A 144,179-nucleotide genomic window follows, 5' to 3' on the forward strand; every position below is an offset into this window, starting at 1 on the left:
CCTGAAGCTCACCGGAGAATAGACTTCTCAGTTAAAAAAATCCAGGATGAAAATGAAACTTATTATCTGGATAAAACACTTTCTGTCAGTCAGCATGAACAACAGGATTTGGAAGAGTGTTTTGCTGCTGGAAATGGCTAAATACTTGCATTAGCAAAAAAGGAAAGGAGGGGGAATGGAAAGAGGTAATAAGAAGGTGTTAAAAGAGCACTCTCTACCTCTTGGTTCAGCCACACTGGGAGAAGTGTTACCAAAAGAAAAAAAAGAGCTAAAATTACTGTCCAAAGCTACAGGGGAACACAAGGACCACAAGGAATCCGTCTCCTAAGAAGGGACACGCTACAGACCAAATCACAGCAGCTAAGAATAAACAGTAAAAAAATCTTAAATGGTGATCTCCTGGATACAGACATCCTCGTAATCTTCAGCATATCCTGTCTAAATCTACTCAAAGCCTGGAATACAGCATGCAATGCTGCCTTACTTAGCTGTGCTTCTCTGTTTGTACTTCATAATCTGTGTTAATTTCTGTTTTACTTCCAGATGACACCTATACAATCTGCCTAATTATGTCTGCTTTAGGCACAGAAAATAGGGACAAATGACTTCTCAGTTTACGATCCAGGTTGGTTCTTTTTAACCACACTTGCCTGTTCCATTTTTTGTCTTGCCATCCATCTGTTCTAGGTGGACACAGCGTGTGGGGAAAGCACTTGAGATTTTTGTTTGAAAAAAACCCTGAAACACAAAACAATTTTAAAGAGCAGAACAAAAGTAGAGAGTGGTTTATTGTCAAAGATGGAGAAATATCCATTCTGTTCACTGTAAGAAAACTGGAAGCTCAGTCACAGATGGACTGTTAATTGTCAATGGCATTTTTAATATTGTATCCAACAAGTATTCTTAAAAAAGTTCCAAATGATGTTTATATTTTTAGTTTTCTTAGGGTAGACAGATGCTAAAAAGCTGCCACAAGCCTATTCATCTGTCCTGATGTCTAGCATTATGTGGGCTGTCCAAACTAGAGGCCCTTATGTTTACCTATGGGAACACTGCACGTGCTCCTTATACTCTGTGCAGAAACCCCAAATTTATTCACCCTGAGCACACACTGCAAAATTAAATATTAGTGCAAATTTTGCTGACAGAAAAGACAGTCGTTCTTTGTGCAGGAAGAGTAGGAAGCCATTTAATTGACTTGGCTCTGAGAGCATTAAGGAATTTACTTTTTTTTAATGTTTTGACATCAGAGAGTATAAGTATCTTATAAATCAAATATAACTTACTTTTTAGACAGTCTTGCAAGACAGAACTTTTCTAAGAGTGCTATAAAACATTTTTGTTCCCAGGTATTAATATAAACATGGTGATATGCTAACAAGGAGGAAAAGCTGTGGGAAATGTTCCTTGTGTTTTGTCTTTCCTGAATGAATGGTACAGATCAAAACATACCTCCTGAACAGGTTTTCTCAAGTTCTAATGGAAAAAAGAACTGTAGATATCCACAGGAAAGTATTACAGACACAGCGTTACAGTTTGAAGATCTTTCATTACAGAAAGGGATCAACTAAGGGATCAACTACACTTTCTACACCATTAACTGATTTTAAAAGAAAGGCGGGAAAGAAGCATTTTAAGAAAAGCAGGTATCCTTCCAGCTAACAGCCCTTTTCTTCCTTTAGTGCTTGTGAGGGAGGAACCTCCTGCAGCAGGGCACTGCTGTGAGCCTCCTCCCACAGCTCCCAGCACCAGTGGAAGGCAAAGTCCCTTGGCAAAAAACATCCTCCCGCACACTTTTCTCTAAGCAGTCCCTCATCCTCCCGGCCGCCACAGCTTGGTGCACAGCTGCTACCCTCCGAATGTGATGTGTTCCCACTCAGTGTCAAGGACACGCAAGCTATACCCAGCCATGCCAGGGAATATTTGCCGTGCTTATCACATATCCTGCTCCACAGCGGCTCCATAAACCATGCTGGCACTCCTATTCATGGACACAGGAGATTTTCTGCTTAGCACTAAGACAGGGGAAGGTCATGCACCCCAGTGCTGTCACATTAGTGGTTCCAGAATGGCAACGCTTTTTTAATACATGTCAAACTATAGCCTTCTTGTTTCCAAATTGTGAAGGTGCAGAACTGATGTTTTTGACATAAATGCATGGGATCTAAAGCCTGCAGTTTTTACACAGTTTCTACAGCTTTCTACTGTCCTACTTTGCTAGATGACCTACTGAACTGAAGGGAGCTTTTTCCTAATCCACCAATAGCAGCTGGCTCCTTTTCTCCCCCTCCAATTGTTCAGTCATTTTACTGACTTGAAGTTATGGGAGGAAAATAAAATGTCAATAAATGAAGGTCTTGGCATTCATTCTGTGTGTTATTTGCTAGCAGCGCTCAAAGGGGAAAAATGGAACTAGGCTAGGCAGTCTAGAGAGAAGCTGTGGAAATGACTTGTAACTAAGAGGATGTGACCCTCTGCATAATTCATAATCATTAGTCTAAGTGACACTTCTGCAGTATATGCAGTAGTGCTCTCCAGTACGACAGGTCTGAGCCCAAATGGCCCACTCAGCAGCAGTCTGTCTGTGATCAGATTTCCCTGAAAGACAACTCTCAAAGCTACATTTGCTCTGTGTATGTGTATATACATGCCTTTTTTTTTAAGTAAATTTGCTGGCTCAGCTTCATCATGTGTGCAATTTAAGGGTTGCTCAAGTGATTTTTTAAAACTGCATAAAGGCAATTCTGCTGTGCCTTGGAGACAGCATTGCTGTAACATTCTGTGCATACATCTGCATGATTTCTCAAAGCTAATTCAAATTTAATGCATTGGTAATTCCTTTTCTGCAGAAGTCACCCAGCAGTAATCTGAAGGTTACAGAATGATCTTCCAGATCAAATAACACTTCTAAAATAGCATAAACTGGGAGGCAAGATTATAATGGGTAGAATTAGACTTTCAATGAGTCACTCCACCCTCTTTACAATCCTAAACATAGCATCCTGGTGTCAAAAGTATTTTTAGAAAGTGCAGCCAGAAGAAAGGTATGGTGTTTAAATTAGCTACAAGACAGTTTACTGCACTGTTTTGTCAGAGGGACATTATAACAGAGGCTTGAATTAGTTGGAGCTTTAAGAACCAAGGGCATTTCTGTGTTTAGATGTGCACAGAATTTAGGCATTTGGTTATTTATGTAATTTAAAGAACATATGAAAACTATCAAAACTGTTTATGGAAAATGTAAATTATTCACAGTTAAATTTTGGTGTAAATTGAGCCTAACAAAATGTACAAAAAAATTACACTGCTCTTGGGATTTAGACATCACAGTACTAATGGGCCATTAGTTTCCATTTCATTCAGGCAGGCACTAACTGTGAAATGTTACTAAGTTGGACTGCACTGAAGCAGCAAGTTCAGTGAGTTTACTTGACAATGACCAGTTCTAAAGAGAAAAATTCCTGTTTTGGACAACCATATTGCAATTTAGTCCTATTTAACCTCATATTTGACCTCAACAACAAGAAAGTACAAGGATATAATTAGATTCCCTGAACCCTGTGACTCTTTCCTACACTGTAGCTGGATCAGTACAAACATATTGCACACAGCTTCTGTGACATAGTTATGAGATACATCTGGCAAACTGGAAATAAAACAAAGAGTAGTCATGAGAAGTACACACCTGAAGACACAAAAAATAGTTGTTTTTAACTTGGACAGTGCTCTTTTCTCTGATTTAATTTAAACAATATTTATTTGAAATTGTCCAGAAGATATTCCACAATGCCATCCCCAACCCTTCCTATGTACCCTGAAGACTGGCGTAGCTCAGTTTCTTCACTGTCCCCCATGTGTTTCCACCAGGAGAGAAGTTGTGTCTGTCCACTGCCTCTGCTGTGTGCCACTTACAAAGACTGGTCTGTGGTGTATGCAGACAAGAGACTTCAGTCATCTTGGACTACTGTGAGGAATATTTAAGAGGTCAGTACTTCTCACTAAAAATAATATTCTGCAGTCTATACCAGAGGGACCTGACATTTCAAGGGAGGTTAATTCCAGCTGGCTTCTTCCAGATTAAATACTCTTTGTGGAAAAAGAAAAGACTTTTTCAGCTGAAAGAATTAAATAAAAGATGGGTCAACCCAAGATCCAACACTGCCTTGGGGTGTCCTATAAGTTTCTGAAACACACATTTCACTTTAGGCTTTACCTCCACAGCTCAAAATTAACACAGCCACAGATGTATTAAAATGCACTCACACTAAGTGAGAATAACATGACTAAAAATCACTCCTATTCAGTCACTGAAAGAACTAGTGTTTCCAGGAAGTGGCCTTTTTTTTTTTTGTGATATTGATATTGGTTGCCAGAAAAAACACCACATCTCTTTCCACATTAAAATAATAATAATAATAATAAAAAGTTTCCAGTAATTTATGCTTAATCCTATTTAGAAAAGAAACAAGCCTTCTCCTTGATTTTTAGATAACCTATAAAAAATAAAGAGGAATAAAAAGGTAAGAAACTAACATTCCTTCCTCCCCTCTGCAAGTCACTTTTAAAAATTGACATAATTTGCATGACAAATGTTTGATATTAATTATTTGCCAAACCACATTGTGTGGTGCTTTTTTTTTTTTTTTTTTACTATATTTTATTGTATGAATTGTGAATGTCAACAATGACTTATTGCCTTGAACAAGTTTAAACGGAAGGCTAATATGACTTCTTATATTACAAGCCCTATGACAGCTGCTCCATAGAGTCAATTACACTGCTGTGTGCTCTCAAGCGGTCTTATTTTTCATAGTCAAGAGTGGATGAGGAACAAGATGAACAAACATCTCCGTAGCGATTGAGGACTGACTTACTTTGGTTTGCAGCACTTGGAATACAGGAATTTTGCCTAATGAACAGAAGCCATTTATCACTGAGCAATGCAGAGCTAGCATTACAGACCCATCACCCCCAGAGGAGTTGGCACAGAAAGCATGACTTGCACTGTCCACCAGGAGTTTTCAGACTCAACCAAAATAACAAAACAATGACAAAAAAGTCATTTTCTCAGAGAAAAAAATCCACTTTAAAGTACAACAGTTCCACTTTATAGTGGATCCAGATCTGTACATTTTTGACTCATCCCTGTGCAAAAGGATGCTTCAAAATTAAAAGCAGTGTAGTCTGCCTTCTAAGCAGAGCTCAGTAATTTCTGATCTCAGTATATGCAAAACAAGAAGTGCAAGGTCTTTTGATAAAGAAAAAAAAAAACACCTAGCAGCCCACATCCACTCCTTGGAGATCTAAAAAAATAACCATCTCTTGCCAAAGGATAAGTGCTACAGAACAGCAAGTGAAGTTTTAACACTGTGAACTACAGTTTACATATTGGTGGCTGTTTATAAAATGGAATAATTATCGTATTGTAGATCAGCTAAAATTCAGTGTTTCCAAAAATATTTTCAGATAATCTGTGGAGGCAGCAAGGCTGTACAAAAAGGACCAATGGTTATTGAAGAAGAAGTACCTTTCATGATGTCTGGTTTTGGTCTTTGTAATTTTTTACATTAGATGTGATAGCCTACATTAGTAATACTAATTGTTCAGGTCTACAGGATTTCCATCACCAGGGTTTTCTAGCCTGACCTGTGCTGTGACTAGTCAGATGTAATGTTACATGATTACTGTCCTGGTGGTTCACTTAATTCATTAGAAATACTATTATTTTTAAGATCAAATCCAGGCTTCCAAGAGCTATCTGTGTTCTTAGAATTCTACAATCAGTTAATCATATTATATTTTGACTCATCTGTTCTTTAGATGATCAATGTCTCTTCAGATTTGCTCTTAAAAAAATAACAGAATTTAGTCATTTCACCTAGGCAAAAACAGAAGAAAGAAAGCAAAGAAGATTTTCTTGATGCACATGGAAAACTATTCCAAAATAAGAAGTTAGGTTCATGCAGATTAAAAGATATACTCAGCTTAGAGAGGATGGATATGATAGAGTGGCATAGGATTTTATAGACTTGGGAGAGTTACACCGTAAGACAAACCAGGCATATCTTGTGTAGATCATCATAGATAAAATATCTAGTTTATCTTGTATCACTCCATGCCATTGCATCAACTCAAAGCAGTTACAGAAGCAGAGTTTGGAAAACATATCACAATATCAATAAAATTATCTCTGGTATAATTTTTCAGTTCTCTGCTTTAGAGTCAGAGTACTGCAACATCAGGCTGTCTCCCTGCAAAACAATTACAGAATGGAAACAACTGTAAGCAATGCTTTTCTAAATTCACCAATATCAAGTTGAAAGCATTTTTAACATTTTTAAACAGTGTATTTTTAAATTTGTCCCTAACTATGCAATAACTAAAAAGATGTCAACCTGGCTTGTTAATGGCAAGGAACACCTGCTTTTATCTTTGAATGATCATATGATCTTAGACTAATTCTTCTCTGGTCCTGAACTGACTTGTATACCATCTGTGTGTACCAGATTTCTGTAGTTTCTTTGTGAAATTCTATATTTGTGAAGGAGGGACGTGCTTTTCTTTGAAAGGTAGTTAATCGTATTTGTCAGGTGGTGCAGCCAGGGGTCCAGGGCTGTTCTGGTGCACATCTGTGAGGGAGCTCCTTCCCAGATGACACACAGAAAGTGCTGATGAATCCTCCACAACTGAGGGAAATTAAGTCTCACATTCTTTCCCTGGGTTGGCTTGACTCAGCATTTACTGCTGCTGTTACAGTGGTTTTCTGAAATGTGGCCTCTCTGGGGCACCTAACCTGCTTTTCTTGTATCTAGCACTACATCCCCAATTTAAATCAGGTTGATTTATTTTTTTATTTTATTTTTTTTATTTTTATTTTTATTTTTTTTTCCTCTCATGTGAGTACCATGTAAGTATTAGAAAGTAAGGAGTTTGGAATTGGCTTTGGGTACATATTACTAATTTTAATCACACTCTTGCTAATGATATTAGTCTCAGAATGCATGTGAAAAAAAAACCCAGGCTGGAATCTCTTCTTGAATCCACTACCTCTATTTCTGCATTACTCAGGCTAAGTTACTGCCACAAGACATCATCATTCTGAAAGTCCCCACTGTTCCCCAGATGTATCACAGTCTATTTGCAGTACATGAGCCTCATCTCACATATCTGTAAAATTAATTTAGTTAAGTAGAATTACTTGTACTGCTAAATAGTTGGGCACTGAAAGCTTACTGAGCTCATCAGATGAAAAGTGATGAATAAATACATGTATTTACAAACAGTTGTCTCACTAATAGAAAGAAAAGGTGCCCACTGTAATTAAAAACACTTAAAGTGTGGATTAGGTTAACATTCTAAGAACCCTGCAGAAATACATATCAAGAAAAACCTAATAAAATCCTTTGGTAATATCTTCCAGTGCTGTTATGCTTGGCTACAAAATATGACATTGCAGAGATCATGCATAGGACTGTAAATAAAAAGGTCCCTTTAGGTGTCTAATCATTAAGTAAACTCTACAAAACTTTACACTAAACTAAGGTGATAAATACAATAAAAGTTCCCCTGATTAAGCAGTGTAGCAATATTTATATCTTTGTTATCAAGAGAGATAAATTTCCCTTCATGTGCCCCAGTTTACAAGCAGTTTAGTGGCCTCTGTGTGACAAAACAAATAAATGACTGCTCTGGATTTTGTAAACATCTAAAAGCAACAAAGAAAATTAATACCAGCAGTAGTGTGTGCATGTGCATATGCACACACATGCAGCTTGATGGCTTTGCACTCACCAGCAATGGCTCAGGAATTGAGTGCACCAAATGGATAATATTACTGAAAGAAAGGAGCAGAGCTGAGGGAGAAGTAATCTGACATATTGCATGAGAAAATTACATTATTATCCAAGAGTAGATTGGTTTACTTGCCCTGTACTCACAAAGCCTGTCCCTTGATAATCATCTTCACACTCAGCTGCACTTCATAGCTTGTTTACCACGTTGCACTGATGTTTACTCCCTAAGTTTATTTGATGTTGGCCATTTGAAAACATTATCATTTAAATTAGTTCCTGTAACTAATGAGCATATGTTTCATGTGTGTTCCACAGGAACTAGGAAATCAAAATGTTTTGGTTTAACATCCTCTTTTTTGATCAAGTTTAAGCACCTTGGAAAGTAGAGAACTGACTACAAAGATTTATTCTGACATAAGATAATACAACAACAATTCAAAGGAATAAGCATATTACATTATAGGGATTTTAAACCTATTCAGACATCATAAGCTTATGACTTTTCCAGCAGAGCTAAACCTGAGAGATATGAATGCTCTAAGAAAAATTAATTGCTTAATAGGTACTGAAGCAGAAGAAATTCTGAGTGGCAGCTCACTTCCCAAATCATGGTCCAGGCCATCATGTTTGGACTATAAAATATTGAAGCATTGGAACACCAAAGAAAAAAAGCTGTGCAAAAAGACACAAGGAAAAAGGATAATAAAAATACAATAACACTACATTTGAGGGGTGGTTGGTAGTGACTCCGCAAAGCTTTTCTTGTTCTATCACTCATGGTCAAGGCTGGGGATTTATTTTTTCAAAAGGTATGCCAGTCCAGTTCAGTCTGCATTTTTAATTTTCCTGGGTAATTTGTAACTTAAATGAGAAGAATATTGCATGCGAAAAGTGCTGAAGTGAAAAAAAAAAAAAAAAAATGAAAAAATTAAAACACTGTGTGAAAGATGCTGTTATACTGGGAAGACATGAACAGAAAGTGGAGAAAAAAAAAGGTAGAGACTTAAACATGCTATTTGACCCTCTCTGCCTTCCTAGCTAGTTCCTTATGTTTATAACATTAGAGTAATTTGGAAAGACCTGCATTATCTCAGAAGTTTTGGCTTGGGTACATTTGTTTGCTGAAACAGCTGACATTTAAAAAAACAATCAACATTTTACAATTTGTGATGCACTGTTATTTTAGATACCAGAGTTTGTCTCAAGAAATCTGTTTTTGTTAGATCGTATGAGCATATACACGGCAGGCTGGGGAATATTCTACGTAGATCTCATTTCGAACAGACCAGGAGGAAGACCTCAGGCTCTGCAGTTGCCTTTTGGCCTCATCTGTCTAAAGATGAAGAGTAGGCTACAATTTGATAGAATACTACTATTCATAAAGTTTTGATAATTCTAACTAGAAATACTGGCATTTGCCAGTTTCCTAAATGTTGTAAAAGCTAATGGAGACATTTTCCATTTGGTGACTGCCATCAAAACTCTGGCATCAGAAGTTTCTGTGCACATCCTACTTGAGTTATCGAGTTCTACATGCAGAAGACTTGCAAATGCGCCATTTAGGGTCTTTTTTTAAGAAGATCTGTGTGATCTTGTTACTCATCAGTCCCTTATTTTTTACTATTTCTTAGTGGCAAAATCTCATGGCCATTCTCCCTAGTTTTATATATAGATAATAAGCTTGAAAACACTCATTTAATCAAGCAAATATTCAAAGTGTGTAAAGTAAAATTCTCCTATTTGTCTGCTTGACTGAGAAACTCACTGTGGCTCTTAGTCACACAAAAGCCCCTGATTATCAATTCAGATTCTGCTATCTGCTTTTTTTCTTTAATTCTAGTTAGTTGTTTTGTGGATTTTTTTTTTTTTTTTTTTTTAGTTTCAAGATGTTTTAATCTTGGCCACTTATACTCCTCCACACTTTTGAAATATATTTGTTATACATGATCATTCTACAGTGTTTCATGAAACTGTTTCTGTCTTACTGAATAAAATCCTCAAATGGTTCCTAATATGTGGTTTCTGGTGTCAAAAGTAAAACCTTGGCCATGATAAGTCAAGTGGGGAGCTGTAAACAAAATGGTAAATTTTATTTTTAATAATTAAACCTAATAATTTGGCTCCCATGATTGGTTCCATAATGTGGGACCAGTACCAAACTAATAGCTAATGTGGAACAATTTTCTTCTCTATGTAAAGTTTGGCTGTGGCCATACATCTGCAGATAACTAACACAGGCAAGTACCCATCATCTGGATGCCTGGAAAATTGTTTTGGCTTGGGACAGAGAAATTTAATGGGAGAAGAAACAGAGGTAATTTTTTCTGCAAGAGCAATTATTAACCCCATTGTGAGTTATTGCAGAAAAAAATAACATTGCACTTCATAGTTATGATGGGAGGGTTATATCTATTTTGAGTTTTGTTCCACTGGTTCAAAAAGAAATTTTGCCTTCAATACTTCCCCAAGCATCCAAAAATATTCTGCCTTCCTCTTTCTGTGGGGTAATTTTTGTTAATGCCAATAATAATTTCAGAGCCAAAAAGATTCCATCAAATAATTTCTTTTGTGGGTTAGCTTTAATTTCATGGGTGTTACTGGGTTTTCATGAGAGAGAAAATCATAGCTGTTGTTTCAGTTTGAAATCATTAATTACCTCTTCTGGGACGAAACCTGCGTCCTCCTATAAAACTTTGAAAGTATAAAACTAGGGAAAGTGTCTGAAAAAGGACAATTTTGCACAAGAAGAAGAGAAATTCAGTAGGATATGAAGCAAGCAGAACTGTCTCAAATGGTCCCAAGGAAGAGGTATTCCTCATGTCTGATTGTTATTCTGCTTTTTTTATGAAACGTCACAGTTTCTGATCATACCAGTTCCACACAGGGGCTTAATGGTAATGAAAAACTCCCTTGCCCACAGTAAACTTCAGGCTCCAGACAGTGTTGGGCAACCAAAGCAGGGCAGAGCATCCTCACACAGGTCCTGCCAGCAGCTCCCTGTGGGCACACCGATGGCCCATGGCACGGTCACCAACCCTGTGCTGGGGACAGCCCGGAATCCCTGCCCAGTTGCTACCACCGATGCACTGCCACGCTGCTGCATGCTGAGCTGCTGCCAGGTGGAAAGATTAGTTCAGGACAATGAATTCCTGTGAGCAAATGAGATCAGGAAGCTGCTGTCCTCTGACGTGCACTAGTGCAAACGATAAAAGGCAGGTGCAAAAACCAGCAGTACTACTCTCCACAAATAAAATTTCTTATACAAAACTTTTAATTTTTCTAATACCACAAAAAACATTCTCATAGTCAATTATGGGTACAAACAGTTCTTTAACCAAATTAATAAACACAATCTTATTAAAGCAACTCTTGAGTCAACCATAGACCATGTCCTCAATTAACCTGAGTTGTGAAGTACTCAGCTAAATGAACAGACATCAAAGAGGCTCCTGAATTCAAAGATAAGCCCCACTGTTTGGATGGGGAGAGAAAGAAGAGAAAACACATTTTCTAGCAGAGGCAGTTTAGCTGGTTTAGTTTTGCTTTGAGTACAAATAAGCAACAATATATTAGCTACAGCTACCTACAGAGATAAAATGCATCTTGGAAAAAAAAGCAACACTGGAACACATGAATTTGAATTACTGAAGAGCTGCCCGTGCCTCTATATTCTCTTCCCCCTGCCCCCTTTGTAACAAGTAGTTTAGTTTGTTGTACTCACAGAAGTCTCAAGGCACAAATGCTGCCAAGGCTCCCACTGATCCTTTTGCAGGGAACTTTAGATTTTTGAACCATAGACATACTGGTCCTGTTTATTCTCCATTAAAGCGATGCCCAAGGGGACAGATTTACAGACGGAAGGACAGAGCAACTAAAAACTTCTTAACAAGATATTTCCACCCCTACTTCTTCCAAATCATAATCTGAACCTTAAATCTGTGTATTTTTAGAACAGCTGTTATTAGTATTTATCAACCCACTGTCCCTATGTATTATACATGTATTTATTTGTAAACAAACAAATGCTCAGACTGTAGTCACAAAACCAGCTTAGAGGTCAGTTCATATACATATTAGTTTGCAGTTGTCTGCAAAACAAATCTGGGACAGGAGTGCTAACAGGGATCACATGCAGGCAGTTGCAGCTTCCTGGTCAACACATGCCTTACTAGACCCTTATGAATGTGTATATATTTTGTCATATAACAGCAACTACTATGTAGTGCTGTTCATTTGTACATCTCAAGAAGCTAGCGTTACATCCATTTCTCCATGGAGAAACAGAGCTGAAAAATGATTTCCCTATGTTTTGTCTTTGGGCCAGTGGTAAAACTTCGAAGATAAAACAGGCCTCCAAAATACTAATCCATCATCTACTTAAGAGGAAAACAGTGATTTAGGAACTGAGAGGTGAGTTCACAACTGGGACTTGAGCATAATTAATATCAAGTATGACTTTCACACAATTTCTATGTACTCAAGTTTTCATATTCCTCATTCATTTTTAAACTGTTTTTCACAACAATTTATTTCCACTTTAACCTAAGGACGTTTTGAAAAAAGAAAGGCCTGGAAAGCTTCTTCTCAAGATCAGCAATAGTATTTTCTGCCCTCCCCACCCCCCACCCCCCCATAATTTTGCTCTAATTAGATCCACAAAGAGAGTTAGATTTGGAGAAAAACAGGAAATCAAGCATAACTCTAAGATTTCTTTATTTTTGCAAGCCAGCTTGCTAAGTGCTTAAAAAAAAAAAAAAAAAAAAAGAGAGAGAGAAAGAAATGAAAAAAAGAAGAGGGAAAGAATATTATAATTCCAGTATCATGAAGGGAAACAATAAACATATTAAACTATGAAGGCATGATCATTACCAAGGCTTAAAGAGGAGATCAGGGTCTAAGAGAGGCATTTCTAACAAGAACATCAGCAAGGTTCATTAACTATCCTTACAGCTTTTTGAATATTGTAATTTACATAAAAATGGATTTAGTGATGCCAATTGCTCGTTACTATTGGTTTATATTTAGGTTCATAAAGTATCATTGTAAATAAATAGACTAGCGATATATTTTCAAAGGAATATTCTAAGCAATGAGAAGGATAAAGATTCACACCGTTGTTAAGTATTATGCAGTTATATCTGTGCATATATTAATACACTGCTAAAACATTGCCCCAAGACAGTTACTCTGCATTCATTTATCTTCATATGGGTTGTGCTTTATCTTAGACAACCTCATTTTATTTTGTGGCAGAATTTTTAGCCTCTTTTTATTTCCTATACACTTATTAAATTTTGTGATTTACCTTCTCCTTATTACTTCTTTCTAGGAGTTGCTGTCTATTGGCTTAACTTGATTATGTTTTAACTCGATTTAACATTTTAACTTAATAACATTTTAACTTAATAACTTTAATAGCATTTTAGACCAATGTCACGTAAACCACGAAAACTATGTAGGGATTCTAATTCAACTTCTGAAGTAGGCACAGGCAGAATTTAAGCACATTCAAACTGTTTAAACAAGTCACTAATAGAAAGGTAATGCAAAGGTAATGCAAAGTGGCTTAGATTGGCAAAGCAAGTCCCTCATCCTACTTTGCTTCTTCAGAAGATGCAATTAATCCAAAGGAACCACTGCACTAACAGATCTCTTGGGTTTCTGATCCCAAACTGGATCAAGTAAATGCATGCAGGCTAAAAATTTAGCAGGCAAAATAATATTTTAATAAACTAACTGATGGGGAGAGGGACAGATCTTTGGACAAGTAAGGTCTTTAGATCTGAAATGGAAGTAATCTATCCTTCAGTGTAAGAAGAAACAGGAAACAGTGATTAATAATGTTTACTTTAGTGCAGAACAATTAGTATGATTGGAAGAGTACCTGTGCTGCTGAGGGGGATGCTAACCAAGGGGAGATTATTAGTCCCTGAGGGACTAAGAGTGACACATTTTGTCATTGCCCCTAGAAAGTTGAAAAGTTAGACTCAGATTGCTGTACGGCAAACTAATGTGCAATCAAGCAAATATTTCAATTGATACCATGATTAATATCTTTAAAATAGATCTTAGAAGTAAAATTAATGAATTTATTAGTTATTTCCAAAGTTGTCTTTGCAGGGTTCATATAAAGAAAACCAAAGAAGAAAGTATTTTTCTATGGAAAACATGTTCCATTTTGCAGGAGAAAATGTAAGCTCTTTCAGTGCATAACAGTTGTCTGGTTTCACACATGTAGTTTCTATAAGGACATTTAGTTTTGCTGAATAAATAACCAATAAAGTCTAGACATACATATGGGAGTTAAGATTATTTTTTTCTGCATCTTCCATAGGTGTTATATATATATCGGTTGCTTGATTATGTATTTTTTGGTTTGGCATTGTAATACTGGCATACCTGCAGTGAACAACACATTAACACAAAATATGTTTCCACATAAGCTAACTTCTCTTGGTTTTGTTTTTTTTTTTCCTCCTTCTGAAGAGAAAATATTTAAGCCTTACACTTCATCCTCTCATCCCCTCTGCTGCTGTCTCTATACTGTTTTCTCTTTGGAAATGTATTGTCTTCCTCAAATTGCCTATTTTTTCCTCATTCCTTTTTGTAAGCTTTACCATCTTTTACTCAAATATTAATTTCTTTTCCTTTCGGCTCCCAGTTTCTGACTCTTATTTTGTTCTGTTTTGTCTTTCAACTCTGGTCCTAATTTAGCCTGTGAATAATAAAGCCAACACATGTTTTGCTGAGAGTAATTTTACCACTCCAGAGAAGTGTTATGTACCCTGAGCAAGATTTGGATCCACAAAACTATAAGGCTCAAGGTGAAACTTGGTTAGGTAGAAGTAATTTTTGGAAGAGTAGTATCCTTCTCTCAAAAATCGGAATGGATCTGGGGTGATAAGGGTTATTCCAGACGTATGTCACTATAGGGCATGAAGCTGGAGATCTCCCAGAAACAGTTAAAAATAAAATAGTTCCAGAGGCAGACAACTCCCTTTGTTGTACGTTTGAATTATTTTAATCAGAATATACCACTACTATTTCTTCCATAGCCTCTACATGAACTCATGATCTACAAGTTCTTACTGAAAGGAAAAGCTGTAAGAAAGGCAAATTGAGACACTAATTTTGCCATGTATACAAAAGCTACTTAGTTTTAACTGTAGATAGAGTTGCCACAGGGCTGAAATATTGCCTTTTTTGAAAAACATACTCACTCTATTAGCAACTTAATACCATTTCATATTTGGAAAACATCCAAAATCAGCATATTACAGAAAATAGAAAGTTCTCTCACTGCCTGAAAAATCTTAAAAAAACCCCCAGAAGTTGAGTTAAAAAGGTTATGTATACTATTTTTTGAATTGCCTGTTTGCACAATCTGTTTTAACTATACAAGGTTCAAAGTGGCATTTATTACAACAGGGTTGCCTGTAGCCATTTCCAGTGACACCCAATTGGGCTAGTGATCTGCAAACAGACAAAAAAAACTATTCCTGTTATGAAGAGCCTGTGTTTAACCTTGTTTAAACAGTGGAACGTTGCCGTAAAAGCAGAGATACTGCAACATTTGATCTTACAAACATAAAGCGAGAAGCCAAACCAAGTAACAATCAGTAGAAACCAGTGTCATTGCACTAGAAAAAGCTTTTCTTCCCTATGGAGTTCCAGCAATTCAAGTTTTATGGTTAGAAACAAAAAACAAACCCCAAAACAACCACCATCCTCAAAGTCTGAAAAAAAGGCCATGGACCCTACTCCAAATGAGTTACTTAACACACAATTTTTTTTCTCATGATTCCAAAAAACACACCTAGAGGGTAAGGTGGCAAAGACTTTCCAAACCTCACCATGTATTAGGTGAAAAGCTGAATACTGTATGAATTACAGAAGGTTAGGAAGAAAAGGATGTCACTTTATGACATCTTCATGCATTTAGCATCTCCAAATATACACCGCAAACATAGCTCCAATACCAAAAGTCTTACCTGACTATTTGTTTTCATTTTTCACTTTTATTGTTAAAATAGTTTGCCAAGATCTAGTGGAATGCAATAACAGGCTTGCCATCTTCAGACCCAGCTTCATATTTCCTTGCAAAATCTTGAGAGACATAGCACATGACAGCCTGTCCCCTATTTTACTGTAGACTGAGGTCAATTCTCATAGTAAAGCCAGGAGGTGAGGCTAAACAATATTTTTTAGGGCTTGAATATGGCTAATAAAGTTGGAATTCCCACAACCCTATATTATGAACCTATTCTTAGAAGCTGGAATGGGATCAGAATTTGACCAATACTCCTGGGAGATCCCACTCTTTTGAGATATTTCCTATATAACTTATTTTAAATTTATTAGAGGTTAATTAATATGATCAATATGCATTAAATATGTTTAATATATTAATTATTCTAGTCATGCAAGTATGACATACTCATACTTTGACATAGAATGAAAGCTACCATCCTACAGGTCATGGGAAAAATATTACAGAAAGGCAAAGTACTTTCTGCTGGGACATGTAAGTCTTATTGGAATCCAGTTTTAGAAGACATAGCTGTCAATACATTCTCCACTACCAGGCTGTAAACTTCCAATAAGCTAGAATGAAAATGTGCATCTCGTATTGCAGGCAACCATCACCTTCAGCAACTTCTGCCTGAATCTAGCTACTCAAAACTTGGGATATGAAACCACACATTAGTTTAGTCATTTGTAACCAACAGGAAAATTGCACAAAGATACTACCGTTTTAAGTACACAGTATTGTTAAAAATAAATAAATAAATGAATAAAGATTACACATGTCATTTAGCAGGCAGAAGACAAATAATTGCAAAAATTTTTTTCCTCATTCCACATGGTTAAGCAGTACTAATAAAAAGTATTTCATCTGCAAATATTACTGTAAACACACATGGTCAATTTCATATTATTTCCAAACTGTTTATTTTAAATACATTAATGGCAGTCCAACATAATTTTTTTAGTAGGTGCTTTATAGTTAAATGATGAGATAGTATTTATTATATTGTTTGGCTTTCATGCCAAATCTTTCGCAATCAGTTGGGACCTACTAAATATTACTAATTTCTGAAAAGCAGTTCACCAACATTGTATCCAAATAGGAGGTTCACTAAAATGACATTTAAATCCAGAATAAACTCCCACTATACCCAGCACACCAATGCCTAATTCTTTTTGCTACATTTTTCAAAAAGCTACTGATCTATTTTTGGCCAAAAGTGTTAAAACAGGGGCATTTATGAAAGTTTTCAATTCTCTGTTCAGATTTAGGCTACTGCTCTTAGTTTACGTCATCCAATGAATCCTTTGTACATGAGAAACATCAGAAACCTTTTGTAGATGAGAAGCTAAATTTACCATAAGGACTCTCTTAACAAGAAGTCTTCTGACTACATTCCTAGGATAGCATACCAAAAATGGAGTACAAATCTATATATTATTTTTTCTTCTGAAGACAACTGGAATTCAGTCATTGCCTTCACCAGGTCAAACACAGCCCCCCAAACATAAAAGTCACCCAGTCAGGAGATCCTCTGCCTTTCAAACAAGACATAAGTGGAAGTACAAGTTAAACAACTCAGGTCATGCATGAATTAAGTGGGAAAATTCACTGTGTAAAATGGGTCTCCAAATTAGGTCTCTTAGTGTTTAATCTCTTGAAGATGAATTCTAATGAAGAATAAGAATTTAGCAGCTCAGATGAGAGTTTTCATGTGAAGTCTGAGGTGCTATCGGTAGATACTTATTACAATGACAGGCTTGGTTATTATTTAATACTTATTAGTGGTGCACCTGAAATTTGATTAGAGAAAATATCTAGATATATTAGATTTGCTCTCTAGCTACACATTAAAAGGATCTTTTTGACACTTTTTAGCACCATAAACTTTCAAAGTCTTTCCCAAGATACTTTTTTCTGGCCTTATATTTTATACAAAGCTTGAATATGGTTATTTTTGACAGGCACAGGTATTGGACTACTGCTGCTCCTCTGATAAGAATTACCTCAAGAAAACAGTTTAGGGAAGCAATACATCTCTACCCACTGCTCTGAGCAACTCAGGAAGAAAGGTGAAATACCTGCAACAATTCTGTACATGATCCTTCTTAATTCAATGGCACTGGGTCTAAGCACTTTCATTGCACATATCAGATTGTGTTACCCTTCAAAGAAGCTTCAAGGATAATGCTAGTCTTGAGAGCTAGAAACTGGACCCTAGATGCTCAGCTATTTTAAGGGTGGCACTTATTTTTCTTTCCTTCAAGTACAACAAGAAATGATCCTAAACTTAAGAGAAAACCCTATATCTCACAGCTCTGACTTCCACTTAACAGCTTAATCGTATTTACTTTGTGCAAGCTCGCTGGCAGAGAAATAACAGCATACCTGTACTGCAGATTAAAAAAATAGGGATGACCTTCATTGGTGGCTGCAGCTAAAGAGTTAATTGTATGTGGATGTCAATCATCATCAGTCAGTCAATCATGCAACTAATTCCTTCAGGGGTCACAGCTGCAATGAGGACAGGAGTTAACAGGGTAGTTGACAGACTGAGTATCCCACCACCCGGCTAACAGTTTATGCCAACCAAGTCACTCTTTACACAGACATGGCATAGTCCATTCAGCATAGAGTAAGCCCTTGGGCATTTTTGATATTTTAATCAAAACAATACTTTGAAGAACAAGAAGAATAAAGGTACATTTTTGTACTGCCATTGTATACAACCTACCACTGCAAACTGTCTTCCTTCCTCTCTTCCCTTCCTCAACCACGAGTGTCTTTTGCCAATGATAAAATGGGAAGAAAACGAATGCAATTTTTTTTTTCTAATTTTTGTCCTTTCAATTGACATACTGATTTATGCAAGCATACATACAAGTGGTGTGTATCCTGTCACTTCTTTAGAAGAGATAATTATCTTTGCCTGACTATGATGTATTTGTTGTTGCTTTGAAGACAACTCTTATACAGACAGACTCTCACTTGCTTTCATAAGAGTGAAAATTTCTACTTAAGAGTCTGAGTTAACATGGAATGAGCCTAAGAGACGCTAACTCCAAAGATTTTCCTTCGCTTTCTAAGCAAAATAACCCTCAGAGATCTGCTGCTAGGTCAGTAAGATCTGGAAAGGTGTACTAATTACAGAAAATTTGAAAAATAAATAGCAACAAACCCTTTTAATACTGCAAGTCAAAGAAAGAAGTGCATATAACAGAGGGAAATAAATGGTCTTGTATATATTTAGGATCTCATCAACACAAGGTTGATAGCTGTTACCTGGATCACTGAATTCAAATCTTTCGTTCCCTGCTAACTCGAAGCTGACCGTCATGCAACTTAGGTGGAACCAACATTTAGTGTACACATACCACAAAACCCTTTCTGACAGTCCAGTAACTTTCTGCAACAACTGATATAAAGCCCAAACCAACCAACTAAAGCCATACAAAAAATGAGAAGGAGAACTCAAAGGATATCACCACTTTCATAAGCCCTGTAGTAGCCAGGCTGCTCTTGTAGGAAAGGAGCACATGCCTCTCAAACCATTCAGAGGTAGTTCACAGATTCCCAGTACTCCCTAGAAACTTCAGGCATGGGAAAATCCTTTTCTGATTTCAGTCTGTTCATTTTTTCAGTTCTGAGTAGAGAGGAAGATAGATAAGGTTTTTTTGGTTGTATAGAAGCTGCTGCCCAATTACCAGTGACTTATCTCAGATACTTCAGAGAAAAGTGTAAAAATCTGGAGAAGCCAATATATGTCTTTAGGGAAGGAGAATTCCTACTCTCCTTCTGCAGTTGCCATTAGAAGCTCCAAAACAAGGGAATAACATAGAGATGGTGCCAAAAGTGCAATCCACAAGCAAAGGTTAAGTTCCTTTTTGCTGTTTTTTACTCCATTAGCTTGATTTCAAGATTATTTCAAACTGCTTTTGTTGGCTGCAGAATCTGTGATTTCAGAAATAGCTCAAATCATTCATTAGCTTTAATCTGTGCCACTATTGAAGAAAAATGCTTTAAATTGACTTGAATTGCTCCTCATAGTTTTAGGACAGCCATCATATTAATTATAGCTATGATTTTTTTTTCCTATTTTTTTTTTTTTTTCTGAGCTAGTTACCAGCTAGAGATAAAAGGTCATGTTGCATTTATGGACTTGCTGCCTTTCAGAAAGCTATAGATAAATATTATACCAGTTCTAGCTAACAGGACTGCAATGTAATGTGAACTAAAAGCAACTGTGTGATCCAGTTATTGGCTTAGTTCTCTGATACTGTAATCCTGTCACCTTAAAATGAAGTTTTTATAGGGGTCTTAAAATCAAACTGTGACCTTCAAATTGTTGCGCTTTCTATTAAGGTTATGTATATGAGCCAGACGAAGAGTTAACAAGTAGATACAAACACAAAACAAGTATAAGATGCAGTTAAAAGTGATCTGTTGCATCAGTGAGCTAATAGTCTCCATGAGATGACCAATGATTTATACATGGAATGGTAATATTGAAGATTAATCTTCAGAAAGATTTAAAGGCTTTACTTCTGATCATTTGAACTTGAGGCAGTCAAACAGTGAAAACAAACTCTAAAGAAAACAGAAGCAAACTGGAATTCCAAAGTGAAACAACACATCACAGGTTAAGTGCAAATTATGAGCCATAGATTCTACCAAAAATGAAAAAGTCAACACATTGAACTCTAGTATCAATTTTCATCAGACAGTTTTTACATACAGTAAATAATACGCAGAGCATGGGAATTTTCTCCTGGAAATTCAGCAAAGAGGATCCCACACAAAAGATGATTTTTAAATGATGGGATTATTTTTTCCTGTTGTATATTTTTGGCCTGATTTGAGTCCAAAACAGATATTTTTTAAAATTTCCCATGAACCGGAAACTCTCTGAACTCTGCAGCTGTTAAGTCAAATTGGTGACCTCATCAGTTTTACTGCTTGTACCCACAACAAATTGACAAAAAGGTCAAATTTACTGAACAGCTGCAGGAGGTTCCCATGGACAGTTTCGCCAGCAGATTTTCTCAGAACAGGAACACAATATTTCTGAGTTTTGTTGCTACAGAATGGACCCTCCAGGTCACTGTCCAAAGCTAGTGGTATGGCAATTAACAGAAAAATGAACAGCAAAGCCCCTTCAGCTGCTGAAAAAAAAAGAAAAAAGAAAAAAAAAAAAAAGAAAAAAGAAAAAAGTCCTCCAAGCTTTCAGCACTCAAAGTAGAGAAATAGAATTGAGAAAATTGCCGTCTATTTCAAGATAAAGATCAAGTCTCTTTATCATTAGTTTCAGTCCTACATCCTTGGAGGATAATTTGCCAATCTAATCTCCAAAATAGCACAAACTACTGATAGATGTGTATGAAATATTGTTCTGCCTTCCAAAAAATATTTCAAAGAGAATCTCCTCCCTAAAGAAATGTTCTGCAAAATTATTTAAGTGTGTCCCCAGTTCAAGACACATCTTGGATGATTCTTCCTGGAGTAGTCTGCTTTTCTTATTCTGCTCACATCTGCATTGATATTGCATCCAGGTTACATCCACCTTTAAGAAAGAGGAAAAATGTTTTTCCAGAGGCATGTTTCACTGAGGTACTGTATCTTACATAAACCGTAAAACATATATTTTTTTCCTATGCAGACTTTTACTTTATCTCATATATACATCTCATGTATGCATCTCTTTTTTCATCTCTTTCCATTACCTTTTCCATTTCTAATGAATCTTTCTCCTGCTGGAATACCTGGGCTATACCCTCCTGGAGGGAGGTGTGAAGGAGTGTGTGTGTGGGGGATATATGTGTGTGTATTATTTTTGCCTACTCCACACTTACCTTTACCAAGGCACATTAGTGTGAGGATAGATGTGGTTTTAGCTGCTCCTTGATATGCTCACTGTATATATTGTGTCCCAGGATCATAAACCAGGAATGCTCAAATATCCATTCGACAAGAAGTGTAGCAATTGTGACATAGGTAAAGTAAGTGCCTTGTCAGAAAACAAAAACTAGTAGTAAAGCAAAAGAGATGTACAATCACAGACTTAAAAAAAAAAAAAATAAAAAAATCAGTTCCTTAGTCTCTGAATCAAGCTTATGAATTGACCCTTAGTGGGCCTTGGCAGAACTCTGGTGCAGTACTCAAGAGATATACCAGTTTCCACTGAGGATGAAAACATTTAATAGCCATCTGCTTTTTAGCCAGTTATTAATCCACTATCTACATTTCCAAACAAACAAAAGTCACAGTGCAAAGGGAAAAAAAGAATAACAGTGCAACAATCTTACAAATATCTGGCAACATTTACCAAATGCAGCGTATGCTTAAGAGGTAAGAGTCATCAGTATCGGTGTTCTCTGAGAAAAGATTTGGGAAAAGACTTCTTCCCCTACCTAGCTTGCAGTGAATCTTGCATAATCTTTGGAAGCCTACTTATCCAAGACAGCAGGCTAAACTAAAATATATTCTCACATGTCACCACTAAGGAATTGCTTTTTTTCAAAATTGCAGGTATAAAAAAGTGACAACATTGTAAATTAATCTAACAAAAAAAAGAAAGTTTGCTTTAAATAATTAAATGAATTACATTTCTTCACAAATATTATAGTAGCTTGTTTTCAAACCTTTTACATTTACAAAATTACTTCACATTTGCAAATTTTAGGGCAGAGGACAGAGAAAGGAGTGAAAAAGCTATACAGGGATGATGTGTATAGTAAATTCGCACACAACACTAAACGTAAGAAGGGAAGGCAGTTAAACTACAAAAAAGAAATGCAGTTGAAAGCTAAAGAAGCTTTCATAACTACAAGAATTATATTTGCTTGCCAAAACAGGATGAGAAATCAAGCAAAAGGAAGAAGGAAAAAAAAAAAAAAAGAAGATAATAAAACCTCCAACTTTTTCTGGATTCATTTTGATATACCAACCTTGCCAATAAAAATGTTTAAACCTCAGTTACAGCTCCCTGGGGAATGGCAGCTATTATCCCCTATTGAGCTGGTGCTTACCATACAGAGCCTGAACAATTCATACAGAAAAATAAACCATAACATTCCTGTTTATTATTACTTTAGCTGAGAGGTGCTGACATTAAACAGTTCTGCACTGCTGCTATAAATCAGCATACTGTGGATGTTCTCAGCATGGGACTAGGGCTCCCTGGTAACAGCTCTCATCAAGGCAACCAGCTGTCAGAATTCTTCAAATTAAACTGTTATTACTGTAGTATTTGTTAGTCAGTTACTGACTATTAAGACATTTTTATATCTGAGCCATTAACATTGGATATTGCTTTTTAATATGCAAGTTATGTATAAACATGATTAAATGGTCCATTTGGGGTTGATGGCTTCTATTATGGCTTGATCTCCCCTTTGTAGAGACCACAGTGTTGGAGATAGCATCCTAGTCTGTACTAAAATTAATTTTCCATTTAAAAGCCTTGTATTCCTGCTATGATTGATGGACTGTTTCCTTAAGCACCAGCATTCCTGTTGCAGGGGTCTAACAGAATATAAAAGTGATGTGTAATAGATTATTTTGACCATGATATAGAGTGATAAAAGTTGATAATTTTAATCACATTTCTGTTCATGACAGACTTCTGGTCATTTTGTTCAGGTAAGAATCACGTAACCATGGCTGCAAGAAAGAAGAGATGCAAAAGCTTTTAATACATGCTTTAGTGGTTTAATTATTTGGTATAGCAATATAACTCATTTAAATAGGATAATTTTTATAATTTCAGTAACTTTTTCCACCCCCCATCCCCCCTGCCAAAGTTTCCAACACACAAAGTATTTTCATCTAGGATATTTCTCGTGTTTCAAATGAAGATGTGCAATTTTAAGTTTCTCCCGCCTTTCTCTACATTCATATGTTTGGGGAACATTTTCTATGGTGGTAATCCTGCTTCGTCTCAGACTTCTTTGTTTTCTACATCCTTTGGGCAAGTCTCCTTTAGCTAAAACATTGTTTTGAACCTGTTTCAAACTGTGTTCCCCATTTCATGCTATGTGGACATTTGTGAAGCATTGCAGAATTTACACCATCACTGTTGTAGGGTTTTGTTTCCTTAACAGATGTTTGACCTAGGGAAAGTCAGTTTTCCTAGAGTGAGCCTACATTGGCAAGCACAGTAAAGCTTTTTACAGGATTACTCTTAAAAAAGTGTAAGTATCTAAACAGAAAGCTTTCCCTGTTAATTCACCTCCAGAAACTGTATCAATGAGTTGCAAATGCAGCAGCAGCTAAGGTAGCATGGCATATGTATTTCCCTGTATCTTGTGAAACACCTCCAAGACATTGCTAATGAGAAGTATATCATAAACTCACATAACAACACTCTGATAAAAACTCTCACAGTTTCCTATAAATACAGCTAAAGTTGACAGAGAAAGTGTCCTACTATAGGTTTCTCAACAGTAAAAACAACAGCAGAATCTCAGCTAGCATCTTATCTGTTTGGTGTATGCCACCTTCCTCTTCCTCTTCTCCATTAGGTACAAATATACACCAAAACTTCAGAAGAAGCAAAAAATCTAGGAGATATTGTGGTCTCTTTTTCTCTAGAGGAAATCTAGAGTAGCTTTACCGAAATTGATAGATCTGCTGAGACCAGAAAACAAACAATAACCCTGAGAATTCTTGCAGTGAAAGCAACAGAATGCCATAAAAGGGAAGGTTGCACACCATTCTTGGGTTACTTGAAAGAACTCCATACACTTCCGTGTGGTGAAAACCCTCAGTACATAAGACAATAAACATTTTTTCTCCCTAATCATGCTTTTAACCATAGATCAAATCAATGAGAAGAGATTCTCATCTCCTCCTTCCTCTGCCATTTTGATAGTTAAACACTAGAAGTAGTTAGAAAAGACAAGACTGGGAAAATCATCCCAGAGAAAGAAAAGGTCAGGATACACATCAACACCTCCCCATGAGTAAAGCTGTGATGCTTAGGAGTTCTATAAAGCAGTTCTCTATTCCATAAGGAGTTCAGCTTTCTGAAGATTTCTGAAAATGGGTTTAGAGAAGTGACAATCACTACTGAGGAAAAGTCATGAAGGTTTTCTCCTGCAGTTATGCTGGTGTATGTCAGTCCAGACTGGCATGCTGCCATCCCTTCTTAAGTTACTCAGGCACTTTTATAACGATCTACTCATTTATATAATTCAGTTTTCCATTTGAAGTAGCTTCACACAAAACTAAAGCTGTGTCATTATGTCTAACTCAATTGTGTACAGGTATTGGTAATCTTAAAAAAAAAAAAAAAAAATTCTCCTGTAAATCTCACAGACTTTACAAACTTGTCAATTTTCAGTTGTTTCTGAACACTGTCAAAATGACCTTGAATTTCTTTCTAAGGCTATAGGTAGTGAAACTTTTATTACTACCCTTAAGTTTCAGCAACATATCAAGTAGGGTATAAAAATGCTTTTTAGATCATTTACAAGAGATGGAGATCTGAAGCCTCAGAATGGAAGAAAAGATCTAACGTGCACTGTAAAAAGGTGTATCTGGCAAGTTTGGACTCAGAATAGAAATTTACCCCACTGGGAGCAAGTGTACTGCCAGAAAGCCACACATGCATGATGAATGAGACAGTAAAAATGTGCTTATGGAAGTGTGATGACAGTTCTGTGTTCATAAGACATCCATCCCCACAGTACACTTGTGCATCTGTTATATATTTTTGTATTGTTTCTTCTTCAGCTTCAAGTTATTGAAGAAGGTGAGAATGTATGCCCAAAAAGCCATAAAGAGAGAGAAAAGTTAGCAGAGGCCATAAGATGACAATGTGAGTGGCTAAAAAGATTTATCATCAGGTAGAGCAGAGAATATTGTAAATACCCTAGAAGACTCCGCAGAGGATGAAGGCAGCTCTCCTGTTACCTCTCCCACTACATCAAGGGTGAATTATGTTTTACTCCTTATTGTGCACCCCTTCCAACTCAGTCTCTCCTTCTCACAGAACAGAGCCCTGTGATTTTCTGAAGTGCAGCAGACTTCTCTCCAACACTTTATTTTCATTTTCTACTTCCAAGACTGGCAAAAAAGTAAACTGATACTAAGTATTCTGCAAGAATGCTACTAAGTCTATATTTTCACAGCTAGAACACCCAGGCGGAAATGGCAGTAGAAGGGCAAGAGGAAATGGAGAATAAAACCAAACCATCCAAACGAACAACCCCTCAAAAAAACACAACCAACTAACCAAAACTAAAACCAAACCAAACCAAACCAAACAAAAAAATGCCACCAAAACGAACAAAAAAAAACCCCTGAACAAACAAAAACAATAACCAAACAACAAAAGAAAGTGTTTCAATACTCTTGGCCTTATTATGCAGCACTTCATGCTGGTCGTACAAACTCCTAAATTTTACAGGCAAAGCTTGAGCCTAAAGGGTTACAGCAGGCAGTGCTTTGCTACTCTTAAGTCACCATGGCCTTCCTTGCATACACATTAATGAGTCTCTAGTCCAGTGCCTGGGGTAGCTATTTTTTGTTTTCTGCTTTGAAGATAGTCAATACACACAGCACAACATCCAGGACCATGCTGTAAAGATTATCTGAAGCAACTGGAAAGAAGCCCTGGTCTCCAGAGCTTAAGTGAAAAGTGCAACAAGAAATGAAATTTTAGATCAAAAGATACAGATAAAAGGAGTTCAAAAAGACAGGACACATGACGACATCACAAACAACCCAGAAAAACTATGCTCTGGATGCATGGAATGTTTTGCAACATAAAGAATGAAAAGTTCTATACACTGTTAACCAAGAGACATGCTTTGAAGCTGTGTAGTACACTATAAACAATGCTAAAGAGTCATATCCTGTCATGAAGCCAGTTTGCATGTGGGGCAGTTCAGATGCACATATTTACAGGGACTCAAAAGGCCAGACATATTACTACCTCAAAGCAAATGCTAATTCAAGGTAAAATAGTACATTATATGTAACCCAAGGACAAAGAATTTCTGTACCCAGAGGTGACCCAGATATGAAAGCTTTCATCCACCTCAATTGTTTTTCCTTGCCTTAGCAGTTAGTATAACAAAATTTCTGTAGCTCTAACAGATCATATTTACACTGAGAAAGTTGCACCAGCTTGATCAGGACTAAGATAAATATTGTCAGTGATACACAAGATAATTGTACTGTGCTGAAGAGTTACACCCATTAAGTCAGTGCATGAATGAGTCAGCTGTTCAGAATTCTTCATGCAACAGTGGCAAAATAACGTCCCTTTCTACAGCCTAGAAGAAGAAACTATTTCAGCCCAATAGTCAAGCATTTAATTTTATGAGAGAGGAAAACAGAAAAAAAAAAAAAGCATTTTGGCAGCTTTTGTGCTAGATGTGAGCTCCAAGGTGTTTGCAAAAAGCCAATACTGCTTTAGGACAGCTTATGTACCGTAGCTGCCAAAAGGAAACCCCAAAACTTTTCCACACATTTATTTGTAGATATGGGAAATTAAAATCAAATACAGGTTAAGAACATCTGCCATTCTCACTGCAGCTGCTTTAATATCCTAATAAATACCACATTGCCAGTTAACAGGAAGGGAGATTGGCAGCTCTTTTATGCAGTATTCACTCTCCCCTTCTTATGTTTGGCAGGGCTTCTCTCCTGGAAAGCAAGCCATAGTACCCTATTGTTTTGCAGAAGCTGAAAATATAAACATAAGCCTTTTCCTTCATCAGCTAAGAGAAGGCAGCAGAAAACACTCAATACTGCTAAGTGGAGATGTAAAGTGAAGAATGATTCAGCCAGCAAAATTATTGGACTGATGTGATTTTTATAGGAGCAACTAGAGGAAGAACTCTCTCATCCATGTTAAAAAAGTTCCTTTTTGCTCTTGCTTTCTAATGATTTGTTTACTGACCTAAAATAGGGACAGATTGTGGCCCATTGCAGAAAAAAGGAGTGTGTGTATATATATATATATATATATACATTATTATATATGCATATGTTTACAGCATCCTCAACATTATTCCTGATATGTGTCAGATATTCACCACTGTGAAAGGAAGAAGTGCTTTTAGGGCAATAGGTTTTTATGTGTAAGTGTTACATATTAATTTCACAGCAAGTGAAAATTTACAAAAGTTAACTGTGTCAAAAATACTAGCAGATACTACAGTGACTACTCTAGCTATACCAGCAGATACTACAGTGACTATTCTGCTAGCATTTTTGTCACAGATAGCTTTTGTAAATTTTCATTTGTGGTGCATTTAATTCTGGAAAAATATGACCTAACTATTAGACTAAGACCAACAAGAAGGCCATCTTTCCATTTCTACAAGCTATGAAATGCACAGATGGTAATAACCTTCAGGAAACCAATAATAGTTTTTCAGTAATGAAGTGTTAGAGCACATTGTCTTGAGAAAAAAACATGCTTTAGATAAGTCAGCACAAGTTCCCCTGGTCACTGCTGGAACCTGGCAGCCAGATGTCTGAAGTTACTGAGCCTCAGAGGACTACCTGGTCAGGGAAGAAAGAATGGGATTACTACAACGAGAAGTGCGCAACTGGTCTTCACAAAACAAAAAATGTTTTTGTCTTTACAAGAAAAAATAACAAAGCACCTCACATCACAGGCTTTGTCTGATAGTTAAAGAACAGCAAAAGGAAAATTCTTGAGTTCTTTTAAGGGTATGAGAGGTATAATGGAGATACAAGATCAATGTAGATTGACAATGGTTAATTGCCTGGGTGGAACAGTATAGTGTGAATCTTGGTCCATTCTTCCTTCCAAGCACAGTCTTCCAAACAAGTTCTTCAGTAAGAACCAAACTAGCTGTAACCACATTGCTAAGCCAGCTACAGAATGTGAACTTAATGTCTGAACACAGCATTCTGCTTGTATTCTTGCTGCTAAAGTCAGAAAAATAACACGAAATGAGATTTTTCCCAAAGAAGTGTGAAAATGGTATCAGTCTTGGATATTGGCAAGATCAAGGCAAATGTACTTACGATGTACCTCAGGTTTCAGTGTTTAAAGAGCTTCAGCATAGCATACATCTACTTAATCTCATATATACATCCAAGAAAACTTCAAAATATTTTACCTAAGCTAAACAAGACAGGGTTTTGCAGTTTTTCTATGTCAGCAAATACTCTCTCTCAAGAACATTAAAAGTTTTTCTCCTCACTAGGAGGTAAAGTTTTCACCTACTTTCCTAATAGTTCTGCCTAGATCCACGCAGCAAGCTAGCACAACAGCCCTGCTAGCAACAAAAAATTACACATACGGAACACATCCTTATTGACAGATGCCCATTCTACAGTCATTCTAAGAAAAGTGATCAAGGAAACTCTGTTTTGCTATATTTTCAACTTATGTGTAAGGAGAGATTTGGTGGATCCCAGTTACACATGCACCCTAATGTTGAATCAAAAGTGGCTCTGGGTGACAGAACAATTTACTAGGAAAAGATGGCTTGTGCCGTATAAGTTATAGACTGAGAATTCCCAAAACATGTTACACAATGAAGTTGCTGCTGTATCTGAAACTTACTCATGGTACCACATTTTTTCATGTTAAGCTTGGTTAAAGAACACAGATTTTCTAAATTTAAGCTTTTTCATATTGGTCAGTACTCTGGTTGAGTCTGATTTCTGAAGGCCAAGCATTAAAGTTTCACACACAAAAAAAGTGAAGTATATGACAAGAGAGTGCAAAACAAAGTTAGTACTATGTTTCAAGGATTTGGGTTGTTCATCCCCTCACTGCTAAGATTTACTTAATTTTAGGTACTCATCTTTCTAACACTGTTAAGTAAGACACAAAAAAAAAGGCTGCAGCGTATTTTTTAATAGGAAATTATTTATTTTTTAGAAAAGTTCTACTTTAATTTTAAAAAGTCACTTCAAAAGAAATTGGTGACAGTGGTTTGTTTAGTTAATAACAATGTGGAAAAAAATATCATATTCAAACAGCATTACTTTCTTTTTTTAGAGCTAATTTAAACAGCAGTGGCAACATGCTGATCTCACTGAAATCAAACCATGTTCCCTAGAGAATGTCCCAAAGTTAGGATTTTGTCTACGCTTCTAACACTTCGTGGGGTTAAGGACCTGTTCTTTACTTTTGGTCACTTGGGATGTGAGACTAATCATTTTCAAATAAACAGTTTGTGTGCTTAAGAACATCTATATATACTTGTTGTCTGTCTGTTTGTTTAAAAGTGGGCATTCTTGGATGACTGTTTAGGACTCTCTACTGAGCTTACAGCAAGTGAAATGTAGTTGAAGCCAAATGCTTCCCAATTGATTCAGTTTAACCCAAAAGCCATTTGTTCAGTTCTGGCTGACACAGGGTAAGTCTTTCTTCCTCATGTAATGTTTGAGCAAAGGGAGTGGGGGTGAGAGGAAGAGAAGAAGAAAGTCATAACCTTGCGAGCATGTGTGAATGTACACTATGATTTCCATCAAACAGCTTATATTTAAAATATAAGGCAGTAACCACAGGGAAAGAAAAAGCCTTGTATAATCTCTGTGCTGTTTCCATGAAGATTGACTGTGACTTAAAATCGCTGGAGGTTATTAACACTGTAAGTCTATCTGAAAGAGATTTCCGTTACATTCAGAAAAAGCAGCGTATCGTGGATCTGACATAAATTACAGACTTACAGGCTATGTAAAATAACTAAATAACTAATTATACCCAAAGTTATAAGACTGGCCTTACAACCCACCCCTCCCTGCACTCCCCTGCGCCCAAGAACATCTCTAAGCTGTTGACCCAGTCCATCTAGTACTCCAGCCTGGCAACCGGATTTTTCTCTAGGAATACTTTTAAGTTAGTGGAACATTTTTAATTAGTGTGTAAGAATGAATAATTTTTGTGTGGATAATTTTATGGGTGAATTAAAATTCATCTACCTTTTTTGGTAATAATTGGAAAAACATTGTGACTTCTCAATATAAAAGCATTTCTTATTTTTGTTAATGCCCTTAACCTGGCCATACTTAAGTATTAAATTAACTTTGCACCTGTGAGTGTATTGTCTACATTGTTACTCACATATGGAAATAAGCTCTTCACAGGAGTCATGGTTATAGGTGTAATTTAGACCAAAATGTCTTTAATGAATACCACACTTTGACATGTTGACTATACCGATAAAGCACAACTGAAGGAAGGCTAGAAGCTCTGCACATAAATTATTTTCTTTGTGTTAAATTCACAATAAGCACTGTTACCTTAACGCAAAAATAACTAGATGGTGTGACGGAGCCTATGAGACTAGAAGGGTGTAAAAATTTCTCAGACATGAGATCCTAAGACTCTTCCAATAACATTTTACCCTTCATCTGTATGATGCTTGGGACATTGATCCATGGCATTTTTGCACTTCCCACCCCTGGCAAAAGGTGTGGGCTAAAGAAAAAAAGAACAAAAAACAGAGACATTCAAAGACATTATGATGTATGGATATGGATAGAAAAATAAAGGCCTAATGCACTACAGGTTTTTTCACCCCCACAAATGCTTCAGATTAAACTGGCCTAACTGAAACACACAGTATGTAACAGTAATATAATACAAAATAAAATAAAACAAAACAACAACCCAACTCATTTCTAAACACTTGATTGTATCATAAAAGTTATGTAATTCATATGGAAAGGAATTTGAGTTTTATAACTCAAAGTCATACAAAATATGTAAAATATCATTGCAGCAGTAGCGAAACATCAGTTGGATTAATAAAATCAATATACTTACACACTCCATTTAATATACTAGTAAATAATATATGGAACACCTATCCAAGGGTGCCCTTATAGCCATTTCTAAAGAAGAAGCTTTCATTTTGAAGCTGACTTAATAGAAACTTGAAATGGAATTTCATTATTGACTGAAATGGTGTGCAAATTGCAACAAGTTTTTAACAGTAATAAGTTTAAAACACGCTTTAAAAATATTGGTTAAAATCATACTGAAGTTTGATTCTTCACTGCATTCTTCAGAATTTACAGAAATACTTAATTTTTGATACACCCAGTATCCTTATTTCCTGTTTTAAAGTTTTTGCCAAGGAGAAGGCAAACTTGGAATGAAATCAGTGTAGGGAAATGCACATAAGAAGGGCTCATGATAGGTGAACTTGTACACAGAAAAATGTTGACATGAAGAAAGGCTGGTAAAAGTCAAAGTAGAAAGAGCAAATAGTAAAACACCACCTCTTAATCCCATGTAAGTCTTCTCCACACCACTGGGGAGGTAAAGAGAACACAAGGTTACAGATAAGAGTGAATTTTACACACTTCCACACACTGTAATTGTAGTATTTTGAAAGGTGTGACCTGACTTTACAAGCTGAGTACTGAAGAGTCATCAGCTGTGTAAACACTAACTTTAACCTTTTGCTTGGACTCCCACAACCATTGTTTCCTGTCTTTTAATTGCCTGCTTTTTTCTGTTCACTGATTTTCTAAATACAAAGTAGATGTAAGGTCTAAACTACTGGTCTTGTATTAAATAATTAATACTTACATTTTGGGCCTCTGCAAAACTTCTTAGTTCTCTTAACTGCTTGTGAATTTATTTTATTTTTCCATCATGCTACAGTTAGCTGTGAAATCTATCATACAGCAGATATCTGGAAAATATAGATGAAAACCAATGAGGGACTTGATGTGTTACAGAAGTGATCACTGTGAATTATTGGAGTCGATAACGCTTCAAAAATCAATAGGAGAAAAATATTACTCTTTTAAAGTGTCATATTACAACAATGTTTTGATGAAAACTGTTGTCTGCATCCAATTTAGGAAGGCATCTGCTCATGTTTGCTTAAAACAAAAGGGTGGTTGACTTAATGAATTATTTACAGGCATGCAATATGGCAACAGTATCATTATGAACTCTGTTCTAAGATCTCCTCTGGCTACTCCTGGCAGGGTGTCAATTTGCTTGTTTTTATGGTAGGTGCATGAAATTATGGAGCTATTCTTTGAAATTAGATTCTGTTTTTCTACTCACTAAATGCTAGCAAAGTCAATGAACCAATTGAATCATCACTACATCTCTGGGAAATGGCTTATTTCTTAGTAAGACAACAGTGTTCACAAACACAGTTTTAAACTAAAATTTTTTGAAGTAAATATGCACAGATTTACCACAAATAGGTAGTTTCCTAAAACTACCAAGTTTTAGAAAGCATTCTTGATAGTAACAAGATCTTGTCAGTAGCTTTTAAGAAAAACCTTTTAAATACAAGGATATTTTTTCTTGACTTTGCCTTATTCTGCAGCAGCACATTAAGGACCTAACTGGCAATCACAGCAGCATAACTGAATTACAGAAGCCAAAGGAACAAAACTATTTGCCAGCAAGGATCCAGAAGTACAAGGACTTCTTCTGAGCAGTAAGATACAGCTTTCAAGCCACATGGGCTACTAATGCATCAAGACATCAGGTCTACAAAGTTTAGAGAGGCCACCCCACAGCTCCATTCTAACAAATAAGGCAGGGAAAAAAAGACTTAATGAAAATATTGCATGCTTGCATGAGCACATGGAGCAGTTACTAATAGATTACTAGAAGAATGGAAGAGAAAAATCATATGGGGATTCCCCAAAGCTCTGCTCCCAATCTCATACTATTTTAGTCACTAATGACCTAGATAATGGAGTAGGGCATAATTAGTATGTGCGATGATGACAGCAGGCTAAAAGCAGTTGCAAGTACTGGAGGACAACTTCAGAATGCGAAATGGTCTTGATAAACTGGATAAATGCACACGGGTGCACGAAAAAAAAAAAGAAAGACGAAAGAGAAGGATTACAGAACATTAATCTTTCTTTTTGTAGGAACAATCAGTCACTCAAATGTGGGACTGGAAATATCTGCTAAGTGACAGTGGTGTGCGAAAGCATATGCAAGTTATGCTTTATCATATGTAGAACATGAATCCACAGCGTTCTGTCACTGTAAGGATGACATTTAAATTATCATGATGCACTAACTATATCATGACTATAGAAAGTGAATTAACACCTCTGCTCGGTGCTACTAGCGTCTTAGCTCTGTTTACCTCACTTCAGCAAAGACATTTTTTTGAGCTTTCTCCAACTGATCTGCAAGAGAAGCCTAAAAAACATGGCTCATGAAGATTGAACTAACTGTACTACTTTCTCCTGAGGAACAACAGACAAAGAAGGAGAGCCCAAACCTTTGCACACTGAAGTAGTTTTCATGCACATGAATAATCTGATTAAAAATCAATATTCCATCTATTTGGTTAATTTCGACAATCTCTGTGATAATTCTTGATTTATTAGCTATTAGGTTAGAAATAAGTATGTATTATAAAAGAGGTATAACTGAGATTCTCAGGTGTGTTCATCTGAGGAGACAACAGGCTAGAAACTACAAAAACCTAGTGTTTATATTGTACTTAGTACATGGTGCATAGAATTTAAATAATATCCAAAAGTTACTTTGCTCGTTTGATGGCAAAGCAGTTTGCTCAGAACTTCTAACACAATGATATGACCCAGGAGACACTGCATCATCTCTTGTTAATAGCTGCTTTGCAGCAAGATACCTCATAGGAAAAATAAAAAAAAAACAAAAGAGGAGGGAGAGAAAAAAAAAGTGAAGAAGCCTCCTCCCTTTTGTAAGGCTAGAGAGTGTAGAAGCCATACTCTTTTCAAGTGCACCTGTTTGTAATTGGTTTAATAAACACAGTGTTTTTACAAATTATCTTTGTGTGTCAAATTACCTTTGTGTGTTCAGCTGGGGTGATAAACTGATGTTCCATATTAATACAGACCTCATTAATCTCATTTGTGCTCAATGTCACTTGTTTTCTGACCCAAGAAGTATGCTTGTCTCTCTTTAGTTTAAGTCTTCTGGGAGCTATAGTATTTCCAAAACAGGTCTAAAGTCATGTGGAAAAGATTTCAGGGATGCTATTAACTCATTGCATAATTGGCTAATCTGGGCAGGTTCTGGGTGACATTGTGTTCTCTGTGCTGAGGTCTTCTGTCTGCAGGGAGACAAGAACAGGAAAGCCATTATTTGTGTGTGTCTGGCATCCAGAATGAACCACTTTCTCTGCATTTATTACACCCCAGTTATGTACTGTGAGAGAAACTGCAACTACGCTTTTCCTTTGGGGGACAAAAACCTGTCAACTTGACAAGTCTATGGTCAGTTTATACAACATATGAGTAAGTGGATGTTTTTTCAGAGCTACAAGAGGCCTTTAACTCTTTTAAGGGAGGCAGAGCTGAGAAACTGCAGTGGAATATTGAAAAACACAGGAAGAGGCATGTGGTTAGCTCTTATTACAGACTCCAAGGAATGAGCTTTAGTATTTATGTGTAGTGCTAGTGCTAAGAAGCTCCTTATTCTGTTATTTTGTAAAAATATTTTTCTCTAAAATCCTCTTAGAGGAATATTCCCTTATCTGATTCAAAAGGGATTCTACCCCTAATATTTGCAACTTAAAAATTAAGCCAATACAAGTTTTAACTGTGCTATATAGTATATTTACCAACGCAGAATTCACATTATTTTCAAAAAAAGGATTTGAACAGAAGCACACCGAAGCCTTTTTAAGTTATTAGAGTAGGGCTGAGGGAAATTCTGCTGCTTAGGTGTATTTTAGCACAAAGCAGGAAGAAGTTCAGAACACTTATAAACATAGAGTGTAATTTGAGTTAATTTCCTTGGCTTATGAAGATGTGTTTCCATTTAGAATGGCTGACAGCATCAGTTTGTGACAAGGGTAGGTAGACTGTAGGTTGGACTCAATGTCTTAAGTGGGGGTCTAGCTCATGAAGCCTTCAGCCGTTCCAGAAATTCTGCTTAGCTGCAGACAGTGTAATCAGTCTTCCCTTTAAAATATCACTAAACCTGGTGTTTGAAAAATGCAGTGTATTTATGAAGAGAGCAGAAGAAGGAATAAAGACCACTGTTTAAGAATAACAAATGAAGTTATTTTTATAGTTAGAGTATAGCCTTGCATTTGCTATGCTGTTGTAGTCTTAAAGATATTCCTTGATCTATCTTCAGCAGGGAATTGTGCTCTTCTAACAGTGTGCTTGTCTACACTGCTGGAGTCCCAGAATGACCATCAGACATAGGCAATGTGAATATCTGGGGGTATCTGATAGGGGTGAGCACAGAGGTATGTGACAGGACATTAACTACTTAGTAGGTTGATATGATTGCCTTCCCAGGGTTCAGCAAGTCTTTGCAGTCCCAGAGATGCCACTGCTTGCCTATAATGACCACTGTAGTCCCTTTACACTCTTGGCAGATGTACTTCAGTAGTGTTTCTAGCCAACATCTGCTCACATGTATGGCAGTATATCAAAGAACAAGCCTTGAATTCTTTCAGCTTGTTTGATCAAGATTATGCTGTTTGCTGATGAATATACTTTCATAACTTGGTCTTCTTAAATAGATAAAATGAATAGGTTCAGCTTTTGTATTGGGCTGGATATAATGCATCCAGTCACTCTTAACCATCTCCTGTATATTTTCACTTTAGAGCATGATGTTTGACTTTAAGCTATTTTTTCTGCCTGCCTCCCAGCTCCCGTTTAGATATTTCTAATGGAAAAAAAAAAAGAGACATTTGATGTGTGGGAGAAGCTGAATGGCTTGAAGGTTGTGGCAGAAGGAAACATTAAAATATAAAATCCAGGGTTTTCCTAAGTAAGCTTAAACATTGTATGCTGCTGTCTCAGGAATTTACTCCTGTGACAGGTGAGCTGAGAGACCAGTGCATTGGCTCCAGAGGGCATGGGAGTTTTGGGAGATGAGGTGGAGGCAGTGCCTCTGCACAAGCCTGGTTCAGCAAGTGTCATGTGTGCTGCAGTCTGGTTGCTGGTGGGAGCTGCCTGTACCTGCACACCCCTCCATCACCTCCACTGCTGCACTCAGCCCTGGTGCAAACAGCCGTCCTGAGTCGGGAAATTTAACTTAATCTACTCTTAAACAAACTTCTGGCCACTGATTCAGGTGTTGAGGGAGAAACATATGTAAACATTTACACACAGACACTGAGGCGAACACCTGTCCCCACTCTCAGATACCCTTATTTTCACAGATTGCAGGTCCTGCATGGCTACCCTCAGGGGTAGGATTGCAGGTCCTGCATGGGACACCCGCAGGGGTGTCCCTAGCCAGGTACAGGTATCCCATGGCTGCAGTTCCTCAGGGGCACCTGTACCCCTTTGGCACATTATGCACTCCCCAGAGTACGTCTACAGCCTCAGCAGCTGAGACCTTTCTTAGACACATTATCAGAGTCTTCCTGTGCTTCTCCAGCTGGTACAATCATGGCTTAGGGTGGTTTTTCTTTCTAGTGCCTTTTCTGTCAGTGTCAGTGGTATTTGCAGCTGGCTGCCATGAAGTCCATGTGGGTCCATGGCCTCCTCCCACAACACACACTGCTGCAGCCCCCACCACTTAAACCTTGTCACATCTATCAGTACAAGCCTTGAGGAAGTCTGTCCTGACTCATACCAGGTGGAAAAAAGAAAACAACATGGCTGATTGAACCCCTCAGCATCCCTGTTCTCTGTTTTCTGCCTGTCTCATGTTTTCTAGGTGACCTTGCAATGGCAGCTGAGGGCCTCCCTAGCCAAGGTCACTGTAAGCAATACAACTTCCCTGGCAAATAAATAAATAAAACTGTGCTTCCGTATCTCACACAGGTGTTTTGAGGATGAGTGTACTCATGGAGATATCTGACCTAAACACAGGTCAGTATAGGGAGGGCAGGCAAGGTCTTCTGCCCATCCACATGGAAGTAGGCAGGGAACCAACATCTGAGAGCCCCTCGCATGAACCCTGAAACTGTTGTAAACAGGGGGTGGACTCCTTGTTGGCAAGCTGAAACCAGCCCCAACAAATGCTCTCAAATTTCTGTCTGCCATTAATCATGTCATTAGCTGTCAGAAGTCTTCAGGAAAGTGCATTGGAGAGGCTGTAACTCCAAGGTGTCTTTCGTCAGGGTATCCGTCTTTATATCTTTATTTTGACATGATGTGGATGAAATGGCTAACAGCAGCTAATGGTCCGATCATTGTTTTTATATTTATTAAATTTGTAAGCTCAGAAGTTGCAGATACAACCAGGTCCCAAAGATGTAGAAGTAGATACGTATACATTATCATCACAAAAAAAAAAAAAAAAAAAGAAAAAAAAAAAAAGAAGGGAAATAATTATATCATGGATGTGAAGAAAGTAAGTTATTAAATAAAGCAAAATAAAATAGCAAAGAAAAGTTGTATATGCTTTGCACATACTTTTGTACTGAAGTATATGATAATTTAAAAAATAACTAAATTATTCACCTCTAGATGTTAATACCCCTCAGTTAACTGATAATTGCTTGTAGATGTCATTAAAGGAACAGGCGATGTGAAGCCAATTGACAAGAAAGAGAAGTTCAGAGTATCTGTGTGACACTGAGGTAAAATTGAAGAAAACATGAAGCTGGCTATGACACGACTGAGAAAGAGGATTATAATAGAGGACTGCAATAAAAGGTGGTATGAAAAAAGGGAGATTAAGTATCAGAGAGGAAATTGTATAAATTAAAGAGTTCAGGTAGAAGAAGTTATAACAATTAGTGAGGAAGAACATCTGGCACCACTTAGGAAATTTCTGTGAAGAAAGCATTACATGTGAAATATACTGTCAGCTGAATGTCACAAAAACTTTAAAAAGCCATCTACCTCCTGAATTAATTACAACTCACTTATTATGAGTGTTTGTTCTAGTTTCTAAGTGTATGAGAATTATTTCATTAAGATTGATCTCTGATATGATACTATTTTTATCCTTTGGTTGGATATTTGTGAGGAATACGTGCATAAAGAAATAATTTTCACAAAGCTTTCCAGACTGAAATTAGCTTGCTACAATTATTTTACTAGAAATATCTACTACAGAAGTATATGCACAGCCTACTTGCAAAGGAGGTTGGGTCTGTGTCATACCTTTCTGCAATATAGGTACAAGAATAGTCGAATAATAGATCAGTTCTTATAATTTTGAAAATTTGAAATAGTCACAGAAATAATAAATCATTTGAGTATAAAAGATCCATAGATGTTACCAGGATACCTTCTCTGCCACTGTTTTAGTGTGAACCATTATTTCCTGTATCTTCTATGAATCCAGACCATGATAAAGCAAAAAGGAAATGAAAGATAAGGATGATAGATGATGCCATGAATCCTCAAAGGCTGTTTTTTTAAGAAAAAAAGAAGCTCAGTTTATGGACAAAATCATATGATGCCAGAACTATTTTTGCACCACAATGATTTTATAATCACTGCTTCACTTCTAAAATTTCTTGTAATCTGTTTTGTTATTTTAGGTCATTATATGATAAAATATATAATCTGTGAAATAAACTGTGAAATAAATATTCATTCAATACAAACTGTCCTATTTGGGGGTTTGAAGAAAAATAAAGAAGAGGGAGAAAGGACTCAAGAAAGGGATTGACAAAATCTTCCATATTATTATTCTCAGTGATGGCTGAATGTAAATGCATCTGCAAAGTAAAGTGCAGTGCTGGAGCTTTTAAATAATAAATACTGTCCAGACATCAGTGCGTCAGGTATAAGATAGGTTGTTATGATTTTACTATTTTCCTAATTAACATTATAGCAATAACAATTTTGTCAGATTCCTAAGTCCTGTTTCACATATTTATTCTCCAAACACTCCTTTTAATAAGGCTACACACAGAATCAAATAGTATTCACATAGTACATCAGATTCAGCTTCCTGTACTAAAGTAAATATGCCACATGAATACTAATTATCAGTACATAGCAATTACAAAGGTCTATTGCAGAACAGTGTACAACGTGCATCCTGCTCCCACGGTGATGAAGGCTATACCAAGCAAAAGAAATAACAGTACAGATGTTCCCAGAATTTAAATTAAAAAAAAAAAATCCTCAAAATTGTTAAATTAAATTTAAACTGTAACAATATTCGAAACACAGAAACTTCTCCCCCTGAGCAAATATACTGTACACCCTAAACTGGTGTCAAGGAATGGAGCTATACTGCCTGGAGTCCTGTTAAGAATGTGTTACATTAATCAGCCCTGTAGCCAAAATACTATGCAGTGCTATTGTGAGTTAGTCTTGGGATAAATAGAAATGTGGTCTGTGTAAATGGCACCACTTAAAGAAGTGCTTTTGCCATGTTGAATAAATTGCTTTTCAGGGAAACAGAGTGGCCAGATGCGACATCAGGGTTATTAGCCCCTCTCAGGAACAGCTAAGTTAACATTGAGAAAAATTCTTTGTAACGATACAATACAAACATTATTCCCCATGGTTTGCAGCCAGGCAACTTAGGTAAAATGTATTTTGAATATAGTAAAGGTTATAAAGCTTATTTCTAAGAATTCAAAAGTGTTAGTAGTAATGCAATATTTCATTTCAATGTCAAAAATAATTAATATCATGTTGAAATTGTCTGTTGAGGCAAGGAAACATGAGCAATAGCAATTGACTTAGATACCAGTTTTCTGTCCTGTTACCAAATGCTGATACTCTCAAAGGAATCATTGTAGCAAATGGTGTAGGAAAAATCAATATGTCCAAATCAGAGACAAGACTGGTACTCAGAGACTGAAGAAATATCTTTATATCAATCACTTCTCACAATAGCTTCCAATAAATACAGAATTATTCTGATAAGTTCATCAGGTAATATCAAGGCTTTATCTAGGCTTCAATGGTCAAGAATAGGATAGACAACAGTACATCATCGTAAAAACTACAGTCCGTGCTCTGTTCAGGAAAGGTTTGCTCCAGAGCACACATATTAGTAGAACTAAATAGAAGAGCATAACCTTGAAGCTGGGTCTGTGGAGGGAGAGAGTGATGAAAAGAATATCTCTGTTACCAGAAAGCAATAATAAGGTATTTCTCTCAAGATGTAAAGACAGGCATTTTTGACATCCTGTTCCATCCTTCCTGACACTATGGAACAGCAAAACACCTTTCCATTTCCATCAGGAAGAAAATAAAATGTTCTTTTTAAATTTTAGGTCAGCAGTTCATAAAAATGCACAGGGGATCAGACATTGTGACACAGAAACTAGTCATGCCAGGCTTTGGTTAGGTTTCCTTAAAACATGCTGCATTGTACCTATCCATTTTAGAAGGACTGAAACAGTCAGCTTTTGAGAATTCTACTCAGTGGAAGGATTCCACTGCACTCTATTTCGTATGGTTCTGCTGATACAACTTATAGCTGAGGTCAGTTACTTCATCAACAATTTTTTAATGTTTTGAAGATGAGAATAGTTGATTGGGATAACACAGTCTGAGTCTGCTAGTAAAAGCTACTAGGAACTTCTTGCTTGTTCCACATGCTAGTGAAGGGGTTTTGATTCTGACGAATTTGTGGCAAAATAGCAGTAACATATAGATGTACTAAATAAAATAATTTTAAAAAAACTCCTTAAAAAGGTTTCACTATGTTAGAACTGTCAGGCAGCTTTGCTCCTTCAAGATTTCCAGGCTAGTTTTGCAGACTCAAGAGATTCAAGTGTTTCAAGAAAAATACAATAACATTCATTTTAACTTCAGCCATTCTCATCTGCCACCAAGTGAGTTGTGTTTCTGTCTCAAAAGAATCAAAGTACATGTTATCATATTTTTGTTTATTTTCTGAACTGCAAAAGTATGAATCTTGCTTTTAACAGAGCAGTTTTATTTTCATGTTTTCCAATATTTCCTACCTCACTCCTCCCACCACCCCAAATTTAGGAAGAGCAAAACAACAACTTGTTTTGGTGTTTGCCCTTCCTACACTGTTGGGCATGGTCCTGGGCAACCTGCTCTAATTGACTCTACTTGGGGAGGGGGGTTGGACCTAATGAACTCAAGCGTTCTCCTCCAACTTCACTTATTGTGTGATTCTGTTAACTTCAGAGCTTGGGTCACTCAATGGAATACCAATGTGATAAAGGCCATGCAGCTACTGCATACAAAAGAGCCCATGCGGAGAAGACATGCCAGCAAAATGATGTCACTTCCATTAGGACAGATGAATCCAGTAAGTTATGACCAGCTGTGTGATAATACAAAAAATCAACCATGGGGGGCAACAGGACTACTCTATACAAGTTGTGTAATATCTATCAGCCAGAGGGGTTAATTGTTGTCTTAAAAGTTTTGTGTAATTTGTCTCTTCTGTGCTACGAAGGCTGCTATATTATTACAAAATGATGTTAAGGATGATAGGAGAAATGCATAATCCCTAAGAGAGGTGTGGGGCTGAGGGCAAGATTTTTCAGTAATGATGAGTTCCATAATGTTGCAGCTTTTTTCTGGCCTCTTTAACATCCTAGATTCTCCTAAAAAGGTTACATACATTACCTTTCTCTTTATGATTTTGTTTTCACATTTATGTTGAATTTAACAAAGCACTGTGATGCTTGTGAACTATTAAATAAATCAATAAAAATTAGCCTCAAGAGATTAGTTTTGTTTTGTTTCGTTTTCTTTGTTTGTGTTTTTTTTTTTTTTTTGTGTGTGTGTGTGTGGTTTTTTTTTGTTGTTGTTGTTGTTTTAAGAATTAAGCTGTTACCAGTTCACAATGTCATAATGGATCTCATACCTTGATATAGCAGTGTGTAATCACTAAGAAAAATAGCAATCATTTTATATTCCTGATTTTGCTGCAGTTTCTCATGTCACTGGTGTGTCCCACTTACAACAGGAATTTGAGATGGAAGATACATATTCATCCCCTCTTCCTCTAGCAAACAAAACCAGAAAATGCTACAGTATTAATAAATGTATTTGTGCTTCAAATTCTTCTCTTTATGGAACTGAGAATTTTGAACATCAAAAAAAAAATAATTGCATTGTTCCCTCAGATTAGATCTGTGTCTTTGAAATACACTGTGTTAGAATGTTAATTGAGTTTGACATAAGCATGGATATAAAATGCATCATGCCACTCAACTTACCAGCAGTGATACTGATTACCAATTATAATCATTCTCTGCATGGTGACAGCATACCAAGATGGAGATGTTGAATGTTTCAGTTTGCAATATTATCTGGGTTGTTTAAAGTACTGACTACGTGTCCTGAAACCAATAGAAGTAATTGGTATGCATGTAAGAGCTGGCAGGCTGAGCACATCATTTATTTATAGAGTCTTTTGATGTAACTCCGTGGAAAAAAAATGTTAATAAAACATGGTTCAAAGGAAAATTTACACTCACTATTATAATATGACATAAAGTACAAATTATTGTACCTAAATAACTGTTTTCTAGTGAACAGTATTCCTTTTTCTCTTTATTGAACTAGTCCACTGAAATCTAACAGGAGGTGAACACAAAGAACAAGAAGGCTATTAACTCTTTTCATTTTGTAATCCAACTATCTGGAAATTAAGATACCTACATGAGACAGAGTTGAAAATCACTGGCTATGTCATTGCTTTCATAACCTTCTTATGTGCTCCACAAATTGGCTTATAGTCCTCTTAGAGCACATTTATCAACAAACTCCATGTCAACAATTGATGTGAAGCTTGAAATAGACCAGAAAACAGGATACAGGAAGTTACACAGTGACCTTAGTTGAAAGGCAGCAAACTAGTTAAATTAGCCTTCAAGTAAGGACTTCTGCAACAAGGACACCAGCAATCCTAACTTCTCTTTAAACACAAAGATGAACCTAAAATCTTAAGATGATGTTTACAGAAGGCTTTGGTTTGTGTCAGAATTGATAAACAGTACATGGTGCTCGGCTAACCAAATTCATGTTTTATTCATAAAACACATAATATAATACTTGAATGTAGAGCATTACTACCCTGACAGCAAAGTCCTCAATAGATTTCAAGACATGGGAGGAAGGAAGAACACAAGACTGCACATACGCCTCCCCCCAAAAAAAAGCTTTTTGGAACTGTATTGCAGGATCAAGTGAAGCCCAAGCACACTGCCAATAAATAAATTCACATAACATGGAGAGTTAGGGCCTTTTAACAGTGGTAGTGTATGGCATCCTTCAGACAAGTGAGTAAACAGCCTGTTTGCACCCAAACTACATCAGTATAGCCTGCTTTGTCAAGGAAAGCCATAGTCAGATGACTTATAGACCAACTTTTTGCAAAGGCTTTTACAAAAGGTGCCTCTACAGGAGATGAGTACCGATCAGTTAACAGGACATAGATGTGCACACCAGCAGCTACTGCAGGAGTTAGTTGTAGAGAGACTTTTCCAGTGGTGGAGCACTGAAGTCAGGTTGTTGTTTACTTCTGTGTCTGTAATTGGGGCACTCAGAACTTACAAGTTATAGCATTCTTTTTTAATAACTGAAGTGAAACAGTCTTTCAATTCAGAGGCAAAACTCCTATTGACCTCTATAAGAAAAGAAATAGGATGCGCTGCTAGTATTTGTAATGATACTCATTTGGTACGGGTACTGTAACTCATTAGTAGTCATGGGTAGCATGTACAGCTAGTACTTCTAAAAAAAAAAAAGGCCTAACAAGCTTTAATGCACTGTGATGTAAAAATTGCTGTTGCAGTTTTTTTTCTAATGCTCTTCAATCAACACAAAGACTTACCTTTCATGGCATCAGTGGAGGTGAGATCATGTCCCAGCTGCTCTCACCAACTTCACTCAGCCAACTTTTTTCCCCCAGTCTGGTTGACTGTTTGTCACTGAGACCCTAACACAAGTCCATTGTAGTTGTTTCACTTTGCCTGCTCAAAGCAAACTCTTATGTCAGTGGAGGTTGCTGTGACAACCTGGTACTCCAAGCCTACTAGGAGCATGTGAGCTCTTATGTCGAAGCAGAGTCCTTTTATGAGGAGGCAACAGGCTCTCAACAGCCTGTTATTAGGTCTGGCACAGCACCTGCAGGCCCTGTGTCACCCAGAGCTGCAGCCCACCACAGCTGGTTCTGGGTGCAGACACAGGGCAGTCAACTTCTGCCTGAGATCTAGAACCAGTCAAGTCCAGTGCAGCCTTTTCATGGGTGTGATATTTCAAGGTTGGAACTATTCCTTGAGTATCATCAAGGATGCAGCTGTCAGGAGGGGAAAATTAGGTTGATTTACCCTCAGAGAATGCTACACTAATTCAGGAAATTCTCACAAAGGACATGAGAAACAAACACTGATTAGAACAAGAAATATGAAAATAACTTTCAGCATCTGTCCTGCCCTTTATTATTATTCCAAGTGCATTCAACCAATCATCTTCTCAGTCTGCTTCATTATTAGAAAATTGTAAAATAAATACTGAGGATTTTAATCTTCCCATTAGCAATGCTGAATCTCATTTCCTTGGCAGGAAGATTTCCATGACTGACACAAAAGGAAGCATCCTGTAATGGTCACCTCATTCATAAAAATGTCTTTGAAAAACCATAAAGAACAATTTGGTCTTTTTCAATTTGTAGGGGAAAAAAAAAAAGATGTCAATGAAATGACAGTAGCATCTATAGGGCATCAAGTTTTGAGCTGAATATTGAAAAAATCATAACAGACCATTTAGTGAAGATCCACAGGAATAAAGAAAACAGGAAGAAAACACAAGCAGAAAGAGCTTCTTTTGTTTAAGATTTGAAGTGTGATGACTACAGTTATTAACATGTTAATATTGAATAACTTAATGGTTACAGACACTGCATATTATATGAGAAAGAAACAGGTTTCTCAGTGTCTATTTCGCTCCCATGTCTAGGTAATATGGTATACACATAAAGTATCAAGAAATAGAGATTATGTCTACAAAGCTCCTGAAGAGAGGAGTGGCTGTGAGCACGTTCTTGGTCTTCCTGTGGGCTCTGCATGTATTCGCTGTGCAACCTGCACGAGACGGTCCCGTACCAAAGCGATGTTGGCAGAGTGGCACTTGCAGGCTTGCTGCTTTTGTGGGCAGAAAATGTATTTTCTTGCCTTTTATGTGAACTTCTAATGCCCTGGAAAACACAATGGAGACAAAATGGAAAAGCCGAAGAAATTTCTTTCTGTATAAATGTACCTAATTAGTGGACACTATCCACTCTCCACTCCATAGCCAGCTGGGTCCTTCAGTGATTTCAAATGATTTTCTTCTTAGCCCACTGAGAAAGATAAAGAAGGAAGATGTGTAAGTAAAAGAAGGAAGCAAACACAAAGGGAATTAATTCACAATTTTAGAACTTTTTCCACCTTTTGATTGATCATGCTCAGACTAGCAACTAGTTCCTGTTGGATGACAGCTGCCTGTATGGGGTCCTTACCTTTGATGTACTAACTGACAAAAAAGCTTAATAAGAAAAACCCTCTGGTAGTCATCCCCTTCTGACTGATCATCTCATTTTTCTGCTATACTATGGATTATATTTACCTTCAGAACCAGTGTAAGTAGATTACTGTGTATGCTTTTCATTTTAGTTGTCAATGTTGCGATGTCTTCTGTGCTGGCTATACAGATCTGTGTTTGCTTGCACAAGGGTTGTTTTGCCACAGAGATGTTAGAACAAAACAGGCAAAACAAAACAGGCAACCAGCGCCCTTGAGGTAGAAATTTAACCACAGATAAGAATGTGATGAATTCTAGTCTGTCTTATTCCATAAACTGAAAATAAAAATAATAATGAAGTGATATGTTATAAAAAAGAAACAAATTACAAATACTCCACTATTGATTTTGAAGTACTGTAATTTTAAAGTGAGACTTTCAATTCTGTCAGCATTATAGATCCTGAAAATTAATGGAATCTGTTTCAGGAACACTGCCTTCCAAAAAAACACCTCTCATGAATTGCAATGTTTTGAATAAAATCTAAGGTAGCACAAATGTTTAAACAGATGGCTCAATGATATGCCTTTTTTCTTTACTAATCATAGTTATTAAAGCAACCACTTTATTTTTTATTGTGTTTTAAATGGGCATAGAAAATTTGAGTCTGAAAATGACCTTTATACATCATGCTGTAAATTGATTTTGATGACCTTTCACTCTCAGATAATTAGGCTTCATGGACATTCATCTTGTTCTCACTGAGCTGAGACTTCCTACTTCACTGGGCCCTGCAAATTCCCTCCTTTCCAGCATGTTATCTCTTACATCCCATCACTGATTTGTTGTTGTTTGAGAGTCTAGTGCTTTTTGTGTAAAAATTGCAACTGCAATTTATCTCCCCTTAAATGTTAACACTTGCGCAATGCCAGATTTGGGATCAAAATAGTGTCAATAGCTTTTTTTCTCTTTTCATAATGGAAGGTTCAAAAAAATCAATTGTCAAATAGTTGCCTACTCAGTGCTGTGCCTACATCAAGTTTATTTTCCCCTCAAAACTGAATCTAATTTGGACGGTTTGATGATTCAGATTAAATTCTCATTCACTCCTCCATAAACTCCATGTATACAAGATCATAATTAGTGTAGAAAATATATCACCGTGTAGGCAATTACTTAATCCTAAACACATTATTCTAATCAGGATTCTTTTGACAACAGTAGTTGGTCATATGTTTCATGTCCAACAAGATAATACAGGTAACAAATGTAACAGGATAAGAGTTGTTTCTAAATTTATAAAAATCAGCAAGTCAATCCTGCATCTGTAAGGGCCTGTACGTACAAATCACACAAAGAATCGATATTGCTTCTTTGTATGTTTGCATAACAGACCTGAGTAGAGCACAAGGGTCTGCAGTGCCAGAGCTCTGCAAGCAAAGATAAAGGAAAAACCTTTTAATCCAGGCTGTCACAAGCAAGCTAATGTGCATGTGCAATTAAAAAAAAAAAAAAAAAAAAAGACAGAAAAGTAAGCAAACAATTAAGGAACACTGTTGTTTTGTAGAAGGGTAGCAAGTTACAGGTCCCTGTAAAGAAAAACAGAATTGTTCCTGTTGATGTGCTCGGATGTCAGCCCAAGCAAGTTCTATTAACTACTGTCCAATGAGATAAGAAGATCTGTGTATTTCTGTGAGGCAAAGCAAACTAGAGCAGGATATGAAGGTCACAGAGGTTAAGAAGAACCTTAAAACCAGCCAGGATTAACAGAACACTCATGCTGACTATTTTTATTATTAAGAAAAAAGTCTGGAACATAGCAAGAATGTGTTTACTATCTTATGAGCAGGATGGAAAATATCTTTCTATGTTTCTTGCTGTGTAAGATCCACAAGGGCAAAGGAGTTGGTGTTCTCCTTTATTCTGTACAGCTCTCAGCACAATGTCAGTTCTTAATAAATAATAAATAAAATAATGACTTGGAGAACATATAAAAAGATGAGTGGGGAGGACATGCTAAATTATTCATAAATGTTCCCAACAATGTCACTTTCCAATTAAAGTGTCATCCTATCGTCTGTGTGGGTGAGACAACAACCTTCATCTCACACAAATGTGACAGCTCTAAGAGCAAAAGGATTTTGTCATATATTAGTACCTAGGATGTGATAAAACATTTAGGACAAGTTTTCAGCAGTGGAGTTTTTCTATAATTGTCTTGCCTACACCACTGAAATTCCAGTCATTATTTTTTTAGTATGAAATACATGGACTGCAATTTGACAAAGATTTTATTTAAAAGTTTGAATAAAGTGCTCAATAGTTGCCTTTCTGAGCAAGTCACGATAATCAGAAATTATGTCAAAATTAATCATAGCCACCTCCTAACCAGTTGCCCTCTACTGCAAATCTACTGACCTATGTTAGTAGACAGTAGACAGACTGCTTCTGTCCTGCCTTGGCCAACCAGCAGTAGTGTGCATCCTCATGTCAGGTTGTGCAGCCTAGTTTATGCCCATGCTGTTCAAGGCTGGCTATATTAATGCATGAGTTATCATCTCACCAACCTTTCTACTATACAGCACAGACCTCCCTGAAGACACTGTCATGACTCTCTTGCCTCAGACATGGCCACTAGCACCAGCATAACCCATACACAGCAAAGGGCTGTGGTCTGCATCTCTCCCTCTGTTCATTGCTTTCCTTGGTTCCTACAAAGACTGTGTGCAATAGGCTGAGAAGGAAGTAAAAGCAGGTGAAAAACTTATCTGGTCTTTCAACCCTGAGGAAAATGTTCAGCACTGTACTTTAATGCTCTTCTCCAGTGGTTCTATTCTTAGTCATGCAGCATTTAGCATAGTTCTCATCATTATAGCACTGGGAGCCATGAAGTAGTATTACAACAAACAGTGAGGTTCATTGCAATAAATAGTAAGTTTCTAGCTACCAGAGCCACAAAATTTGAAACACTATACTCCATAAGATTCAAACAGAGAAAACAAAACAGAACAACTTGAAATGCATGTTGTTAAGTCTCATGATTCCTAAACACATCTCACCTCCACAAAGACAAGATGTAGCTTGAACTGCCAGTATTTAGGGAAGATTTCCAAGAGTGTGGATTTGGACTATAGTAGGAAATTTCGTAACAGTAGTTCTATGCTCATTTGAATGTAATACCCCCATTACAAAGATATCTCATCCATAAAGAATTGATAAATTCATTATATAGACAAGTAATTTTAGGTCTACATAGCCAGACGATGAAATATCACCACTACGAGTTTGATTGAATTAATAATAGTTTTAAAACAAACTGTAAACAAATATCATTGACCTGATTTTTTATTTATTTTACAGCTGAAAATAACAATGGGATTTGAGCATGTGGCAGATGAATGTAAAATGTTATGGAGAGCACCAGTATGCAGAATATTTCCTGGATCACCTTTTTATTTACACCCGGCAGATGCACAAAGCCTTTGAGCATACTGCACAGTCACTTTATTCACTTTCATGTCAACAGGCCTTTGCTTGATAAATTAAAACAGAAAAATGCTGGGTAAAGTACTGCAGACCTGCATGATCCATTTCGCAACCATTTTCTCAAGGCTGCCCCAAGAACGACCTGCTATCTTCCTTATCTTGGTATCATTTTCCCATCTGGAAAGTCTGAGCCACATGGTACACTGGGGAGTAAGTGGTCTGAGACTGCTGCATTCAAAGGCCATTAAAAATCATAACTCTTAAAATCACCGCCTTCCTGTGGACAAGGTTAATACTAGTCTGTAGAATAGGTAGGGAGGTCAGTAGTTAACTTTCACTAGAATCAATACCAACTGAATACTTCGCTTTTCTTTGTTACCTTAGACATAAAACAAGAATTGCACTTTTTAGAGGCTGCTACCAAAGATTACTGTTGAAAACATGGAAGTTTGAACCTTTTAGGCTTTAATGGCCAGTGAAAGACATCCTTTATGTATGCATCTTTTGGATGACTTTATTAATTTTCTTCCCCTAAAACTGCAATACACCTCTATTTTCACAGAGCCTGGCAAGTTTGATGAATTTAGCAATTATTTGGACAGTCTAGCCCAAGGTTTTGAAATACAAAAATTTGGAGAATCAATTTTCAAGAGAGAGGGACAAATCTGAGAAAGACACTAATTGCTAATGGCATGAACTCTATGTTGGTCCACAGTGCCACAGTGCCACAAATGAAAAAAAAAATCAATGTAGGAATTAAAAATAATATCAGATTTCAAAGTCTAAATTTCCTAATTAATCTTAGCTCTCTAAATGAAATTCAGAAAAGTACTGTGAAGGAAATGCTGAGGTTAGATAAAGTGACGTATAGTGCAAAACAGTGTTGTCACTCTAGCCAAATGCCTACAATGGCAGAACACCTAGAAAAATAAGAAATAAACAGAAGAATTAACTTCTGTAAAAGAGAGACATTAAGCAACATCTAAGAGGGAATTTATATTAATTATGGTGAATCAATAAAAGAAGGAAAAATATAGTTAATCTTAATAGTATAAACATACACTACATATTATTGAGTGATAGAGATTGCTGTTATTTGCAAGGTTAGTAAAATCACTGATTATATTTCCAGTGTTACACTTAGATACATCGGTATGTGGGCATGTGTTTGTGCATGCATACATACACACATATATGTTCTACTTCAGATGAAAGTCAAATGTTAGTGCTAAGATGGAAGACATCCACCATCCATATATTATGGTGAACTAAATAAGAAGGCAGATTTGGAAAGTTCCTTTTTTATTCACATGAAAGGTTTAGGATTTCAGTGTTTCTGGTCCTTCAAATTGGTGACACCTCTTTGCTTTGAAAATTCTTTGCCTCATGAAATTAAGGAGAATTTTGAAAAATGTGTTTTGCTTCAATCCATACCTATTTGTAATGTTCATATCTATCATTGCATTCTACTCTTCTGTACCTCTAGGTCTTACTTATGGAACCACGAGTAGTGAATTCTAGTAGTGTATGAGAGGACAAAGCTTGGCATACTCCCAGTAAATCCTTTGCAAACTTTAGACCTTTTTTAGAGACTCCTTTTCCCCATCCCCCTCTCCCTGAAGTCCTGAATGGCTCAGAGAATTGCTAAGGGTTTATGCAGCCTTTAACTCTGGGTCACTGGTTTGATTCAAGTCTAAGTCAGCAATGAACCAAGAGTCATTACCATCTGAGGATGGGTTTGTACTCCTTTAAAATGAGTTGGTGGCTTGAGCCAGTTTCTTTTGAAGCAAGGGTGATAAGAAGCTTCACAACTGACAATCTTTTGGTGCAGCCTTAGTTGAGAAGACTGAATTTCTGACCCATAGACCAATCACTTCTAGTCAGAGAGGAGGGATGCTCAAGCCCCATTAAAAATGTATGCCAAGTATTTTTCTTGTGTAGAAAAGCTGAAGAATTTATTTTCCAGAGCTATTCATCTCAGCTGTATCCACAAGGAGTGTACGTGAAAAAAAAATTAAAAATAAAGAATTTATGTGTCTGTGTAGTCAGTTAACATTAAGAAAACTTCCTGAGAAAGGAAGAATGTTATCTTGCCTTCTTGCTCTGATTGTACTCTGGGAATGAATGTATCTTGATTAAGAAAGAAACAGAAAAAATCACTAATTCAAAAGAAATTGATGAGACTGTGAAGGAGACATTATTTTTGTCATCACCTGTAGGGCTGCCTCTGCTTTGATGATGTAATCTTTATTTTTTTATTGGAACGATCTTTTCCAATAGGTGTTCTCACATACAACTGTAGGTTTACACTTGCCGTATTCCTTACAGTTGGCTTTAATAGGTTAGTGCTCATGTTGACAGTGTCTTCTGTTAAATGGTGGGCAATTTCTGATTCATTATTTTTTTTTCAGCTGATAATCAAACTCTACCCATAAATAAAAAGACATTTATTAAGTGATGGGTTTGCCTTTCTGTTTGTGGTTGTTCTTAAATGAGGTTTTGCTCTGTATTTATATAATCCCCATCTACATGGTGTCAGAAGGTCTGGGTGATTTCTAGTCTTGATCCCTTTTTCTCCTATCAGTGCTATTTGCCCTTTACTCATAATAGCAACATAACTAAAAATGCTGTCTACTTCAGTCTAGTCCCATTTCAGCCGGCTTTAGCTGGCAAAGCACTCTAATTTACTAAATAAGGAAGTCTCAGAATTACTAAATAAGAAAACCACATTCCTGTGAATTAGTACTCTTTGTCTGAACTTGATGGACCTTTTTCCTATTATTTCCTAAAACAATGTCAGTGATGGCTTCCTAATTTCTTTCTCCAGTTTTCTACTCTACTGAATTTTTTGCTTAGTACTCGTACAAAATATATTATCCATTTTTTATATATATATATATATATATATATAAAATATAAATTTATTTATTTATTTATTTTTGGCATATAGGATTCTGTATATTACAAAATTAACTTCTGCTGTTCATCAACTGCTGGTCTTGCCATGAGTGTACCCATAGCTTAAGCTGACTGACTGGTACTCCAGCTCATTGAACAGAATAGCAAAATTACTAACTGCTGTAGCTCAGAATCAATCTGAAGCCTCTTATTCTGCAAAATGAAGCCTCTTATTCTGTGAAAGTAGTTTTACACATGTGGGTATTTCTATTGTGCTCAGAATTACCTCCCATTAGCAGGTCTGAGTTTAATATTTAAGTGGTTGTTTAACACTGAATTTTTTTAGCTCTGGTCGCTTAAATGTGAAATAAATAAAACAGTGGATGTGATGGGAAAAGAATGCAGTCCATGCTATTGTCCATATTTGCATAAAAAATTCTGCTTCTAGAATTGGAACATATAAAGAACAGTCCATTTAAAATACCTACACTTCAGACTAGTGTGCGTGTTTGCTTTAAAAAAAAAAAAAACAACGTGCTTTTTTTTGTTGTTGTTGTTATAAGATTTATGTATGGTATGTTCTAATTGGATTACTTACAGGACCTGCTGCAATAATATACTATTTTATCAAAGGTACTTTTAAATTATTCTTGCTCTTCAGAGCATGCAGCTAAAAAGCAGGGGGAATGGGAGGGAGAGGGGGCTCATGTGTAGAATTAATTTTGCCCTCTGGAGAAATTCCCAGGACTGCACGCTGTTCAAAACCCATTATAGTTGTTCCACAACCAAACATTTGATGCACTGGCCAGTGTCAAGAGTATAGCAACAGAAAAGCCAAAAAATTAGACTGAAAAGCCTTGACTCTGTGGTGTCAGTATTTTTAAAAAAAAAAAAAAAAAAAGAAAATAGCAAGAGAAGAACAAGTAAGCAAGCAAAAATGAATGTAGGAAAATAGTACAGGTCTGAAAATATTGTTCCTTCCATATAACAGTTTTCTTCTTTCAGCTGCTGAAGTCTTATTTATTCTCTATTAATAAATCAAACTATAGTATCAGAACAGTCTTGCAGACACCAGCTATCAGCTCCTGAAAGGAAATTTAAAACCTTTTTAAGTCCTTGAAGAAATAAAAATATTGTCTTGTAATTATTAAAATATTTTTGCTATTGTTTGTGGTTTTGTAAGAAAAACATTAAAAAAGACATGGCAAAAGTCTCTTCCTGCAGGCTAGTTGGAGTGGTGGAGTTGTTCATTCATAGGAGACCACAGAAACAGAAAGAATAACACATTGAAGACTTTCTATTAAAGAACATTATCAGCATATATTGCTCATGAATGAGATAAACTGATTGTTCCTAACACGAACATTTGGGAAGCAGATACAGAAGCCTGGAAAATATTATGTAATGACTCGGATTAGTGTAAAAAAAAGAAATTTCCCACTAAAATACGCTGTAGCTAATAATTTAAGATATTACTTATTATGTAAGTGTTGCTGTCCCTTGAACCCATTTATTTTAAAACCAGAGACATTTACTGCTGGAGAGTTCTCCTTTTGGAAGCTCTCATTAAATACTTTGTGTTAAACACTAGTGTCAAAGGTTAAGAAAACATCCCATGAACTGAGACAACTATGTATTCAAATAGTCCTCTTTAATAATTAATTTATGTTCATATCGATAATAGCTAGATCTTTCTAGATTTGTGTTTCACACTTTGGTAAAAATACCATGGACTAACAAAGTTAGGCAGAATCAAATGAAGTTGTTTAATGGAGAATAAAAAAAATCGAATACCCATAAATTGAGAGAGGTAAATAATGCAAAGGTTATTAGATTTGAAAGACAGAGCAACGTCCCAGCTGCATCACAATAACCTGAGATTTACAATTTTGACTGCTATTTATTTATTTTCACATACTTTTTGCATAGTATGGTGTCTGCTTCTTACAAAGAGAAAACGAATACAATTATACATTCATTGGGACTGGGAAAAGAAGGTGTGGTATAAAATTAAAAATAACTGGAGTCTTTGTTGCAATATACAACTGAAGTGCAAGATTTCTGTATTATTTGAATTAATTAAATTCACCTTCTTTCTGTTTTGTTTGCTCTTTCTATGTCTCTGTATTGTGGGATTTGGCTGGAATGGAAGTACCAAGGGATTGAGCTCTCTCAACTTCTTTCAATACGACCTTTTTGTCATGGAAATGTAAGTAAGCTGTAAACTTATTGAAAATTTTGAGGTTTATTTGAAACCAAATCTCCTTACAACTTAACTGCTTCTAGTAATGACAGAAAAGTAATTTAGCAGCTGATCTGGCATCTCTTAGTCAAAGTTACACAAGCTGGACACCAACGTGCAAAAGAAAATTGTCAGACTTAGAGTAAAATTTACACTACATGGGGATATGAATCCCTGGAGCCTCCCTTTAACCACTGTCAAACTCAGAAGTGATGTTTCTGGAGCTCTGTACACACTTACAAATTTGACCTTTCTTCACCTGGCAGAGAAGCTGCATCAGCTGCACGATGCCTTTGCAGGATCCCTTTCATAAGAGATGGGAGGAATTCAGGGGCTTGGCTGGAATATAATGATCTCTAGCTAGCCTTACTTGGCAAACTATTTCTCTAGCAACTGTTTCAGTGTCAGTATTCGAATCTAAAACAGCTCTCATAGTAGATGCAGGACCTGATCACAAATTAATTGTTCTGAAATTTGACAGGGTACTTGACATCATCCCTAGCATTTAAGTAGGCATTTTTTCCAGAACAAGAGATTCAGGGCAACTGGGTCCAGCCTTGTGGTCCACATTCAGTGGATCGCTTTTAACACTTGTAGATTCTCATCTTGAACTGACATTATGTATCACTTACTACTATCTGTCAGAAGTTGTATCAGTAGCTGTAGCAGCTGTTGCATCTTCTGGATGAAAAGTCTTAATGTTTACCTTTAAAATGTCAATCCTTTTCTACTCTTAGCATTTAAAGACCTGTTCATCAGTGTGTTCTCCACTGCCCTGGAGATGTGTTCAGAATAAATGAACCAAGCAGGACAATTTAAATACAAAGAAGAGGCCGTAGTCAAAGTCATCTGCAGTTTTCACTTCACAGGCCAGTTCTCAAAGAGATCCTTCCTGCAGTGATAGCACTTGACTGTGATTTACCATTTACATCATGTGTGGAAGGGACTGGCATAATTTTGATAACAGACCTTCTCTGCTGAGATTTAAAGATGGCAAAATTTCTCCATTTGGTGACTGCAAAAAAGCGGGAGACAAAAACAGTTGTATGTTGCAGTTGATACTCTACCCAGCAATAACAGCTTCATTCAGGCAGCACTATGCACAATCGATAGTCCAAATTAGGAAATCATTCTAACAGTCAGCAAAGGCCATCAAGATACCTGACTGCCATCTCTAGACAGCAAAGGTGTGAGGAAGCAATAGCTGGGTTGCAGTGCTCCACGCCCTGCAGAAAATACCTGGGCAAGCCTGAAATAATCAACTTCCCTACTACCTTAACACCATTGAAAGTGTTTCCTTCAAATAAACCCAGCATGCTCTCTGGTTTTTTGCCCTCAGACTGTATTACACACTTCTGAATTTGAAAACCTAGCATTCTGGATGGTTACTGAATCCATTACAGGCCGACTTGTGCCACTTCTGGCCATTGCCAAAATGCTTGTGACCTGATCACAAAAGAGTGCAACAGATAACCATCACAGTCCTTAGCCTTAGTAAGCTAACTCCTCACTAATGATCTGGAAGTCATCATCATTCTCTATCAACAGTTCTTATATCTGATCCATATTATTTCTAGAAAAGACAGAAAACTTCTACTTACTTTGGTGGCATAGCCGAGCAAATATTGTACATTATTGTCCAAAATAAGTTGCTATGCCTCCTTATTCATTGAAGCTCTAAACACAACACGAGAACATCTAAGTCCTGTTAACAGGGACTTTCACAGCATATCACTACAAAGATCTGTTGCATCTGAGTTTCTAAAACCATGCAGGTGTTTGAAGGAAACTCATGGATGCAGAACCTGCCACCTCTGCTCTATACCCTCTCTGCTATGGCAGCATGCTTCAGGGCTGCCAGAGGAACTGAAATATATAGGTGACTGATAATAAGAAATGAAAAGTTTTAGCTATAAATCACTTCTGATATTAACTGTACGTTGTCCATGCCTGGTGTAGTGTCTTCTAGGGGCTATGTGCAGGTAGTAACATAAACACCCTCAATCTCTCTCTTCCTCTCTATGTCTATCTATCTGTCTGCTACATGTATAGAAGAAAGGAAAAGACCTTAGAAGCAGCAATCTACTGTAGCAGTTAGTACGCTACTCCACAGCTGAACAAGGCCCATAAATACTGAGTGTTGGAGGCTGCCTGCCATGGCAACTGTAAACATAGTCCTTCCCATCTGGGGCAGAAAACTTTGGCACAGGAAGCTTCTGTTTCCACTGTGTCCTTTGTGCCTCTATCCTCTTGCTGAGTGGGAACACAGCCTCTGAGACTACCAATCCAGCACATACTGAAAGCACAGCACACACTAAAAAATGGTAAAGAAAATCATTTTCCTTTGATCTACAATCCACGCTCTGCCCTTCCTCTGCACTGTTGATACATATGCATCACATAAAATACCACATCTAGAACAAATTCCTTTCTGTTTTTCATATGTGTGAGCATGGGCTTTCAAAAGAATGAGCAGGTGGGACACAGCCAGGATCTCATTCATTAAAATCACACAATTTTTATTCACTGGCTCCACTGACCCTTTGCTTGGAACATTTTTGCAAAGTCCTTGTACCTTTGTGGTTACACCGCTGAGAGATTATAAGGCTGCTTAGAAGCAGGATACACACAGGTAAAAAGTAGACTGTGTTCTGTCTGCCTCTTTATTGCAGACAGACTGGGAAATGGTGATGAACCTCCACGCTTGCATGTGCTCTTCCATTGGAGCTGGAATCACAGGGGAACAGTTGCACATTGTGTTTTCCATCAGTAGGCACCTATGACTATAATCATTCATCCTAAACCATGGCTTTATGATAAGGTATTATAATGCAAACTGTGACTGAAATTTGATTTTGCTGTTGCAGAAAGAGGGAAAAATGGATTTTCTAAGGCAGTCTGATAATTAAACTCAGGAGCACTGGCAGAACAGCAGAATGTAATGGATAAGTAGTTGCTATCCTGCAATTATATATTAGAGTATTAGTGATCTCAGAAATGGTTTGCTCTTCCATCAATGAACCCATCTGGATCATTGAATTAAGAAAAAATCTAATTTCATTATGAGTCTTGGGGGCTATTGTATGGTGTCTGCTTTTGGCTCTGTGTTAACTGCCTACCTAATTTTCCTCACTCTCTAAAATGAGATGTGGTTTCAAAGGAACAGCTTTTCTACATTTACATAAGCACACATAACATGCTTCAAAGCATGTGACATAACTTCACTCCACAGAGGAGCTCAGTAGTGCCCAATACACAATATGTCACTATAAAAGTACGTTTGAAAAATAATGTACTTGAAAAAAAAAGAACAGCTGTGCTGTTTCAGAGTCATTGTTAAGCCATGTTTATGGGCATTTCAGTGGCACAAAGGTATTTTTGTTCCACTAACAGAGGAAGTTAACTTAATTAACAGTGGAAAACTCCTCAGAGAGCAGAAAGTCCTGTAAAATAATTTGAAATAAAATGTTCACATTTCACAATACAAAGCACATATCTAAAGATAGGAATCACTCAAATTATAAATGTATCTAGGTGATGAATATGTAAATCTATTTGGCATGTGTGATATCAACGTCCTTTTCATGCACTAACATGCAGCCAAAAAATTATGATTCGGAAACTGAAGAAAATATCCATTTGCCAGCATGAGAAAACAAAACCAAACAAATAAAAAAAACCCCACCCAGTCCTAATTTTATAAACCCTGGCATTTTAGCAAGCTAGGACTTCGACTTTTTAGTGGATTCTTAATTTGTTCGTTTTACACAGTCTGAAAAAGAAGTGTCAAATGCCCAAAGCGGTATTTGTCAGCAGTTCTTTTTTTGTTTCAAAGCATCTGAATAGAGGAAGGCTAGTACCGTATTTCCAAACAGACATAGGAAGGCTCTTGTTGGCAGCCCCTTGCTGCAGAATGAATACACGCCATGAGTACAGACCATTTGTCTCCTGATTACAGCAGACCCCGGGGGAGCTGATGTTAGCTCTCATTTTCACCTCTCTTTCTCTCACAGTGTCTCCTTGCTGTGGCAGTCCTGCCTCCCCTCCTCCTCCTTGCCTGCATTCGTCACAGCTTTGAGTCGATCTGACTTGGCAGTGGTATATTTAAGACTGTTTTCCAAATTAAAATCAGACTAGGATCTTTGAAATGTGTTGACTTGCCTTGAAGGTTAACACAGTGAAGAAAAAAAAGAGGAGGTATTCTCATTTGGAATTCAGTGCTGATCATAATGAATGTACTTGGTATTCATGTGAATCTCACATGTATTTCCATAAGAGTGCTACTGTAATTTAACACTGGTATTAAAAACACTGGGGAGAGAGGGGCACTTAAAATAAAATGTCACAGAATAAAAGAAGGATATACATTTTGTCTCTGCAGCAAGTCTACAGTGTGCCTGTTGTTTTAACACTTGATTTATAAGCTTTCTCTCCCATCCCTACTCATTTCCATAGAATTTTCTCAGAGAAAAGATGAGAAATATTCTTTTGCTGTGCTAAATATGTAGCTTTATGATTCAGTACTCCCAGGGGCAGTGGTGATGTATGTGCTATCAAATTACATGGATTTTACACACCTATTTTCTCTGATATCCAATAAGAAACGTGTACTTACTGCAGTAACCTTACATTACTCATGCTACACTTCGGAGAGACAGACCATGCTACACCAAGCACATTCAGTAGCCTGCTGTCTCATTTTTTTTTCCCCTTACAGTATTTTAAAGGGGAAAATATGTGTTACGCTCCAGCAAATCATTTTCTGAGATTCCAAATTCGTTTTTAAAATAGGCTAAATATCCATATCTCAGTGACACTGGACTTCAGAGCAACACACGACTACCCAGTTGAGAATCTTTTCTTCTGATGTAAATTAGACCATTCCTATACTTTTCTCTCTTTGTGCACACCCTGATTGCACTTGATAGTTTTCTCCTTTTTCATTAGAGTGTTGTTGCTGGAGCAACACCATGAATAGCAACCTTTAAGGTTTAATTGTGGAAAAATCTATGTATATTCCCATGTTGCTCTTATAATCATTCTAGAGTCAAAAGGTGCTTCCCTCTCCTCCTCAGTGATTTACATACTTACAATTTTGCTCATCTAAATATTTATCAGAGAACACTGTTTTTGTGCCCTAGAATCAGGAGTTGGTTCCTACTTCTCAGAGAAACAAATGAGTCACAGAGAGTGAGCAAAGGTGGGGTGGGTGCATTGATATGAGGGAGTAAGGAAAGGTGGGATGTAAACAAGTTTCTCTGTTGTTAAGCAGAATCTCAGCTTTCAGCTTTTTCAAGCTCTTCTGTTTCCAAGGGAAGAGCTTAAACATGGCATCCTGTCTGCCTACTTCAGTTGCCCTCGAAAAACCTTCAGAGAGCCTGATCCCATGTAAGACATATGGGATCCATTCACCTGCACAGAGAAGCAGTTCCCTCAAAGAAAGTCCCTATTTCACTACTTTCTCAGAGAAAATATGCTGGACAACTTGGAAGCTTCCCAATGGAGAAGCTGTCTTCTTCAATTAAGGAATTTGGGAGCAAAAGCTGGTGACAACAGGTCTCTTTCTGACACCCTTCAGAAACATGACTCTCCACTCATTTTTACAGAATTCAGCATAGTGCTTGGATGCCTGAGGTAGGAGGAGGAGGACTGGATTCTACACTGATGATTGAAACAGAAAATACTTCAAATTGTTGACTATTTAATTGTTGATTGGTATAGGCATGGTACCTCACTGTGTACCGGCATGCATTTTACATCCACAAGTAATATTTTAGATAATTTTTTTTTCTTTTTAATCTTTTTTTCCTCTTCACATTGAAATCTCTTGTAAAATGCAACATAATAAGAAACAGTCTGATTGTGGTGACTGGGGGAATAGGTCTTGATTTAGAACAAATAATTTTTTCAGCATTATTTCACAAGCCCCAACTATATTTTAGCAGCTACTGAAGTTAAAAGCAGGTTGATATATTTTTCCTAGTAGACACCTAACAAAAGTAAGTGAGAAAAGGTGAAATAGTTGAAAACAAATTAGACCCCTACAACATGAAAGAAGGATACAGAAATATATTATTCTCTCAGTAGTTTCCTTTGACTGACAGCAAACTGAAATGATAGGTCTAAGGTGGTGAAAGCATTGCATAAAGCCTGACTTCTGATACAGGAGCTTAAGTCAGCAGAGATAATTATATATGCAAAAACACAGGACTCAAGACAAAGGCCTGCTTACCCTATACTGAAGGCTTGCAAATATCTACAATCTGAATATATATTTTACCATAGCTGCCATTACTTTGTCTGTGCAGATTTTGGAATTAAATTATTTTTCTGCTGTGACTATTGCACTATGAAATGGAATATTCCTTTTCAGACCATATTATAAAAGCTATTATTTAATATAGACGTAGAGATAAGTCATGAAGAGCATGTCAGCTGAAGCTTTAATAATAGAACAGACATAATGAAAATTAATTGCTCACTTACAGGGTAATCTTTTTCATTTTTACTCATAGTGAGGTTGTAATCTTATTGACATTTCCCCTAAGCGGTCGCTACTGAAAGTAGCACTCCACTTTTCTTGTCCTCCAAGTCCTTTTGTTAGGACATTTTTAACACCATTCTTTGTCAGCTGTGTTGTTTTTTTTTTTTTTTGGAGGGATATCCAATGAACAGGTAGGTAGGAAAAATTGACTAGAAGAGTCCTGAAGCTGACACTGCCAAGGAGAGATATGCTTCTGGAAAGACAACTGAAGAAAACACAATTGCACTAAGTCATTTTATGTTCTTCTTTCAAACAACAGTAAATGGCAGTGGATGGCCTCCTCACATTCAAAGTGATATCAACACACTTGGTCATCCTTTGCTTTAGTTGTGGAAAACATTCCTGTACTTGTTCACTTACTATATTTCATGTAATCAATGATAGTTTTCATCTGAGGACTGGCAACTTGTTAAAGCATCCTAGCTTGATCACCTGGTACAAAGTTATACAATGAAAAGGACTACTTTACCCCACATTATTTCTGCATGTTAGTCTGAAAATATATTTTCTGATGCAGGAACATGCAGAAGGGAGTATCCATCTAGTTACTTAGAATTAAATAGCTTCTAAAAGACAAGAGGAAAAGACTAAGCTACAGTGGAAGACATCAAAAATGTGGTGCTGAACTGGAAATTTTCAACCTTGATAGGATCTATTTTTGATTTAATGTAATTGGGAGAAGAAAAGAGAAAGAAATTATAAAAGTAAATCAGTAAGAGAATAATTTGCTAATTAAAGTGATTGAAAAGGAGTTACTTGACCCTACAGACATGTATTAATATGCTTAACTTTTCATTTATTAGGAAGGATCTGAGTAGCTATATGCTTAGATATGGACTGGGAGATTAATTATTTAGGAGCATAACACAATTACAAGAAAAGCATAACACATTTCATGGTACTACTGAAAGACTTCAGATCTTTTATCCATTTCGCCTATATTTCCATATAAGTCTATTCTTCAGTAGTATAACTGGGCCTTTAAGTCTCACTCTGGCAAAACATCCAAGTACCTAGGCTTTTCAGCTGTCCTTTGGACATTATCAGTTCTTTCTTATCTCAAAGCATGCATGTGTATAACACATTCGTGGATCAGAGACTCAGTAAAAAGCAGAAGTTTTTCTACCAGTTTAGCCTTGTTAAATTTTAAAGATTAAATTAGTAGTTTTAACATCCAGCTGTCCATTCTGTTCTCCAGAACACAGTTGTTGCAATGTGACAAGACACCTTGAGCTCTGGTATCTTGGCATTCACCACCTTACAGAGCAATGGCACCCCACGGTAAGCACCATTGTGTTAAAATATATTTTTTTGGGAGACAACATAAGACTGCCAGATCAGCATCAGTATCCTTAGTTCAGGAAGTCTCAAAACACCTCATTGATAGGGAAAATATAGCATGCATTGCTTTACTGGTTTATAGAAAATAACTCTAAATTTCAGATCCTCCCTTCATCAAACTTTTCCTGAATATCTGTCCTCCTGGACAGGTAAACCCAGCTGAAAACTGCCCATAAGACATATCTTGGTGCAGTATGTGTTATTCCCTAGTTTGGGTCAAAGGAAAAACTCCCTTACCCCAATAAGGATATAGTTTTCAATATATATATTAATGTAAGAAAGAAATAAATAAAAAATGCAACTTTAAGATAGCATGAATTCTCGTTTCGGCCTGCCAGATGCTAAAAATTGGAAGAATGTTTTCCAGAAACTAAGTTTGCATTTTTAAATCTCTAAAGTCCTTACAGCACACAATCCCCAGCTTAATTTGGGTGAGTCAAAAAAGATGGCAGCTGCATTAAAGAAGATGGAGTCATAACTAGAGGGGATCTGCCAGGAAAGCCAGCATTTTCCAAATAAAATTAAAAACAAAACCAAACACAAAACCAAAAAAAACCACAGATGTATTTAATAGCAATTTCCAACTTCCCTAACATTCAGAATTACTAACAATTTTAGGTGTTTTTGGAATCAGCTGTTTTAACCAATCCTTACTTTTGTCCTGAAGCTATCATCAGAATGCACATGAATAGTGGTATAAATGTAAATCATACCTTTATGTGAATTCATTACTACTTTTACCATAGCATTTTAAATTATTTCAACCTCTACGCAAGAGTGAACATTGTTAATCTGCACAACAATAACAGTTCTTGAGAAATAAAAATGTTCTTGGTGAATTCATTTTCTAGTTCAGAATATCTGGACCTACAGAGGAGTCTCAACCTTGAGCAAAGGCTTTGATATGGATCTTGAATTTGCAGGAAAGAGGTCTGCAAGAGCAGGTCTTGAAACCCTGTAGTATTTACTATCTAGTTTAATGATCTGAAAGTCTGTGCTGAATCAGAGATAGAAATTTTAAAGTAATTACCCTGGAAAGTCAATTTAATGAATGCCCAATATGTGAAAGTATTATTTCTGTAATTTTTTCTATTGCTCTATTTATCATTTTTTATTGTTCATTTACATATGTTATATAGTTCTGGTATGAATTATATTCTCTAATATTAGTTTTTCTTCAATATAACTTGTTAGATAGCTAGTGAAAAGGTCTTCTCTAAAGAGAGAACTTCATACTTGAGAAAACTTTGAAATATATCTAAACATAAATCCATTTCTGTCCTTTTTTTTTTTTTTTTTTTTTTTAATTCCTGTGCTCCTTACTATAATTATCAGAAATATTTGTTTGAACAAGGACTTTAATCTCCACTATTTATTTTCCAGTTTCCATTTGGCTTGAGAGCGTGACAATACAACTGAATTTGTACCTTCCGGTATCCAGCATCAGGCCTTGATTCTGAAAAAAAATTGTCAGCATCCATAAATTTATTCACATCAGTAATTCCTCAACTATTTAGCTGAAACACGAAAACTGTGATAATGAACACAAACAGGATTGCTGACAACATCAAGTCCTGATACAATGAGTTCATATGATAAAAATACAATATTCTTTCCTAAATTCAGAGGTAAAACAAATTAGCTAGTGGAGAAAATAAGCTTCATTAGAACTACAGGAGACAGAAAAAAACCCAAAACGTCTCTCAGTATGCTTTGACTCAGAAAGTGCATTTGGAAAAAGATTGTTAGAAGACCCTACAGGAACCTTGAATGTTTTGGAATGACTGTCTAGCTTCGGAGCTTACATTTTTCTGTGACATTGTTATCTTTAGTATTTACCAAAAAGATCGCCCCCTTGGAAACCTTAACTGGAATAATGAATTTTATGGCAGACACCATAATAAAGAATAATATACTTGTGCACCTTTACATTTTAAGAGTTTAGCCAGCTACTCAGTCTGAAATAGATTGATGAGTAGATGTCAACAGGTAAGTCAACAAGGTGCAAGTTTTAAGAAGGCAATGTTGGGGGAGAAAAAAAAAAAAAAAGGTAAAATGAAATATTAGTGGAACAACCACCGGGAGAAGACAGGAAGAAAAAAGATGAATATGATTAATATTTCGACAGTCACAAGGCTCCTTTACTCTCATTGATTGGCTGAAGCATGGCCAGATACCGGTTTTACCACCAGTATAAAGGCCTTACGGTAACTGGCATGACCTTTAACTCCCAGAAGGAAATAAGGGTGTTCTTTTCTGTGTCCCACTGGTGCAACTTCTCCCTAGGACCCTCCACATCCACAAGAAAACAAGGGAGATAAATTGATACCAAGTCAGAGAACTAAGGACTCTCTGGCACATTCTTAAGAGAGAGAGAGATTAAGTCTTATTCCTATAAGCTAATAGTGGCAATTTTAAGACCAGGTTGAGGGCAGTAATAGTGACTGCAGGTTCTGAGGCTGTGCCAGGAGGAAAGACTTAATACAACAAAAAGCATACAAGGCACTTCATGAGATGGAGAGGAACAATTTTGTATGGATCTGCAAAAATGCTGATGCTGGCATTTCTTGGCCAGATGAATTCTCTTGAACCCAAGCCCAGCCCAGTACTAGCTTTACAAAAGGACTTCCTTGTGAGCGAAATACTGTTGGTGTAAAAAAACACCAAGACCAATTTCTGCCTGTTATAGCTATGGCATGCTCCACGCCTTGATTATGAGCTCCATATGCATGACACCCTTATGCAACTCACATACAAAAATAGCCAAATATAAATCTTCAATACCTTGATCTTGCCAGTAAATATTCTACTGGGAAAAAAAAAAGTCACTATCCAGAAATGTGAAGGGTTCATTCACACACACATAGGACAAATAAGGGCTTAGTAGGAATTGGTTTACAATCCTTACGGACTCCTGTAGAGCTAATAAGTCAAGAAATACCACTTGAATAGAATCATACGATAATCTCATTATTATATTTTTTGATACATTGCATAGTGCTTAAGTATAAAAATAAAAATGCATTTAGAGCTTTGGCTGTCCTTTATTGTATCAAATTAAATCGGATTTAATGCCTAGCTGTGTGTCATGCAGATCAGATCCATTTGTACAAGACCGTACAGTGTGGAGATGGTTCAAACGAATGAATAGCTTTCTCATTACTTCACCCTATTCTGCTCTCTCTTTTCCTGTCCTTTGTAATGTAATGGAGGACAGCTGTGGCAGTGAAGTGAATATTAACTAACCTCAGCGCCTCAGCAGATTGTGACTTTAATCCCTGCAAATACCACTAAAATCAAAATTTAATTACAGTCTGCGTAACTCTGTTAATGCCTGAAAAATATTTAACAATTAGTGGTTGGCTTAATTAAGTAAACTGCCTTTCACAAAGCAACCTGAAAAGTTTTTCCCAGTATTTTATCCCTCACACTAATTAGTCTGATGTAAGCTTACAGCCACTCATTTGCTGTTACTGAGTCTGCTGTATTACTGATCCAGTTTCTGGGGCTTAGCTGTGTTTAATGGAGGAAAAGTTGTTAAAAGGAAAATAAAGAATTCCTTGAGCACTACTACTGCTTAAAAATTAAAAAAAAAAATGCTTTATAGTAAACCAGGAAGTTTCATTAGTTACCCATAAGCAGTTACATAGTTAAAGATGACCTAACTATGATCATAGTATGGGTTCAGTGTGTGTTGAATAACATGTAAATTTAATTAGGGTACAGCCATATCTATCAAAGGACAATGCCTTGCACATCCAGACCATGAAAAGATGATTATTTCTAAGCTTAGTGAAAAGTCTTGACCATGCGTGGCCTGATTCAGGTATTTGTTTTGGAAATCTCTGATAAAAAGTGAGAACTACTGATAAAAACTCAGAACACTGATAAAAAGTGGATCACAACTGATTTTGACAAGTAGGTCTTGTTATTTAAATTAACATGACATTGCTTTGATCTTCCTTGTTTGTGCTGTTACGGTACAAGATCCATTGCTCTTGTTTCTGTGGATTTTATTAAAGTTGCATTCTTGAATGCCTATCATTACAGATGGTCCCTGTTTGTTTTCTGAAAATACAAGCATTGCAAGAAATTCCTGTAAACTGGGGTTTGAATTATAACATTTCCATCCATTATCCTAGAAAAAATATTGTTCAACAGCTGAAAGAGCAAGATACATTAATTTGGTATTTGAAATATTGATTTGATGGCAAATTTCTCATGCTGTACTGGATAACATAGATTCATTTAGCAGTGGTGGCAGATATTTGCCTGAGGATAGTTAATTATGTACATTTTCAACTTTTCAAGATGAGGTCTTGCAGTTCTTTACCTCTACAGGTGAGGACTACAAAATTAAGCCATACATTCATGAATTGTATAAATATGTTTTGGAAGAGTGAATATAACCAGCCTGACAAGAAACAGTGAATTCCCTCAATAAGGACCACTGTCTACACAGAAAACAATTTTTAAAATATTCTTCATCCTTAAAAAGTCACAATTCATATAACCCCGGGCAACACCTAGAAATCCATAATGTTCAGTTTGAATCTACTGCCAAATCTTCTGAAAAAAAGTTAATAATGTACATATCACATTGAAATTATTTAGAAAAATAGAGAATGGAGGTTTACAGCAGAACTAGCTAGAGGGTAAGTAAAATGTGTTAGAGAAATGAGATTGCATTAATCCAAGTATATCAAACTGAAATGCAAAACTGATTGAGACTACTTTAAATCCCTATCACTTTGACCCTTTGTCCCTATCACTTGCCTCTCTCTCACTGGGATTTACAGGAACATAGTATAGCTGTCTGCTTTCTACAAAGAATAGCTATTACACAGTATAACTGAGTTACTTGTTTCAATCAAACACCTGTATTTCGCTCTATACTTATAGACTGGGGTTTGTTTTTTTTCCCCAATTTTATAGCAGCTAATTTAGTAAAAGCTCTCTTTATGCCAGAGACAAAAGAAATAAGAATTAAATCAATGAGAAACAGAATGTCTGAAAGAAATTGGTGTGTAGGTAGTTCGGTACAATTCAACGTAATTGGCCACCTTCTTCTCTGCTCATGGTTGACTGAGGATGGAGATTAAATTACCATTCATAATACTGGAGAGGTGGTCCATTCAAGTCATGGCTTAAATACTGAATGTTGACTGAAAAATTTAGAGAGGCAGCAGCAACTGTATAAATCCTTTTCTGCAAGTAATTTGTATTGCAAGTATTATGTAGGAGGAAAAAAAAAAAAGCTACGTTGCAAAGCTGAAACAGGTGTAAAAATTCTTCCAACTATCATTAAAAAATGTATTTTCAAATGCTTTGTGTGACTTTTAGATGGACTTCAAATGCTTCTGCCTACATCATCACATAAAGTAACTATGTCAATGTACACCTGCATTTCTGTTAAGCAAATATTCTTTCACCATCAAATTCTACTGCTCATTGAAGAATGCATAACAATTCTCCTTGATGATACAAATAATCCACTTAGAATGGTCTATTATGTATATTTTTCCCAAAGCAATAACAGTTTTATTTGTTTCTGTAAAATGCTGAAAAATTTCATAATGGTATAATATACTTAATGGTCTTTGAATTTTAGTGTAGAAGAGTTAAAAATCATGTTAAAAATCAAGCAAAACTTGATCAAATTTTATTCACCTCAGATCAACTGCCACAACTTTTACAAGAAGAGCTACCTTCCACTGTTTGCATTAAAATATAGTGCTACAAGCCCTATGTTTTACCTTCTACTAGAAAGAACACTTGCAGACCTGAGGATTAGAGTTTAGGAGGAAGTTCATGAATGAGGGTTTTCTTGCTGCTTTTCCCTCACTTCAGCAGTAATTATTACAAAGCTGTGGAAAATGCGAAGCTCAGGACAAAAACAAACAACTTGTTTGTATCTGTGCATACGTGTATTTACATGTTTAAGAGGTTAAAGGTGAAAGCCTATTTTCTGTAGCACTCATGATACTCTTGCTGAATTTAAAGTGAAGTGTATGTGTATGTCTATGGAAAAAATGGTTGTCTCTTCCTTATGCTTGCTGGCATATTTATATGAAGCCTATGGCCAGGAGCACAACTTGTGTAGATTAGTGTAGCTCTCTTAACTCATTATGTTAAAATATAAAGCACGGAATCTAAGCCATATTAATGTGCAGGAGTAATGTCATACAGATGACCATAAACGTCTCCCTTCTGACCTGCATGGAAAAGGGAACACCCAGCAAAAGTTGGAAAGTAGGAGCACTTCATGGGGATTATATAGGGATGCACTGGGATCCATTTAGACGGAGCTCTATAAGACCCATGAAGATGCAGTCGCTTTGATATCCAGGGTGTGTATTTGATCCCTGGTCAAATTTTCAGACTTGCAATGCTCCAGCTTCTGCTGGGATTGACATGTATGCATTCACAGGTTGTATCATTGCTACTCTTTATTTTAACCCTCAATCTTGCTTTCAATACTGTTTCTAAATGACAAAAGGAGAGCTATAGAACCCTTCATATTTGAGTTTAAACAAAACCAAGCCAACCAACCTCCCTCTGTTACATGTACCTTCTCTCACCTTGCACTTCTTTCCCAGCTGAATGAATTCCCTCGCTGCTGATAAAATTGTAGGTTTCAGTCTAGTAAAAACTATGCCAGACTATAACAGGAGTTTTCCACTTCTTTATCTTTTCAGTTAAGTCAGGTCTAAATCCACATTGCTTTTCTAACAGGTATGACTTTCCACACAACATTACAGTAATACACCGTATCTTAAATGGGCCTGGAATAATATAGCACATGTTGACAAAAATTAGTTACTCCATGTCTGAATTTGAGGTAAATTTTGTTAGAGCAAACACATATATCACTTGATTTAGGTCTCCTTTTACAAATTTGTTTTATTCTTTTTTGTCTGTCATTTGCCAGTTAGCTGATACACATATATACTAACAAAAATGCTTTAAAAAAATATCTTGTATCTTTGCAACCTGATAAATAGATCTGAGTAATACTAATGGATAATATTCTGACATCTCAACAAAATCAGCTGCAAAGATCAATGATAGATGTCATTTTACGTGCATACCTAACACAGAGACCAAAATAAACAAAAAAATGTCACAAAACTAAAAGCTGCCAGCCTTCAACTGCTTTACAGAAAGGTAGGCTGAAATAATATGTATTTACACATTCACTTTGTATCTTAGAATTAAATCTGTATAATGATGCACTCTACAGATGTAATAGGAGGCTTTGATGACTTTTGCAAAATGTTAAGTAGTAAACAACCAAAACCAAAACCTTCCAAACCTAATCAGCAAATTAACAGGTCTAGGAAACTCATATTGGATTTGCCTTATATTTGCTTGGTGTGATCACTTCCTGTGAATATACCAGGCTGCTGCAAATGGTACAAATCAGCTTTACATGTAACATAATTAGTTTAATGCTACAGCAGTAGTGTTATAAAGCAGAAGCATTAGAGCGGGCCATACTGAAAGCTGCAGCTTTTTCCATCACTCTTCATATTTGCAAGCAAAGTAAAAATCACATTTTTTTCCCAACTCTGACATGTTTGAAAAAGTCATTTTTCATGAATGCTTTCTTTGTTTCCTAGTGACATTGTTACTAGTCAAAACTAAACTATTTCTGTTGTGCTGCATAACTGAATCATTATGCATTATTTTTTTGCACACTTTTTTGCTGTCATTCAGGAGAACTCTGTATAATAAATGGGATATCAATAGAATGCTTATATTAGCTGACATCATACTTCTGACCTCTATGACAAAATATCCCTTTATCTATTATTAAGTTTGTTATTACGCAAAATAAGGAGTAGATATTTTACTATACATAAATTGCACTTGTGGCACAGTGTGACCGTAAAAAATGTGGACTATATATTAAGTTATGGAAGCAATAATATCATGATTCTTGTAGAAAAGTCTTTTGAGGTTAATTCCCTGACAACATCTGAAAACAAAGTGAAACTGTAAGTGGTAAAACATTATTACACTGGTGTTTAGGATGTGTCACGTCTTATTATTATCAAAACTTTCAGGGGTCATAATGTGGTGTTTAGGACATGATCTTGGGATCAGAACATAAATTTTTAATGCAACACTTAAGTCTCAAAATTAACTTGAATGTGTTTAGGAAGGTGCAGCCTCCGAGGAGGTGTTTCTCCGAGAGGGAAGTTAAGGAGGGGAAATTAAAGAAAGTTATAGCAGAATTAAATCTTATAATGACTAATTCTTCATCTCTTGATATCACAAAGGGCTCAAAATCATGTATCACATACATGATGGTATGAAAAAGGATAGAATGAATAAACCTGACTAAAAAGGCCTACTCAATTTCCACTCAAGGAAGAACTACACATTGCTTTAAAATAATAATTTGTTATATTCCATTAATTTCTGAGCCTTTTAAGTTCTTCTCCAACAAGAGGTACAGAAAGGTGAATAAGGTTATTCTAGTATCATTTCTGGTACTGTGGACAAACTGGGATCTTATGAAGTCTATTTCCACAAATCAACAAATCTCCCAATGTAGTTTCCAATGAAATTTCCAGGCAATTTTTATGTACATAAAGTATCTGAACTTATAAATTTCCTATTCTTGGTGTTTTGAGAATTTTAGGATTATTGAAAAACACTAATTCTAGAGTCAAAGATATAACACCCATAATCATTGTATTTTTCCCTCTTGTCAGCTGATTGTATGTAAAAACACTTGTATCTATTGGATTTAGTAATTCTATTTTTCACAGTTACAAATCATCCCATGTTAGTACATTCAACACTAGAGTAAGAGCATAAACTCTGCAAGCAAAACCAAACCGTATCAGTTTTAGACTCAGTTTGGATGTGATCATATTGATATTTTCTACTTCTTATTAGTATGGAAGTCAATCCAAAATATGAGTCATCAGAACATAAATGCAGAGCTCACGTAACCTCTGTGCACTCATGATGAAATGTGTAACTACATTTTGCATTACAGATGCTGTAATTTTTAGTTTTGATTCAAAAACTGCATTCACATAATCCAAAAGAAGCGTTATATTAGCACGACCTATGTTGCTGTGCTTTAGACTACTGCATTTTGGATGTGATCCGTCTATTTACATAACTCCCACTAAATGTGCTTGTCTCATGGTTCAGTTATGTGGGAAATGCTGCCCTGAATGTGGGACACAACCCCTTCTGTTCCCAAGCCATAAAGACTAAGGAACAAACAGGAGGACAGGGAAGAACAAGATGCAAAGACACATCTTTTTCATTTTCACTTCACAGATCTGGATGTGGAAAACTAGGCATTAATTATGTAAAGAGGCAGAAGACACTTTAACAAATCAAGGTCTCAGAAGTTTCAGTCTCTGGGCAATACAGTCTGGCATGTTTTTCTCTACAAGTTTTCCATGCCTAAACCTTTTGAGACTCAGGCTTTGGATGCATTATGTGAACTACAACCTGTTGATGGATTTTTCTAGCATACTGACATCAGGCAGGATCCACTGAATGAAACATTATACAAAACCGAGAGACTGACACTGAAAAGGGGGAGCAGTATCTGTGTGATCCTAAGACACAGGTACAGACATTTGCCAACAAGGTCAAAGAAGAGAAAGGAATACCTTCATGTCAATGATGAGAGCATCGTCCAGGAAGATGGACATCTGGACTCTGCAAATATCTAGTTGTACACATCACTAGGATGCATACATGACTAGAGAGTGATTTGAACATTGTGCAGTTGTTTTCCCACATTAAATCCTAAGCAGTAGAGGTAGGAAAAATACCAAAGTTACCATGAATACTACTGAATAATAAAAGTCATCAGGAACTTGGATCATAAAAAACCACAAATCCTAATTAAACGAAGTCCGTATATCATGTGGAAAGAATGGTATTTTCTTTCTGTATTATTCTAACTGCCTTCAGATGAGTTGTTTTGTCAGGTTTTGCATTGACTTCACAGTGTTAAGGTGCAACCAGCTGCTGAGTATGGAAATTTAGTGCTGTAAGTGTGCTTCATGAAATGCTTTAGGCAGCTGGAATCACAGACTACTGCAGACTACCTAGGCATTGAGTCCAGTGGTCTGCAGGGACCTTCCTGAAATGCCATGAGAATGTTCATCTTGCTTGCTCCTTACATTCAAATGCTTTTCTTAGCATGACATCTAGACCATCAACAACAAACAGAAAACTACAAGGGATCAACAACCAAGAATGACCAGAATGTGCCTGGCAAAGGAAATAAGAAAAAAATAATACCATTTTCCTAGGTCCACAGAACAACCAAGAGACCACTAGATAGATTTCCAAAGTGAGGCAGAAAGCAGTTGAAGCATTGCACCTCAGCAAAAGCCAGAGAAATCCAAAAGAGCCCAACCAGTTCCATTTGATGAAAGATTCCTTGTCTTGAAATCTTGCTCAAACCCTGAGAGACTTTTAACACTCTTAGGAATACCAATACACTGTCTCTGTCCAAGATCCACTTCTGATGCAAAAGAGGAAAAACATTTTCTCCTGGAAACAAAACTCTGTATCAGGAAATGTGGGGTATGTAGGTAGAGGAAGAGAAAGAAAAAAATGACAAGGAGATACTTCCTTTGTTACTGCCATGGGGAACTAGAAAAATCTATAGAGTAAATACATCTCAAAGGCAATCATCTGTGATCAAGTTTCTTTTCAAAATGCTTAAGGGATACCAGCAAATCTGCTCATCCAGTGGAAAATAAGTACTAAAATATCCTCAGAGTGATTCAGCTGCTCTCTGGTACCCTGAGGGCTTCCAGTTACCACATGGGAAGGCTGAAGATCTCCTCTGTTACATATGTCAGTCTCATGAAGATTCTGTAAAGCATCTAAAATGGTTTTAGGGACATAGGCTGAAGGATCTGATCTTTTCCATATACTACAAAACAAGTCAAATATCACTGTTATTGTGGCATAGATTAATTTCCATGCAACTTTCGGAGTCTGTCTTGAAACTATTGTGGTTCCCTTTTCCTGTGTGAAAGGAAAATGACTGTCTGATGGTTAGAAATATCTTCATTTATAGTTTAAACATAGTTGTGACAAATTCATAGTGGTCTTCCTTGAACTTGTGTAGTCTTTTCATTTGAACAAATGGACCTTCCAAAAATATCTAGCATAAACATATGCTGTTCCCTGCTTCCAGTCTCTGGTTTTGTAGGTTAGGCACAACAACCTGCTTTTTAATCCCTCATCCTCAACAGACTCAACGCTTTCCTAATATTTTAGATCTTTGCACTTCTTCTGGTTTAAATCCTTTGAATATAAGTGACCAGAACAGTACACAATGGTACAATGAGATTTTACTTTGTAGACTGGTGTTTGAAAGAAGCTCTGTTTGTTTGTTTAAAACACGTTGTCTCCTGCAATATTTTTTTTCACAAATGCATCAGCATAGCAATTCTCAGTCATCCCATGGCAAGTATGCTTTTACTTCATCATAACTGCAATCAAAGAGCACCTCAGTAATACGGAAAAGTCTTGTTATTAGCACCTGAGAGCATGACTTCATATCTTGTGCTCTGAAATTTCATTCCCATTTCTATTCCTTATCTACAACATCATCCTGTACTTCCTGTATGATGATAGTAATAGTAGCACTTGGTTACCACATGCCTATAATTCTCACCCTGAGATTTCCAGCAAGATTTTTTCTAAGTTGAATGTTTGTTGAGGATTTCTGCCTGAGAGGCAGAGCAGAGTGTTTCTCCCTGGCTACCTGAGTGAGGGAAATGTGACACAGTGCCAGGCCTACCCTCCCGTTGGGGACAGGAGTGCAGGCACTGCCATTCTCATGTAAATCTGGGGATGAGAAGCAGATGTAAGACACCACTTGCATATCTGAAGAAGGAACAGGGCTTCTTATTCTCTATACCTTCTGTCCAGTCCTATCTCTTTTATAGGTGCTAGTTTATTTTGCTGCCAGGAATGTGACAGTCAGCATGCGTCATCCATGTATTTCATCGACATGTGTCTACTATTTACTCTGAAATCACCATCCAAAGCAGAATATTCTAAAGAAAACTCCGAGACACCAGGCTGATAATTCTCCCCTATGCATATGCTGTTGCAGTTTCCCTTTTAGGTTCTTGCACCCTCATCATTCCCATATTAATGGACATCATCTCCATCTTATATGATTCACTACAGGAAACTGAATGAAACACTTCACTTAAAATAAATTAGGTCTATTGGATTAACCTTGTAAAAAAAATCAGTTCTCTTATATGTATTAAAAAAATACTAAAACAGGCTCACACAATCTACCTTTGATAAAGCTACAATATATTTTATTATTTTCATTTGCCTCCATGCCTTTCATCATGCTTTTCTACAAAAATATCTTCAAGACTTTAGAGAGTATCAGATAAAGTCTTCTGTATTAGAAAGACCACCCTGTTCTTCTTCACACAACACTTTCACCCCCTTAGTTAAAATACAGGTACTGTTCTGCCATTTCCTACTACCAGCTTTCATCAAGAAATTAAATTTCTTGGTATGGCAAAATTGTACTTTTGCAATTTTTACTAATACTTCCAATATCTTACAGAAATTCACCCCACATCCCCAACGCTTCTTCATGAAGCAGTGTGTATGTTGGGCTTGCATTTTCATGTTGCAAACCCCTTATTCCCATTTTCTGTCTTGATTCAGACTACAAGATACATCATTCACCATTTGGAAGTTCCCGTTGTTTAGTGTGAAACATCCAGAACTGTAAGAGATTCTCTTATCCATAATGAATTACCAGAAACAGGACAGGATGTGGCAAAATTTATCTGTCAGGTTTTCACAACAGTAAAACCCCAGCTTTTGCAAGACTGCGTTTTCAGTGAAGTTCATGCCTAAAACCAGCAATAGCTAACTCTACAGCAGCGATTATGCCTTTAGTAGGAACAAAATTTATCTCTAGAACAACCTCTTTCAGACATCTGTGATGTGCTACTTTTTGACCTGCTACTTACCTCATAAATATAATGTGAAAACAGTGGCCAATTCTACTAAAAGGTTATGATGCTCAGCATGGAGTTGCAACATAACATAATTATTAGAAATTATATGTGCCAGACTGATTCCCAATGGTGAATCAGTAGGGAGTCAGTAGTTAATAGGAAAAGAGTACTTACATATATTCCTGACCAGTACCTTATAATGTATTATCTATAAGAAAGTTAAAAATCCCTCTACTTTTAATCTAGCAGAATCTACAGAGAAAATACAATCCTATAGATCTTTCAAACAAAATATTTAGTATCAAGAAAAATGTTTTAAATGTTTTAAATATGTACTTATATATATATGTACTTATATATTTTTCTCTACATTATTTCTAATCTACATCTGTAACAAGAAATTATTGCACTTGAGAAGAATCATAATTCACGTGTAAAATGCAATATTCAGGAATTCAAGAGAAAGCATTTGCCTGCTCTTTCCAACCAGAGTCACAAAATACAGTGGTTTAGTAACATAAATATCTAGAATTCCATCTAAAACTAATTTTTATAGAGGACTTGTTTTTTCCTCAACACTTGTAACAGACATACAAATGGATTGTTTATACCTCTTTCCTTCTATCAATATGAAAATGAGATCATGGTAATTAGAAACTCCTAAAGATTCATATATATGTTGTACTTCAATCTTCAAACAGTGCCACGTAATCCTGACATTTTCCAATATATAAGGCTATTTTCATTTGTTTACAAACTCAACAAGAACAAATATTTTTGGGGTAAATTTTCAGTCCTTTCTTCCTAACTTATACTGAATTTTCTTGCATAAGTGAAGAGGCTGTATACTGGCTCACTCATTGAGATGGATCATGGACTGGCTGGATGACAGAGCTCAGAGGGTTGTGATCTATGATACAGAGTCTGGTTGGAAGCATGTAGTTAGCTAGGTTCCCCAGGGGTCAATATTAGGTCCAGTCCTGTTGTCGAGGGTTTAGATTGCGGGGTGACAATAAAACCCTGGCAGATGTATTGTTAACCGCCTCCCCCACCTCCACTTCCCCCTTTTACCCCTCCCTCTCCCTCTTCCCACTCAGGACAGGTGATCGGGAGGAAAAGAAGGACAGAGAGAAGAGAGTTGGAAAAATTAAAGATGTTTTACTAATGCTACTAATAAGAATAGAGAAAATAATACAAAATATACAAAACCAATCTTGAAAGTCTCAGCAACTGCAGAGCTGGCCACCAAAGTCCTGGATTAGACTCTGCAGCCAACTGGAGCTGGATTCAGTCTCTCACTAGGCCTCAGTTCGCAGGGATGACTAGCAAGGTCCTCTCCTAATGTCAGCCATAAGCAGAAGGGAAAAGGGAAAGAAGGGAAAAGGCAAAGGCACAAGATCCTCGTGATCTCCCACTTTTATATGAAGTATTCACGTGAATGGAATGTTATACACAGTTGGTCAGTTTCTTGGTCACTTGTTTCTTGTTGCCCCTTTCGCGAGATGTCCATCCATGCTTATCAATAAGTTTGCATTCCATTGCTAGGTTTACCAAAACATGTGTCTGGTTCTCCAGGAAAATGCAGCTAATATGAAGGCTTTAGCTGACAGGCAGAATTCACTGAAAGAGAAACTTGTTTCTTAACAAAACCAGGACACCTGTTCAACCTGTTCATCAATGACTGGGATGAAGAGATTGAGTGCACCCTCAGCAAGTTTGCTCATGATACCAAACTGGGAGGAAGGGTTGATACACCAGAAGGCTGTCCTGCCATTCAGTGAGACCTGGACAGGCTGGAGGACTGGGCAGAGAAGAACCTAAGGAAGTTCAGCAAGGGCAAGTGTAGAGTCATGCACCTGGGGAGGAATAACCTCAGCCACCAGTGCAGGTTGGGGGTGGACCTGCTGGAAAGCAGCATTACTGAGAAGGACTTGGGAGATCTAGTGGACAGCAGGTTGACCATGAGTCAGAAATGTGCCTTTGTGGCCAAGAAGGCCAACAGTATCCTGGGGTGCATTAGGAAAAGAATGACCAGCAGGTCGAAGGAGGTTCTCCTCCCCCTCTACTCTGCCCTGATGAGGCTGCATCTAGAGTACTGCATCCAGTTCTGGGTTCCACAGTTAAAGAACAACAAGGAATTACTGGATGTAGTCCAGTGGCAGGCTACAAAGATGATTAGGGTTCTGGAGCATCTTTCTTATGAGGACGGACTGAGAAAGCTGCATCCATTTAGCCTGGAGAAAAGAAGGCTGAGAGGGGATTTTGTCAATGTTTATAAATATCTGAAGGGTGGATGTCAAGAGGATGGGACCAGATTCCTTTCAGTGATGCCCAGTGATAAGATAAGCGGCAATGGGCACAGACTTAAACATAGGAGGTTTCATCTAAACATGAAGAGAAACTTCCTTACTTTGAGCGTGCCAGAGCACTGGAACAGGCTGCCAAGAGCGTTTGTGGAGCCTCCCTCTCTTGAGACATTTAAAGCCCACCTGGATGCATTCCTGTGCAATTTGCGTTGGGTGAACCTGCTTTAGTAGGTGGGTTGGATTAGATGATCTCCAGAAGTCCCCTCCAACCCCTGCCATTCTGTGACTGATTGCTGAACTGTGCTAATGAAAAGTTACATGTGTTCACTTCCCTCACAGCTGGAGTGAGGGTGCAGATCTCTAACATGGCTGGTCTCTAACACAGTGAGTCAAAAACACTTTAATCCTGTATTTCTCATTGTGCCAAAATCCACCTGGCTGTGCTTGCTGTAGTTGTAGGCCAGGAATTCTTCAAACAATGGAGAACTGGACGTTATATGCACATAATCGGCTATGTAAGAGCTTCTAAATTTGGCTATGAAAATTTTGTTTGGTTTCCCATTTGAAAGCAACCAAACAGACACTGCCTGGTGGCTTAATGAATTTATTTTTTTAATTATTTAAGAAGCACTTTCCCTGAGAAGAAAAGAGGTTTTTTCTTTGATCTGCAATTCTAGTCTTATTGTTGTAAGACTGCTAAAATAAATGTATTTTCTTTAAAAAACTACAACAAAGCCTGGTAACACTCAGATTATGCACTTCTCCCAGTGCTAACCCATCTGTGGTGGAAGTCTGGGAAAGAAATCATGCCTTCTGTCTCCAGCTGTATCCTGAAGTCCCTGTCCTTTGTGTATCACTAAGCCGCTTCTGATGTCAGCATTTAGGGTCTTTTTTCCAACACTTCCAAAACACCAGTCCCTCAATGTAATATTCTTTATTTCCAGCTAAAACTGCTCTTAATTAAGTCAAAGATGACCCACAGAAATAAAACACGTGAACAAAAGTAGAAAACAAACGTGCTAACTTAGACCTCATCCCCTCAACTGAAAATCTTACTAGCCCAAGGCTAGTTAAGGGATATGATCTGAATTATTAAAAACGATAAGGCTAGTTAAGGGATATGATCTGAATTATTAAAAACGATCTCTTCTGTCGTACCCTCTGTGCCTAGCCATCAGTCTGTCACACTTTTTTTTCCTGTCAGGTTCTGGGATTTATGTTTGCCAAGATAGGCCATTTTAATTTGGCAGAAAAACTTGGGTTTTCTCAAGCTTCCAAAGGGGACAAAAGCCACACATTTTCTATAGATGTAAACTTATTATTACTCTAAAATATTAGGAGTAATAGTGTTAAAATTATTCTAAGCATTCATACACAATTTGGAATGAAATATTCCCTTGATTGTTTGTAAGTGATTTGTTTTATGCTTTCTGCAACTATTTTAGACATTTTAGTACAACAGAACAAATGTTCTGGAGTGACATGTCCTGAAGCAGAGTATCTTAAGCAGCTATTATTGAATATTTATAAAGAGATGAGTAAGGGTAAGTTTCAAATGAGGGGTGGTAATTTTCACACAAAATATGCTTCTAAGAATGTAATGTATTGAAGGAACATAATGATATAACCAGTCATTCAGGTCTTAAATACTGAAATAATGCATACAAACATGTATTTTTTTTCAGTTAAGGGTTAGTGAGCAACTTATATCCAAACCCAAGGTTTTGCTGAACATCTACTCCAAACACAGTGGAAATTCTGAAAAGTTTGTAAGCAAATTCAATAAAGTCCAAAGATATGCAACATGATACTGTGTGAAAAGCTGTCTCTCTGGGTAGAGAGGCAAGAATTGCAAGAACACTGAAATGCTGAATAAAGTGAAATGTCCACAGGTTGTTTGAAAACCTCTGTTGGACCAGAACAAGATAACCTGGACTGTTGTAAATGATCAGTCTTTGGACTAGTTTTATTTAATAGTTCTATTGATAATACTGGTATAACATTCCAAACAATATATTCCAAAATGGAGCACATGCCTTGAAGGCAATAAAATTAAAAAGTATTTAACATTGCACAGTAGATTTTTTAACAAGCTGGCTTACTCTGAGGGCTGGTTATCTAAAGAAAAAGATAAAAAGTCAAGGTCATACACTTGGAGATAATGAAGAATTTCTATGACAAGCTGTGGGATCACCAATTTTAAGCATATGAAGAAAAAGAGAGATGTAAGAATTTATTTCAACAAGAATACCTACAAGTAACTAATATAAACTGTCTGTGAAACAAATCAAACTAAAACCTAGGGTATTTCAAAATATATTCCTGCAAAGGAAATATTATTAATCTGCAAAGAAATGGTGTGAGGTTCTCTGGAAAAAAAATCGGAAGCCATATTTCCAGAAGGTAAGTTTAGACAAAATCAGTTCAGTCTTCTAAGATGGCCTTGAAAATAATGTTTTCTTAGAGGACAATAAAAATGGACAGTCTATCTAACACAAGAATGCTAAAAAGCAATTTGCTTTCCAGCCTAAGAAACATAAGCTCTATTCTGTAAATACATTAAATACAAAACACATGAAACACCACTAAGGGAAAAGAACTGTTTAAGCTAAAATAGAGATAAACAGGCATAAACTGATCATAATGGCAACCCTGCAGAAATAGGGCTCCAGAGGTTCACTCCCAAAGAAGTAGTTAGGTTAAAAAACAAACGAGCTAACGTAAAGTGATGCTTGATAGGTTTATCAAAGGCATTATCCACCATGGTTTCCAGCCGTATTGGGATGACAGAGAACAGTCAGGAACTTCCAGTGTACTGACATAAATTCCCTGGGTTTTCTTCTTCTGCATGCTTTTATGTAAAACGTAGGAGACATATTCAACTCTGCATAACTTTTTTTTCCATTTCATCTTGCAAAGTGGATGTTTGCAAAGCAGATCTTTGCAAAAGGATAATAAAATCTGCACGTCTTTATGAAGACGCTTCATGTTGGGCTGCATAGTACTTCAAACTGTAAGTTATTTTTGCCTTATTTTATGAGCTTAATGTTTCATTTTTAGCTGTTGTGTTTGTTTTATACCAAAGTAAACATGGGCGCCACTGCCTTTCAGCACAACAACAGACTTGTGTTTCATTATTTCTAATTATGGAGTTTCTTTATTTTCATGCCTGTGTGTAACTTATATTACTGTTAATGGAAATTCTGTTTGTGCACTGATCTGAAAACAGACCCCTCAGATATTATGCAAATAGCTTTACAGCTGACCAGCCATTGCTGACCAACTGAACAAAGTGTTATCCTCATGCACTACTTATGAAGGTGTAGCTAGACTAGAAAAAATATTTTATGAGTTCTGAAGGTCAAAGTAAGGGGGGAAAAAAGTTTAAATTAGGATAAAGGCACCATAAAGGCATTAGTTCAGTTAATCCTAAACTAATGATCACACTTAACTCTCCCAAAGCTGTTCAATCCACATGACTTTTCACCCACGCTAGGCAACACAGAAAGTAGGATTCACTCCTAAACAGAACTTAGCTGTTACCCAGCTCCAACTACCTAGCTTGTTTACCCAACTCCATCCATAACTAGTGAGGAAAAGCACAAGGAATAAACCTCCTCTGGCAAATATGTCTCTTTTTCCAGTAACCAACTAGTACAAGGTGTCTTTTAATGACTAAAATCATGAGCCAAATCGCACCCAGAGTGTGACACACTTCAGGAGAATCCTTGAGTTATAAACTAGCTCTCTCTTTTGTAGAATATGTCTGAAGAAGTTCCAAAAAGCCTCATTATCCTTTTTCTCATTTAAATTATAAGAAATGCACATAAAATTGGATTTCTGATTAAACAGATCATTTCTGAAACAGCAAATATTGGGTAGAAGACAGATGATTAATCAAGGAATACAGTATCTAAACTGGAAAGAAAAATTTAAGAAACTGTAGCTGTTCTAAAGGCAGGTGGTTTACATAGTGTTAGCATAATTATTTATAGCTGTATTACTAGAAATCAGTAATTACTATGGAAATAATCTAGATTTCTATGCAGTAGACTCATGATTTCTCAGTAATAAACTACTATGTTCCTTTTCCCATGCAGAGTGGAAGTAGTCCCACAGCAGTAAATATTATTATTTTCTATTAGTGTTATTATTTTGCTATTTCATTGATAATAAACAGCAACAAACTAAGCAGCAGTTGTGTGAATGCTGTTAAAACAAAACCAAACCAAACAAAAACCAACTAAACAAAAAAGCCACAAAAAAACCCCACAAACAACAAACCTCTAAGCTTGTAATCTGACTGCCCCATAAGTCTGCTCATCATCACAAGCCTGAATGCACACAAAAGGCTTACAGTGAAATGTGAGCCCATAAAATACGCAGAGGAAAACAAACTTTGCTAACCTAGAATGTGGGAAATACAATCTCTCCCATGCACAGCTGTCGAAATTATAAAGAGAACCAATTCTAAACCTCTGATGTAGCCAGGATACTGAAGCTAAATTTTCAATTGTATCCTTTGTCTGTGTTAAAAGTAATAAATAAGCAATTAAGAAAAGAACAATAGATTAACAGAGAGGGGAAAAGGTTGCACAGTAATTTGTTTTCCTTCCTGAAAAGCATAACCACTTGCATATATGATATACAAATTAATTCCTTTCTCATTCTAATGTGATAGGCCCTATTGTTTTATGATTCATTTGCTTCTCACACCTTTCTTTTTTGAACTATGAGAAAATGAAAACCAGACAGCTTCATTAAATAGGACCATTACAATAAAACTTTAAGTCATGGTAAGAGTCCCAAAATAAACAGAGTGATCATATGAAAACAATCCCAATGGGAGCTGAAATGACGTTTGAACTCTAAATAAAATGGAGATAAAAACATACTTGTGATACAAATATATCTAATTAAAAAAAAAAAAAAAAAGGCTGTGGAAATGCATTTTGCAGCACAGAGTAACTTCTAATTTTAAGTACTTTTCTTCCACTCTCTTTGAAGGCCTTAATGTTCACACTGAGGGGAGGGGAAGCCGGGGCATATGTCTACTTGTATGTATATATAACATATACATGTTGTTATGATTTTATCATAACATGAGTGTGATTCAATGGGATTTGCTTCCATGTGTATATGATTCCCTTTCTTTCCCTTGTTCTCTTTCTTTCAGTCACACAAAGAAATGAAACCCCAGTGAACCTAGTCACCATGTAGCTTTTGCTTTACTTAGTAGCAACAGCTACAGAGACTTATTTGGTTTGGGTTTTCTCAAATGCTGGACTTGTTAACACTCATCAAACACAGGAAAAATAAACCAGCACATTTAATTTGTCTCTCAGTATGAAAGGTATGTACAAAGAACCAGCATGTTTCTAACTAGGCAGTAAAAGGTACAGTGCAAAACATATTTACAACACTTGAAAAATCTGAAAAAGAGAGCACTCCAGCTGAAATATAATCTTTTCACTGGGTCTTTTGGTGCATAATTGTCAATATGCTAGTGGAAAGCAGTAATATTACCCAACTGGGATCCATTCACAATGAGGAACAATAATGCATGTTTACAAAAGATGTAGAGCTTGTTTTTGGAGAAAAAAATACCATTCCACTGCCACCAAAGCAGAGTAGTGTGTACAGTTAGTAAATCTTTTCTTAGTTGCAAAATTAGTGTCAAATTGCTAAGGCCATAAACTATGTCGGCATAAGTCACTCTCATTAATTTGATGAGTGAAGGCAGGATTTTCAAAAAGCAGGCTTCTCATTCTATTTTTTACTTTAGTCAGCTAAATAATGATATGGGGGTAGAGTTGCTTAACCAGGCCAAGGGAAGAAGAAAGCAGAATCATCTTAAAACACCAATCCTGGATTTAATAGCCTACAACAAAACACTAAGCAGGTCAGCTTCATGGTTCAGCAATTCCTAAAAGCCCTGTCTACTTCTCAACAGCTTATCGGTGGCCAGTGTGCAAGATCTCCCAATGAGGTCTGATTTACGGCACTAAAGGGTTTTGCTGCAAAAATTAAGGGCAAGAATGGTACCCTGTTTTCTGTACATTCTGTCTGTGCACACATGTTAAAAAACCCCTAAGCCTTCAGAAACTAATTTGGCCCTCACGATAAGGATCTCTTGCATTTTTCATTGACATAAACAGGTCACAATGTCTGGAAAAGCTTACGTAGAACTCAGCAGCAATCTGGTTTGTTTTTTCTGGGTCAAAGTCAGAGTTTATCTCGTTAAGCTATCTAATTGAACACAGTCCATGTGATACAACACGACTAAGTGCATTAAATGAGGAGGCAATAGGAAGGGGGGCTGCATTTATTTCTGTGTGGTGCTGAGAGGGTACAACTTCCTGGAAATCCTAAATTACCTTTGAAACAGCTGCTTTTGTGGCTGGAAAAAAAAAATGTCCAACTTCTGCAATACATTTTGTGTACACACACACACAGAGTCCAGTTCTAGTTTAGTATATTGTTACTGAGGTGGTATTTCATCCTAAGCAAAATGAACATGTCCTGATCTCCATTTGCCTGGGGTAAATCTGAAAAAAAATGATTGTTGTCAGAGGAAAAATGGCAGATTTACTTTGAAGTAACCAAGATCAAAATCCAACCCCAAATGTCAAGCAAGTCAAAGCTGCAAACAGCATGATTTAAACCACAGTTTCACAAACCAGGCCTTATGCAGATCTCACTAAAGTGAATTATATATAATAACACTTACAGTTTCCTAGTACTATTAGATGTGCCTTTTTACATAAAGGCTTAAGTTATGACAAAAAACAGAGCTGTGTCAGTTCTTTTCAGTCTCAGCACATTTACCATGAGCATAAGAAATGCTGCTTATGGCAGAGGCAGCCGTGCTTGAAATTTCTGAATTAATGGATTTGATTTCCTCTTGAGACAAACCATCAGCCTTGCAGTAATGGAAATAGATATAGTTGGTAAAACAAATAAAAAGCTGGCATGCAGATAAAACGGGTTTCAGTTTAAAATAGTAATGTTATAATTGAAGTGAACAATTACAGGGTTGCTCCTAGGCACAAAAGAAATACCATGAAAATGAAGTAATGTTTTTCTTAAGTACAGTCATTTCACGAAAATGTAGAGCTGCAGATGTCGTAGTCTAGAAAAAGGAAAACAATAGTTATTCTCCCTAGCTGAGATCCTCTGTTAACATTCTATTAAATTTAATAATAATTACTAATATTAAAATCTAAATTTCACATGGGGGGAAGGGAAGGAGAAAGGGAGGGCAAAAGCTTTAGAACTATTACTAACCTAAAAAGGCTTGTTTGCCTTTCAAGGGATTTCAGTTATCAAGGGTCAAAAACCTACAGTAGAAATTTTTGGAGTACAGGGGAGGGAAATTATTTTCTGTTGGAATTGTAGAAGAAAGCTCTCTTGTCTGCATCCTTTGTAAGGGCTATAACATTGGAAAGCCCAGGCGGGAAGGGAGGAATGTTGGTCATTCCGGGTAATCACCAACAGGAAACTATGAGGTGGGGGAAGAGGGGAGGAACACACTCAGCATCAGATCCCTGTATGAAAGATATTGTCTCTAACTGGGTCATGCTTCTGACTGCCTTTTAGCTATATGCACTGCTGGCGAAAAGCAGGGACTTTCAGCATATGAGACTCTTTCATGTTAACATGTAAAAATAAAAGTAATGAAGCACACCGAACACCACCAGTGTGCCACCTCAAATCTGAGAGTGCATTCATTAACTCCACCACAACAAAATGCTCTGCTGTGTCCTGTATTTCCTCTTGCTTTGTATGCATGACAGAAAATGTTCTAATCACAATTCTTTGTACAGATCTATTAATTAACAGATCACGATTAATGACTGTCAGCATCCAGCTCTTCTTGTAACGGGTAAGACATAGGATGCTACCTAGCACAGCAAATGCTGTCTACTCACTACATTTCTGTCACCAAGAGTCTGCATTTACACGGCCGTGCTGCACATTGCAAGGCATGGCCATCAGCTCCGCAGCTATGTGACTGATGCACAGTTAATGTGTTTCATAGCTTTGCGCTTCCAGAAGCAAGTTTTCAGGTGTTCTCACTCTCCCGCCTTATTAGTAGGCATAACTACGGCAAGGCACAAGGCTGGTGGGTTGGTGCCAGCTGGGCTGCAACCCTGCACCCAGGGTCTGGCAGGCAGCATTCTGTACGTCTGGGTCCCTCACTGAGGGCTGCAGCTGTGTCTTCTCCAGGAGTCTTTTGTGAGGCGACTCTAAATGCCATGGTTTGTTATCATCTGTTATTTAATTATATCAACTTCCAGTGTCCTGAATGGTATTTCACACACTCAGGCAAAGCTCCTACATGTAAATGAATTTTCTACTGTGACGACTATATCAGGCATGTCAGTCCTGCAAGTTATAATAGCACCCTATTTACATGTGTCACTCTAAAGTGCTCACACTGAAATTTTACTGTTCTCTTCACACTCTTGCACTTACATAAATACACCCACGTAGTACAGGTGGATTTCCGAATCGTCAAGTGTTTCTCTTCCACTAGGAGACATTTTTTGAAACAAATTAACGCCAAATGCCTCATGGTTTGAATGTGTTTATTTTTTTATTTGGTGTTTTAAAAGCTCCTCTGAAATGTTTTAAACAAGATGATGTGAACACATAGAATTCATTATACACTTAATCTGTGGAGGAAATAAATGTCTGACATAAAGATTTAAATCTTTATTTTCCTCCCTTGACATGGTGGCTGGTGACACATAAATGTAGGGTTTTTTTTTTCCCTTTGACAGAGTAATAAAAATCTCATTATCTCTGAATAGGCAGCAATTTCGTTATCTAATCTTTTTACCAAAAGGTTAGTTAATTAATCAGAAACAAATCCTGATTATTATTTCAATAGAATTAGAAGACAAATCACCAGAGTACGGCTAAATAGGGCAGGCCTGTGGTTTAACCTGCCTCATTTACATCCAAGTACAATGATTGTCAGGAGCTCGCAGTGAGCAAACAGCCCCGAGAACATAAGCCAGCAGATGGTTTTCTCTCCTCGCTAGCCTTTCCTCTCCTCTAATGCCTCTGATCCCATTACCTCACTGAATCCGTTACCAGGGTAACTGTTAAATTGCTGTGAAAGGCATGGTAATAAAGTAACCTGTCACACTGGCAATAAAAGCAGCAGAATTTTCCTGTTCACTGAACTTTTCAGCTCATCAATACTCACTTTATGAAGAAATTCACCACTACACACAGGTCAGCTGCAGGAATTGTTCCATGAGGCGTTTGAAAAGCAAACCAAAGTTCATGTAAACACAGGAAAGGTATAATTAAAGACTGGATTCAGAAATGCACACAGAGCTAATGCTTTGCTATGTATTGTAGAAGGTTAGTAATGTACTGTAGAAGGTTAGTGAGAGATTAGAGATATTCAGGTTGCTTCTTTTAAGAGCGCTCTATAAATAACCTTTACTGCAGGCAGGAACGTGATAAATCCAAAATCATTTTGATGTTGTTTATAACCATAACCTCCATTGCATCAGGCTGCTTACCTTTAGCAGCTGTACTCTGACCTATTTACTGAAGAGGATTTTGTTATGACAGAATAATCTGATGCCACAAGGATTCACTTAAAGTGTTTTCCAGCATTTGTCTACATTCCATTGTTTTACAGACTTTTGAAGCAAGTTTGATATCTTTAACAGGTTTTTGCAATATGTGGCAGTTTCCATTAATAAAACCTTATTTCGTGTAATCTTAGAGAGAAAAAAAATCATAGAGCCACTGTGCCAGTCCTCCTATCTGAAAACACTTTTCCCAGTTTTCTAAGGTAATATCTCCTACTGCATTTTTTATTAAAAAAAAAAAAAAAAGAGCAAGATGCCTTTCTTTTTTTTTTTTAACTCTTCTTTTTTCTTTTCCCTAAAATACACGGTAAAACGTCATTTCCATAGGGCACATGCACTGTTTGCCACTGGTCAGAGCTGAATTTGAAAATGTAATGTAGAAAAACCCTCTTGACTTCAACTGGGCTCACAAGAAACTGTGAGAACATGCATGAAAAAGAGAGTGTGTATCTAATCCTTGTTATTAGCCATTTGCAGACTCTACACTTTCAGCTCCATTTGGTAATGCCATTAATTATGAAGCCGTAACCTTGGAATATACTGAAGTTTGCTTATTGAGATATCTTCTCTGTCAGTCTTCTTTATAAAAACTTGCAGACGCTTACAGCTTGTTTTGAAAAATTGCAAGCTTTTCTTCAACCAACAGCAAGTGCGAACTACAGTGCGCATTCCAGCTGCAGGTCATAAAAAAGAAGTGTCTTTAGATAGGAGCCATATTATATAGTCCTGAGGGGATGGATTTAAATAAGGCTTGCTGCAGATAAATCTTTATGCACACTGTCTTCAACTTTCAGATAACCACATTCAAGACAATACTCTTTGTCAGACTGCTGTGGTAGGGGCTGATTTTACCCTCCTGAATGAAGCCATGTCTGCTGCCTTCCTAAAACTTCTCAGAAGGTGTTTGGGGAGCAAAGCACTGAAAGACTATGTACTGTGTAGATGTTTCCACTATATTCTGTGACTTCTTTGACAATGCCAGATTTTAGTTCCTTGCATGGCCAGGGTTCTTCCAAATGCTTGAAACCTTCAGAGGAAGTTCGCATGAACAATAACAAGCCAACTGTACACAAAAATGTAAACTCATAGTCTTCAGCACACATACTTACTAAGCCCGCATAAAATAAAAGAATTTATGCTGATATCTAACCTAGAATTAAAGCAGACCATTTCTGAAATTCAGGAAACCCTAAATTTCATGGGTATCTGGTGTAAATAGCATCTCCAGATATAGATAAAAGTGGAAATACGTCTTCAAATAAACCAAAATTCTTGCTCTTTCTATATGACTAGTAGAGGAAGCAACATTCCTGTGAGATCTGCAGACCATTTTTCAGGTGTAAGAAGTCCTGGCAAGATACTCTGGGCAGAGTCTTCATTCCATACTCTTTTATCTTTAAATAGTCCAAATGTCAGGAAGGGTGATATGCACATAGTTTCAACAAAATAATCAAGTTTTAATAGCTACCATTGTTTTAATTTAAAGTTTACTTTAAACTGTGTGCATACTGAATTGTTCAGAATTACACTTTGGCAGAATGCAAACATAAATGAGATGTCAACATGGATAAATTCCTTCTTTTGAAAACGTGTATGAATATTCATGAGCAACATTTGTTAGCTCATTTTCCCAGCTCTGGTTCAAATGCACAGAGCAGGGTTTCTGTGCTCTGCATAAGCCTATGTGGAAAAGCCTTTCCGCCACACAGATTCGGGTGGTGTAAAGAGGCACAGTCTTTGGATGGCAGCTCTCTGCTCCAATTTGATTGCAGCATCCCTGTAGCTGCAATTACATATTCAAGAAACATCAAGAGTTCACACTCAGCTGAATTACAGCTGGCTCAGTTTATATTGGCACACCTTGGGTTTGCCTCACTGAAAACTGTGAACTCACTGCATCAGGAAGAAAAAATGGTGTTAGAAGGGAACTAGAGCTACTGTCTTTGAAAGAGAGAGGAGTAATTGTGTCCATCTTTCCACCAGATGCTGTGTTCTTATTGTCCTCCTTAATAGCACATTGTGGCTGGACTGGCTATAAAGAGTGTAGCCCTTTTCTCCTCAGATTAAATTAATCCCTGTGCAGTGGAGCATCAAACAGCCTTGGCACCACATTAAACCCCATGCACAGCTCTGCTTCTAGCCCTTGCATGCTGCATACACCTTGCATGGGCTTTGCACAGGTGTGGGCTGCACCTTTCAGCTTTAAGTCGAAAAGACCAGGGGGTGTGAAAATACCACAGGCTTACATCCATCAGGCACTGATGGGAATTTTCCAGCCTCACTGACTAAAGTTAGTTTCTGAATGCCATGGTTCCCCATCAAGTTAGAACAGTTTGTTCTGCAAAGAGAGGCAAATATTTCCCACTTCTGGTGAGGTCAGGACACACCACCTTTGACATTTTTATCCCATTCCTAGCTTGGTGACAAATTAAGGCCTCAGATATACCAGAACCAAAATTCCCACCCTGTCTCCTCCAATTTTTGATGTCTATGTTGGCTCTTTTGTCTGTTTGGAACAGGAATATTTTCCTTAATCCATTTCTATCTCTGAACACTTCTTTGTTGCTGCCAGTAATGAAGTTGAAGGGAGAAAAAGGAGCATAGAAACAAATTTAAAACATACTGAACTATACTTTCATTGCATACTTTATAGTGGGCCCGACCTCCAATGAGGTAAAAATCCCAACACTGCTGCAGATTTCAGTGGAGTTCTATTGATTTGAATAAGTCAAGTAACCAAACTGCAGCTATTTATCTTGATGCAGTGAAAGAACTGGGAAGGACATCTGTCTCTCAGGATTACTATATGGCCTATTTGATCTTACTTATATGTATAATTGATCCTGCTAGCTTATATTTTATGCATCTCTTATCCTGTGAGAGAATAATAGTGTAAAAGTGCATCTTTCTTTGTTTTCTTTTTTAACATTTTACACCCTGCTCCCTGCACTGTCCTTTTTTCATCTACCAATTAAAAATTTACAGCTCTTATATCCAGTATGAGCAATTATGTATGAACATCAATCCAATCACTTACCCTGAAATAAAGCTTTATGATGCAAGCAGTTTTTTGTAGTCCTTCACATTGCCAGAGACTGGGGTGGAGATGGGAGGGGAGACAACAAAAACCCACATCAGCCCTGCATTTTTGATGCCGCTGCTGTTTTGTGCTGTGACTTCATTTTCCCTGAAGAAACAAGATGAATCAAGCAGCACTTAAAACACATCCTCTTCAAACATTTGGAATGATTATTTCAGCAAGTTTTAGCTTTCAGCAGTGACATATGTAGCGGCAGCTGTGCAGTTGCGCTTTGAGACCATGGGTACTTTGGAATCCAGTAAGAAAACTGTGACTCGCATGTAAAGAGCAGGAAAAAAGGGTTTTTCCTTATTCAAAATTGTGCTGAGACTTCAGAAGATTAAATGACTAACAAAGCAGTTTACTTCACCCACTTATATCCAATTAGCTGCCTTCCAAAATTTTTGATAGATTTTTTGAAATACATGTGAAAAGATATGACCAGTAAAAATCTTCCACAATTTTAGCTGACTGTTTTGCATCAAAGTTTCACACCAAAAGAGCATAAATGCCTTTGATTCCCAGCTAACCTCCTTTCCTCTCCAGCTCTTCCGTTCACAATTGTCTGTATTATTTTGCTTTCTGTATGCTATCAACAGAAAATTCATGGTCACAGCCTGAAGATCAAAGATGAAGTTTAATCTTCAGATTGTGCTGCTCATGCTCATAAACCACTCAAGCGCCACTCTTGTTCTCTCTGACAGTGGCAGAATCCTTGATTCAATTATAGGTTACAGTCAATGGGGTCATGCTTTAATCCGTCTACAAACAAAAGGATAAAACAGAAACGTACCCATTCTAAGGATGATACTTTATTATAGTGTAACATCAGGCAGCATTGCAACAACACAGGCTGGTTTCAGAAAACGGATGAGATTAAATTGTCTGTTAGGTTGTGCCTGCCTGTTACGTACAATCTGGCACATGTACCGCTCTGCTTCTCTGTCATTTATGTGACTCACAAAGACTCTGATACACTACACGTTGCATGATCACATGAATTTCAGTGAGTCTGAAGGATTCCCAGCATTATGCAGGATTAGACCATTATTCTAAACATGATAGGATTTTTCAAATACTACTCAGATATGAGATATTATTCAGGGGAGTAATTCCATTGAAATAATCAACATCTCTGCTCAAGTGTTCTTATCTCATGATGTCCAGAGTCAGTTTCCACGTTTGCCAGTGCCTTTTTAACACTCAGTGTAAATTGCTTCTTCCAAGGTCAATTTAAAGGAAAGGTAACTTTACAGATAGTTGGCTAGTCTGTGGCAGTGAGTGAAAGCCTTCCACCACATCGGAGTAGGACTCCTTTGTGAATCATGCTGGCAGTCCCCTGAGCTCCATTATTACTATTCCCGTTTTGGAAAACACTTAAACACGTGCTTCATTTCAAGGCCTGTTTCAAATATCATGGGATTTAGGTATTTGCTTAAGTACTTGCCAAACTGATTAACTGAATGGTGGGGGAAGGACAGCAGCAGAAAGAGTATTTCTGGGAGTAACAACAGATAAATTCTGCATTTTTAGCCCACCCATCTCACTCCCTCCTCCTTCCTGTTTTCCACCACTCCATGTGCTGCAACAGCACTTGAATGGTGGCAGGCACTGGGGCAGAAGGAGCCAGCCAGGATCTCTCTGTGCCTCTTCCCTGTCCCTCTCGCTTGAGCGCAGCATATTGGTCTGTTACACAGGGATTTTCCTGTCAAAAGAGCTTAGTTCATTTTGCTGCACTAGAGAAAAGTATATTTGCATTGCTGAGCTTATTTTTTTTTTTTTTTTAACATGCAGGTTCATTTTACCAAGCCATGCAAAATAACTTGGCGTAACTGCATGACATAATGAAAATTAGAACAACTTCTCTTGCAAAAGAGGGCGAAGTGTCTTGGCCCTGTGTAAGAACAAAAAGCGGTTTATTCAGTGCTCATATCATCTATAAACCACCAGTAACCCATCTGTCAACTACCCGAAACGTTTTAACACACCTCAGTAAAAAACTGCATTACTTTGGTATGTAATGTGATTAAGATTCTAAGTTCATACTTTATTAAAACTCTGCGGCTCCTTCTTGTCGTTTCCTTTGAATAGCAGTTATAAAAAAATGTAAGTTTAAACAGATTAATTTAAAATATACTGGAATGAATTATCAGAGGAGAAAGAGGGAATATCCCCTGAATAATGAAGTTTTACCAACGAACAAGGACCTTTCACAAGCTGCACTTCCAAAGAAGGTCCTACAGTTCTCTCAAGTTACAGACATTTCACACACCAAGGGAAGGCTGAATGGAAAGGCTCCTAGTGGGTTTGCTTCCCACTGATATAGTTAGAGCAGGTTTTGGGGCCTCCTTACAGTGGGCACCATTTAAAAGTCAGCATTTGTCAACAGTTACTGCACAGCTACTACAGTTGTTTCCTGCAAAGCTCTGGTGGTTTAGATACAGCTTGGTGACAGCTCTTGGCAAAACACTGACTTTTAAGTGGCAACCAGTATAATTACAGCATTCACGAAAGTGAGAGATGAACGACACTGACTGAAAAGGAGCCAGGTATCATATTGTGTGGGCTAGTGCCACGCCAGCTTTCCCACACCACACTGTCAGCGCCGCTCGGTCCTGAGCCGTGGGGCGCCTGCTGTCCCAGCCCCGTGTCGCTCCACGGAAGAAGCTGTCAATCTTTTGTTTTGTTTTTTTTTTTTTTTTCAAACTTTACAATGGGTTCTATAATGAGGTAGTTTTGAAAGGGCAAGGATGAGAGGTCACCAAGCATGTTTCCATGCTTAACATAAAAGCAAAACTCATCTAGTCTGTGCTCATTTTTCTGTACATGTTTTTCATTGATCCGATGGAGATCAAGAAATCAGGAGGCTCACAAAGATGGCAGGAATCTGGGTGGATATAGGTCAGGCTATGCATGTCATAAAGCAATTCACTTTACAATAACATCTGTTTGTTAGATATATTATCTTAAGAGCAGGATTTAATTCACTTTATAAGCTAAAATCCACATACGAGCTAAACTTCATATACAGGACGGATATTGTCCTATGAGCTAAAATTTTATACTGACATTTTAAAAAGTAGCTGCATTGATAAGAGTTCTATTTAATTTTCAAAGTCAAGTTCTGAATGCCAGATTTGATGTTATTCATGCATTAACGTTATCCTTGTGTGTTCATCATCTGTTGCGAATATTTCTACGGTTCACAGGAAAAAAAAGGAAAAGGACACCAGTTTGGAGTAAAGTATCCTCAGTGCTAAGGGGCTTAATTAAAACTACATAGAGCAGCTGAATTTCAGCACTTAGTTCTTTCACCATATCGTGAATGTAGCATGATACAGTCTGTCATCATACTAATGTTTGATACGTGACTATTTGTACATCTGAATAGTTTCATTGAAATCAATGAGCCTAACTTACACAAGTAAGGTCTTACAAAGTTGGAATATATTTATATCCACACTGAAACCGTGACTTCCTTGTTCACTACTACTTGGTTTGCCTTATTAATCTGCTGGCATCATCCCTCAGTTTCAATGAGGTATATCCAAAGCAGGGAAATGAAACACTTTCTGTAATTTTGGGGGACTCCAAACAGTCACTTAAACACAAATACTGAAAGTCTACTGAACCAAAGACAATTATCTGAGAAGCAAACTCATTGTTTTGTCTATAAGTCATTAATTCTGTGGCAACAGAGAAAATGAAAACTAAAATATTTATGGCTCCTAATACCATACATTTCAGTGTACTTATACTTGCCTTACTGCATGTTACACCTTCTCACATTTAGCAAGGCAAACCTGCATATGAAAAGCAGTGCATGCTTAGGGTTTCTGCTACATGAGTTCATGGATAACCAGCACAGGTTTCCTTTCTGCACAGACTGCATTGTTCATTCACATTTGTCTGCCTTTGACAGGTGCTTTTCATGAGGAAGGGGTGGGATTGTTTTCTCAATGCTCATTTTTTTCCTATGATTTATCTAAGGTGCTGCCTAAAGTACACTTTTACCCTATGGATCTACATTCAATGGATATATATGAACATAAAACACAAGGTAATGTGTTTTGTCTGTGCCAGATATGTATGTCCTGTACACGAGGACACATACTATCACGAAAGTTAGAGCCATAATCCTCAAACGTATGCTGTCATGAAACCCTTATGTTCATTTATACAAACATAAGACAGCCAAACAGAGCCAACAGGGAATTGCCCTAGCATGAAGCCAACGCGTGTGCAGTCAAAAGGCACCATGACAGCCGGTGTGCCACCACCTTTGAGACCACTAACAGTAAATGAGGAAATATGGCCATGACACAGTCCAATTAACCTAAGCATCTTGTTTTGGAAACTCTGATTGTGGCACTCTTGTTTTCCTCCAAGAAAAAAGAAAATTGTCAGATTCATCTTTTTCTGAACAATTTTGGTACTGGAGATTACTTTGAGATTCCTGGACAGAGTAGCAGCAAAATGATGTGAGACAATTTGACTTAGATTCGTGTAATATAATTGTCCTCTTTAATTACGTCTTCATCTCCTTCTCTTAAACAAACAAAAAAACAACAAACCCAAAATAATAACAAACAACCCCAACAAATATCAAAAACCAGACAAAATTATAAAAAGAAGAGACAAATAGCTGACATAAACAACATAGGACAAGAGATACAGTAGTGATACCCAGCTTCTTTTTTTCCTTTTCAGATAAGGTTATAAAAAATGGCACTGATTAAGTAAACATACACACAGTTACTTTGTTTTCATGTGTTTATTTTCAGTGTTATAATAGTATTTTAACTTTATTGTTGTAATTTATGATATTATTCAAATTTGTAAACTTGAAAAAAAATCACCCCACAGCTCTCTTCCAAAAATAAACAAAATGTCTATTCTAACAGTGATTGCAACCACTTATGCCAATTTGCTAGAATGCAAGATTAAAATCGGGAAAAAAAAAAAAAGGACGACAGAATATTCAGTCTAAAAACCAAACCCAATAAAACAGAGCATAGACAAGCAGGGGAGGGAATTTAGGACTTAAAGGTTTTATAGATGCTTTTAAGCTTTTCTTAAAATGGTTACTCTGACAGCATGTCTGAAAAAGTGATATACTGTGTTTCTGCTATTTTGTTGACAAAGAACTAAAAGTTAATCCCATAATACCTGAATTTGATCTCTGTGGAAAGTTCCAAGAACAAAGCTTCTGTTCAGCAGGCTTGTGTCTCCCCCCACATTTTGCTGCCCTGGGAAAATAATAATAGAAAAAAGCTCCTTGTAGCAGCAATACAGCAATCATGCTGGGTCATGAAACTAATTATGTTTTGTGATGGTGGAAATTCTCCATTTCTGTGTGAAGGGGCACTGCTGCATGATAGATTAATGTTAGAAAGCCAGTACATTGTGCTCTTTCATCTCTGTCACTGCATATTTATTTTGACTCTGCTCCTAAATTATTCATTTTCTTTAAGCAATCAATATTAATAATCTGATTTGCTCCTTGGCATTTTTAGTCACACTTCTGTTTAACTGACTGTAAATAAAGGTCACTTGGAGGCTTCCTGCTGCTGTTCTGAAGGTCCTTGCCTAATTAATTCCCAACACTTTTTTTTCCCTGTGACTCTGATTAGCAGTTGCAATCAAGTTCAGCAATTAGCTGCCTCCTTGCACAGTGATTTGCTCACTCTACCTCCCTGTATAAAGCTACATTTGGTCTCTACTCAACAAAGGCACAAGGAGGAATTTAAATTCATTTGTTTTGTGTTCCCTGACCATGCAGAACAGATCAGATTTGTCACTGCTTGCACGTAACCTTTGTCCATCTACATCATGCCTACTAATCATCCCTGATCCTCCCAACAGACATCATAAATGTAATGAATGGCCTCACCAACAACCCACTTGCGATATGCCTAATCTCAGCCTCCTGTATCAACAAACAGCTACAGCTCATCAAATCATACTTAGTTATTTAAGAGCTCCTGTGGTTTAGTTTGCATCAAATTATTTTTGAAAAGGGGGTCTGCTTCACATTTCATATATTTATCTTAGTCTGCTTGGGGCACAGGGACAAGCTCCAAATGTAAACACCTTTGGATGTCTGATTCCAGTTAAAAAGAAGACACAGAGAAGACTAACCATGCTAGAGCTTGAGAAAGAATTATCTCAGTGAATTCATTTTTGTTTTAATTCTTAGAACCCTGGAAAATCTGTTGAAAATTTCAGTACTGGATTAATTTTTAAGAGACACTCCAGCCAGGAGAGATGTCTAATTTGCAGCTGGAAGTGCAAAGAGGAGCCAGTCTTCCCCAGGTACTCTTCAGCAAATATGTATTTGAAAAGCAAGGAACAAGAAGTAAAGAATTACAGTAAACATTGCAGAAATATCATGAGCATTGTTTACAGGGCTCTCCAATTAGTCTCAGTATTTTCCATTCTCATTAGTGCATCCTGGGTAACAATTTCCAGGCAGTACCACTGAATGAAGTATTTCTGAAAAACAAAAACAAACAAAAAACTCACCCCAACATTTAGTTTCAGGCTTGTTTATAAATTAATTGATTTAAGTGCTTCTAATTCAAACAGTGATTCCATATGGGTAATGAATTCAAACAGGACTGTTTCCATTGTCTGAGCAGAAAACTAAGACATGTGCACAAGAGAAATCCTTTAGTTGAAGGCTGTTTCAATGTATTCACAGTTGTTCAATGAATCTACACACAAATTTTAAAAAGGTGATAGAACTGCACCTGGGAGAAAGTGTCTTGTCAATACCAGTATCCATAAGGTTTTATGTTAGTATTATTATTATTTTGTGCATCCCAGCCCTGGACAAGTAAGCAAAGATTAGGACTGACAGACACCACCAGAATGGAATTAATATCTATGAATACATCTAAGATATAACCAGACTCTAAATTCCAAGTATTTGGCATGAGGGCTTAAATGTCACTTGTCTTTCACAACCCACTGCAAAAATATCTACATGTTTCATTTTGGCCTTGGAGTTTTGGGGAATTTTGTACTCATGAGTTTAAGCGACCTGAAAAAGAGATGGATCAGAACTCAACCTGGTCACTCTGTACCTATAATTAACTAAGCAACCTTATAACTAACTAAACAGGTTGTTTCTACCGCTAGCACCCACAGAGCCCCTCTTCTGACAGCAGCAAGCCAAAGCATGCAAGCCCTGAACAAGCAACTTATCTTTTTTTCCCCTTCTCTTCTGGCAAGCATGTTCATTTACTCTCACAGGGGATCTGACAGCTTTCCCCAGCTCCTAAAGCAATTCTTTAGCACTTGTTGAAAAGTGCTGTAAGTGAAAGGCAGCAAAGCTGACTGGTGTTTACATGCAGAGAGAGGCAACAGGGGCATGAAGCTTCAGTCTGCTTCCTCAACGTGTCATGCACAATATCAGGGCTAGAAGCACAGGTTAAGTCGCTCTTGGACTTATCACTTAATGAATGTGAATACACAAAATAGGTCATTTTTTGGAATGATGATATCATTGTGAATTATTATATAAAACATCTGGTACTTTGAAATATAACATGTACACACAGCAAGGAACTTGTAGCTACAGTGGTTAAAACTCATACATGAAAAACAGATCACTCATTTCTAGGGTGGCAGCTTTCCATGTTTGGTCTCATCCCAAAAGCGAACATCTTGGAATGGTTTAAAAAAATCCTTTCACCTATTTGAGGTTTATGACAGCAAAATATATGATTGTCATTGAAGGAAAGAAAAACAACAAAACACCACCACAACAACAACAAAAACCAAAATCAACCAACAAACAAACAAACAAAAACCCAAACCAAACAAAACCCCCCAAAACCCACCCCAAACCACAACAACAAAACAAGCAAACTCTTCCCAAGGAAAGAAATTGTGACATCTGTTAATGAGGAGTATGTGCATAAGGAAATATGAAAGGAACCCAAGGCTATTGTTACAGAGTCATGAACGGTTGAAGACCCACTATAGTTGAATTACTCTTCAGTCAAAAATGTGTTATACATGGCTTTCCTCCCCCAGCTCTTTTCTGTAGTCTTCTGAAGTTACATGTGCAGAGAGCATGATAACTAGTTCTTGCTGGTTTAATATCTGTTGCATGAGATCACATATCATTACAGTTTTCTTTGTAGAACATAAAATAACAATCAGATTTGGAGCAAAGCACTCATTGTAGAGAAACCTGCTGTCTATGTAACCTTGGAAAAAAGATTTAGCTCCTCATATTTGTGTAATAGCATTTATAATTACTCATTGGGGAGGCATTATTTATAAAAGCCTTCCTGAATGTAATGCCTAGCAAACATGTAAAGGATTAAATAGATATTTGTTGCCTTGTGCTGGGAGGGGAAAAACAAGCTGTATGGAGAAATGTTTTTTCCTTCTGACCCAGGTTTTGCTCACTTCCTCTGAGGCTAGTGTGCACAGCAGTGGCTGAGGCTGAGGAAGCAGAGGAAAAGCAGAAGTGATGGGTGGTCTGGAAGATACTGTCTGCACCATATCCTTTCCTCACAAATACAACATTTATTCAGGATGTTGGCTTGCTGGAATGATGCTCTAAATCTTTACATTCTGTTGGAAGTTCACATCCCATTGACACATGAATTGACCCTTATTTTCATTCTCTGTGTGCCTTGAAGACAGTTTTGTATTGCTTATTGTGACTTTTTCCACAATGTATTCCACAACAGACTTTATACCTGTCCTCTGTATACAGTTTATGGAACAGGTGGTGCAAGACCAGCAATCTACATGCGTTTGCTAAACATTCATCCCTTCTGTTAAATCATTACGACAGTTGATGATTGTCCTCTACAAATGCAATGGCAGCTTCACAATACCTTGTATATTAGTCATGTTCGAATGAAAGGCCTTAAATATTGCAGTTGTACATGCTATGTGGGAGATGTTGTCTCCAAGGATACTGGTTTAATCTAATGATAGTAAATAGTAAAGACCACAGTTTAATTGAAACAACTTCACCATTAATTTATCTCACACAAATTGATTAATGGTGACCAAGCTGCTACTTTTAACATGGGTGATCTTTTAACAAATAGGTCACAAAGTGAAGATAAAAGAGATTCTTTTGTTGTTGTCAAAAATGTTCTAGATTGTTTTGTTCTGGCAATGTTGATTAAGGGCAATTGAGTTCATGGACTGCCCTGATATCTACCTTGAAAATTAAATTAAGAAACTGTAATTATTTGCAAGCTGTATATCTTTTAAGTCCTTGTATACCTTGCAACTTACTCTGATTTTTCTCTCTCTTGTACCAAATATTTCCTGTTAAAAACTATTTAAGAAATCAAGTGCAAAAAACCCTGTGTTCATGCAACATTAAGTTTACATGGTGAGCTGCTCAAATGTCAAGAAATGCCAAAGTTAAGGAGGAATGGACAATCATAAGGTTGTCTTCCTTTGTGTTTGGATTCTAATAGTCGTCAGTTACATGATCACACAGAACACAGTTATATGAAAGGCAAATAGACTATGTAAGTCATGTGAATGAGTGTCCCTCCTACCCTGGGGTGTGAATAATACTTGATTGAAGAGACAGGGCAAATAAAACTGCTTGGGCCCTAACAAAGAAAAAGAGGAAGCTTGACCTTTCAGGCCATTCCCCAGTGAGAACACAGCCTAGTATCTTTGCTTCTGTCTGCTGCTACTGCTGAAGTAATGGTAGTTGTGAGCAAACTAAAGTTTGTAATTTCTTGCATCCTTCTCCCTGCTGTACAAGAAATCCTCAGGGCACGCATTAATTCATCATCAATGACCCCTCTTCTTCCTTCTTCCTCCCTCCCTCCCTCCTTCCCTCCCTCTCCCTCCATCCTGTAGTCCAAACTACACTGGAAATCTGATCAGTTGTGAATTTGTGGATCACAAAGAAATGCCATTTTCTGAGCAGGAGCCTAGTAAGGGTACCAAATGACTTTTCCTTTCTTACAAAATCCTGAAAGCTTTGTTACATCTTAATGAGGAACAAGAATGGAGTCTTCTTTTAATTTTACAGATGGCATTGTAATTGATAGTCATAGTATATGAAAAGTTCAAAGGACCCACCTCCTAACAGCAGATGAGCCAGGAGTTCTCTGTTCGGGTTTATTAGCTGGTAAGGAAGAGACATCCTACATCTGCACATTCTGAAATATCTGAAAGATGGTTCACACAAAATCTCGCTATGGCCCAACCCCTCTGACATTTGAAGCAGGATGATTTGTCTTCAGCTGATATTGTGTATGAGCAGATCTTCAAAATAATGATAGAAAGAAAATCAAGACCATATAATAGTGCGGCTAATGTAAATGCATGAAAAAGATATCGTACCTTACGTATCTTACCTTTTTGAAATTAAAAAAAAAAAAAAAAGAAGTGAGAGAAAATAGTTTTGGCATGTCGGGAATATTGACTCTTGCTAAAGATGGCAGGAATGCAAACTTATAATTAAATCTATTCCTTTATTATTCTTCTGTATGCATAGATCAAGAAAAAATACGTTCTAATATATTGTGCAAGAATCTTGTGGAACTGGTGCAATGTAACTGTGCTAAAATACGTGGTTCTGAGTCTGGTTAAAAACTTCACAGGTGGTCTTACAGCAGAAGGGCACTCTAACAAATTGTGTGAAGCATTACTGCAAACACTACAGGAATACGGTTTCTCCTAGAGAACATAGGAAGATCACTCTGTCCATAACAGTTTCAATGACTATACTGAGATCTCTCTGATTCATTGATTTTTTAAATAAATGCAGATCAGGAAATACACATTCACAGAGTCACAGAATCACAGAACCACAGGATGGTTGAGTCTGGAAGGGACTCCAGAGGTCATCTGGTCCAACACCCATGCACAAGTGGGTCACCTAGAGCTGGTTACCCAGGACCATGTCCAGATGGCTGTTGAATACCTGCAAAGATGAAGACTTCACTGTTTCCCTGGGCAACCTGTGCAAGTGCTTGGGCATGATCATAGTGAAAAAGTGTTTCCTGATGTTCAGATGGTGCCTCCTTTGTGCCCATTGCCTCTGGTCCTGTCACTGGGCACCACTGAAAAAAGGCTGGCTCCATCCTGTTGGCACCCTCCCTTCAAGTATGTATATACATTAATGTGATCCCCCTGAACCTTCTTTTCTCAGCCTGAACAGTCCTAGGTCTCTCAGACTTTTCTTATAGAAGAGATGCTCCAGTCCCTTCATCGTCTTTGGGGTCCTTCAATGGACTTTCTCCAGTATTGTTGTCCTGATTTTGTTAAAAACAAGACCACATTCTCTTTTAGTGAATTTTCCTTTCAGCTAAGTTCCTCTAAGTAACTGCATTTTTCTGAATTTGGCTGCATGTTTTTCAGACACTGTTCACTCTGGAGCTAAGAATAGTAGCAATGATATGCAGAAGACATGCAGGCTTAGAATTATTGATATGGCAGCAAAGGTTCCTGATAAATTTCTCACGTCTTGTAAGTGAGAGGGGTATATTTGCAAGGAGGGGTGGACAGAACAGGTGACTAAAATCGACCAATTAAGTATTCCATCCCATATGTGTCATATACCCTATAAAGGTGGGAGACCATGAGGGTCTTGCTCTCTTTGACCATGGCTGGCATCTAAAGAGGACCCTGCCTGTCCTCCCTGTGATCCGAGGCCTCGTTCCAGACCCTGCACCCCTGAATCCAGTTCTGGTTTATTTCTGAGTCCAGCCCAGGATTTCTGAGTGCCTGTCCTGCAGCTGCTGGAGCGATGCCAGCTCCACCACAGGCAACGCTGCACTACCCTGGGAAATTCAAGATTGGTTTTGTATATTTTGTGTGATTTTCTCTACTTATTAGTAGCATCAGTAAAGCATTTTTAACTTTTTTTCCAACTTGCAAGTCTCTCTCCCTTTTTCTCCTATTACCTTTCCTTAGTGGGGAGGGCGGCAGGTTAACAGAGACATCTGCCACAGTTTATTGTGGCCCTGCAGTAAACGGTGACATTTGTCAATGTCTCTCTTGTACTGGGGAGCTCAGCACTGGACACAGTATTCCACATGTGGCCTTTCTCTTGAACTTCATGAGGTTGCTGTCAGCCCCTTTATCTAGCCTGCTGAGGCTGCCTGGATAGCTGCACAACCTTGTGGCATATCAGCCCTTCCTCCTAGTTTGGTGTAATTTATTTTTATTCATGTCTAGTTGAAAAAAGTTTTAATCTCAATTAAGTTTTCAAATGGACAAAGTGCAACATGTTTTATACATATGAACTCTTCAGAAGCTGTGAGCACTGGCAGCATCCAGATGTTCATTAGTGGAAATTCACCAATTCTTCCCTCCCAGGGTGTATGTACACCTATCAAACTTCAGGTAGCATTAGGTCCTAAAGGACTTCAGTCACTCAAAATTACACCATACTTTTCAGAGGAGATACAATGACACTCAGATTATACCATCAGTGACACAGGGTCAGGTGTTGACAGGTGTAGAAAGTATCTGTAACTACAAACAACTCTGTGCTTTAATATTAAAGATACAGATGAGAGATGGAAAAGCTCAGCTGCAGGTTTGATTTGTTCTTCCCATCCCAGCGCAGTCAGCTTTTACTTCTGCTTTGTATGTTAAATATGCTGGCAGCTGGGGTTACCATGATCCAGCTCTCCCTGCCTAGTGTTTTCATGAGACACATGTTTATCAGAACCTGGCAAGCTCCTTTGTCTCAAAAATGAAAGGATAGAATAATCTCTGAAGCCCGCGATAGAGCAAGGCAAATTCAATGAACGCCTGGCAAGAGGGAGGACTATCCTGACCTTTAAATAAGGTAATTAAAAAGAAATGTATACTTTAGTAGTGAGTCAGGAAGAAGCAATCACTATTTAGCCCAGAAAAAAAGGTGTTTGAGTTGAATGTCCTACACAACGAGAGATACTATACCATTTACATACATGATAAAAAAATTAGAAATAGTACTAGAATGAAAACTTAAGAAGGTTAAGGGAAAAGTTCTGTAGCCAGGACGTAGTAACATATGGAAAAGTTTCCATGATTTACATTAAGATTGCTAGATTGTCTTGATTTCTGATAATAACTTTACAGCTCCAAGAAATGCATATGCCACAATATTTTGCTTCTCCTGCTCAGTCTCAATTACTTCCTTCTGGTTTTCAATATCCAAATAAATGCAATTTCAGTGACAGATTTTAAGAAGGAGACATCATCTTGAAGAGTATGAAGAAAAACTGCATAGCTACAAAGGCAGATAATCTGTGAATGACAAATTAAACCCAAAACACTTCGCACTTTATCCTCACTAGTGAGAATGAAATTGTTCCCTAACTGCAATATTTAATCTATTCTTTGTGTGTTAATTTTACAAGAGATCATAAAAATTATGTGACAAGCTCTCCACTTCGAAGTTTTTACAACTGTATCCCACCTTGGCTATCTCTGAGTCTTTTACACTCCATTTGCAAACATAAATTAATATCCATTATATTGAAAACATTCATTCAAAGATTCATATGGAGGGTTTTTTTAAAGCTGATTTACTTAGTTGTGAAATATTTTATTTTTTTCCTTAATACATGATATTAGGATGGCTAGCAAGAAAACTGTCCATTCTAGTCTGACCATGACAAACGTTTAATAAGCAGCTACAGAGGAAGTTTCCCCAATGACTGGCCACATAGATGGCTTGTAGAACTGGAACCTTCCTCAGGACCATCTCTTGTGTTGAGGGCTTCTTTGGTCCTCAACAGAAATGTTCATACACCTTATTTTTCTGACTATTTTAAACATGATTAACAAAGATTTTCACATAATTCTTATGCTTGATCAAGCATTCATTTATTTTATATCAGTAAAAGTACTTTAACAAATCTAACAAATTCAACATTTGTTTCATGAAGGTTGAATCAAGTTTTTGACATCAGACACCTCTGAAGATGTAAGTAGCAGTAACTGCCAGGCACCTAGGAGACTGGTGATTGTTGGCCATTAAAGCTCCCTTTGTGGCTAATGCAACTTATAATGAATTGTATTAAGTATTTTCTGCTTTGTGATGTAGATAGCTTAGTTCTTTAACGTGCAGTTTAGAGAGATAAATGGAAAAGTAGCTTTTTTTACACTCCTGTGAAGGAAACAACATTTTAAAAGTAAATGAGGTGTGAAGTACTATCCCAGTGGTCTGTATACACACTTGGTTTTCATCCACATATGCAATTTGGATCACATGAAAAATATATAAACCCGATTGTGACAAGTGAGAACTATTGCAAGTGCTTGAAATCTGATAAAAGCCATCTGTATGCAAAGTGATAAATACTCGAGGAAGTTCCAGGAAAAAAAATGGAAAAGGTCGGCTTAACCATGACAGTCCATTTTTGTATTACAGAGGCATCTGTAGAAAGTAGGAAGAGAAGGTCAAAAGCCCCCAAAGTTGGTTCTTTTTCATGATTTTGGCTTTTAGAATGGCTGTTCTTTGTTACGGGGTTGAAAACCTTTTCTATTTGTGTTTGCCTTGTTTTTACTAAGGAGATGATAATGATGCTGCCTCCTTCAGTGGCCTGCATGTAGGCTGTCCTATGTCCATCAGTCTACTCACAGCTCTTAATTTTCAGCTTCTATCCATTTCATTCATGTTAATTTCAATCACCACAAGAAGGGGTGAAACAACACTGCTGCCTTCATGCTCTTTAACTTTCCTGGTAAATGTCAGAGGTCATTCTCCTGACCATTCCTTGGAATCTTGTCTAATTCTCTGTGCTGTTCTCACAGAGGATCTGATTCAAAGCCTAATGAGGCTCAGTGAAAATCAGTAATGACATTAGTAGTTCTAGAAGGTGACAAACTGCCTCTTTTGTCTCTACGATTCCTCTCTGTCTATTCACTTGTAATTCTCCATTTGAACATAGACTCCTTGACTCAAACTTATATGTCTTCCAAAACATCTAAAATTATACAGTGCTTCTCATTCAGACTTTTTTCCCCTTCTGTGCTCTTGGTTCACACTTTGCTTTTCATTTTTTATTTCATTGACCATGTGAATACTCTTAACTTTGGTTCTTAACATCTTACCATTTATTAAAAAACTATGTCATCCTCCTTACCTTTATTCTCTCACTCTGTCCTTCTTTATATCCCAAGGGTGGACTTAGCGTACCCCAGAAAAGGCACTAATGGTCTCATTATCTTTCTGACCATGCTTATCCTGTCTACAGGTCTGTTTATCTACTCTCTTCAAATCATTCAGCAAAATATTTCATTTTTAAAACCTCAATTTCTGACAGGGTTTTCTAATAACGTAAATACAGATGAATTAAAAAAACAAGTATAGGCCACGGAACAAAAGAACACATAGGTCACTTAATCACTTAACTGTTTTCATCTTCATGGTTCCTTTTTCTGTTTTGTTTTTACATACATCACTAACAAAATATTTATTAACTTTTCCAGTGTAGCTACTTACATACCCTCTGCATCCTCCCTTCCTCCTAATAATTTTATACTTCACATATAAAACATAGATCAATTAACTGGCATGGTTCTCCATCTAGTCAGTAGACTATATTGATTTCCATCCACGTTGCTTGTTCTGTGAGAAAAAAGTGAATAATGTTTGACAGATTCTACTAGTAGGTGAATCTCAGCTGGTCCAAGCTTATATTAATTTCCAAACTAATATGTTCCATAGATTTAAAGAACAATGTTCTGATAGGATTAGAATTGACTTGTTTTTAAGGACAGTACAGCTGTGTGAATTGGTATAAGCAGGGGGCACAACTAAAGTAGATGTCATTTGGACAAATTGCCCCTGTTCTCCAGTGTTTCCAGACTTCTGAAAACAACACCTGGGGATAGGACCAAGCCTTTGGACAGGGGCAACAGAGTAGTACGGTAGTCTGGGCAAGAGAGCATGGAGTGGGGAAGAACTACAAGACAGAAGAAAGATCAAAAAGCCATTTCCAGCACCATTCCCCCAGGGCAAAATGGCCCTTTCCAAAGCTATAATCTAAAGAGAAAAGAAAAAAATATCTAAATATTGCTTTCTACAGGAATTTTTACAGAGTTTGATACCTATATCCAAGAAACCTGTATTTCTTTGTGAGACTATGTTTTGTAAGTCTTTTCCTAGTCTTGGCAAAACTTTTTGAGCTTATATTACATGTTGTCTTCCAGGAATGGTCTTATTTCAATTTCCCAGCCTTTGAATAACATCTTTATCACAAGTTTACTACCAAGAGAAATGTTTCTGTCCAATTCTCAGACTTTTTAATTTTGTAGACCCTCTGGAATGTAGAGTTGTAAGACATGTTCACAGTTTGTTTTCATCTCGTGAAATAAAAATAACAAAACTAAAATCTACTAATTTTCAGTGAAATACTTTTGGTTGTCCTTTGTGAAATTTTAAGTAGCTAAATTTATGTTTTGAGGCTTGGTTTCTCATTCTTAATCTCTCATTTTTCATTCTACAAAAGCAAGGGGATAAAATAGTGAACTGCATAGATACATTTTTGGTAAAATTTATATCTGCATAAGTATATACACACATAGGCATTTAGAAAAACAATTAAAATCACAAAGTTATTTTAAAACTATTCTTAACTGTAGTAAAATACTTAGTGATTCCCCGTTTATTAAAATACTTAAGTAACATTTATTATTTTCACAAATAGGTCTGTGAGTAAACAACAATTTGACAATGTTTCCTTAAATTGTCACGTTCTGTACCTCAGTCTTAAGTGACTCAAATGTCAAATGTCAAAGTCCATTCAATGGACTTTGCTTTCAGTCTGAAGAAAAAATAGCTACACAGACTTCAAGTCAGAGGTACCTAGACTTTTTCTGTACATCCAATAATGTGTCTCAGGTTATTCTATTTAAAGCCCCACTAGTGGCAAATCTTCTGGCTGTCCAATGGGCTAAACAGTGCTTGTGTTTGGAAGAAACACTGCTCTTACTGCAACTAAGCCATTAACCTAGAAAAAAACAGATCTGGTCTTTAGCCATCCCCTTTATGGTATCTGTCAAGGTTTAATTGCAAGGTGACAATAAACTGTGGCAGATGCTCTCTATTACCCCCTCTTCGTTCCACAACCCTCTCCTTAGATAGGAAAAAGTCATAAGAAGGATAAGGAGGAAGGAAGGGAGGCTTAGACTTGCCGGGTTCGAAAAAGTTTTAAGGCTTTACTAATGTTGCTAATAAATAGAGAAAATATACAAAATATACAAAACCTATTGTCCCAGGGTAGATCAGTGTTTAACCCCTTGCATAGTGGGCAGAGCTGGCATGGTTCGAGCAGCTGTAGGGCAGGCACTCGGAAGTCCTGGGTGGGACTTCACAGCAAACCAGAACTGGGTTCAGGGATGCAGGGTCTCAGGCCTTGAATCACGGGCACAGGTGGTAGGGTCCTCTTTGGATGCCAACCATGGACGAAGAGAACAAGACCCTCATGATCTCTTTCTTTCATAAGGGTGTATGACATGTATGGGATGGAATACTCTGTTGGTCACTTTTAGTAACCTGTTCTTGCAAATATGTCCAGTTATCAGTTAACCTTGGTTACCATAGTAATGTATCTAAACATGAGCTTCTTCTGCATTCCATTGGCCACCTTATCAGTCCCAGAGCAAAGAGCCTCTCAAAAATATGCAGCTAACTTCAGGAAAGTTCAGTTACTTGGAAGAACTTAGCTGAAAGGAAAAATCACTGAAAGAGAACTGGTCTTGTATTTAACAAAACAAGGACAAAATGTCACTGATTTTGACTTGAACTGTGTTATCAGACGTAGAATAAATTACAATAATTCAGAATGAGAATTCGCAGCATCTCAAAAAATATGCAGCTAACTTCAGGAAAGAAGAACTTAGAAGAACTTAGCTGAAAGGAGAAATCACTGAAAGAGAACTGGACAGATCTTATAGTAAATTCTCAGGCTTACTGAGATAAACCAATAGGCTACAACAGCACTTGGTGTCAAAGAAATATACTGGCTGTTCAGGTTCATACAACCTGCAAAAATGTAGGAAGATGTTCTAACGCCACCAGAATGTGGAGTCCATCTCCTCCTTCCAGAAGGAAGGAAAATTATGTAAGGGGGAGGCTGTGACAAGGCTTGCAGTGAGCTGTGGGGACAGGGTTATGGGCAGTGCTGTGGACTGCTTAAATGTTCTGGTCACTTGGGTAAGCATCACAACCATTTGTATTAACCCTTAAACCTTTGACTACTAATCTGAGCTACTCCTGTCGACTTTCATGTTTGACTGCTCTGGAGAGCAAGGCTTGGCAGGGAACAGACTGACAACAGAGCAAGCCAGCTCTGGCCTTATCTTAAACACATCCTACACTATGGCCGTTGCACAGTATTCCTAGAATGGGAGGTTGGGGAAGAGGCATTTTGTGCTACTCACCAGATGAGGTTCAAAGCATTTTAAAAAATGTGAAAACCACACATAAATACACAGCACAGTAAACAAACAAACAACCACCACCACCACCACCAAAAAAACAGAGGGAATTTGTTTGGGTTGAGAAATTCCCTTTCTCCTGCTTTTTTTATCTGAGTTGATTGATAATAATCTTACCTGTTACAAAAAAAAAAAAAAAAAAAAAAAAAGAGGAGACAGAAAGATGTACAACAAGCCAAAATTTGAGGTTTTAGACAAAAGACAATACACAGGAAACACAAATAGGGCACTTCACAAACAGAGCTGAAGTCTACAGAACTTAAAAATTTCACTGGTCAGGATTACTTGGCAAAATAGTGTATGGAACAATATATTTTACTTTCCAACACTGGTAGATGGAATTGGACACTGAGTCTGACTGTCACAGGACCATGCTGGGATGCTTCCCATGTGTCTGCCCATCGATGTATTCTTTATTTTCCTTCAGTTCAAGTTTATGCCATGAGAATAAAATATGTGTCATGTGCAAGACAGTAATGTCTTTCAGTCTGCTGTTTTTATGCAGTTATACAGGATCGTCAGGCATTTCTGTGGGATACTTGGCACAGATCTTCACACAAGAGGTACAATTGCCTTTTTTTTTTTTTTACCCAGTGTAAAACAAAACATGTCTATTTTATTTTTTTCCTTACCTTCACAGCTCTGTGTCTAAGCTTCAACCTGTCGACCCCAATCAACTGCAGTACGATGCACTATCTATCAGGCTAAAGAATTTGCCTGTTATAAGATTACCTTACTACAAAAAGACACTGTCACCCTCAATCTGCCCTTTGGCTTGCAGGACTGTATGCTGATCCTTGCCATGGATCTGTGGTAAAGGCAGGACTGACTGCACCATGCAGTAACTGTGCTGGTCAGGTAAACAATACAATATGAAACAGGAAAAATAGCATCAGTATAAGAAGAAAGGGAAAATTAGCATAGAACTGTATAAAATTTTGGAGGATATAAAAGAAGAAATAGGAACACTTTTTTTTTAATCAATGCTGTGCTTTTGTGGTACTGACTGGCTTGAGCATTTAACTTACGTGACTGCCATTTTAAAGAGAAGAAAACTGGGTGGGGTTTGTAATTATAACTTCATGTGCAGTCAGGTTAGCAAATGAATGACAAAAGTGTTATACAATAGACAGCTGAGGGGAGAAGAGAATTTCAACTCTTTTTGCTGGGTTCATCATGACAGTGTGGCTTTTTGGAAAAGAGACTTTCACACACATTTCTGGCTTTTCCCATAAGTAAAAAGAAGAGATTTGTGAGGTTTGTGTATGTGGCAGCTGCACATCCCCTTGAGATCTGAAACCTTCCACGGGACAGTTGGTGGCTCTTTAGCACCTTTTGTGCTAGCACTTTTTCCAGCTAGACTAAAGTGTGTTTTGGAACTTGTTGTCCACCTAAAATTGACTTTTGGGGTGCCTCTGTGACAGTGCAATTCTAAAAAATTATTTTTATTGTGGCAACATGACAGGATGGCATAGTTTCACTGTAAATATGGTATCTTCAAGAGGGCAGGATGTGATGACTACTGTTAAATGAAAAGCTCATAATAAAATCCTTAAAATTATTTTACCCATCTGTAGGGCGTGTGGCTTTCTGTTTCTGCTTCTTTCTGGAAGGGTAAGACTCTTTCATACATATTCAGATAAAAACTCGAAAAGATGCTGCAGCCTAGTTACAGGCAACATATTGAAAACATGTGAAAAATGCAACATCTCACTGTATTTCAAAACATACAGTTTAACTCCATGTCCTCTCATTCAAATTAGTCTGTTTTCTAGAAAACATTTTGTGGCATTTCAGAAGGTAATAAGCCAAAGCACTCTTGCACACTGTGTAGCAATCAGAATTGTATCATAAAATATGGGAGTCATTTTAAGGTTCACTTAATGAATTTAATTATTTTCAAATATGTATGAAAGCATGCACACACCTATACTGATATGTACACAAACACATATATTACATATTACATATACAAAGAGCATATACCTTCACTTCTTTCTCCCCAATGACTCAATACGTGATTAGACACAATAAAAACATTGCCTTATCAAACTGAGAAGACTGTCAGTGATAGCTTTGCAGAGATATATCCCCTATAAAAGCATGCAATTCTCCCAAGTTTGCTCTCATAAAAGATTTATTTCTATCATAAACCATCAGCTGTCTCTTGGTCCTCTGACATTACAATGCTGTCACATTCAGCACAGTGGGGTGGCTGGTGTTTTTTCTTTTCTGCAAATATGAAGATTGACAGGCAGTTGACAGTGCTAAAGAACAAGATACGACCAAATACATAACATTTGTACCAGCTGAATAGCTACAGCAAACAAAACAATAAACTCTTTTTTTCACTGCTGAAATATAGACAATGAGCCAAATAAACTGGCCGTGTGTAAAAAGAGTTCTTCTGGCTGGAAACAGGCATCTCATCATAAAATAATTTCTAATTGTTACTGTAATCTGGTATTTTTTTCTCTCCTCTAGCTTTTTTCTTGCATTTTGATGCCCATTCTATCTTGCTCATATACACTGTAAGTCAGAACCAAGGCAGTATTTGTACTGCCTTCTCAGCATCTAACTGTGGTGGTGAATCGCTGACTTGTCCGTACGTGTCTCTGTTAACTGCAGAGGAAATTTAGGTGCCTTATTTGGTCTACTTAATTGTACCTGAGCAAGACACCCAAAGTGGAATGAAGATTATAAATAATCCACGTGTCCTCTGCTCTGAAAGGAGTCACAAGGCATTGTTAACTGTGGCCCTTATTTACTGATTCTTGCCAATATTCATTGTGAAGGAGAACACTAATGATAGAATATTTGTATGGATGTATCCTTCTTGTGTCCTTCTATATCCTTAAAAATCCTGGCAATCTAATCTCCAGAGGTTTGCATAACCTAGCAAGTACAGATGGATTTCCTTTACAACTGAGGGTCAAAGGTAAAGGAACATGTTCTCAGATGTGTCACTACATGAATTAAAATGTAGTAATGAATTTGCAGTGTACTCTGTGACTTTATGTTAGACCTTGACCTTAATACCACATTTAACTGAGCACAATCATAGGTCACAAATTAGAAAGGTTTAAGCAATCTTCTGCTCTATCAGGGGAACCCAATTTAATCAGATCTGATTTAATATGCCACTCAGACTTTAGGGAGCACTAGACTAATATTACTAAGAAAGAAACTGTCACCAGAGTTTAATCCATGCTGCAAAAGCAAAAAAGGCTTTGTGGTGCAATCCTAGCATTTTGTAGAAGTTTACAGTCAAGTATTAGCATTTTTTAATGTTGTACTTTTTTTTTTTTTTAAGATAAATGGCTCTCTGAATCTCTTCTAATACCAACTGTCTACAACACAATAATTACAAAGAATTGCATCCTTGCAGGAACGTGCTTCATCACTCATTGGGAGGCAAACCTTCAGTGTTAAAAAGCAGACAAAAGAGTAGGAGTTAACATGTCGTGCAGAGACAGCAGCTCAACACCTGGCCATGGCAGGAACTGCAGAGAGGCCCTAAGTACCGGAGAGTGGAAGTAGAGAGAGAGAGTGACTTCATGCCCCTGAAAGTGGCAGCATGAGATAAGCACTGTCATCTAATTGTACGGATCCCAATCACATTCCTGTACAAAGCAAAGGAGGAAAGCAGAGAAAACAGAGAAATAAAGTGTGCCAGCAGTAGGGGTCTGACTTCTGTTCAGCCCTGCTTTTTTTCAGGTGCACTATGACAGCTGCAGATGTATGCATAATGATTGAGCTAAAACTACTGGTACATTAATATGCACCATCCACAAAAGCTGTTTCTCATCCAAGATGAAAAAAGCCTGCCCAAATACAAGATTGCCCAGAAAATATAATAATCCAGAACTATAAGTGTACCTTTCATAGTGTGCATAGTAATAGAGAAGTTGACTCCATGAGTTTTCAGATTAGATGAACAAGGCTAATCAAATTGATTTATCTGTCCTTAAATACACATATAGATTTAACAAAAAAGACATATAGTACAGATACAATGTGAAGACATCTGATGAATCCAGCTACTTTATGAGGTTTAATAAGATGAATAAATTTAGTTTCCTCCTATGTCTCCTCCCAGTCTTTGCTGATCAAACATTGTTTTTCCTTTTTGTTTAAAACTTTATCAGGTTTACTGTATCAAATTACAATACCTGAAGGTGTCAGGTGAAAAGAAACTGATTTTTATCTACCAGTGTAATCCTGTGTTCATTTCCAGTAATTCTAATATTAACCTATTCCCAGGAAACACCATGTTTACTTTTCTTTCTCTTTTAAACAAGGGAGTTAACACTGAATCATCCCAGAGCAGTAAAAATGGGTTTGCACTACTATAAGATTCAGCAGGCATTAGTGGTGTTTTAAAGTAAAACCACAATATATTCTACCTTAAAAATTATGTTGAAAATAGAAGATATGGGACTTAACTTGGAAAGCCAGTGGAAATAAATCTCCCAGAAAGTTACTGGAAGTTGTGTTTATAATTCTTTTTCAAGCTTGTTTAAGATCTTCCCTGCATACTTTTGATCTGTTCTAGATGTTAGATCTGTGATTTCATAGTGAGGAGGAATGTTGATTAAAAAAGGGAAACCAAACTTTCAACAATGAGAAATTTTAGAACATTTTAGAACAGTCATTTGGAAATTCCAGAAATTGGATTGTGGTACTACAGAATAATACTACTTATCTGCAAATATTATGTTACATGTAGAAAACATTTTAATTGAAAAAGCTGGAAAAACATTTTGCAAACTAAATACTAGAGTTCATCAGATTGAAACCCTGGGATAAATCATGTGCTCTATCACATATAACCCTTGGCTCCATATCACTATAGAAGTAATTTGTCAATTTTAATGCTAATGCTGAAGTGGTCGAAAGTCGAACACAGAAACCCATTTCCTCTAATGGAAATAAACTTGATGTGTCAACAAATAACATACCAAGTGATTTGCAGAGGAGATGATCCAATATTTTAGCTTGAGTCAATATTGTTGGAATAAGTCTGCAATTAGTAGGAGCTTATGTAAATTCTTTTGAATGACAACATGAATCTCTTCTGTAAAGAAAAATAAAAGCTGTTTACTTCTTATGCATTTTTTGTTATTTATTTTGGTACAAGTAACAATAACACTTGTCATCTGTGCGTGGGGGGACAAAAAGAAGTCAATGTCAATACATAGGGAGCTCCAGCTCAGCAATGTAACTGCACAACATTTTAAAAATAAGAGTGATGATCTTAAGTCTCCCACAATCTGCCTAAACCGAAATGTAGAGGTACCTGACAGTAAACAAAATAGCTCAGAGATTTAAAGTAAAACTAGGAAATCAGGTGGAGAATCATGAGTTATAAGCAGGAATAGTCTCCTCCCTTGATTTCTTTTAATTTTATTATTTGCATTTGGGACTACAAACAGTTAAGTTCTCAACATTTGCAGAACTTCACAAGCAGCTATTTTCCTGATAATAATGAAATTCAATAAGAATATGATCTAGAATGTCACAGTTTAGCATTTCTGAAGTATGAGTCATCAAATGATGTGCAGTGAATTATTGGGACAAAATGAAGAATGCTCAGCTGTCCTTTAAAAGTCTTAATTTGCATATAAAAACCTAGCAGTAGTACATGTAACTTTCAATTTTGAATAACAAAACCTATAGTATCGATGAATGAGAAGTTACATCTGAGTAAGAAGCAAGTTTTGTATGCATTATGTCATTTCCTTCTGAAAGCAAGATGAACTGTAAGAAGTGCAGCCTTCTTTATAGAACTGTTGTAAACTATCTACACTAGTCAAACTTCATATGGCTGAAGAATGCAAACTACTTTCCAGTCTATATTACTGGGATCTAGCTGTAACTTATTTTATTCCTTTTTTTTTTTTTCTTTTTTTCCCCCAGATTTTAACTAGTATTTCATAAGAAGCAATCAGCTAGGTCAAGAGACTTTACATCTGGATTGGCATATTTTCAAAAGCAGAGAGTATTTGAGAGTAAGGAAATAAGAAAACTTGCAAAATATGTTATGCTGTCCTTCATTCTCACAGCTACAAATTGGAGTTCTAACTAGTATTCAATGCCTGAATTACTGCTGATTTTGAAATTAATAACAAAGCCAAATAACTCAGTGACAACTGATTTCTTCACAGTGTTTTTCTTTATTCCCAACTCTTCATATGTCCTCACAGCTAAGTATACTTCTCAGTGTTTACCTTTATAATCCTGTATTTTCCAAGAGTCTCATTCAGTCAACAAAACTGAGATCTTTAAATACTCTCATTTGCAATTTAAAAAATAGTTGCAATTTAAAAAATAGTTGCAATTTACTGATGTCTTTGATAACTGAAATATAGATAATCTTAACTGTCTGGTGTTTCTTCACTTTTGAGTTAGAGTACAAAGGTATACTCTGTAACCAGAAAACCAGAATAAGCTATGCTATAACACACTGCCACATTTTTTCCAACTCGCTTTCCATAAATTAGAATTCACATGTTTATATCCACATATCAACAGCTCCTCAGTCTTCCAAAGTTGATACCGTTTATTCCGGTTTCTCTGGGAGGTGAATGATAACCTCCAGACTGCACAAAATGCAAAATGGAGATAACACTCCAAAGAGCTAGTCCTTCTCACCTCTACAGTGTTTTTTTTTTCTCTTTTTCTTATGCTGCTGTCCACTTTGTTTCTGTTAGAGTCTAAGGACAGGCCCTGTACCTACACTACCTGAAACGGTGGACACAATAAGAAATAAATAACAAAATCTACACATTTACCTCTTTATCCCATTGTATTGGGTTGACACAGCAAAATTTTAGTAGCAGGGAAAGGTAAGGCTGCAGAGGTGGCGTCTGTGAAAAGACACCAGTAGCTGACCCCATGTACAACACAGACAGTTCCAGCCAGCTCCAAGATGGACCCACTGCTGGCCAAAGCTGAGCTTATCAGAGATGCTGGTAGTGCTTCTGTGATAAACATATTTCAGAAGGGGAAAAAACTGTTCTGCAACAATGTTTGTGAGAGAGGAGTGACAAAATCTGAGAAAACCAACTTCAAGTGCTTCAGGCATTGGAGCAGAGATTCTCCTGCAGCCCGTGGAGAAGACCATGGTGGAGAGGCTATCCACTCTGCAGCCCATGGAGGACCCCACACCGTAGCAGGTGAATGTGCCCTGAAGGATGCTGCAGCACGTGGAGAGCCCACGCCAGAACAGGCTACTGGCAATAGCTAAAAATTTATGCACAGTTTAGGCCCATTTGATATTCCTTGGTTTCTAACAGCTAAGCCTAAAATTACATTGCCATTGGGATATCTGTGCTCAAGATTTACCCAATACCCAGCTCCACATTTACTAGATTAAAAAAAAAAAAAAAATTCAGATACTAGCCATTGCTTCTTGGATAATTTTAGTGGAAACTAGGGCAGTTTTCTCAAAGTAACCTCTGCTAGCAGTACTAGCTCTGAGTACCACCCCCTTGCCACAGCATGATCCATTTGGCTGTGCCATGCAGCAAGCTGTACTGGAGAAATGATCTTTTGAAAAATAAGTCAGTAAAATATATATTTAATAATATTCATATGAGCTGTCCATTCACAGCCACATGAAAGGGCATCCAGCACAACTGGGGAGGCAGCCAGGGGTGCACAACAGTGATATGTGGTGGGAGCATGAAGGAGAGTCAGTGAGTAGGAGAAATTCAAATCTGTCTTGCCACTGATTATTGCATCTCACAAAACTGGAACCAAAAATAAAGAGGAAAGAGAAAGCAACAACAATAAGATTAAGCAATACTAAAATCCAAAGACCTCCAAAATACAGAGCGTAACTATCCATTTTAGAAAATAGACAGATAAAAAACCCTCTTTTACCACCAGGAACTGGATTCTGATGTCAACTCAAATCAATAGAAACTCCACTGAAATCAGCATAGATCTGAAATAATTGTTATTAGGTTGGTGCAAATAAGATCAAGTTCCAGACAGCTTCACAGAAACTCAGAAAATCCATGGCAGTTTGAAAGTGTGGTTACTTGTGATTGAAACACACCAATGCCATCCAGAAAATATAAATATGTATACATCTGCAAAAGGACAAATTCCACATTAACTATAAAAAGCAAAATAATTAAGGTTTTAAAATGTTCCTTTGAATTTCTAGCTATCATCCATGCCTTTCCGCAGAAACTATGAACATTTTCAATCCTGCGATGTGATGAGTATATTAAAAATATACGCAATGCCTCCTTTCCCCTCAGTGACCTTGTGAGTGTGCTTGATACAACGAATACACTGAAATTTATTAAGGTTCAGAATACTCACTTCAATGCTTCCATGACTGAGATGATTTTTCTATTAAGTGGTCTCTGTAATAATAGCATTTTGAGCTAAACAAGTGCATTGATTTCTCAAGCAGCTGCAAAATTCCTGACACTTAGATATTTTATATCTTATATATTTTATATCACAACCATGCCATGTTTCATAGGAAACATCTTGTTAAACTTAATGGTGGTCCAAATAATTTTTTTAAAAAATCCTTCTCTCTAGTCTAAAGCACATCATCAAAATGCATAGGTCACAGTGTTAGGATTGTTAGAATTTTTGGTTTGGTTTGGTTTCGTTTTGTGTTAAATATATTAATTTAGGATTCCAGGCAAGTACATTAAAAAAAACATAAACACAATTAATTTATAAGATACCTAATTACAATATTAGCTGTATCACAAATTATAAACATGCCCATCTGAAAATTCACTGCAGACACCATCATCTTTAGAAAAGAAATTCTAAGCTAAACAAATATATTTTGTCAAACTCTATGAGTTGCTGACCCAGTGGTTTGTGTAGATCTTGGAATGATTTACTTTCATACTGAAACACCTGGTTTCAAGTTGTAGCATGGATGTTTTGCACAGCTCAACTCAGAAACTACAAACCACAAGAACTCATGACTAATATGCAGCACATAAGTGACAAAAACCAAACAGTAGTATAAATGTAATGTAGTAAATCAAGACCAGATGTAACACATAATAAATCAATCAAAACTGCCAAAAAATCACTAAATATAGTGAATTTAATTAAAGCCTCTGCTGTGTCTCTAGACAGTTCAAGTATAACGACTAGCATAGATCTCTGGCTATTTTTAAACTGTACCTTGGCCACCTTTTCTCTCGTCATTCAAGCAAGATCCATGAAAAGCGACAGGAAGAACACAAAGCAAATACTATGGAAGAGGGTGCTGTGTCCTGGCTGTACCCAGGAGGTGGAAAGCACCGATTCTGAAAAGAGGAACATAAAGTCAGACTAGGTGATCGCATCCCCTGGAGTTAATCAGTAAAATCTGTCTGTTGAGTAATATATATATTTATGGTTTTCCTTCTCTGTCTCTATTTACTGTTCCGAAGGCATTCTCCAGGCCTCGTCCACTGGGCATGTTCTCACTGGTGCACACCTGTCAGTCCCAAGTGGGAGTGATACAATACGGCTTTGGTGAACCCCCTGCCATGGTTGCAAGAGAGTGAAAGAGGGCAGCTTTGCTGAATTAGCACCTGTTGTTCACAAGTCTATGGGAACACACCTTCAGAAAAACACGGAAGCACACATTGTGTCTACTTTTCAAACAGGCACATGTTGTTTGGGGCTGTGCATGTGGTTAATGGTTCTGCAGCCTAGTCCATGTAATGCAGCATATATAATAAATCAGTGCACGCCTGTTTGGTGCAGCTGTGCACAACCGCCCTCACCACTGATTGTGGCTGACATGCCATGGTGCGTAAAGCACCTCCAGAGCTATGTCTTCTCAGAAGTGAAGAATGGTGCATTCCTTTCCAATAACAAAATGTGAAAGTGCCTCCACTTTATGAATTCATCCACCTGAAAGGGCAGCCAAGTTTCTCTCCTAGGAAGTTGACTGAAAATAAGTTAATTTCCATTTTAAAGCTCAAATCTGGCTTCCAGACTGACACCACAATAATAAATCACTGTGGGATATTTTTGCTAAAAGCCCCCCACATTATCTATCAAAAAAATTATTTCTGATCCCATGAGTAGCACTCCACCTACTAGTTACCACTGTGTATGCTTGACTACAAGAAGATAATGCTTTTTGCATTAAGCATTTTTGCCTTGAGTTATTGACACATTTTAAATTATTCTGCTTTATGTCTGTCCTTAATAGTACAGATATCTGCTACAAAAGATCTTTATTAACTGACTGCCTCAGGTGCTGTGCAGAGATTCATGATTTAACAGCTCCTCCAAACAGACAGGCGTATAGCTTGTTTAATAGGCTTGTTCAGCCCTTTGGCATCTGTGAGGTATAAGTGGATTATGGAGGTTTGTTTGTCTGGCTATCTTTTCACACAGCTTTCCAAATAATTGCCATAAATATCTCTGCTTCTTAACCCAGTTAATGAAATGTACTAAATACCTAGTCTACCACTTCTATTGATTAAACAGTTGCTTAGGAAACAACCATTTCCACCCAATGTTACATGCTGTGGTTCTGGTTTCACAAAGAAAAACTCATGTAAGTCAAACAAGCTTTTTATTTTTTTGGTCACTGCAAATGATTTGTCTTCTGTCATGAGTTTTCTGAAGACAGATTTAATGGGAAACATATGGATTCATTATTGCTGCAAATCAACTTCACTTCAGACAATCATTTATTTGCTTTCTAGAAAAAGCTATTTATGCAGAAAAGTTATATTTTGGGAGTTTAAATAGCTGTCCTGTAATCCTTGTAATGTATCCTGAAGTAAAAACAGTTAACACAGGACTGTTTCAGGAGCAGATTATTCACATGAGCAGGGCTGGCAGTTCTCAGACCTGACCTTTTTTTGCTTTTCATAAGCTGAGCAAAACCCAACAGCTATTAAGTAGACTAAACATTTTCATTTATAATAAGAAACGCTTAAAAGAATAATAGCTTCCCCATTCAAAAAACAAGTGTGTGGTAACAGCACAAGGTTCATGAAAAAGAAAAAAAATGTCCTATGAAAAGCTATTACAACATTAAATATTTATGCTTTTGAAGTTTCATCTATTCCACATCCCCTTAACCATTTTAGCATGATTTTATGAATGCTTAATGACACAAAAACTTTTTTTTTTTTTTTGGTGATCCTGTTGAAATATTCAACAAAATGAAAAATGTCATCTCCACCAGATGATTAATGTCCAAGATTCCTAGATCAACAAGGCCAGAGACCAGGGAATGTGGATAAAAAGCAAGTTGCAGTCTGGAGTCTGAAACAGGGTTGTTGTGTCCTTGAGAACAGCAGCACTAGAGACACCCAGTTAGGATGCTGGCTGTATTACATTTAAAATGAAGAGGAGTCATGTGTTGTGGGACTCTGTGGGGAAGATGTGAGTACAGCATGATTCAGTGTCACAGTTGCAGCAGTGCTAGGGAGAGGATGTGCAAGCTGAGCTGAACGAAAATGAAAAAAACAACACTTTGTGCAAAGGCAGGCGCAGCCCAAATAAAAAAAACAGAGTGAAACAGACTCATTTAGACACCATTCTTCTCTGGAGACAGACATTTTCTGTCCTTACAGTCCTATAGCATATATCTGGCTTGCTGGAAAGTAGAGTGTATTAAATGCAGCTGTTGACACTGGCAGACAACACTAAATGCCCCCAATTATTTCATTATTTATGAAATGTTTGCTGGGTGCAGTCAGTGGCTTCATGATGAAAAAGCTCCAAGAATGAGGCCCTGTCAGATTTTTGGCAGAAACACATCCAAACACATAAAAACAAGTTTAAACACTATCATTTATGCATAATTCTTTCTTGGCATGTGTCCTCATTTACCACAATTTGCAGCCAGAAAACACTTACTTCTACTTTTTTCAGTCTGAAATAATCTGGCCAAAAATTCCCCTCCTTCCCCTGAAGAGAAACAGCCTTGTCAAGGGCTGGATTGTATGTGTGTTTGTGATATCAAGATTTCCATTTACCACACAGCTGCACCAACTTGAGGAGCCCTGCCTGCTGCCAGATGCCTGGAGCCACAGCCTCATGGGCAACCAGGTCTCAACTTCTTGACTAGACCCAGCCTCAGCTCAGCTCTGGGCACTGATTCACTCCTTTTGCAGGAAACCCTGTAAAGCATGTGCAGAATGGCGAGACGTTGTTGTGCCAAAAGCTGGAGTCAGCGTCAACAGTGGACGGCACAGTGCAGAATCGTGATCACTTTGCAAAGGTGCACTTGGGAGCTGATTTATGGCTAGAGAGCTCTCTTGGTGTAAATAGTTCATAAAGCATATGATCTAAGCACTTGCCCACAGGGCCACAATAACATTTATGTAGCATAAATTAATGCGTTTCAACTGCTAATTCAATCTGGATAGCTTATTCCTCTGTTTTTGGCAGAGTCTGGCCTCTGCAACAAAGTACAGTGCTTGTGGTGATGACTCACAGTTCTGGCTGCTCTGAACTTCAGAGTCACACACACCCTTACAAAGAATGCTATTTGTTGAGCAGCCGTAAAAATATACCTCCAGATTACACTTGGATCACTGCTAACTGAAATTTCCTTTTTATAGGAGCCTGACCAAAATCAGCTGTGAGAGCCAAGCAGGAACAGATTTATATATCACATTAGAAACCCGACCAATTCCGAGAGAAGCAGATGAGTAAACGTCTATAATGGGCTGGAGAGACACATATAAGACATGATGAATTGAGACTTCCCCAGCGGAAAATCCTTTACTGGGTGTGGATTTTTTTCAAGCGTTTTTCTTTTCCGATTCCCTCTTCAGAGAAAAGCTATATTTAAGTAGTGCCCTAAATTCAAAGAGTCTTTAGGAGTACTTTTAAAGAGAACAGAAAGGTGAAGCAAATCTCTGAAGACAGCATCCTTTTCTGTGCCTGTCTCTAACCCGTATGATCAGTAACATGCCTGTCTATAGAAAATAATTTATGAGATGTAGCTAGTCAAATAGAAAAGTTGGAGGGAAAAAGCAAACGAGTTACAGTTCCCTGATCTGTAACTTCCCCAGCTATCGAGATCACCTAGTTTTAGACTGCTAATTCTGTTCAGGTAGTGAAGTCTCGCTGAACTCTGAACACCAAATCAATTCTCTTTCACCTATGACTGGTCAGATGATAGTCTTCCACCCTTTCAGATCCAGTTGCACCTACAGGAACTGCTCATGGAGATCCACACATTCATAATTTTCGTGGCTCATTACTGCAGCTCGTTATGCCTGTGAATAACGCCATGTGCTTTGGAAAAATTCCAGGTGCACCAAGCCATAGCAGCCTGCCTGCTTAGCTTCCTCTCACTGTGAATACCTGAGCTCCTCTATCTGCAAACAGGCTTCACCTTAGAAACCAAATTCAGTTCCAGATTCTACTCATAACTTTCAAAGTCACCAACATGACCTGCTCTGATGGCTGAAACCCCAACCTGTCCAAAAAGAGTGGGCAGCAAGAGACTCTAAATGCCAGCTGAGACAGCTTTATTACTAACACACTATTTGTGACCTTTATAAAAAGCATACATAGCATACATTGTGAGAGTCTCAGAAAGGTAATAGTTCCTATGACTTAAAATGTTTTAATTTTTAGAAACACATGAAAATGCCAAAATGCAAATCATCTTGTGAGAAGAGAGGAATCAAAGAGAAGAGGAATTCAGTTGCTTTACTGTGCAAAATGTGCATATCCCAGTGTTGTCTGTTTGAAAAGATCAGTCAGTGGTATCCAGCCCCATGCTCAGCATGCATGCCCGGGGTTAATTGAAAGCACAGAACTTGGTTTGGGTAAGAGGAAGGTTGCATCAGGAAAGAAAAAAAAATGTTCTCTAAATATACTATGATGGTTCTGTTGCATCAGTAATCTCAGAAACCTCAGCTATAACCAGGGCAAAGAAGACTCACAATATCCCCTCTGAAGGCAACAACCTAAGCCGTTGGATTAGTTACAGCAATTAAGAAAAGGCCTACCTGAATCCTCAAGTGACAGCTAGAGCAAGACTGTGGCAGGCAAGGTGTGCAGAAAATGATTGGCTTTTGGATTAGACACACTAATTTAGTTGAGAAAAACTGGATATTTTTTGAGTATCTAAAGTCTTCCTCAGGTGAGAAACAGAATAAGATGTGCATTTTGGGGTATCCTTTTTGAGTTATACTTCCAATGTTGTAATCAATATTATAACCTGATTTTCCACTAAAATGAGACCAGGTTTGTTCTAATGTTGATTTAAGTAAATTAAAGGGGTTGAAAAAAATGACTCAGTTGAACGGCATGGACCCAAGTAAAGCAGGGTTGAGGAAGCAAATGTCTTTGCTTGCAACACAACTTAGTTCTGAGTCCAGTAGAGTATAGTGGTAGGCACCTATTTCTCATGAGACTTTACTGCAAGACAGATAGCACCTTCTAAGAAGTTTTGGAGAATATTCTATCCTATTTGTATTTAACCCATGACTGTTTCAAGAGGCCAGGGAGTAATCAGCCAAGGAATAGATGAAGAGCAAGTGTCTTGTGACTTTTAGTCTTGTTCTTTGTCCCTCCCCAGTTTATGTAGTACTAGATGAAAATTTTAGTTAAGGGAAACCTCAGTGCTATAGGCAGAAATTTTACACAGCCCTTTACTGTAGGACCTACCCTTGAGAGAGTTAAAAATAACTAATAAACTAGACAATTAAAGCAAAATTAATTTATCTAAATTAGCTTTATCTCAGTGAATTTCTAACACACCCACTCACTTGTGAATACAAGCACAAACAAAAAAAGCAGTTAACTAAGAAACTAATCAAACCATTTCTGCCACGTCCTCAAAAGAGAAACAGAGGTGAAGAAAATATTTCACAACAGTTGTCATCATAGTAATGTTGATTGTCACCAAGAAACTATATATTTTGTTACTGTGATTGAAGAGAAGATGGCGTTTATTATATTCCCATTTATGGGGCAATACATATTTTATGACCATTGTGTGTTTTTACTCACTTGGGCCAAGTCTGTGAATGTAACCTAGATGTAGGTAGAAGACTGTACAGTGAAAAATCACTCCCCTAAATACTGTGAAAGATACCAAGGCAAAGTATGTGAGATTTCGACCCCTTGCACTATACAAGCACAGTTTTATGTTTTAGAATGTTTCCTGTTGTGATGCTGGTAGAAGAATTTGGTTTAGTTTGCTGATGCTGCTGTAATTATTTAGGTAGCCAAGGTTTTGTGGCTTCTAGCTATGTTTTCTACAATGCACTTGCATGAAGAAATGCCCCTGGAGAGATCTGGGAGCCATCATTTAAGGAAAATGACACTCCTCCGTAGTTACAGGATTTCAAAAACATTCTCAATATCTTGTTTCTGGATGCAGCTCTGCAGACAGAGCTACTTTCATTTTGTGGATGGATTCTGATGTTTTCACTTGGAGCAGCAGGAGTGGCACCAGCCAGCCCAAGTGAGAGTTTCTTGTATCCCCAATTCTTTACTCAAGGTCTGCTGCTGTATTACGCTTACTCACTTCTAAGTCAATGCTGCAATGACATGATGCTGCCCAGTTGCATCTGCTGGTAATTATTACTTCTGCCATTTTCAACATCTTGCCCAACAGCACACAAGCTCAAAGGCTTTCAAATTCAGTCCAAAGCTGCCTCAGTTTCTCATACAATTTACTGAACAGAAGAGAGTGGCAAGGGTAGTCAATGGTTACATTTCATAACTTCTACTACTTTCCCACAGAAAAAAAAAATATATATATATTTTTAGTTAATTCGTTATACTCATTAACACTGGATTTCTTTAGAGAATATTAAGTGTAACTTTTTGAATGAAGAAGCAGACATTATTAGAAGGAAACCTATAGATTATCAAATTGCAGGTGTAATAGCATTAGTATGGATGTTGCAAATTTCACTATATACGTAATTAGTTCCATGTAAATATAGCATCAATGAAGCACAATGTAGTTCTTGTTTCAAAATAACCATGTCTCAGACAGGAGGATGAAAGTTGAATTTTCATGATTACAGTGGCTATGCATTTCTAACACGAGACATAGCAACTAATGAGTGAAGTAGTTGCTATGATAGATTAAAGTAAGACACATTGCACCCCTCAAAGACAGAGATTTTAAAACGTAAGAGTGTCTCAATTTTTAAAGGCCATTTTTACTTTATACCATTAAGAAATGTATAAATTAAGTTGGATTATGAGGCTTTTAAAAATCTTTATACATCAATTTAATGGCATGTCAGGCTTGAAAGGGAAAACTGTCAGACTGATTTGATAAGAAAGGTATTAGAAGTGCATTTATTGATAAATGTATAAAGAATTATTTCATTTTATTTCATGCTAGGAGGAAAGAGGTAGAAGCAGGGTGGAAAGAACTTGTGTAAGCTGTGTAAATTACATTGATTTTGTGCTATAATGCACATATACCGTGCTCACATAAAAGATACATATGTTGAAGGGGAGGGGTTTATGCACTTAATGTACTTATTTGCCACCTCTTTTGATCTGACTAGAGATTTTCTAGTTTCATAACCCTAACATGCCAGCCTCTGAGGTAAAACCATGAAGGAAGAATCAAATTGCACTCCTTGATGTTCCAGTGAAGCAAATGGAAGAAAATCTATTATAAAAGGTCACCATTTCTTACATCCTACGTTATTGCCATATAATACAGAGGGGCAGGTTCTCATTTAGGGAAAAAGAGGTCTTATTCACAAATTAAGTTGCTAGCAACCTTGGGGACAGGAACAGTTTAAAAAAAAAAAAAGAAAAAGAAAAAGAAAATTAAATACTTTCTCCAGAATACAATGAAGAACAGAGAACCACTGCTTTTCAAAGGGTTTCCACTAGAATGTTAAATTAATCAACCCAAAATGCACAAGGTAGAGAATCAATAGTAGAACCCCAAAGTGTATGTTGCCCAGAACTACTTCCAGACCTGGTGGACCAAAGCAAGAGTTACATTGGTCCGTTTTCAGAGTTTGGCCTCACATCTTGCTGTTTGTCCAGAGGGCTGGGTAGACAATCAGCAAACAGCTTTCCAGAGTAAAAGCTCTCCCAGGGATTTCAGGTTTGTGAGGAAAGCCTGAGTGAGGTGGCATTATTCTCACATGCTTTGCCGAGATGCAGTACACATCTCAATAGCTCTGTGATGCCAGAACATATCCTGAACTCATCATATATACGCGAGTGATGATACAAAGAAAGACTCCTCACTTCCTGTCATAGGTGAGTTATGGAACTTCTTTATCCTAGGTTGTTTGATAACATCTGGCAGATTTGTTGGGCAGATATACACGAGATCTACTTATTTGTATCTGCTTCAGTAGTTTAGCAGATTACCTGTTAATGCTACTGGAAAGCGAGACTGCCATATTTACCCATTTTTTTTAATACCATTCAAAAAAAGCTGAACCAGGCTGACACAGGGAAAGGACAAATTTTGCATTTTAGACCTGTGAGTCAAAAGGCATCTGAAGTGCTGCCTCCCACAGAGTGCACATGCATCTGTTTTTTTCAGTGTGTCAGTTTTACCTGTCACTTTTCCTCCCTACCTGCTTCACTAAGAGCAGATCTAAAGGTACCTTCACAAAGATAAAGGGCACTTGAAAGCAAATCTGCCAGAATGAAAAGCCCAGATGGACAAAGAAGCCGTGATCAAGCCATCATAAGTAAACGTTGTCAAGTATACAGGAGAACTACCAGCAAGGATGCATCGAGCTGGCATGGACCCAGCATCACTGATAGTCTTCTTCTACAGCCTCTGCCTGAACATCCAGTGGACAGAGTAGGAAATTTAGAGAATATGAGGCAGGTGAAAAATCTCTGGAGAACCCCACCTGCACAGAGCAGCAGCTTTTTTCCCTTCACGGCATGTGCCGTGCATTTTGTTCCCTCCTCCAACCCCCACCAACCAGGCAGTCTGCCTTAATGTTGAAGAAACAGCCCCCGAAACAGACTTTTAATAACATAAGCACAAACCAAACTAAGATGGCAGTTTACAGATATTCTCCCTTACAATAACCTTGGGAAATTAAGTATTTTCACGTGGTGCTGAAAGATTAAGTCTTCATCCTCAAATTACCACATTTTTAACTAAATTCCTTCCCACTCCAAAATAAATTTAATTATTTTGAAATTAAAATCCTGGTGTATTTTCAGTATTCTCACCTCATTCTTTAATCAACAGAAACCCCTTTTACTTTTAACCTTATTAGCAAGTGATGAAAACAAAGATTCTCAGCAAGTTTATTGCCACTGTATATACTGAAATCTTCAAAGTGTTTTACTGCCAACCCTTCAGTGAGGGTGTCACCGAGGCACCGCGAGGTTAGTTTAAGGGACAACAGGGTCCAAAACAACTTTTATTGAACCGGTGAGAAACAGGGTTTTAGCACTCCGAAAGTGACTTAAATACAGGTTCGGATATCAGTTGAGGAAAATTATTAAGGGGCAGCAACTAATAATTCAGGAGGTCCATAGTGTGCATGCACGTGGCTTCACCAAAACAATACCAGAGCCGTCTCTGAGTCCGGGAGGAGTACACACTTGTCTGAACACAGTGTGGGATTATTTTAAAGGGATACATGTACTCGTATTGAGTACGGAAAGTGGACACTCGCAATCCTGTGAGGGTAAATTTATAATACACTCACAATCCTGCAAGGAGAGATACATGTGCAAATGTGCACAGAACATTACACATGCTTATGTGGAAGCACAGGAGGAAAATACACTCGCGATTCTGTGAGGATTAATTTATACACGTGCTCCTATTGAGCACAGAAAGTACACGTGCATATGTGCATGGAAAGTAGATACACTCGCAATTCTGTGAGGGTTAATTTTGCACGTGCTTGTATTAAGCACGGAAAGTACGCATGCAAATGTGCAGGGAAAGTTACACGTGCTTATGTGGAAACACGGGAGGCAAATACACCTGCGACTATGTGAGGATTAATTTTACACGTGCCCATATTGAGCACAGAAAGTTACACGTGCATATGTGCACGGAAAGTAAATACACTCACAATCCTGCGAGAAGTTTTACTCACACCCGTGGCAGCATGGCAGGCGGAGTCTCCATCTGGGGTGGAGGGGGCCTCTCGGCGGCACCATCTCGCTCTGCTCGAAGAGACCCGAGACAATGGGCGGAGTCTCAACAAGGGTCCCGTTTTCTATTGGCTGAACAGATCTGACTGTAGGCATTCCAGAAGCTTCTCTGCACCCCCACCCTGGCTGTGGGGTGCCCTGAAGACTCCAAACATCCCCCACACTGGCTGCGGGCGTCCAGCGGCTCCCTGGTGCCTCGGCGCTCTCTTCTTTCTCTTAAGGGCCCTGGCCAGGGTACTCCTGAGGGCAAACAAAAGAAGGTGTTAGCCTTAAACAGCAGAGATAGAGGGAGATGTGTCTGCTCCTTCCATATCAGAGAAAGGGAGAGGGAGAGAGGGGGGTTTGCATCCTGCCACAAAGGGCTAGAGGCACCCACTTTTCTGGTAGAAAAGTACATCACATGCTGACACTTGTGTCCATGGGAAGGGCTGCAACCACCCAGGCTCCTGGCACTGCTCATCAGCGAAGGTCCCCACACCTCAGCTCCAACACCTCCACCACCCTCTGGAGCAAGGTTCAAGCACAAGCATCAGACCTCACAGAAAGGACATCTCAGGCTGTTTATGTCTCTCTGCTTCCCCAGGGGGCTCAGTGAGAAGGCTGACACCTTGCTGATCACCGTTTTGCATGACGGAAAGCAGGGATTCGAGTACACAGCTGACCCAGGATATCCTTCATGTCTTCAAGCTGTTGGCTCAATGTGATATACTGCAGTTTTCTCTAATCACAAGCTGTAAACAATACACAAAGATGCACATGCTTCCTCAAGGTTCTTCATGTCTTTCTATGAATGTCATAAGAGAGAGTAAGGGAAGTGCATATCAGCTTTCCACTGATGTGGCCGTATTGAGGATAGAAAAATCTAAATAAACAAACACCAGTAACACACGTTGAAATTAGAAAGTAAAACCTATTTTCATGATAATATGAAAGAAGTTACAGACTCTTGTGCATAATGTGAAGATTATTATTTTTAAACTCTCATTTAAAACTCTCAACTTAATGATTATCAATAAGCAGAGAAAAGGTTACTCTTTCTATTAAAAGACCCTTCTTTTGGGAGAAGACTTCTGCCATTCTTATGACATAATTCATTTCTCATAAATTCCTTTTATGTACTGTATTTATCAAATCTGTTAGAAGTTCAGACAGTTCTAGACAGATGAAGTCACCGGTATGTATTTAAAAAAACCGAAACAAAACAACCTTGGAAATATAATCAATACTTTCTGCATGATTCAACGAGGGAGTCTTTTAAGAGGAAACACAATTCCTCTGTGTTCTCCTGAGTTATACTTTTATCTGCCTTGACTCATTCCAAAGTTAGCACCTTTGACTTTGGGCAACTGAAATAATATGGCCCATATTGCTCAATCAGTCTTCTTCATGAAATGTAAACAACACATTTACTTTAGAAAAGAAATGTCTTTATAAGTGATGTTCCGGCTTCTGGAAACATTTAGGTCATACTGGATATTTCAGAAGGTTTACTATAGGTCTTTACTATCCATTCTAACATAACATTACCTCATTATTATAATGAATGCTATGCCTGTTTAATGTAGCCTACCCTCTATTGCAGCATCTTTTGAAGCTTCATGTACAAATTATTAACAATATTTCCCCTTGTATTATACATAGAAAATAATTTTTCATTTTGTTCTTGTATTTATTTGTATTAAATTGGGATATTATTAGAAACCTTTTCAAACAGGAGGCAGTTATTTGAAGGTAGTTAAAGATAACTGTTGCTTAGGATGCACTCCTGCTTCAGCACAGTTGGTGGTAAAGCTGCCAGGCACTTAATGGCAGGAGGACTCAGTTGTAACAAGCCAAAGAAACTCCAGAAAAAGGGCACTCCGGGCTTACACTGACAGACAGTGCAGAATATGGCCTCTTGTGTTTAAATACTGGCATTACTGTCACAGTAACAGGAAAGCCTTCACAGTTGTTGTTTCTAAGCACACAGAACTACAGGTTATTGCCTACATGTACTGTGTAAAAATGCACAAAAATCCAGCAAATCTATGCACAACAAATACTTTGCAGGTTACTTCTTCCTATCACACCAGTCTCTTCTTCCAGCAAAGGATATCAGCCATGCATTCCTACCAACCGACTGAAGACTAAAGATGGTGGGTTAGGTCACAGGGAAACGGGGTTTGTGCTGCTTCTCTCAGTACCTGGTCCTTCGAGAGGAGCTGTGTGATATATAGCAGAGATAATCACAAAAGTAATGTGATTTCCTACTGGCTGGCCAAGCACATTCAAGTCAAATGACCCTTCAAAACGCCATTGTAAGTCTCTTCCTCACACAAGTTCTCTGAAGAAACGTTGACCCACCATGGTCCTCCTTCACTCAGAGAGACTACTCACTGCTGTCAAAGTCAAGCTTCCTGACCCCCTTTCAGGGTGCTCGATCTCATTCCAAGCTGCACATGTTGACCCCTTGCTTGATGCTCTTGTTCTCTTCTGCCAGCAACAGCACCCTTCTGCAGCTTCTGCTGTGCTTTCCTTTGGGTGCATGATTGCAACTTCCATGAATGTAATAGAGCTTTTGTGGGGCTTCCAACATTTTGAAAGCTAGAACAAACCCCTGAAGTGTCTGCACTCCTTTATTTCTGTAAGAAAACAAAGCCTAAGTGGGGGGCTACAGGCACAAATTGAGATGATGTAGTAACCAAACTTTCTTGTGTATTAAATCAGAGGTCTCTCACTGGAAAAGTTTTTCTTTGTGTGTTCTGATTAGAGAAGCAGTTTGACCTCATACACTGAGAATGTTGCTGAGCTTCAAGAATTCATGAGTTAGTGATGACTTCTAGCTTACCGTGCTGCCTGAAAGAAATCATAACACCACTCTGTATTTCCCTTTCCTTTGTTAAAATATTAGGCTAAGATTCTCAAAATTGTTAAGCTATGTTTATGGCACTGTCTCTCCACCAACACTAGAAACCGTGCTATATTTCCAGTGTTTAGAGATACATGAATGATGCCTGCTAAAACTTATTGGCTGAAGCATTGTAATAACAAGGTAACATGTTCACGTTAATGAGAGCTATCCTCAAGCATGAAAGGGAGAAGATACCTCAGTTCTTCCCTGCCTTCGGGACATTTTCAACTGGCCTTTCTTGCTGCGTGGAATTACAGACAGGCTTTCCCATTCCTTTTTATTTCTTGTATTATCCAGATATGACACCTCTTCCACACTAGAGTTTAAGGCTGTGAGAGAAAATCTATTGGGAAAAACATAAAGGGGAAATGTGAAAATATTTGATTTATTAGGTTAGAGCTGGTATAATGAGATGAGTTTTGTTGGTCTTATGCAAGGGGAAATGGTTAGCCACTTTCTACACCACTTGGACGTTCCCAAGTCTATGGGACCAGATGGGATACATCCCAGGATGCTGAGGGAGCTGGCAGAGGTGATCACTAAGCCACTTTCCATTGTCTATCAGAAATCCTGGATAACTGGGGAGGTCCCAGTTGACTGGAAGTTGGCAAACATGATGCCCATCTACAAGAAGGGCTGGAAGGACATTTCTGGGGACCTATGGACCTGTCAACCTATCCTCAGTGCTGGGGAAGATCGTGGAGCAGATCATCCTGGGTGACAACATACGGCACATACAAGAAAAACAAGCAATCAGGCCCAGTCAACATGGTTTTATGAAAGGCAGGTCCTGCTTGACCAACCTGATCTCCTTTTATGTCAAGGTGACCTGTCTAGTGGATGAGAGAAAAGCTGTGAATGTTGTGTACTTAGATTTCAATAAAGCATTTGATACCATAACCCACAGCATTCTCCTGCAGCTCATGGCCTGGTTGAGTGTACCTTTTGATGGATAAAGAGCAGACTAGATGGCTGGGCCAAAAGAGTTGTGGTGAACAGAGCCAAAGCCAGTTGGCGGCCGGTCATGAGTGGTTTTCCCCAGGGCTCAGTATCTAGACCAGTTCTATTTAGTCGTTTTATCAATGATCTGGACAAGGGGATTGAGTGCACCCTTAGTAAGTCTGCACACGACACCAAGCAGAGGAATCTGGACCAGCTGGATCATTGGGCTGAGGCCAGTTGTATGAGGTATAACAAGGTCAAGTGCTCAGGGAAGAGTGACTGGAAAACTGCCTGAAAGAAAAGTATCTAGGGGTATTGATCAACAGCCGACTGAACATGAGCCAGCAGTGTGCCCAGGTGGTCAAAAAGCCAACAGCATCCTGGCTTGTATCAACAATAGTGTGCCTAGCAGGACTAGAGAAGTGATTGTCCGCCTGTACTCAGCACTGGTGAGGTCACAGCTTGAATACTGGGTTCAGTTTTGGGCCACTCACTACAAGAAAGACTTTGAGGTACTATAGAGAGTTCAGAGGAGGCTGACGAGGCTGGTGAGGGGTCTGTAGCACAAGTCTTATGAGGAGCAGTTGAGGGAGCTGGGGCTGTTTAGCCTGGAGAAAAGGAGGCTGAGGTTGAGACCTCCTCGCTCTCTACATCCACCTGAAAGGAGGTTGTAGCATGGAGGGTGTTGGTCTCTTCTCCTGAGTAGCAAGTGACAGGACAAGAGGAAAGGGCCTCAAGTTGTGGCAGATGAGCTTTAGATTGGATACCAGGAAAAACTTGTTCACAGAAAGACTTGTCAGGCATTGGAACAGGCTGTCCAGGGAAGTGGTGGAGTCACCATCCCTGGAGGTGTTTATAAGGTGTTTAGACGAGGTTCTTAGAGACATGGTTTAGTGCTAGATATTATAGTTATGGTTAGACTCTATGATCTTGAGGGTCTCTTCCAACCAAAATGATTCTGTTAACAAAGAGAGCTTCCTTTCTTCAGGCCAACAGGAATAACAAATGTGATTGTGTGATGGTTTAAATTTAACAAACAAACAAACGAAATAAACTCTTGCATAGCCTTGGAATTCCTGACAGAAATGTTGTTCAAGCTAATTGCTGTAACTCTGGAGAAAGGGTATGCTCGAAGAATTTATTTATATTTGCATGTTTGAAGCATTTACAACTTTTTTCTTTTGCCATTGAAAGCCAAGGAGACAAAAGATACTACATACATCTCTTGAATTTTTCCTGAATGTGATGTTGGTAATTACAATTAGTGAGCTTTTGCTTTTTATGTAACAGTCAAATATACTGTTTAAAATGAGCATTGTTCAGATCAAATGAAAAGTATGACAAAGCTGAACTGTGTGAACATATTCACATACTATCACAGGCATAGGCAGTTTCCAGAAATATATTTGGCATACAAAAAATTTCCATTTACTTCAGAAGGGTCAAGTAGTGTTCTATAGAGAAGACACTACATTTTTCTCTTGCTTCTAGATGGTGCAGTTTCAAGGTTGTGATGTAACATAGATACCTGCTAAAAGAGAAATATGATTACAGTATGAAACAAAACAAAAAGAAACAGATTTGTGTGTGATTGTAAATTTCGAATTCATCTGGTGTCATTAAAAATATCTTTAAAGTTGATAAGCCTACAGATACTTTCAAATAAGGGATGATTAATGATTCTGTATCAGAACTGATGTTAATAGTTTAATGCAAAATATGACAAACAACATTATTACTTCACATTCATTGAAAACTGACAAATATTTTTTTGAAAAAGACAGTAAGTTTTTTCTCTTTACAGCTAAAACCTTTACAAAAGTTCTTTATAAAAAATTAACTATCTGTTCTCCTAAGTTATTTATAGAGTAATTTCGTTATGTAATTATCATCTTGTAAATGGTTAATAAAGTATGCTGTGTGTTTGATATATAAAACCAAAGGTGCTCTGATTATTTTCTTCAGTAATATTTATTAGTTTTTTATTTTATGTCTTAGTATTTTCTTTAAAATACCTTCCAGTTATTGTTTATGCTTTTTTTTTAAAAAAAAAAAAAAAGAAGCAAAGTACATAAAATTAATTCCTGCAAAAATTCTAATGGACAGAGATTTTCTTAAGCATCTCCCCCATAACTTAGAGATGCTACTGCAATTTCTTGTGAAGTGAAACTGAAGAAAATATTCATGTGAAATTTTAAGAGGTGAAAGTAGTATTCCTTATTCTTCTATATTAGATGAAATCCAAATGGTTTAAAAGGTTGTTTCTAATTCAAATCCAACCAGTCTAGGAGTCAGCTATTGATTCTCTTGGATTGTTTTCAAAATTTCCTTATTTTGTCGGGGTTTGAGATATCATTAAAGTAGATTTTCATATGGCAATTTTGCTAACACTTCTTCCTGAATCAAATTAAGATGGAAAATATGAAGATATACAAAGAAAGTATATACTGCCAATAAGGACACACACAAAAAAAATGAACAATTTATCATGTAAACAATCACACAATCACAGAATTTTAGGGATTGGAAGGGACCTCAAAAGATCACCTAGCCCAATCCCTCTGCTAGAGCAGGAACACCTAGATGAGGTTACACAGGAATGTGTCCAGGCGGGTTTTGAATGTCTCCAGGGACGGAAACTCCCTGGGCAGCCTGTTCCAGTGTTCTGTCACCCTCACCATGAAGGAGTTTCTTCTCAAATTAAACGGAACCTCCTGTGTTCCAGTTTGTACCCATTGCCCCTTGTCCTACCATTGGTTGTTACCAAGAAGAGCCTGGCTCCATTCTGTAGCTTTATGTAGTTTAGGGTAGCAAGCACCATTAGTCTATAAAAGAGTTTTTAGATTAATAAAAAAATAAGAAGATAATTATGAATATTGTCAATATTTAAGTTGGAAAGCTTGAGAGTAATAGAGTTTGAACATTAGGGGTTAAACTTTAATCTTTGGGACCCTATTAAAGGCCTGTTGGTGTCTATTCAAAATCCTACAGAATTTGCAAAAGAATGGCCAAGAAAATGCATACTTATGAAGATATATCTAAATCTGATACTAAATCTGAACAGTAACTTTATATAGGAGAGTCATGTGGGTATATTTAAATCTCTAATATATAATAAATTTTGAAACAAAAATAACTTCAAAATCACATGGCAATACATCTTAACAGAACTCTAAAAAACAACATGGTACTGAACAGTGAAATTCAGATAGGCAAGCTGCAAATACCAAATTGAAACAGAGCAAGATCTCAACTGTTTTTTTACACTTGGCTGAAACCTCCACTGGAGAGTGTTACTGCACATGTCAAGTAAACAAATGTTAGCTGACAGGATTTTAAAGTAAACCTGCTTCATAATGATCTCTGTCTCACCAGAAAGCAAGAATGAAATAATGTCTTGCTTTAATTTTCCGTCAGAGTATGTAAAGGATCTCTCTCATCTTTTTCAATTAAAGTTTGCCTTCAGTTTCAAGTAATTTTTACATTACTGCATTTCTTACAGCAGTGCACAACCCTGTTTGCTTAGAATGCAATTAATACAGGGAAGGCATTTTGCTAATGGTGCTGTCTTTCCTATTCTTTAGTATTTTACTTCCTGCAACTTAACTATTTTAGTTGTTTTTTCCTTAAACCGGTCTCGTGCAGTTGCACATTTGAAAGGACTGAATGGTCACAGCAAAGCTTGGTTTGTGTTTAGAGAATAGATTTGGTGTTAACAGTTATTTTCAATACTAAAGTCAATAATATTGCCCCAAGTTTAAGAACTGTGTGGCTAAAGAGTGCTTGTATGAAGATTTGATATTTTTGCTTCAGGTTTGAAGATGTTGATCAAATCAATTGTTTATAACCAACAACCATAATTGTAACAAAAAAAAAATATACTTGTAAAAATGTAGCCAACAGAACTTCATGGAAATGTGTTCCAGTATTATATTATTGAGAATAATCTGAAACCTTACCAATCGTACACTAAGGGCTGGACATTTTATGTTTCCAGTAAGACAAAGGCAATGCATGTGGATTCTGATACCTGCATTTTGTAGAGAGAACTGGAATGTTGTTATTAAACTATAACATCTGTGTAACAGTCTTCTAAAAGTATGGAGATGAATATGATTACCTGTATTTAAAATAAAACTGAAAATTATGAAGAATCATTATAGAGTGTAATTGAATGGATTTACAATACTTAGCAGATTTCCTTTTGCGTACTTTCACATACATGATCATACACATCTATGTATGTGCCTATAGACACAAAATACGATGGTTGGAGAGACTACTACAGATCAGTTTTGTATTGTAAAAGTCCAATTAACAGCACCATTGCCCATATTTGCAGCAGCTTTGGCTGTAATTCAATAATATCTCTGGATTTACTCCCTAAGCGGGGGCGTCATGCCTAGTGAAACTCAAAACAGGAATGAAGACAAGCAATAATTGTATGCATGCCCCAACAGAATTGTTCTTATGCAATAAGTTACCCCAGCAACCTAGTTTATGGTGTTTTCAAGTTCAGTGATTATTTTGCGCCGTGCTTGAGGCAAAGCGCTGCCCAAGCAGAGAAGATTCTCAGCAGGCAGCTCTTCAGGTTTGTCTGCAATCTGAGGGCAGGGCTGGATCCTGGTTCTCTAAACATCACTACACTTTTACACACTGAGGTCAGTCCTGTATTGCCTGTTGATACCTAAAATACCTTGAAGGTTTCATCTGACTAAATCTGTTCGGTGAAATGGAAAAAGAAGGTTATAATAATTTGCATTTCATGAATGTTTTATACACGGAATGCACCAAAGGCATGGGAGGAAGTGAAATTAAACCAGAATAGGAGGAGTATCATAAATGTAAGTAAGTGTAAGAAGTATTACCTCTTGCTTTATGGAAGAAATATGCTGGTGACTGGGAAGGAAATCAGTGAAGCTGAAAAGTAACTAAAGTCTGAATAAATCTATCTTCCAAGGTGTCAGAAGCAGTGACTTGGGATGTGCACAGATCATATGGGACTTCTTCAAAGGCTGGAGGATAAAAGTTGAAATACAGGAAGTGAATGTAGTAAGTTTTAAGAAACATTCCACATGCCAAGTAAATGTAACCCCTTCATAAATCCCTCTACATTTTCTCAGAAATATTCCTGAACATGTAACTACAATATTCAATGACAATGATTGAGTATAAATCTGTTTCTTGAAATATAAATCTAATACAAACAAACAAGCAAACAAACCAACCAACCAACCAAATAGAAAAAAAAGAACATCAGAGGAAAAATGTCTACAAGATCACCTAGCCATTGAATAAAGTTAATCCAGAAAGACTCTTTTTGCAAGAATGGAAAAGTGGTGGCACTTCAACTGAGTGGAAACAACAGGCAATGCAATACGAGAAATCAGGTCAGATAAGTATCATGAACAGACTTAAACCAAGACCAATGAATGATGTCTAGCAAAAATCAGAACATGAAGGTCTGAAAAAAATGTGATCCAGAGGTAAAAACCACAAATTAAGGTTTAGATCAAATATAATCTCAAGGCCACCTAAAGCCTATTCTCAAAAAAACCCCTGTTATTCAGGAAATCCTCAGTGCTAGTGGGCTGAAAATCAGACCAAATTTCAGGAGATGGAAAACTGGTTGTTAAAATCAGTTTTGAAAATCCTGCTTCAAACATTTTACTATGTTTTTCTGAGGTGATGACCTGAAAAGATTCCAAACACTGAAATAAAAATAGGAGGTTTAGATATTTTACACATGCAGTTTTGCAAAATGGGATGTAGCACAGGTGACAGAATTACTTGATGAGGTCAATTATACTCACTGGAGTATCATAGCAGAGACACTTGCAATTTCTATTTTTCAAGACAACACACACTTCCTTGTTCAAGGTTCTCTAAGGCACATTACAGTCAGTCTCTATTATATCTAACTAGAGCTGACAACTATAGCACTAAAGCTACCCACATGCTCTAGTCACAGGGGTTTTTGTGTAAGGACAATTTTCAAGCAATCAGAAGTTTAATGGAACAGATGTCTGAATTTCTGTGGTATATTGAAGATCATAGGTATTATTCACTGAGAAGATACAATTCATATCTCACCCATTTTTGCCAATTTTACTTGTAATTTGTTGTAGCCAATTTAGAGTGACAACAACCTTCCTTTCCAAAGAAAAATCTTCTCTGTAAAAAGACTGAAGATCTTTTTGTTTCCTGTGTTATTATACAAAATTTAACAATAATATGATATAATGAAAAGAAGCCACATGATCAGAGAGGGCAGAAAAGCAAAATGAAAACCCAGTTCTGCTTAAATAAAACTTAGGCCTGGAATGACAGTATCCAGGCAAAATGCAGTGTAAAAAAATAAGCATTAATGAAAACTACCATAAACAGCATAAACATGTTAGTACAACTTTCTATAAGGACTGCTGTGAGGATTGCTTTTTCTACCACAATAAGCCAACTGATGCAAGCATTTTAATGGCATCACACCATGGCATCACATCATGTTTTATGGTCTTCTCTTTCTATTCTGATAATATCCTACAATTTTAAACACACAGGCACTACAACCCTAATAAGATATAAAAATCCAGATAAGGTATCCTAATACCTATATATAGGTTATCCTAACACCTGTGTTCTGCAATCCTAATAAGGTATCAAAACTTGCTAGAATCCATCTATACTGGCATCTTGCCTGAGAAAATGTGCAATGTTACCAATAAGAATGAAATAAATCTTCGAACACAGTTGCATTCAGTGCTGAATTTAAACTGATCATGCTAAGATGCAGATTTCTCAAATAAGAACACTTTTCTGTGCATTATTACAACTCCATAACTATTACAGCTTTACAGCTCTACAACTGCAGGTTGGAGGCTACAGTGTGGAGGGTGTTGGTCTCTTCTCCCAAGTAACAAGGGATAGGATAGGGAGGAAATGGCCTCAAGTTGCACCAGGGAAGGTTTAGATTGGATATTAGAAAAAATTTCTTCATGAACAGGTTGCCAGGCATTGGAACAGGCTGCCCAGGGAAGTGGTTCAGTCACCATCCTCAGAGGCGTTTAAAAGATATGTAGATGAGGTTCTTAAGAACATGGTTTAGTTTCAAAGTCAGGTTAATGGCTGGACCAAATGGTCGTGAGGGTCTTTTCCAATCCAAATTATTCTAAGATTACATTATCTATGTGCCATGGTTTGTAAGAATAAAATGAGAAAAAGTGCCACAGTCCAAGGCTGTATATCCCCTTAAGTTCAAATCAGAAAAGAAAACAAAAACTAGCAGCAGACTTTACCACGTACCAGCTGATGACTTCAAGCTTGAAAGAGTTTGGGAAAATTACCAGCAGTAGCCAGCTTAAATCCTTTGGTAAAAAATTAGTAAACCACCTCCTCTCTCCATTTTGCACAAAACCTCATGTTTCAGAAGCAAATAGCTATGATATTGCATTTGTATATCAACATAGAACAAGCTGAAATTACAACACATACTATAAAACTAACAAATAAGGAAAATTAGCAATAGTGTCCTCATATGTTGGACAAATTCACTCATATGAATTGTAGAAGTCTTAAATGTTCAATTAGCAATGAGTAACTCTCTAATGACTATGATATCATGCTGTAAACTAGCTAATGGGTCCTAATGAGTGAAAAAGTTCACTGGAGATATATATGTATTAAGAAAATCAATAGAGACTGTGGCACCTAAATGAGTTTCAAAGTACTGCGTTCCAGAAATATGATACTATTAGGAGGAAATCACATTTTAAAAATAGTTAGCAGGACTTTTTTTAGCCACATAACTGTTTTATGAATGTTCTGGTCCTTCAGGTCTCTCTATGGAAAGATGGGGGTGACAGGGCCAGTAACACTGAAGAGGAAGGTCTGAGCCACTGGGTAAGCTACAAGTGTGCAGGATCACAATCATGCTCACGCCCCAGAGCCCTGCCAGTGGAATGCTGCTCCATTCCCCTGGTCCTCATCCAGACCTCTGGAACAGGGCACAGGTCTTCCCCTCTCTAGGGTGCTTGATGGCATTTGATAAGCCAAACCATGAAACTTGCAGCAGGGTTGAGCTGGTCATGTCCAGAAGTGGTCACACATTTACTGCTTCATTCATAGAAGGAAAGGGGCACTGCTACAGGATTATTAATTAGCAGCAATAGTGACATTAAAAACGGTCGTCTGATGACCAGTCATAACATCATTATTCACTTTAAATAGAAGAAATATCCATTCAGCCTCTCCAAACACGTATAAATGGGAATATTTCAGCTTTCCCGAGGGTTCCTTTGCTTGCAGCTCTACACAGGCGGTGTGGTCAGGATACCTAAAGACCTGTACCCAGTGTTAGGCAGCCTCACTTATTACCACCCTTCTATTTGTGAAAAAGTCTCCAGCATTTTGTCCAATGGAACTTGCCAACCCTGTGTTACCCAGCCATTTTTAAGCATTCAGTTTAATATTAATATGCTATCACTCTGTCACCTATATAAACTAAGGGTGGCAGAGACAGTGTATACCTGAATTGTACAAGAGTGTTTATCTTTTGCTTCAGAAGAAGTCCTGCAAATATCCACGTGCCTTATTCCCCCCTTTTAAATATCTGTTCAAGATTATTTGTTGTGTTAAGATCACTATCCCCCCTTTTCCAAAAGTTGCAACTCTCAAGAACAGTACATTTAGAAATAGGCCTTTTAAAATATTTTGAGGAAATTTCTCCCTGAAAACAGCATAATTTTCATCAGATATTAGAGAAAGGCAAACAGATGTTCACAGTATTGTATGGTCTAAATAAATGTTGAACATATTGATAGATGTGGTAACAAATTCAGCCTTAAATAAGTGGAACCTCCCAAATAATCTTGTTAAACTTCTGTTTTATTCTGGTAGGCAATAACAGGATTTAAATACAGAGTGCTGCTGAAACTGTAAAACGCACTTCAGTGCCAGGGGAAGAAAATGTCATTATTACTCAATGCAAATCAAGGGAGAGTATTTAATTAAGATCACTTCATCCTTTAAGGAAATAAAAGAAACTGAGTCTGTTTCCTTCTGCCTTTCTTCTTTCTGCCTCCCACCATCAATCCTTCAAAACCATTTTTATCAAAAGCGTGGTTTAAATCCACATCATATGCTTTCACAACAGCTACCTTACACTTATCAGCCATTTCTAAGCTTCTTCGAAACAAAATAGGCATGATAATTTCTGACCAGAAATGAGTTCCTTATTAATATGTAATCTCGCTTTCTCTTCTATCTTCACAATGGTCAACTATCTTGTTTTCTGTTCTGTTATTTCTTTTTCAAATCACAGCATTTCACAGCCTTGCTCTCAAGGCTATATTCCACACTGTTAAGATCTTATTGTATCTTCACACTGCAGATATAGGAGCTCTTCAGATTAGGTGGTATGTGTTAGCCATTACAATAAATTCAGTGCCTACTGCTCTGCACCTTATGTGACATAAGCTCTTTGTCTTAAAATGGTAGTAATCTTCATAGATCTTTTATTCTTTAACATTTTAGGACTAACACAATAACTAATTATTATGCCACTGCAGGTATTACAACAGTATCAGATATATTTTATAACAGCTAAAGTTATTTATGTATTAATGACTATCAGAAAACACTCACTAGACCTTCAAAGGAATACTATCTCAATACACAGGCACAGGATCACTGTAAATCTTTTCATTTCTCCCTCATTGTAATTATTTATTTTCCTTTTATTCTTTTCTTTTCATGCTTAAGTTCTGATCAGTTCTGAGTAGTTGCTTTCATAATACTATTTTCTCTCCTTTTCTTCTCTAGAAAGGAAAACAAATAATCCCAGAGGCCAAAATTTCTTTTCATGTTTTCTACATCACAGAATCAAAAAAAAAAGAAAGACCATTGCTTTGGTATGTATGAGCACTTCTGTTGAACATCTGGGTTGAAGAACACATGACAGAATTTGGGTTGAGGAGGAAATACAGGTCCAGGTTTTGTGCAGTATTGCTAAAACATTCAGTATGGTTTTACCCAAAGGTTGCTTTTTCATAAGCATTGAAGTAACAGCACAGTCACTACCACCAGTTAGTACCATTATGTCCATGTCCTGAAATTCATGAATTCACTGAAGCTTATCTTCCTTAGTAATATGCAGTGCTAAGTATTAATACATGACATCCCAGAACCACCTGAAAGGGAGACTGAAGTTAATGTACTTGCCTTTTAAAGTAAAAGAAAAGCAGGAATTAAAACATTCTAATACATCAGAAAAACTCAATATTTTGAAAACTCGGGACACAGATGAAGGCTGAAAGCCAATGTCCAAATTACAATAGAAGCCTAATGTGAAGCTGAATTTGTGCAATATTTTTCTAGCCATAAGATATTAAAGCTACTACAAGGACACCAGTGTTTAACTGCTGTCATATTTTGGTTTGCCAACTGGTTAGCTCAGAAAAAGTTATTTAATATCTGTTTAATCTAGGTGGAGCTGATGAACTTTTTCTAGGTTATGCCTAATGTCATCTAGTTTGTCAGGCCTTGGCTAGACACAAGACTATGGCAGTGCTTAAGTAAAAAATTCTGAAAGACCATAACTTCTTTAGTAATCTCTACAGTGGGAACTTCGCCTCCAAGGTGGGTGTTGAGGGCACCTGTAGTCAAAGAGAGATCCTTTGGGGCCTGTGATTTCTGATTTACATCCAAAATGAAAGAACAAAAGTTTGAGATGACAACAGTGGTGCCCAGAACTAATTTCACATGCAAGGAAACAGTAGGAATCTCTTCAAGAAGTCAAGACTATGTTCCTGAGCACAAACAATAGGAGCAGATGCATATATTTCTCAGGTTTCATTTTTGGCTTTGGAGGAATTTTGTTCTGATACAGTATTCCAGGAGCCTTGCTGATGTCCCAAGGGTGCTTGAACAGCATATTTTTTCTGTGTAACACCTTTTCTGCCAAGCTGTGCCGCCTTGTACGTTTGCTTTTCCACAGCACCTTGAGCAAGTGAGGAGCACAGATCCCTTCAGGGCAGTTTATCCTCCTGCCTCACAGTAGCAGGGGCAAAGGACGGTCAATTCTTGGGTATATTTTGTGTCAGCATTTCTTTGCAGTTCAGTATATTCATGCTTTTATGCCATAGTACAATAGCTGGCATCAACAAATGAAATACTATCAGAGTATATATAAAAGAAAAAATAATTTCAATATCTAGAGCGTAATCTAAATTTTTGCTGAAAATTCTAGCAGGTAAAAACCCACTTTTAAAGTAAGCTTTCAAATGGAGATGAGTCTTATAAAAGAACATCAGAGAACAGTGATAGCTCCTTCGTCTTCACTCAGCCATGTGAAAGTATTGTTTAATTATGGAGCAAGTTCAGCCTTTAGCTCCTCAACCAATGTCGATTATTCTTCCCATTTTCTTCTGTAGGATCATATTGAGCAGAGGTGATGTATAGATAAAATTTTATTTTATTCACCTGCCTATATTATCCAGAGAAGATCAAAAACTATAAAATGAAAGAAGAGGGGAAAAAAGAACAACCCTTGGAGCTCTTTGAATTAAGTAAAAAGATAGAACAGCAAAAACTGGGTCTAAAACAATAAAGTACAACTCTCTCCAGGCAACAGATCTGAGAAATACAGAAAACAGACATTTTTCTTAGGCAGGATAAATTTAAAAAATTATAATACTCTGATGAAATTTATAAAAGGAACTCTTGTAATTCTAGTGCTTTTATTGTTAATTCAAAGTAGCCTGTGTCTAAATGGACCAGTTGTTTTTATTTTTATTATTTTTATGAATAGTGCAAACTAAAGTGCAGCTTGCTTTCTTGTTTATCTTATCTTACGTATCCCGTGTAGTGTATATGGCCCTAAAAGGATTATCCGAAACAAGAAACAATTTGTCCCCTATAAGTCATTAGGAATATTGATACTCCTTGAAGAACCGATGGAACAGGGAAAACAAGGAGAGTGTGCAATGGAAGTCCATTTTTTTAACATAATTTCTACACATCTCACCAGCCATCATCTGTGGTTTCAGAGCTTTGCATTTATTGACAGCTCAAGAAATTAATGGGTTTCAATGTGGTATGTCAGTATCACTCCTGTACAAAGTATCTTCTGGATAAAGACACTGCAAGAGCT

At 37.3% G+C, this 144,179-nt stretch overlaps 2 long non-coding RNA genes across 3 annotated transcripts in view; both read right to left on the minus strand.

Annotated features, from left to right (window-relative positions):
- Positions 1–43,254: 43,254 nt before the first annotated feature.
- Positions 43,255–118,369, minus strand: LOC309451381. 2 transcript variants are annotated; one of them, XR_014186240.1, is made up of 5 exons: positions 118,273–118,369; positions 114,060–114,175; positions 95,818–95,897; positions 90,607–90,756; positions 43,255–45,826 (listed from the first exon to the last, which is right to left on the minus strand). It is a non-coding gene; the product is annotated as an uncharacterized lncRNA (long non-coding RNA). The 2 variants fall into 2 exon arrangements; XR_014186241.1 differs by lacking the exon at positions 114,060–114,175 and having other exon boundaries at positions 118,273–118,346.
- A 15,058-nt stretch (positions 118,370–133,427) lies between these two features.
- LOC309451553 overlaps positions 133,428–144,179 on the minus strand; it is a 10,896-nt gene continuing 144 nt past the window's right edge. The window contains exons 2-3 of the long non-coding RNA XR_014186269.1: positions 136,903–137,049; positions 133,428–133,565 (exon numbers count right to left, since the gene is read on the minus strand). This is a non-coding gene — a long non-coding RNA (uncharacterized lncRNA). The remainder of the gene's footprint in view (positions 133,566–136,902; positions 137,050–144,179) is intronic.

The sequence above is a fragment of the Streptopelia decaocto genome (genome assembly GCF_964273445.1).
Source record: "Streptopelia decaocto genome assembly, chromosome: Z".
NCBI lineage: Eukaryota > Metazoa > Chordata > Aves > Columbiformes > Columbidae > Streptopelia > Streptopelia decaocto.